At 44.8% G+C, this 144179-nt stretch overlaps 1 protein-coding gene, 3 long non-coding RNA genes and 2 pseudogenes across 5 annotated transcripts; 5 read left to right on the top strand and 1 right to left on the bottom strand.

Annotated features, from left to right (window-relative positions):
- The first annotated feature begins 31199 nt into the window (after window positions 1-31199).
- LOC117860207 (protein RAFTIN 1A-like) lies at window positions 31200-32686 on the top strand (annotated as a pseudogene).
- An 8989-nt stretch (window positions 32687-41675) lies between these two features.
- Window positions 41676-43426, top strand: LOC140223219 (uncharacterized; annotated as a pseudogene).
- Window positions 43427-44226: 800 nt separating this feature from the next.
- LOC117862247 (uncharacterized) lies at window positions 44227-49143 on the bottom strand. Its single transcript, XR_011898493.1, has 5 exons — window positions 48824-49143; window positions 46909-46993; window positions 46136-46264; window positions 44735-44803; window positions 44227-44564 (listed from the first exon to the last, which is right to left on the bottom strand). It is a non-coding gene; the product is annotated as an uncharacterized lncRNA (long non-coding RNA).
- A 7866-nt stretch (window positions 49144-57009) lies between these two features.
- On the top strand, window positions 57010-58434 carry LOC117859662 (protein RAFTIN 1A). Its single transcript, XM_034742824.2, has 2 exons — window positions 57010-57241; window positions 57346-58434. The coding sequence occupies exons 1-2, from the start codon at window positions 57197-57199 to the stop codon at window positions 58111-58113; spliced, it is 813 nt and encodes a 270-aa protein (XP_034598715.1). The 5' UTR covers window positions 57010-57196; the 3' UTR covers window positions 58114-58434.
- A 7368-nt stretch (window positions 58435-65802) lies between these two features.
- On the top strand, window positions 65803-67604 carry LOC117859744 (uncharacterized). The gene is made up of 3 exons (XR_004641288.2): window positions 65803-66108; window positions 66197-66473; window positions 67211-67604. It is a non-coding gene; the product is annotated as an uncharacterized lncRNA (long non-coding RNA).
- A 3565-nt stretch (window positions 67605-71169) lies between these two features.
- LOC140223117 (uncharacterized) lies at window positions 71170-85434 on the top strand. Of its 2 annotated transcripts, XR_011898561.1 has the most exons (5): window positions 71170-71730; window positions 74456-74618; window positions 76077-76568; window positions 76711-76909; window positions 85079-85434. It is a non-coding gene; the product is annotated as an uncharacterized lncRNA (long non-coding RNA). The 2 variants fall into 2 exon arrangements; XR_011898559.1 differs by lacking the exons at window positions 76711-76909; window positions 85079-85434 and having other exon boundaries at window positions 71234-71730; window positions 76077-76631.
- Window positions 85435-144179: the final 58745 nt, after the last annotated feature.

Here is a 144179-nt window from a genome sequence, read left to right as displayed (position 1 = left end):
GTTCTTCTTCCGCACCAAGATAGGGTTAGCCAACCACTCTGGATAAAAGACTTCTTTTATGAAGCCAGCCACGAGTAGTTTGGCCAACTCTTTTTTGATGGCTTCTCTTCTATCTTGGGCAAACCGGCGTAGTCGTTGTTGCTTGGGCGTAGCTTTGGGATCCACATTGAGTGTCGTTGTCGCTTGGGTGTAGCTTTGGGATCCACATTGAGTGAGTGCTCGATCAACTCCCTGGACACTCCCGGCATATCAGATGGCTTCCATGCGAAATGTCTCGGTTTGCCCGGAGGAAGCTAACGGGCGTGTCTTCCTATTTGGGATCTAGCCCTGAGCCGATCAAGGCTGTCTTGGAACTGTCACCGGTCTTGAGGTCAATGGCTTTGAGGTCAACCTGTCCTGCTAGCTTGGCCTTGGTTGCCCCCGACTTCTTCTCTAGGATTTTGAGTTCTGTCGAGGACAATTTCTTGGAGGTAGCGAAAAGACTTGCATCATGGAGTTTGGCGTCTGAGTAGTCGCGGCCAGCTCCACAGCTTCTGTATCGCAGTGGTATGATCTCTTCAAGTCTCCACGCAAGGAGAGTAGTCCCTTGGGTAATGCGGGATGGCCATGAACTTGACCAGTGCTGGTCTTCCAAGGATGGTGTGATACAAAGTTTTAAAATCAGCCACCTCAAACCGAATGTACTCGGTCTGGTAATGATGCTTGATCCCAAAAGTAACTAGCAAAACCACCTGACCAAGGGGTACAGCCGCGTTACCCAGTACAATCCCATAGAACGGAGAATTCATCAGGGTGAGCATATTTGTCATGTTGAGGCCCATCTTTATCAAAGTCTTGGCGAAGAGAACGTTGAGGCTGCTGCAGCCGTCTATGAGTACTTTTGTGTGGCGAGAGCCTGTGATGACTGGATCTAGGATGAGAGGATAGGGTCCTGGGTTGGAGAAACTAGTCCACTAATCTTTTCTTGAAAAGGTGATTGGCACCTCGGACCACGTAAGGAACGTAGGCATTGCTGGCTCAATGGACATGATTTCCCGGAGGGTTAATTTCTAGGACCGCTTGGTGGCAGTACCCAAAGTGCCACCGAATATCACGTTGATGGTGTTGGACGGGTTCTAAAATTTTCCATTGTTGTCTTCATCTTCATCTTCTTTGTCCTTTCCCTTGTCTTTAGCTCCAGAAGATTCCGGCATATCTTTCATGACTCTACGAAGGCTTATGTAGTCCATCGTAGAGTGTTTGGAGTTTGGATGCCATGGGCACTGCTTTTTCAGGAGCTCCTTGAAAAGAGTCCTCTCTTGGTTTCCACCGCTCTTCTTGGAGGACTGGGATATTGCCAAGACAGTATTGTCTAGCTTGCTCTTACGGTTTTGACCACACAAGTAGTTGCCTCAGTTGTCGTTGGGGCGATCGTTACGATTCTTGCCGTTACTTTGGCCGTTGCTCTGGTTGTTGTTGTTCTGGCCTCTGTTACGACTTGATTCGAACTGCTCGATCCCCTTGTCTTCTTTATCTACCTAGGCTTGTATCATGGTCTTGAGAGACTTGATATCTTCTGGGTGTCTTCTACCAAAATCTTGGAACATCCGGCGGTCATAGAGACCGTTCTTGAAGCACTCTATGGCATCCTTCTCCGTGATGTCCATGACAGTGGCCTTTTTGTTGAAAAAATAGCTTAGGTACTATGCAGGGTTTCACCTTGTTGTTGTTTGACTTGTGACAAGTCGATCCTGTTGCTAAGACGTTGCATCACCCCCACGAAGTTGTTTGTGAATGCCGCCTTTAGTTGTCTCCATGTGTTAATAGAGTTCCTTCTTAGAGACTCGAACCAAGTGAGTGGCCCTGCCTCCAAGTAGACGGGGAACTAGATGACCTTGGTGTCGTTATTTCCTCCCACCGCTTGGACTGCTAGCGAGTAGCACCGCAGCCATTGGATTGAATCCTACTTGCCGTCATATTTGTTGATACCCGGAAGTTTAAACTTGTCAGGTAGAATCGTCTTGCTTACTCGGCTTGAAAAAGCAGGGAACCTGTAAGTGTCTTCTCCTAAGTAGTCGACTTCTTGATCGCATTCGCGCCGGCATTCTTCAATGATGTTATGAGTGTCACGATTCTGGTTGATCTGCTGGTGAAGGTTGCGAGGTTGCTTAGGTTTTGGGTAGGGCCAATGGTGGCCAAGGCCTCTTGAGAGTCCCGCCTGAGTACCTTCTGCCCTGTTGACTTGCCCTAGGTTGCTCAATTCTAGGAACCTCATTACTGGTGGCTTCATTGCGACTTGGATGCCTACCACTGCTGCCATGATGGGAGGAGGTGCGTTGAACCGAACTGATCAGATTCTGTCGATCGAGTAGTTCGTACGTGTGCTCCGCCAGTAGAGTTAGTTGCCTATTGTACTTGTCTTGCACCATCACCCGAGTGAGCAGGTCAATGGAGGTGACGGTGGTGAGAGGAGTGTTATGTTGACGCATTGAAATTTCTTTGAATGCGTGATCCATGTTCATGATGGATAGGTTGTTTGCAAGACGGTGTCAACGATTTGCTTGCTTTGCATTTCTTGCTCGCCGGCGTGTCCTTTGACTCTTCGTCTCTTCTCCCTCTACATTAGCAGTGATCTCATCTGTCGCTTGCATCATAGGTTCCTTTCAGGTTGTTCTGCTCCATCGTCATTGGCTCTTTTGGGAGTGACAATAACAAGTAGTTCTCGCTCTGGGCAGAAACTACTCGAGCTTGATGTGATAATCTCCGTAGGGCCATCTTCTTCATAGATAGGAAATAGAGGTATTCCCTCCTGGTATGGGAGGTCATCGAGATATGCGACAAGGAGTGACTCATCGTCCTTGGTGAGGGCAAATGGTCTCATGCCAGGCCAGTAGACGAATCTGCCTTGCGGAGTAGATGTGATTACTAGGCCCTGCTGCGGACCTGATAAGGGAATCTCCTCATCCAGATCTGAGTAGTAGTCGAGGTCCTCGATCGAATCCAAGTTGGATAGGGATCTGGACATGGTGGTTTGGAAGATAGCACCCGTGTTTCGGAGTCCAAATGAGAATTGAGTTGTGTTGTAGACTGATTCGCACGATGGCTCAAGCGCCAACTCGTGGGAACCAATCTGACTGGTGGGAGAGGTCGAGTTGTACTTGGACTCGCCCCTAGGACCTCAGAAGAGGTCAAAAATTTCATTGAATTTTTCAACAAAATCCTCCAAAGCTTGGCAATGGAGGTTGATGTCGTAGAGCTTCTTCTCCGGGGTCAGCGTGATGTGGCGGTGGAAGTTTCCAGCGCCGTCTGCGATGCAGAACCAGGAGCCAAAGATGAACGTCATGCCTTCTTCAAATGCGATGATGGGCTTCATGATGACTGGAGCCATCGAGTTCGCTAGTGAATCTTTAGCGAGATCCCCTACCTGGCGCGCTAGCTATCGGTGTTTAGACCCGACAACCTATCGAGGGGGTACCTGAGGTAGTGTTTTATGCGTGGGGCTCGCCGAAGACCAAGAACTCAAAGATGAACTCGAACACACAATTTAGATAGCTTTGGGCAGCTTATGTTGCGTAATACCCTACGTCCTATGTGTTGGTTGGATTGTATTGATTGATGATTGTTTGGAGGGGGTCCCTGCCTCGCCTTATATTGCCGGGGGCAGGGTTATAGGTCGGTTGTTGTACAAGAGTACTAGTCGAATTCGACCAGAAAGTCCTACTCTAATTGCTATGAGTAGTTTCCTAATCCTTGACTAGTCCGTATCCGCCACGTAGACCACGCCGTCCTGCACTGTAGTCTCCATGTCTGACACGTCTTGGTGTACAACCCTATATGTAGGACTGTCCAAGCCTCCCGGTGGGCCCATAGATGTATGGCCGATAGGATCTACTCCATGTGGAGTGTGATTTTCATCGCACTTTCATATAAGTTTCGAGATTAAATATTGAAGATTCAAGACTGAGTTAAATGAGGTTTGAGCACTTTCTAGACGAATGACAGTACTCTAGCATGTTTGAAGACTTAATCTGATGAAGTACTCAGAAGGAGCACCACAAACTAGTCAGAGACGTCTATAGAAGTATTTGGGACTGTTGCATTTGACTAAAAAGTACTGGGGCCTTGTCAGCCATACATCTATGGGCCCACCGGGAGGCTTGGATAGTCCTAGATACGGGGCTGTACACCAAGACGTATCAGACCATGAGATTACGGTGCAGGACAGCGTTGTCTACGTGGAGGCCAAGGACTAGTCAGGGATTAGGAAACTACTCATACCAATCAGAGTAGGACTCTCTGGTCGAATCCGACTAGTACTCTTGTAAAACAACCAACCTGTAACCCTACCCCCAACAATATAGGGTGAGGCAGGGACCCCCTCCAAACAATCATCAATCAATACAAAACAACCAAGACACAGGATGTAGGGTATTACGTGACATAAGCGGCCCGAACCTGTCTCAGGTACCCCCTTGGTAGGTTGCTGAGTCTAAATACCGACACAGTCATATGATCTTTTCAAGTCTCCGCGTAGGGAGAGTACTCGCTTAGGTCCCAACATCTTGAGTATTAGGTACACGTAGTGCGGGATGGCCATGAATTTGGCCAATGCAGGTCTTCCGAGGATGGCATGGTATGAAGTTTCAAAGTCTACCACCTCGAACCGGATGTACTCTGTCCGGTAGTGTTCTTTGGTCCCAAAGGTAACTGGCAAAACCACCTAACCGAGGGGTACATTCGCGTTGCCTGGGACAATCCCGTAGAATGGAGAGTTCATTGGGGTGAGCCTGTCAGTAATGTCGAGGCCCATTTTCCTCAGAGTCTTGGCAAATGTACATTGAGACCGCAACTGCCATCGATGAGTACTTTGGTGAGTCTGGAGCCAGTGACTACTGGGTCCAGGAGAAGAGGATATCATCTTGGGCCTGAGAAACTAGTCCATTGGTCCTTCCTAGAGAAGGTAACTGGCACCTTGGACCATTTAAGGAATGTTGGTGTTGCTAGTTCAATGGATATAATCTCTCTAAGGGCGAGCTTCTGGGACCGCTTAGTAGTAGTATTTGGTGTGCCGCCAAAGATGACGTTGATAGTGTTGGAAGGGTTCTAGAATTTGTCGTTGTCACCATTATCTTCGTATTCCTTGGCCTTGCCATTGTCGTTAGTTCTAGAAGGTTCCGGTAGGTCTTTCATGACTCTGCGTAGACTATAGCAGTCCATAGCAGAGTGCTTATGGTATGGGTGCCATGGGCAGTGCATGTTCAGGAGCTCGTTGAATGAAGTTCTGTCTTGACTCCTGCCGCCACCTTTCTTGGATGACTGTGACATTGCCATGACAGTATTGTCTAGCTTCCTCTTGCGATTCTGACCTCCTGAGTAGTTATTTCGGTTGTCATTGTTAGGACGATCGTTGTGGTTCATGTCGTTGCGTTGGCCATTATTCTGATTATTGTTGTTCTAGCCCTTGTTGCGATTAGACTCAAACCTCTAGGTCTTCTTGTCTTCTTCATCTGACCATGCTTGTATCATGATCTTAAGAGACTTGATATCATCAGGGCGTCTCCTACCAAAATCCTAGAACATTCAACGGTCATAGAGACCGTTCTCGAAGCAATCTATGGCGTCGCGCTCTGTGATGTCCACGATTGTGGCCTTCTTGTCGAAAATACAATGTAGGTAACTGCGCAGGATCTCGCCTTGTTGTTGTTTGACTTGAGACAAGTCGATCCTATTACCAGGATGCTGCATTGCCCCTGTGAAGTTGTTGGTGAACGCCACCTAGAGATCCTTCCACGTATCGATGGAGTACTTGTCTAGTGATTCGAGCCATGTAAGTGGCGCAGCCTCTATGCAAATGGGGAAGTAGATGACCTTGATGTTGTCATTCCCTCCTGCTGCCTGTACTGACAGTGAGTAGCACCGCAGCCATTGGACTAGGTCCTTCTTGCCACCGTACTTGGTGATACCCAGAGGTTTGAATTTCTCGGGTAGAACTGTCCTCCTTGCTAATCTTGAGAAGGCGGGGAACCCATCAGAATCCTCTTCTGGGTTCTCGACTTCTTGCTCGCACTCACAGCAGCATCTGTCAATGATTGTATGGGCGTTGCAGCCGGTGTTGATCTTGTGATGGAGATCTTGTATTGGGCGTTCAGGCTCTAGGTTGGGTCCACGGTGGCCACAGCCTCCCAGGGGTCGCGCCCAAGCTTGGCTTGGTCTGGTGCCTCCAATTTGACTTGGTCTGGATGGAGTGCGCATATGTCTAGTGCCATGTTGACTACGTTGGGATGGGGTGTGTGGGACTAAATGTATCGGGTTTTGCTGATCAAGTTGTTTGTACGCACGCTCCGCCAATTCAGCTAGTTGTCTAGTGTAACTGCCCTGTGGCATTGCGCGGGTAATAAGATCAATGGATGTGATGGTGGTAAGAGGAGTACGATGTTGACGCAATTGAATTGATTCAAACGCGTTATCCAAGTCCATGATTGGCAAGTCTACCGCAAGGCGGCAGCGGCGACACTCTGCTCTTGCGGCGTTTCTTGCTCGTCGTCGCGTTCTTTAAGCTTCAATTACCTCTCCAGCAACGTTGGCGGTGAGCTCATCCTGTGAGACATCATCTGGGTAACATTCATGCTGTGGACTTCTATCTAGTTGCTTTTCATCTTCACCTTCTTATCCAGCAATGAGGGTGAAGAGTTCTCATTTTGGAGAATGGCTTCACGAACTTGACGTGATGACCTTTGTGGTGCCCTCTTCCTCGTAGATGGGTGATAGAGGAGCTCCCTCCTGGTACAGGAGGGTGTCAAGGTAGGTAATGAGGCGTGAATCATCGTTCTTGGCCAGAGCGGGTGGTTTCATATTGGGCCAGTAGACAAATCTACCTTGTAGAGTCGATATGATTACCAGGCCCTGCTGTGGACCTAATAAAGGGGTCTTCTCATCTGGGTCCGAGTAGTAGTTGGGGTCCTCGATCACATCCGTGTCAGATTATGATTTGGACAAGGTAGCTTGGTAAATAGCGCCTGTGTTTTGGAGTTCGAACGGGAATCGATTTGAGTCGGAGTCCGATTTGCACGATGGCTTAAGCGTCGGCTCGTGAAAACCAGTCTGACTAGCGGGAAAAGTCGAGTTGTACTCGGACTTAACCCCCAGCCTCTGACTAAGTCAAAAATTTAAATTTCATCAAATTTCTCGATGAGATCCTCTAGAGCATCACGCTGAAGCTTCATGGCGCGCTGCTTCTTCTCCGGGGCTGGCGTAATGTGGTGGTGGAAGTTTCCAGCGCCGTCTGTGATGCAAATCCAAGAGCCAAAGATGAACATCGCGCCCGCTTCGAACACGATGATTGGCTTGATGATCACTTGGGCCATCGAGTTCACTAGTGGATTCTCAGCGAGAGCCCCTACCTGGTGCGCCAGCTGTCAGTGTTTAGACCTAGCAACCTACCCAAGGGGTGCCTAAGGTAGTATTTAGTGAGTGGGGCTCGCCGAGATTAGGAACTCGAAGGTGAACTCGAACACACAATTTAGATAGGTTGGGGCCGCTGAATAGCGTAATACCCCATGTCCTGTGTGTTGATTGGATTGAATTGCTTTGGAGGGGGTCCCTGCCTAGCCTTATATTGCCTCGGGCAGGGTTATAGATCGGTTGTTTACAATAATACTAGTCGGATTCGACTAGACAAGTCCTACTCTAATTGCTACGAGTAGTTTTTCTAATCCTCAACTAGTTCCTATCATGCCACGTAGGCTACGCCGTCCTGCACCATAGCCTCTATGTCTGACACGTCTCGGTATCCAACCCTATATCTAGGATTGTCCAAACCTTTTGGTAGGCACATACATGTATGTATGACAGCAGTGACCGTCTTGCCTTGTGGCCATGGTGGCCTAGTGAGGTTGTTGCTAGGTAGATCCTCCAGCTCTGATGGTGGTAGTGCTGCTGCTACTGCTGTGATGGTCGGTAGCCCCTTCTTGCGTGTGATGCGGGGACGCCCGCTGTAACATCCCATATTATTACGAGATGTTTGAATTTGCAAAAATATGGATTTCAAAAATTTGTGTTTGTGGAGTGGAATTTCCAAACTATAAGAGTGTCTTCATTGAATCTCTCCCAAAATTCCTAGAATTAACTTATAGATTAAATTGAATTGCTAAGGTGTATTATGTGCTAGTGTGAATATTTGGAGTTCATTTGGAATTTATTTGGATTTCTTTGTGTGGGATTTGTATTTGAATTGGAATTCAAATACAAATCAAAATAGAAAAGCCAACTAAACCTAACCTGGGCCCAAACCAATCCAGCTAACCCACCAGCCTACCTAACTCACAACCCAGCTATGGAAGGTGCAAAAACTGGAACTTCCGGTTTTCAGATCTCGGAACTTTCGGTTTTCTTGCCAAACTATACCTCTTTCTTCCCCACGGCGCTCACGCGCGCAGCACGAGCGCGATAGCGATGTGCGCTCCGCGCACAATGCCAGCCGCGCCTGCACCACCTTTCGCGCTAGCGCCCGTGGATGCTTGCCACACCGCCCAGCCACATCCCCAGCCGTCCAAGCCACCCAGAAACCCTAGCTGCCGCCTATTAGAGCCTCCACACCAACCACACCAGACCACCTCTGCAATTGGGGTTTTCCCCTTCACCCGCCGCTGTTTGGAGAAGAGGAGAATGAAGGAGGGGGCACCGGAGGCAAGGAGAGGACGCCGGAGACGGAGGAGACGCTGGCCCCCGCCAGAACGCCACCGAGCCCGCGCCTGTACAACTACACCGACGTTGTTGCGCTCCCTGCATGGAACCACCTCGCCACCTCACCACCATCCTCTCGCCAGCAAGCCCCCAGGTGAGCTCCATGGCCCCGCTCGCCTAGATGACCACCGGCCTTCGAGCCATCTTGCCACGATTTCCATAGTTGTGCGTGTCACGGCTCTAGGAAGCCTAGGTGCCCGCGCGTGCGGCATGGCAGTGTTGTAGCTGTGGCCTGAGCTGCGGGCTCGTGTGTGCACAAACCTCGCCATGGTCGAATCCGTGGAAAAAGCGGAACTTCCGGTTTGGATCAGTAAACCGTAACCGCGTCCAGAGTCCTTCCCGCGTGGCCTCCCAAGAGAGCTAGAACCGGAACATCCGATTTTCCTAAACTAGAACTTCCTATTTCAAATAGGAACATCCCATTATCCAAAATTGGAACTTCCAGTTCCAAACTGGAACTTCCAGTTTTCCAAAGTCGGAACCTCCGGTTCTTATCCTAAGAAACCAGAAAACCCCCACAACCGCTTAGCTACCAGCCTATAAACCTCCAAAGCTACCTGTAAACCCTTGTGGCAGTTTTGCATTCATACTGCAGTTGACCTATAGCTAGTTAACAGCTGACCTATGGGTCTAAGCCCGGGTCAACACTAGCAAGTGCGGTACCATACCTACCGTAGGATACAGTATCAGTGTAAGGGGGAGTGGTCCTGACCTTTTGCCCCCTGATTTGCTTTTGCCCCCGATTGGCCCTGGTGGGAGTGCTTCACAGTTCTAGGGTGGTCCTCTGTGGGGGATCGCATCCAAGCCCGTATGCAGGATTCTATCGTAACTCCTAGGTTCTTCACTCGGTAGGGTGATGTTCAGTTGGCTGATCCCCAGTTGTCTCACTCCAAGATGGGTCCAGGTGTCCAGACTCTACAGAGTTCAAACTATATGTACAACCGCATCCTTGGTCATGGACAACCCTGTGTCACGACGACTCTCCATTGTTTTTAGGAAATCTCTACCTCCCCCTTATAGCTACTTGTGTGTTGTGAGCCGCAATTGCAATCAGGAAGAAGGGAAGTTGCTCCCTTTCCTCTTTAGGATCCGGCTGTAGTTCTTGAGAGGCAAAGAGAGGGAGTCTTCGCCTCGACCCTAGTTGGAGTTAGGATGATGGTGATAGGGACCCTGTTGAGGTAGGTGTACCCGATGTGATGAGAGATTGAGATGATGGATATAGAGTTTTATTCTTTATGCTTGCTGCTGCATAGGAAACCCGAGCCTATTCCTTGACTATATTTTTGACCACTAGTAATAGGCCACTTAAAACTTGCATACGGATGGTGACATGAACTTGTCCCGCTCATGAGCTTGCAGGTTATGAGTCCAACTTCGACAACAACCATGACGGTTGGTATGACTAAGGGTTGGAGTGCTACGCTCAAGAATGCCTGTGGGGATGATCATGAAGATGGAGATGCTTCCAGAAGCTAGCTACCGCTGCATTAGTTTTATTCATATCATTTAGCCCAAGTGGCATGTACCAGATCGTACTCTCACATTCTGGGATGTAATAAATAAAATTGTATAATTATCATGGAATGAGTTCGGTATGTGATAGCTACTGATTCAGGGACTATCATGAGGATACAGGGAGTTGAATTCTCCTCACAGAAATCCGGTTTGTTTCAATTGGTATCAGAGCCATACTTGACTATAGAACATGGCCCTAGACATGGTCGTTAGCAATAAGGATTTCCTTACGCTCCGTTGCTATGTAAATACTCCTTGAGCTATATTACAAAAGATCTTCCTCATTTGAAAACTGCTTTCTTACCTACGCTAACTCAACTTTTTCTTTCGTAACATAGGGAGTAATGGTAGATGAAATCGAGGTCTTGCCCGAGCACTACAGGGAGATCCAAAGGTGGCTGTAGAATGCCCTAATGAAGCTTGGAATTCCGTCAACCCACGTCCACTACCGTGTTGTTTGGGTGTACCCCGCAGTCGCCCCTTATGTGCACGGTACGATTGTGGTGACCCTGCACCTGTCCCGGCCCGACTTCATCGGAGAGGTCGCATGGGAAGCGATTCTCCGTGAAGACTGCACTCGACTTTGCAAGCCGAAGATTGTTGGCGAAGGTGTTGGCTCGGTACTGGGGGGAGTTTGAGCCCACGAACTTCGGACTCCTTCCTTGAGGGTACTAGGGCGCACCTAACCTCAAGGACCTATAGGAGGAGGTGCGGGTTGCGCCTCTCCGAGAGGAGGACGAGGCGTTGTCTACCACCGGGTCTTACCTGGTCGACCTCGACAACCACGTCCACCAACTTGAGTCTGAGGCATTGGACTTCCACCAAGCCTTTGACCAAGCCACTGTGAGGGCCCGTGAGTACCTTCCTCAGTGTTAGGCTCTTGAGAAGGAGAACTACACTCTCTGTCACCGACTCCAGCATCTTGAGGGTGCTCTCAACACTTCCACCGCTACCCTGATCCGTGTGGAGAAGGAACGCGCAGACATCAACAAGGTACTAATTCACACCATGGAGGACAAGAGGAAGCTTCACGTGAGTCTGGACTGACTGAAGCAATAGATGGAGGGAAAGGATGACCTCCTGACAGTTCATGGACACTTGCTTAGCTGTGCACAAGAAAAGATCAAGGAGCTGGAAACTAACCAGAAGCACAACGCGGCAAACATAGTCGTGGTCACTCATATTGCGTTGTACCTTCAGGACAAGTCCGAGATGCTACTTAAGACATGGATGGATGCGGATTCGCTCCATGTGGACGAGCTCCTGGAGGTAGGCAGCGAGCTTCCACCCGAGTCTCACCGTGCCATACGCAAGAAGGACTTCATTGTGTACCCAACCACGCTTAAGCTCCACTTGTGTCCAGCCAAGGACATGCCCGCCCCCGTGGAGACCGAGGAGGTGAAGGCCGCACGGGCAATGGTTGAGAAGATGTTCACCCTCAAGCACACCCCTAAGGATCGCTGCCTTATCTCTTACAAGAAGGCTCACACCAAGGAGCCTGCTTGAGCGATGCCACCGAGAAAGAATAAAAGTAGAGTTGTAATATAGTAGTTTCCAGGAGTTATTCCATGTTAGTTGTGAGCATGTTCAGGCACATGAAGAGTCATGAGTATCATGAATCACCATGAGTAGGCACTACCCTTTTGAAACATCTTTCGAGATGTACTTAGATCGATGGTGTCTATGAGACCTCCAAGGCTTAGGAGTCAGCCTTGAAGTAGCGTGTGTCTATCATGTAATGCTGAATGAGTGATATGGATTTTCTTGGAATAATCAAGTTTTATTGCTTTTTCCCATTGAATGTTCGATTATATATTTAGTATTATTTTCATGCTTGTACTTGACTCCTAAGTTAGTTGGTGGGTGACGTTTACCAATGCCTATCTAAACCCATAACCATCATTTTAGCGACATGTCGACAAGAATGTCTGGACACCTGATGGCGCACTTCGAGGAAGCTGCCCAAGACAAAGAAGCTCCACAAGCACGAGGCCGCGGACGTGCCACTGTCCGTGGACATGGACACGAACGCGCCCTCGCCCGTGCACTAGTCCATGGAAGAGGACGAGGCCATGCCGCTGGCGCAGCCCCGCAGCCGCCAATTGGCCCAGAAGCTAAAAGCGAAGAAGAGGAGGAAGCTGTGCCTGAGCCCATCCAGCAGGGTCATGGCTATGACCGTGGTTGCCATCAGCAGGAGCAGCCACCACCACCTAACCTAGCTGAGGTGATGGCGACTCAGACCGAGCTCCTGCAGAGGATGGCTGAGGCCATTGAGCACCGGAACAACAGTGGGAACCACCAAGGACCGCACCTCCCAAGGAAAATTGAGAGGTTCATCCAACTGAAGGCCCCCACCTTCAACTACTCAGAGGATCCAATCGAAGCTGACGACTGGCTGAGGGTGATTGAGACCAGGCTCGATCCCAAGTGTTCCGCACTATGATTCAGGGCACAATGAGGGTAGAGGAGTACGAACGCCACTTCACCAAGATGATGAGGTACGCTCCAGATGACACCAACACCGATGAGAAGAAACAGTTATGGTTTCTTCGAGGCCTCCACTATGGCCTTCGCTAGATCCTGATGAGGAGTGACTTCAAGTCGCTTCGCCACCTGGTAAACAAGGCTATCCGCCTCTCTGGAGACTGAGAGGATGGGACATGAAGATTGCATGAGGAATAGAAAATGGAGAGGAGATCATGACTCCCATGACCGGCCGTCCCAAAGGCCAAAGAGTGGGCAGCAACCTGCTGAGGGGAAACTTCTGTCCGAGACCCAGCCAGTTTGGCTGTAGCTTCGGTAGAGGCAGCAGCCAGTTCTCGGGAGGAAGGAACCTCAGCTTCCAGCGACAGGGAGGAGGCTACGGCCGCCTGCAACAGCTCGCGCCGAGGGCGAACATGGGTGGAGCTATGCTCACCTGCTTCAACTGTGGCAAGCCCGGCCACAAGTCCTACGACTGCTCCGACAAGAAGACCAACCAGATGCCCGCAAAGACACCGGCCCCAAGAGGGAGGCCTTCACAGACTGCCAGTCGGAAGCCTGCTGGCCATGGAAGACTCAACCACCTTACCAAGGAGGTAGCTCTGGATGCCCCTGACGTGGTGATCGGTGAGTTTGTAGCTTATGGCACTAAAGCTTTAATTTTATTTGATACTGGAGCAAATGGTTTTTATGTTTCTTCTAAGTTTGTGATCAAAGCGTCTCTCCCCATGGTTCCTCGACCCATACCTATCATCACACGCTCTCCCCTAGGTGATATAAGCTGCACCTTGATGTGTAAACGTATGTAAATGTTTATGAAGGGGCAGAAGTTCTTAGGAGACCAGATGGTACTGAAGTCCAATGGTATTGACATCATACTGGGCATGGATTGAATTACCGCACACAAAGGTGTTATCTCTAGTTCTCCTCGTCTTGTGACCTTGCTACACCCCAATGGAAAGAAGGTTGAGTTTGAGCCTATGAAGTCCCGTGATATTCCGACTATGAACAGCCTCACTGAGAAGACAGTGGAAGATGTCCCCGTGGTTTGCGAGTACCCCAACATTTTTCGAGAGGAGTTGCTGGGTTTACCTCCAGATCGCGAGGTGGAGTTTTTGATTAACCTTGTGCTAGGGACAACCCTGATAGCAAAGCCACCGTACCGTATGTCAGTTCAGGAACTTGAGATGTTGAAGGCAAAATTGAAGACTCTCCTCGACAAGAAGTACATCAGACTGAGTGCCTCACCTTGGGGTTCACTGGTATTGTTCATGAAGAAGAAGGATGGAACGATGCGTTTGTGTGTCGATTACCGCACACTAAATGCGGTGACCATCAAGAAATAGTACCCGTTGCCGTGAATTGATGACCAGGTTGATCAGTTGAAAAAGGCCAAATATTTCAGCAAAATTGATCTCCAATTTAGCTACCATCAAATGAAGATTAAACCAGAGGATATTTACAAGACCGCGTTTCTGACCCGGTATGGGCAGTTTGAGTTCACTGCCATATCATTTGGTCTCACAAATGCGCCGGCTTATTTCTTGAACATGATGAATAAAGTGTTCATGCAGGAGTTGGACAAGTTTGTTGTTGTCTTCATTGACGACATCTTGATCTACTCCGAGACTGTTGAAGAGCATGAAGAGCACCTAAGGATTGTGCTGGAGAAGTTGAGGCAACACTAGTTGTACGCCAAGTTCAGCAAATGTGAGTTCTGGCTTGAGCAAGTCACTTTTCTCGGCCATATGTTGACAGCAGAGGGACTTGCTGTAGATCCAGAGAAGATTGAGGCCGTGTCAGAATGGCAACAACCGAAGAATGTGATAGAAATCAGAAGCTTTCTCGGTTTGGCAGGGTACTACCGAAGATTCATTGAGAACTTCTCCAAGATTGCAAAGACGATGATAGAACTACTAAAGAGTAACGTGCCATTTGTTTGGTCAAATGTGAAGCAAGCTTCCAAGAACTCAAACTCGACTAACTACCACCCCAGTTCTGACCATTCCCGGCGTCAGAAAGGACTTCGTGGTGTATTGTGATGCCTCAAGACAAGGTCTTGGATGTGTGCTGATGTAGGAAGGTAAGGTTGTGGCATATGCTTCTCGCCAGCTGCGAAAACATGAGGAGAACTATCCTACGCACGACCTAGAGTTAGCTGCAATTGTTCACGCTCTGAAGATCTGGAGGCACTACCTGATTGGTAACAAGTGTGACATTTACACAAATCACAAGAGCCTGAAGCACATCTTTACATAGTCAGAGCTGAATATGAGGCAGAGAAGATGGCTGGAGTTGATCAAGGATTACGACTTGAACATCCAATACAACCCCGGCAAGGCAAACATTGTGGCAGATGCTTTAAGCTGACGCAATTATTGCAACTACTTGATGGTATAGAATGAACAGCCCAAACTACATGAAGAGCTCGAGAAGCTGAAGCTTGAGATCATGGAGAGTGGGCAGCTGAATTAGATGACGGTGAAGTACAAATTGGAAGACCAAATCCGGCAAGCCCAAAATAGTTGCTCGCAGATCAAGGGTCTAAAGGACCTCATGGCTTGGGGATTAGCTCAAGATTACCATAGTGATGACCAAGGCACTATTTGGCTGAAAGACCGCATATGCGTACCCCGAGATGGGGAGATCAGACAGGCTATCCTGAAAGAAGCTTACAACTCCTAGTATTACATTCACCCGAGATGCACAAAGATGTGCTAAGACCTGAAGGATCGATTCCGGTGGGAGAAGATGAAGGTGGACATAGCAGAGTACGTTGCCCGATGTGATACATGCTAGAGGGTGAAGGCAGAACACCAAAGGCTAGCGGGTTTGTTGAAACCGTTGGACATTCCAGTTTGGAAGTGGGATGACATCAGCATGGACTTTGTAGTAGGACTACCTCGCACACAAAAGGGTCATGATTCCATTTGGGTGATCATTGATTGATTGACCAAGGTAGCATACTTTGTACACGTAAGGACTGTATAAAGTGTGAGCAAGTTGGCAAAACTTTATGTCGAGCACATTTTGAGGCTACATGGAGCTCCACGAAGTATTGTGTCCGATAGAGGCCCACAGTTCACAGCTCAATTCTGGAAGAGTCTGCACGAGTCCATGGGTACTAGCTTAGAGTACAGCTTAGCCTTCCATCCCCAAACCGATGGGCAGACTGACAGAGTGAACTAAATCTTAGAAGACCTGCTGAGAGCTTGTGCATTGACTTATGGCTCGGATTGGGAGAAGAGTTTGCCGTATGCAAAGTTCTTGTACGACAACAGCTATCAAGCGAGCACACAGATGTCTCCATTTGAAGTGGTGTACAGCAGGAAGTGCAGGACCCCATTGATGTGGTCCGAGGTGGGGAAGAGGACCTTCTTCGGTCCGGCCACCATTGTAGAAGCTAAGGAAAATGTGGCCAAGGTTAGAGAGAACCTAAAGACAGCCCAGAGTACGCAGAAGAGTTATGCGGATAAGAGAAGGAGGGATCTGTCCTTTGAAGTTGGGGATTACATTTATCTGAAAGTATCCCCGCTACAAGGAATGAAGAGATTCCATGTGAATGGTAAACTGGCACCGAGGTTTGTAGGACCTTATTTGATTACAAAGAGAATTGGGAAAGTTGCTTATGAGCTTGAGTTACCCCAAGAATTTGCCAGAGTGCACCCCGTGTTTCACGTATCCCTACTTTGGAAATATCTCAGAGTTCCAGAAGAGCAAGTCCCGATAGGAGCACTTGATCTGCAAGAGTATCCCGTGGAGATTCTAGACAGGGCGGAGAAAGTAACAAGGAGAAGGTGTTTTTGGGATACTTGACGGGGGTGAGCTTCACACAACCCAATCTTCAGATTGGGAGATTGGGGTCCACTCTTGGGTGTTCCCTGTTTGGTACTTGTTGTGTTTACACAATTGAGGAGCATAGGAGTTGGTGGTGGTACAGGTTATGGGTGCCCTTGCGGACCATGTTGTGGAGACACTTTGGGGAGTTAGGACCTCGCCCCGGTCTGAAATCGATTGGGTCGCCATGCTTCACAGGAATATGTTAAACGTGCATGCCACTCGCCGAATTATGGGTCTAGGCTAGGGTCGATACTGGCAAGTGCGGTACCATACCTGCCGTAGGATAGAGTATCACTGTAGGGTGGAGTGGTGCTGACCTTTTGCCCCCTGATTTCCTTTTACCCCTGATTGGCCCCAGTGGGAGTGCTTCACAATTCCGGGGCGGTCCTCTATGGTGGATCGCATCCGAGCCTGGATGCAGGATTCTATCGTAACTCCCAAGTTCTTCGCTCGATAGGGTGATGTTCAATCGGCTGATCCCCGGTTGTCTCACTCCGAGATGGGTCCAGGTGTCCACACTCTATAGAGTTAAAACAATACGTATAGCCGCGTCCTCGATCATGGACAACCCTGTGTCGCGATGACTCTCCCTTGTTTTGGGAAATCTCTACCTGTCCCTTATAGGTACTTGTGTGTTGTGAGCCGCAATTGCAATCGGGAAGAGGGGAAGTTGCTCTCTTTCCCCTTTAGGATCCGGCTGTAGTTGTTGGCAGGTGAAGAGAGGGAGTCTTCGCCTCAACCCTAGTATGGAGTTAGGATGATGGTGATAGGGATCCTATTGAGGCAGGTGTACCCGATGTGATGAGAGATTGGGATGATGGATATGGAGTTTTATTATTTTTGCTTGCTGGTGCATAGGAAACCCGAGCCTATTCCTTGACTATATTTTTGACCACTAGTAATAGGCCACTTAAAGCTTGCATACGGATGGTGACGTGTACCTGTCCCAATCCTTGGGGACAACTCATGAGTTTGTAGGTTACAAGTCCGACTTCGACAACAACCACGATAGTTGGTATGACTAAGGGTTGAAGTGCTACGCTCAAGAATACCTGTGGGGATGATCGTGAAGATGGAGATGCTTCCAGAAGCTAGGTACCATTGCGTTGGTTTTATTCGTGTCATTTAGCCCAAGGGGCATGTACCAGATCGTACTCTCACATTCTGGGATGTAATAAATAAAATTGTACAGTTATCGTGGAATGGATGTGATATTATGCTGAAATGTGTTCTGTATGTGATAACTACTGATATAAGGACTATCATGAGGATACAGGGAGTCGGATTCTCCTCACGGAAATCAGGTTCATTTCACCCACATTGCGTGGCGCCATCTGGTGGTAGCAAGGACGCCCGCATCAGCCGCCGATGTCTGATGAAGGGGGCTGTCACACGACTACATGGGCTGCAGCTGGAGATGTGCATGGGGATTGAAGGCCTTGGTGAAAGCCTTTGCCCGCTTTTGGGCTGATTACGACAATGCCTTTGGGTGTTTTTTCCTTCCTTGGAAGCGTCAATCGAATTGTCTTCTTTCCCCTCGCGTCTCGCGTGCTTCTTGGGTGTAAACCTAAACCTTCTGGTCGGGTGGTGGTGGCACCTATGATGTCACATCCCTCCTTGGAGGCAATGCATTGGAAGCTCATTGCCTATTTCCATGCCTGGCTGGTGTGGTCGCCAGCTAGAGATCCTTTAGTAAAAAAAATAACAAAATAAAAAAGGAAAGAAAAAGAAAAAAGAGATGTTTCTAGTGGTGGTGTTGGTATGGGTAGTGTCATGACAACGTTTTGGTGGTGTGCTGGTGCAGTGTGGCAGAGAAGTGCTTAGGCCGTTTGCAGTGGAGTTGCGGATGTTGGTGGTGGTGGGTCGAGTTGAGTGGAGTGATGGCATTGTGCGCTTGTGTCGATGTCCCAATCCGACCGGCTAAAGTTGTATGTTGTGATGAGTTTGCTTATGTCGATGTCCCAATCCAATAGGCCATAGTAAGTTGTGATGAGTTTGGCTCATGTCGATGTCCCAATCTGACCGGCTAGAGTGTTATGTTGTGATGAGTTGAGTTATGCGATGTGTTGTGCAGTACGGGTTGATGTCCCAATCCAATCGGCCATTGTTAGTTGTGATGAGGACATGACACATATGCATTCGGCCATGTTTGGAGAATGGCATGGAGACGGAGGACACCAACAAGGCTGTCCAAGTGGAGAGGAGGCCCAAAGCTCATCCGGTTCAAATCGCCAAGGTGCAGGCCCAAAGCAAATCAAATTTGAGTCCACCTCGGAGTCCAGGAGCAACGCACACAAAAAAACGATGCCCAGGTCGCATACGGGCTCCATTTTGGGGTTCTACATATGCATAGAAAGCTAAGGAGATAAACCTTCCAATGGCACTAGTCTTAGGCCCAAAGTCGCTCTGAGTCAATGGGAATCATTAAAACTAGTAGACATCCAAAATCTGCCAGGATGTCTCAGCATTGTCTTTTGGGCTGTTGGTCCGTGTATCGTATTTGGCCCATGGGGGTAAGTCCGGGGGGGGTCATGCACGACCTACCCTCATATATTTAGTAGTCACCTCCATATTAGGGTTTGGGTTTTGTTTTAGTTTTAGTTTTCCTTCAAGAAACAGACTATCTTCATTGTAATTGTGGTGACAAGTCCTTTTGAAGTGAATCAAGGCCCCTGTTCTTATTCTTCTCGACTGTGTCGATTAGTCTTTTCATGTTGAGAGCTTGAAGCTTTTATTCAGATCTACTTCATATACATCTGCAATTTCAGATTGCGTTCTTTCACGTTCTTGCTTGTGTTCTTTAATTCGCTTGCAGGAAAAGCCTTCGTGGCGAGGTCAATCGTGTTGTGCATGGCTGATAATCAGAGGAGACGTGGTGCTATGATTGCAGGATAGGGATCTTATTGATCGGAAGCTAGATCGTGTGTGTTATATCTCCACCAAATCAAGAGTTAACCCTACCTAACGGAAGATCAGGTTAGTGCTATATCAAGTGGTAATCAGAGACTCAGGTATTACCGTCATGTTTAGCCTAGTTAGTTTGTGCCATCGTCCAAAAACTCCAAAAAAAGCCTCAAAAATATTCTGTTCATCGTGTTTCCGCTGTTCTATAACCTATTTGTGCCTTGCAATTTTTCTACTCATATTGAATTTTTCTTTTTGGAACACTTGAATGAGTGAAATCCCCACGAAATGGTCAAAATTTGACAGCACCTTCCCTATTTTGCCATGAATGGATGAAGCCCGAGCTGGAGGAAATAGCTTGGGTAGGAGGAAGAAGACGCCTGATTTATAAGAGAGAAGTTAGTACTGGTTTGGGACTCCAACCGGTACTAAAGGTCACTCATTAGTACTAAAGTCAAATTTTTTTTAACATGCTTTGTACTCTTTTAGTATAACAACTAACATCTTGTTTTGACATGTTGTAGGTAAATTGGCAGCCTTACGAAGGAGAGGACGCACTTCCTTTTACCGTTTGCTTCATGTGTGGGTTGGACTACGATCTTTACAGGATGAAGTGCCCTCTCATATGTTTCTATGCTGTCGAGTACCACCTGCCAGATCGAGTAGCACGTCAGTTTGGGATGAGGCAGATTTGGCCAACACCTGCGACCTCGACTAGTGTGGAGTTACACAGGTAAGTCTTTTCCTATTTGAATTATTTTCAATACCATTAACTAAATTTTGCCTAGCAGTAACATGTAACGTGACATGCAGCGTGGATCGTAAGAAGAAACGGAAGGTCTCTAAGTGGCCCGTGTTCCACCAGGCGTACATTGACGATTGGGAGGACTTCCACGATAACGTGGACGACAACGACGAGCCGCATACAAACAGTGAGTACAAGCAATACCAGACTTGGTACCAAGGTGCGACGCGTCACAGGCTGAGGGTACAATGGACGTAAGATGACTATGCCGACATCCACTCATCCAACGATGAAGACACGGTGTACGATTAGAGTACTCGTGCTAGAAGGCAGGTGGAGGCAGGATCAATCCTGGATAGGATGGTAAGTCAATTGCTTCACTTTTCTATGTTCTATGTTAAGTTACTTAGAGATTTAATTTTAATGGAGGGGAACAATTTCATGTAGACATAGGGAACAACACTATCTTTCCCTCCCATCAAAGAAATACAAATCATCTACTGATATACTCCATCAAGGATTACAATTTTAATGGAGGAGAACAGAGTGAAGGCAAGCCAGCTTGTAGTACTCTTTTAATATAGTGAGTATGACATATGAGCACTACTAGAGAACCGACTTTAGATCCCACCCCCTTTAGTCTTGGTTTAATTTCGGCCCGGGAGAAAAGGAGGTGCGCCACGGTAGGCTGGAATGGGGCACACCTTTACTCCCGGTTATTTTTTTGCAACCGGGATTACAGGCCACCGTTTAGTCTCAGTTAAAATGGCTAGTTTCTGGGCACCGACGGCGCCACCCTTTACCCCCGGTTGGAGCCACCAACCGGAACAAAAGATCCAACCTTTTGTCCCGGTTGGAGTTACCAACCGGGATAACCGGTTTATTCCCAGTTGGTAATTCCAACCAGGACAAAAGGTTGGAGCTTTTGTCCCGGTTGGAGTTACCAACCGGGAGTAAACACAAACTGGGACAAAAGGTCTAATCTTTTGTCCCGGTTGGATTTAGCAACCGGGATAAAATCTTATCTACAAGAGTTTCTTCATCCTCCACTCCTCCAGCCCAAGCCACTCCACTCCACAAAGACAGACAAGCTCATCCTCTCCATGGTGCCGAAGTAAGCCTAGGGGAGGTGCTGCTAAATTTTTTTCCTCATTTCCGTGGGGATTTCACTCATCCAAAGTGTTGTGAAGGTTAGCTACTTCATGCTCCATTCATTTATTGTTGTTAAGCTTTGTTTTATACTTTAGAGAGGGAGAAAAATGAGTTTGTTTGTTGTTAAGCATGTAGATGATTTGTATTTATACATGTTTTTGAGCTACAATGTGATGGATAGTTTGAATGTGAGGGAGAATGGATAGTAAATGTGAGGTAGAATTGAGATTATTTCAATTTTATGTATTAGGGAAAATTAGAGTAAATGTGTTTTTAATATTTATAAATTAGCCATATAAATTGTAGGTGTAATTTCATACTTTAGTACTTTTCAGATAGAGGTATGGAATTAGCTATTTTTAGAATAAGTAAATTATGTGGGAAATATTGAATTTTTTAATACTTTAGTTATTTGTAAATTAAATATGAGCTAAATAATTTGTGGTACATAGAGATGGCTTCTGATGCTGGATGTAGTGGTGATGGTGGGGGAGATCGTCGTTCCTCTCGCGGCAAGGGAAAAACCATAGTTGTCCCTCACGATAAGCTGAAGAAAATGAGTGCATGGGAGAAAGCAATGCTTCGTTATTTGCAAAGATGTCATGAAGATGCTGTTGCGGCGGGTCAGGAACCTCCTTTTGGTGGTCGTTATGCTCCACTGCCAATCTCAGGTGTTTTAGGTCCACTTATAAGTACTACCATTGCAGGAGGTACAAATAAACCACATGATGAGGCTGCGTCAGCGAAACCTTCATCTTCGCTTCCCAAGGATGCTTGAAGTCCTTCTAGATAGTACTTAGTGGATGGTTTGTCGTAGTGTATCATGTTGTTGTTGCTCTCAAGTTTAAATTTGTGTATTTCTATGTAAACTTTCAGCAATATTTGAGTCTGTCGTAGTGTATCATGTTGTTTGCTTCTGAAATTTTAATTTGTGTATTTCTATCTAAAATTTTAGCAATATGATGGATAGTTTTATTGTATCCATGCGCCCAATGCAGTAACCAAAAGTGCTATTCAGGCTTCCTGGGGGACCATTCACAGCCAGTTGTTTAGATACGGTTTCACGCCTAACTATTTGGTTTGGACCCGTCACGGCGAAAGAGGGGTTGTAATGGAAGACGGTGAAGAGGAGGAGGATGATGACAACATTCCGGACTACGTTATAGGCCAAGCTTTTGCAGATACTACAATGGGTGAGGCTGATGAAGATGAGTTTGCAGAAGATGGTCATACTGATGACCTCGGTCAGATGCTTAGGGACGCACACAGAGATTGCGAAACTCAAAAGGAAGTATCCAAGTTGCAGTGCATGATAGATGATCACAGCAAATTGCTATACCCAGATTGCCAGGGAGGCCATAAAAAGCTGGGTACCACAGTAGAATTTATGCAATGGAAGGCCAAAAATGGTGTGTCCGATAAGGCATTAATGATTGTTTACCCTCTGGGATTAATGATAGATGATAGTGATGCAGTAAAATAATTATTTAAGAAGGTAATATAACTAGTGTAGAATTAATGAGTCATTCAAACTTATTGTAAATATAATTGCGAATTAAATATATGTTTTCATGTTTGAAATATGTAAAGTTTTAATTTTTGCTTTATGAAATCCAGTGAAACCCGACGAGATCCGATGCCTACAAGTTCCAACCGGTGAGGATAAATTTCCAAATAGAAGCAAAAAGAAATAGTATAGAATTTATGAATAGTTAAAACTTATTGTAAACAAACTTGCTAATTTAATATATTTTTTCATGTTTGAAATATGTAAATTTCTTATTTTTCGCTTCCTTAAATCCAGTGAAAGCATAAATAGAATAAATTTCCAAATAGAAGCAAAATAAAATAGTATAGAATTTATGACTAGTTAAAACTTATTGTAAACAAACTTGCTAATTTAATATATTTTTGCATGTTTGAAATATGTAAATATCTTATTTTTCTCTTCCTGAAATCCAGTGAAAACATAAATAGAATAAATTTCCAAATAGAGGCAAAAAGAAATAGTATAGAATTTATGACTAGTTAAAACTTATTGTAAACAAACTTGCTAATTTAATATATTTTTGCATGTTTGAAATATGTAAATATCTTATTTTTTTGCTTCCTGAAATATAGTGAAAACATAAATCGAATAAATTTCCAAAAACCAGTCGGGAGATGAAAAACAGGAGAAGACCCCATTTATCCTGGTTATAAAGTAGAACCGGGATAAAAGGGACTTTTCGATTCCCACCTGGAAGTACCCATTTATCCCGGCTTATCATAAACCAAGATAAAAGGAGGGGGGGCTCTATTATCGCGGGTGATCATAAACCGAGATAAAATGCCCCCCTTTATCTCGGTTGTATTAGAAACCGGGGTTAAATGTCCTTTAATCCCGGTTTCAGTTACAACCCGGGATAAAAAGGGCGGTCCTGTATAAAAGTTATAGTGTCTTCTACACTCCCCCCCGCCCAACACTTAGCGAAATTTTCACTCATCATCCTTGTCCCGCCCGTCGCCGGCCTCCACCGTCGCTGCTACCTGTCGCCGCCGCCGGCCTATCCTATTCGCCGGCCTCCTCCATCTCCGTCGCCGCCGCCATCATCTTCGCCTGCAATCATCGCCGGCCTCCTCCTTCGTCCTCGTCGCTGCCGCCGGTGCGTCCATCCCTGTCGCCGTGACCTCCGTCCTCGTTGCAATTGTTTGTGGAATGCTTAGAAATTAATTGAAGTTTGTAAACATTTGTACCAAACTTTTGTTGAAATGCATAGAAATTAATTGAATTTTGGTACAAATGTTTACAAACTTTTGTTGAAATGCTTAGAAATTAGTTGAAATTTAGCACATTTTGTATATTACATTTTGTATGTTACATTTTTTTATATTACATTTTGCATAGTACATTTTGTATATTACACTTTGTATATTACATTTTGTATGTTACATTTTTTATATTACATTTTGCATAGTACATTTTGCATATTACATTTTGTATAGTACATTTTGTATATTACATTTTGCATAGTACATTTTGTATATTTAAAAAAAATTTGTAGGAATAAATTTTTTTCATGGTTGTTCTATATATGATTTCATGTACAAAGTAGTTGAGATCGATGGCAGATGACAAGGCCAGAAGTTATCTAATGGAGCGAATTATTGCTGGTGATAGTAGTTCCAACCTTCCCATAGCGTACACCGATGAAGAGGGTAGCCAGGCAGACATGTTTCTCAACCTGTTTGCTGATGGCAATGAAGAGCCTGAGCCCCAGCAAAACGTTACCGTGGCAGAAGGTTCCGACGAGGTATAGATCATATTTTAACCCTCTCTCTATATAATAAATGATGTTATTCATATTACTATGTACTAAATTAATTAATGAATCTTAAACTGTTAGCCCTCTGGATCGACGAACCGTCATCCAAAGCCCCGAGGTCCTTCCAAGGTGAATCTTGAACTATCATCACGGAAGTCACAAAAGAGGGCAGGTCGGTTGCTCCCCAAAAAGTGGTAACACAGTGCGTGAGTCAGATCAGGGCAATCGTAAGGGAGAACGTGCCCATCAGCATAAGGGAACGGAAGGGCAAAACGACTAATCCATACGCGCTCCAGGAACCAGAAAAGAATATGCTGTGGGAAGAAGTTAAGAAACATTTCATATTTCCGGACGGATATATTGAAAATGATGTGAAAGCGTGGACACTGAAGAAGATGGTCACACAATTCCAGACATTCAAGAAGATGTTGGATACCACCTACATTAAGAAGGGCCGAGCTCCAGATTTTACTGTGTATCCACAGTGTAAGGACCACTGGGAGGCATTTGTACAATACAGGAGCACCGAAGACACTAAGAACAAGGTCCCCCAGAACACAGGCAATGCTGGGGGGAAGGAGTGCCATCATAAGCTAGGGTGAGGTGGTTACGCCAAAGCAATTCCCAAATGGAATCAGATGGAAAAAGACTTGATTAAGTGGGGTATCGTACCAGGAACAATTTATTGGCCCGAACGATCGAAAAATTGGTATTACGCTTATGGAGGTGGGATAAACCTAGATGATGGGAAGCTGGTCTTCGATGACCTGTTACGTGAAGCGGCCACAAAGCTTGACAAGATTATTAAAGATGTTAAGGACTAGACGTTGACGGTGTGCCGAGAGAATGATGAGCTCACAATGACCCTCGGGAATCCTGAACACCCCAGACGTACCCGAGGGTTCGGGCTTGTTCCGTGGAAGTTCGCATTCCGAGGTGACTTGGACATGTACACAAGCCAGAACCAAAGAAAGGAGCAAGAGGATGAGGGGTGGCGGCGCACGATAGAATCCAAACTGCAATCTGTAGAAGTAAGAATGCAGAAGGGAGGCAGTAGGAGGGAGGCAGTAGACGAATGGCCGACGCAGTTGGCAGCCCTTCTCAACACCTCGGGAGCAGCTGTGCGTCCACAAGGATCCCTGAGCCACATACGCCAGGATTACCCATGGAAGAGCAACTATTCCCTGTGGATGCCATCACGCAACGCACTACATGTGAGCTGCATACACCGATCGGCAACCTCAGCATTAAGGTACGTAAATATACATAATATTTATGCACCGGAGCCTCGGGAGTGCTTTGGCAATTTGAACTTTAAGAACTTCATTTCTTTTATATATCCAGGTGGCGTACCGGAGTGCATTGCCAATCCTGCCAAATCATACATGCCATGGCATGGAGATTCCCCCTGGTTATGCCAGTGTTGTCGTAGAGAGAATCCCTAATAGCCAATTTGAAGGCCTAGAGCTCGACTTCCTAGCAGGCGACGGGTCAACAACACTAGGAGAAGTGGTTCACGGAGTCATTCTATGGCGCAAATGCTACATCATCATCCCCGGCGTGGAGGCACCTCCTCAGAGCTCAAGATCACTCTCCGCAAATCCACAGTAGCAACCATCTCCTCAAACATCCAGACCATCATCTCCACCACAACCTGCTCCACGATCAAGGTCTCCATCTCCACCACATCCTGGTGGTTGGAGCGATGACGACAAAAACAACACCCCTCCACGATCACCTTCGCTGGGACTAAGAGAACCATTTAAGAAGTCGCGACTACCGCCTCCCAAGCCAAGACAGCGTAAGAAGAAAACAAAGGAGCCTGAGGTGACTCCTGAGGAACGATGGGAGGCAATGACTCATGAGGAACGCTGGACCGAAATCCAAGTGCAAGCTAGTGAGTGGTTGAGGGAACAGAGGGAATTAAGAAAAGCAAGGGAGATGGAGCCACTGCCAGTAGATCGAAGAGAATTATATAAATTCATCAAGACGCAAGAACAAGCTAAGAAGAGTCAACCACTACTATCGAACTATGAGCGGGCATTAGTAAAGGTTGATGAGAAGAAAAAAAGGAAAATAGTCGAGCTGCCAGCTGCACCGCCAAGTGAACCGAAATGGACCTTTGAGCTAGGAAAGCCTATGGTTAGCCCTGATTCGCTAAAGAAGCTATCAATAAAGATGTATGAATTCCATTAATGGTACATGAAGTTGTCTGCTGACGAGAGGAAGATGTTGGGCCTTAAGATAAAACCGATAGATTTTCATGGCGAAGGCGAGGCAGTCCTGTGGCTACGATTCAAGGATATATACGAAGTATACCATCATGGTGCCCTAGACGTCTCTCTAATGAGCGCCTGGACTCTGTAAGTGTCCGTTTATATGTACATGTAAATTTTGGTTCATATCATGTTTTTGTGCATGCGTCGCCGTACTAATTAATTTCGTCTTCCATTTTATGTAAGATGTTAATTCGGACGTGCCGACATGAAGCGTACCTCCATAGTGAACCAAGCCCAGATACAAGATTTTCCAGACAAAACATTGCTGGCAGTATACAATTCCTTAGATAGATAAAAATTAAAGGATCACATACTACTTCTAGACAACTTCAAGTAAGTGTGTGTATACCATCTATATTCGTTTTCTTTTTCCTTACCTGATTAATGTTAGTTACCTCTAATATACATGAACATTCACGTATGCAGCTCCCACTGGATCCTCATTATTATTAACATTGATCGAAGTCACGTCACTGTCTTTGATTCGTTAGGAGAGATCCGAAGGAGTACCAAGACGTGCAACACACGCTAGACATGTAATAATTCTGGACCTCTATCTCTATACAAAATTTTGTTTCCTAAATTTTCACCTAACACTATATCATTCATTATTTTAATCCGCAGAGCATGGAGAGAATTCATCAGGGCAGACAGATCAGGTCAATTCAAAGAAAAACTTACATGGCGAACAAACTTCCCGGTACATATGAAGTCTGCACATTTTTTACATTCTATAGCACGAATATTTAATAACTTAATTATTTTTCCCCACAACAGTGCTTAAGATAGGAACCTGGGAATGATAATCTATGTGGCTACTATGTCTTTGAGCACATGCCCAATTTATTGGGACCTAAGATCATCAAGGTCACGGAGCACGAATTTAAAGTATGTAAAATAAAACTATTAATAGTTATTTATTTTCTACCATTGTTCGTGTAAAATTCACATATATGTATCCAAATTACATATGTGGAATATTCAATTGGGACTCTTGAAGAAGGAAAGAGTAGCGGCAATATGTGAAGGTCTCATTGGATTCCTGGTGGACAAGGTGGTAAATCCACAAGGAGACTTTTATTACGATGGACGAAAATTAGACGCTCCCAGCACCTTAACGAGAAGATCATCATAGATATATATATATAGTTTGATTTAGTTTGTATATATATGTAATACGTACGACTAATTAGATTTATATATATATATATATAGTACGGCTAAGAATTGTATAGTACTTGTATAAATACTTGTTTGGTTCGTTTAAATAATTGTTTGATTCGTTTAAATAGTAGTTTGATTGATTTCATTATTAAAAAAAAGTTCTCAACTACTAACAGTTAACTAAATGGGTACGTGAGATATGCACGAAATTATAGGCGCCATGCAGGCGCCTTTATGGTGCTGTACGCATGCACTTTAGTCGTGACTAAAGAGGCGAGCTTTAGTCCCGGTTTGTAACACTAACCGGGACTAAAGGAGTCTGTCCACCGCCTGGTGTGGCAGCCCCGTTAGTCCCAGTTTGTAAGGAGGGTTTTATATCCCGGTTGAGGGACCCGTGCTAAAAGACCCCCCTTTTATCTCGACGGATTAATCCCGGATGCATTTTCGGGAGATATACAATCTACGAACCGGTACTAATACCAAGTTCTCTAGTAGAGACTAACAAGCAGGCAGTAATCTTGTGTATCCCGTGGGCAGTAATCTTGACGAGCAAGCGTTAGGACGTCCCCAGATTACACAGTCAATCCACTACTATATAAAACGATTTGTAGGAGCGATGTTTTTTTCCAGGGGTGAACCAAAAGGTCAGCCGTCACTGATAAATCGGAGTAGCAGACGCCCAGGACGGACCGGGGCGCGAGCTGCCCCTGCAAATAGGCTCCACTTTCGAGAGCGGATTCATCCGGTCCTGAAAATAAGAAGCGGGTCATGGGATCACCTGCCACCTTAAAATACGCTCCATTTTCAGGGACGGATGATCTGGTAGCCCGGCTCTAGAAATGGAATTCCAAGCACGGTGATATACCCATCCGACGCTAAAAATCCAAAAAAGATGAACCTGTCACACGGGCAGGTTGTGCCAACTCTTTACTCTTCCGTCCAACTTTATCTCTACCTCCACTCACTTCTTCCTCTCTTATCTTTTCTCCCTTCTCTCTCCCAAGCCTCATCCAGCCCCTTCTCTCTCCCTGAGCTGCGGCGACGATGCGGCCATGGCTTGCAGCACCGGCAATGGTGGTGAGCTGTGCTGCCCCGCACGACGACGACGACGGTGCTGCTCGCTGGGCGCGGTGGCCTTCTGGCGGACGACCATGAGAGGCGGCACAACGGCGTGGGGGCAAACCAGGGGAGCGCGGCTGGGCGTCAAGATGCAGGTGGCGGCGCTGGCCCGGCGCGCGGATAGGGGAAGGTGGCTAGCGGTTCGTAGGGGAGGGGGGCACAGCCGGCAAACCTTGTTAGGGGTGGGCCCAGCCAGCTCCTAGCACGAAGCAGCGAGCCGCGGGTGGGCGTGGCTGGCGGGGGCGGAGCGGCGAGCCGAGCGTGGTCGGATAGCGACGCGGCGACCGGCCAGATATTTTTTCTTTTTTTTCTTTGTTATTTTTATTAATTTTTAAATTAGTTCCCAGTGGTGGATGAGCGCATGCCCGCCCCTGCATATTGTTAGCTGCAGAAAGCAGGAGCAGGCGTTGAAGCTGCCCTGCAAATGCCTTTTTTACCCGGCGCTACAAACGTTTTTTATAGTATCCCGCTGGCAGTATTCTTGACAAGCAAGCGTTAGAACGTCTCCAGATTACGCAGTCAATCGTTATTGATAAGAAGCTTAATGGACCAGCTATCGCATATATTATCTAAAGGTAGATTAATAGTAGACAACAAGTTGAATATAATGGATCAGCTATCGTATATATTATCTTGCGCCTATAGATGGTTCGTTAAAAAAAAGTGCCCGAAGATGTTTATTACTGCGTGAGTATTGGCATAAGTGAGTAGATTGTCTACTAATTACTAGTCACCTTTTATCTCCTTTTACTACCTTTCTTTCCTGGCATATACGCAAAATTAAACATCCTTTGCTACTACATAATCAGTTATCACCGTCGGCCCATCACAACCGTTTTGCGTGGGCTGGCGGTGATAGACTTTTACCACCGACTTAGGGGCAATATCTATTGAAACCGGCAGTGATAAGTGGCATCAACACTGGTTTGTAGTTAAAACCGGTGGTGATAACTATCACCGTCAGACAGTATTACAAACCGGTGCTGAATGGGTGTCTTGGACCCGAAATAACCCTTCAATCCACTTACTTTGCGCCCCACGTCCACCCCCCACCCACCCCCTTCCGCAGTCCCCACCCACGCGCGCCTCTCACTCTCTCGGCCTCTCCTCCCTCCCGCCGCCCTCTCTCCCTTCTCTCTCACCGCCCTCTCCTCCCCCTCAGCTCCTCCGACCCCTTCCTCTCCCACCGTCGCCCCCTCCCTCTCTCCGCCGACCACCGTCAGCCCACGTGCTCTCCCTCTCCTCGCCCTCGGCTGCCCCTCCTCTCCCCCCTACGCTCAGCCCTCACTCGCGGCAGTGAGGAGCAGCGGTGAGGCGAGAGTAGTGGCAGCACACGGATCCAACGGCGGCGGCGCAGGTGGGCGGCCCTGACGGCGCGGCCTCAGCTTCCTCTCACCCTGTACGCCTCTCTCTCTCTCCTGGATCCGACGGGACCAGGGCGGTCAGTGGCCGGCAAGGCGGCTGCGGCCAGATCCAGCGAGGTGCGGCCGGCCGGATCCAGCGAGGCAGCGTGAGGCCGGGGTGTGCGGCAGCCGGCATCGCCATGTTTTTTTGTTTTTACAATTTTTTTTGTTTGGAACCAGTGGTGATGGGGTGATGGGGTACCCATCACTGTTGAAAGTCAGACGATGGATCCAAATGGATGGTGAAGGCTGGTTTGGAGCCGGCAGTAATGAACCTCTGGAGTAGTGCTTATGGCTGGGGGCATTGGCACACTTTTTACTAACTTTCTTCCTACCACGTAGTATGCAATAATTGTACGTAATACGGTTAGCTGATGGTAAGTTTGATATAAGACTATCAAGCGGTCTCGACATTTCACAATCTCGTGCAACACATGGACAGCTATACTACCGAGAAGTCGAGAACGACAGCCCACCGACATGACAAATCTGTACAAAATATGCTAGAAAAATATTGCACCAATCAAACATTGCCCATCAAGGCCACCAAGGATACATGATGACAACGGCCAATCAGACATACACAGAAAGAAGAGATGCTGACTCCAGTTTAACTTTCATCGACGGCTCCTATAAATACGACCCTCTTCCTGGACGCCTCCTCGTTCCAACACAGGAACGGGATTCTTCCTTCTTCTGGCCATTAGCTCCAATGGCGCGCGTACCGATGCTCACTGCTCTCCTCGTCCTGTTCGCGGTAAGCATCCGCTAACACACACCTGCTGCACGCATCTTTTCTGACTTTCTGTGTACGAACAAGCACAGGCAAACTCAATTTCTCTGTACGTCACGTTGTTTCAGGTTGGACAGCAGAGCCATGCTTTCTACTACATCAAGTACACCCTTCCAGCTTCCTCCGTCGCTGCACGTGCCACCGAGGAGCTCGTCGACACCAAGATGGCCGTCTTCTTCCGCGAGGAGGCCCTGCGCGTCCGCCAGAGCCTGCCCTTCCGGTTCCCGCGGCGGTGACCGCCCCGCTCGGCTTCCTCCCCCGCCACATCGCCGACGCCATCCCCTTCTCCTCCTCCACCCTCCCGGGCGTCCTCGCCCAGTTCAACGTCGCTGAGGGCTCCGCCTAGTCGGCCAAGATGGAGGAGACGCTGGGCATGTGCGAGGACCCGGGCCTCGAGTGGGAGGCCAAGTTCTGCGCCACCTCACTGGAGGCCCTGGTCGAGGGTGCCCAGGGGGTGCTCGGCACCAGGAGCATTACCGAGATGATCTCCAGGTGCCCCGTGCCCGGTCGCCGCTGCAGCCGTACACCGTCCGTGCCGTGCGCCCCGTCCAGGGCTCCAGCTTCGTGGGGTGCCACCAGAAGGAGTACCCGTACACCGTGTACATGTGCCACAACACCGGCCCGGTCCGGGCGTACAAGGTGGAGATGGAGGGCGCCGGTGGTGACAAAGTCACCTTGTTCTCCGTCTGCCACACCGACACGTCGGAGTGGGACAAGGATCACGTCGCCTTCAGGTTCCTCGGCACCAAGCCTGGCGGGCCGCCGGTGTGCCACGTCCTGCCGTACGGGCACATCTTGTGGGCCAAGAAATATGCTGGCCTCTCGTCGGCGTAAGGGATGAAGTGGTTCCTCTGACGTTATTAACGTTATCGCACGACGTGATGTGGTTGCTAATAACACATGTCAGTGATCATTCATCACTGACATAGCGTCAGTGGTCCATCGTCGCAGCGTAAGGGGGGAACATAATGCATGTCTATGTAATGTATCAGTCGTCGTTCATCGGCTCATACCACCTTGCATGTTCTCTACTCTAGCTACATCTCCACAGTGCCTAGCTGCTAGTAGTGCAGTGTCGTCTGTAATAAAGGTGTAAACTTAGGCACTGTTTGTTTGGACTTTCAAGTAGCTTTCCACCCTAAGAAGCCGAAAGCTCAAATAAATAGCCAGTTTCTAGGTTGAGCTTTTCGAAAGCCAAAAGTCCAGAAGCTGTGAAATGTGAGCTTTCCGCAGCTTTTCTATGTCAAGGTCGCGAAAATTACCCACCTGCCATTGTTTATGGTGTGAACCAGCCATTTTTGTTTCCTTCCATCTCCATATGTGTCGTCTCCATCTCCTCCGGTCTTGTGGCGCCCAAGCCGGCGCGGAGCGGCCGACCAGTGGGTGAAGAACTCGACGACCGCGAACGACTCCGGCGAGGCCTGGAGGAAGGCGGTGAAGTTGCCGGTGTCGAGGTCCACGGTGCCGTCGTCGTTGGCGCCGTCAGCCCCGCCCGCGCCCTCGACGTTGAGCGACCGTAGCGCGTCCGCCCCATGCGGCACCGTGCCGAGGAAGGCAGCGAGGAGGATGAGTATGAGGCGCGTCGCTACACCGGCCGCTGCGTTGGCCACCATGGATCGTGGCGGGCTCGGATCTCTCAACTGCCCGCGTGGGATTTGGTGATCTGTTTCGGACACCTGCCCCGCCTTGTCGAGTCCTCCCTTCCGGCAGGACCGCAGGAGGAGCCGTCTCCCTCCAAGCTAGTGCGAAGGAGTGCGGGGGAGGGGGTGGGGCCGCAGGGGAGCACCTCCACTCCAAATCTCCCCCACCGGCGCAGCACCCCTCCTTCCCGCCAAATCTTGCCCACCGCTGCCACTCCTCAGTCCCTCTGGCGCCCGGCGCTGCACTGCCGTAGGAGCGCGGAGCTCCCTGGCACCCCCTCCCCTGTCGGTCTCACCTCCAGCCGCCCCCACCCCTTCCCTCTCCCCGTCAGTCTTGCCTTCCGTCTATCGAGCAAGGTTGAAGAAAAGCCTGACATGTGGATCCCACAGAACAGACACTCCATCATACCATTCCAAAAGCTAGGTTGCCAAACAGTGTTAGCTTTCCCAAAGCTAGCTTTTGGAAAGCCACCCTTCCAGGGAGCAAAAACCAAAAGCCAGCTTTCTGGAAAGCTTGGAAAGCTAAAACTCAAACAAACAGGACCTTAATTATTCAATTCTATGTATGTCGTGTTGATGTAAAAATACAGGGTTATTACACTACTGGAAACCCGAATTAATTTCCTTGTGTGTGCCAAATTTCCATGAGGATTTTTTTCGTGCACACACAGGGGAATTCACATTTCCTTGTCGATTCCAAAAGAACACACAGGCAAATACCAAAATCCACAGGGAAATTCCTCATTTTCTTGTGGGTTAGGTATAACACACAGGGAAATTGACATGATGCACATTTCTCCGTGGGTTAGATAAAACACACAAGGAAATTGATATGAAACACAGGGAAATGACTAAATGAGTCATTTCCTTGTGTGTTAACTAAAACACACAGCGAAAGGCCATGTTGGAGGTATGGTGATGAGTTTATAAGCAGGAACATGTTGTTTGGCAAAAAAACTAGCAGCCTTGACATTTGCGGACTAGTTCCGCTGCATTTGCCGCCAATAAAATCCCGCTTTGAAGGCTTTGCCTACTAATGTTCTTGAGGATGCGTGGTTGCCGTAAATTCCTTTGTGTATTTCCTCCAAGATATCTTTGCCGTCTTCGCGAGTAACGCATTCCATGAGTACTCCCGAGGATGCTCCTCTTCTGTAGAGTTTATCTCCAACTAGAGCATAGCTTTTGGCGCGTCGTGAGACTTGTTCTGCTTGCGTCTTGTCGGAGGTAACTTGTGCTCTTTAATGTAGTCGATAAAAGGAGTCCTCCAGTCTACCTCGATCATCATGATCTCCCGGTCTGATGGACCCTTGCTAGTGGTTGCTGGAGTTTCTTGTTCTATATGGATGGCTTGTGAAGTTTGTGAACAAAGATGCCTGCTAGGACTTCCGCGCGTGTTGATCCCATTTTGGATAAAACATCAGCAACAACATTGTTGTCGCAGACCACGTGGTGAAATTCGAGACCTAAGAACTTGTTCTCTAGTTTGCGGACTTCCCAGCAGTATGCATCCATATTTTCCTTGTTGCAATCCCACTCGTCGTTGACTAATTGATGACTACTAATGAGTCACCATAGACTAGTAATCTTTTGATGCCTAGTGAAATTTCTAGGCGAAGACCGTGTAGAAGTGCTTCGTACTCGGCTTTATTATTTGATGCTTCCCAAAAGATTTGAAGAATGTACTTGAGTTGTTTGCCTTTTGGAGATATTAGGAGTACTCCTACGCCGGCTCCCTCAAGCTTAAGAGATCTGTCAAAGTACATGCCCTGGTGTTCAGGGCATTCTATTGGTGTAGGCAATTGATTTTCCCTCCACTCAGCCATGAAGTTGACTAGAGCTTGGGATTTAATTGTTGTTCTGGGTTTGACTTCCAAGGTCAATGCTCTGAGTTCTACTGCCCACTTTGAGATTCTGCCTGTGGCGTCCAAATTGTGGAGGATTTCACCGAGCAGGAAGTCAGTGATGACGGATATGTTGTGTTCCTGGAAGTAGTGTCGGCGTTTCCGCGAAGTGAGTAGTATGGCGTAGAGTAGCTTCTGGATCGGTGGATACCATGTCTTGAAATCCGAGAGTACTTCGCTGACAAAGTATACTAGTCTCTGGACTTTGTAGACGTGGCCTGGCTCAGTTCTTTCGACTACTATTCCTGTGATGACAACATGAGTAGTTGTAGCGATGTACAAGAGCAAATCTTCGTTTGGAGTTGGAGCTGTGAGGATTGGTGGCTTTGACAGGAAATCTTTCAGTTGTAATAGAGCTTTTTTTGCCTCCTCTGTCCATTGAAATTTTTCTTGTCATTTGAGTAATTTGAAGAAAGGTAAACCCCGTTCTCCAAGTCTTGATATGAATCTATTTAGAGCCGCCATGCAGCCTATAAGTTTCTGAACGTCTTTTATGCCAGATGGAGCTTGCATGTTAGTAATGGTGGAGATTTTCTCAAGGTTTGCTTTGATGCCTCGATGACTGATGATGAACCCGAGTAATTTTCCCAAAGGTACGTCGAAAACGCACTTGGTAGGATTTAGTTTCCATCGGAACGCTCGCAGGCTTGTGAAAGTTTCTTCTAAATCTGCGATTAAATCATCTGGATTTCTGGTTTTGACTACTACATCATCCACGTAGGCTTCCACATTGCAGGGTGTAGTTGTTTCTCGAAGCACATTTGAATTGCACGTTGATAAGTTGCACCAACGTTCTTCAACCCAAAGGAAATTGTCTTGTAGTAGAATGCTCCAAAAGGGGTGATGAATGCGGTCTTGGCTTGATCTTATTCCTTGAGAGCTATCTTATGATATCCCGAGTAACAATCAAGAAAACAAAGTAGTGCGCATCCGGCTGTGGAGTCGACTAGTTGGTTGATTCTGGGAAGCCCAAAGGGATCTTTGGGGTAATGTTTGTTGAGGTCTGTGTAGTTGACACACATCCTCCACTTGTTGTTGTTCTTCTTTCGAACTAAAATAGGATCGCTAACCAATTAGGGTGGAAAACTTCCTTTGTAAACCCTGCTGCGAGTAATTTGGCTAGTTTTTTTTAATCGCATCTCTTCTATCTTGAGCGAATCGTAGTCGTTGTCTTTTTGGAGTAGCTTTGGGATCGATGTTGAGTGAATGCTCGATCAGTTCCTTGGGCATACTTGGCATGTCAGCTGGTTTCCATGCGAAGATGTCTCGATTTGCTCAAAGGAAACCGACAAGCGTGCTTTCCTATTTGGGATCGAGCCCTATTCTGATCAGGGCAGTTTTGGATGAGTCGCCAGTTTCGAGGTCGATGGATTTGAAATCTTTGTTGTTTGCTGGCTTGACTTTAGTAGCTCCTGGCTTGTTTTCTGGGATTTCGAGTTCTGCCGAGGTAAGCTTCTTTGATGCGGTGAACACTTGTTGCATGGAGCTGGGAACTTGAGTAGTTGCAGCTATCTCAACAGTTTCTGTGTCACATTCACATGATCGTCACAGATCTCCTCGAAGAGATGTTCTCCTTTCGGTCTTCCGAGGATGGCATGGTAAGAAGTCTCGATGTCAGCCACCTCGAATTTGATGTACTCTATGAGGTAATGCTCTTTGGTATCGAAAGTGACAGGTAAGACAACTTGTCCTAGTGGAATGGCTGTGTTGCCTGGGATGATTCCATAGAAGGGAGAATCTATTGGGGTAAGCATGTTGGTGATGTCGAGACCCATCCTTCTTAGAGTCTTGGCGAAAATGACGCTGAGTCCACTGCCACCGTCGATGAGTACTTTGGTTAGTCTTGAGCCTGCGACAACTTGGTCTAGTACTAGAGGGAAACATCCTGGTTCTGAGAAGTTGGTCCATTGATCCTTTCTGCTGAAGGTAATAGGTGCCTCAGTCCATTTGAGAGGTGTAGGGGTGGCTGGTTCTATAGCCATAATTTCTTTGAGTACTAATTTATTGGATGGTTTGGAGGTAGTGCCTGGAATTCCACCGAAGATGACGTTGACGGTCTTAGATGCTGTCTGGAACTTGTCTTTGCCATCTTCAGTTTCATCCATCTTTCCCTTGCCTTTGTCCTTACTATTATTATTGTATTGTTGTTGGCGGGAGGTTCTGGCAATTCTTGCATAACTCTTGTGAAGGTTGTAGCAGTCTATTGCTGCATGCTTGCTGCGCGAGTGTCATGGGTATTGTTTCTTGAGTAGTTCATTGAATGAGGGGTCATCATTTCGTTTATTCGGTCCTTTCTTGCTTGAATTTGACATTGCTGCAATGGTATTGTCTGGTTTGTGCTTACGATTCTAATTGCCCAAGTAGTTGCTTTGGTGATCACCGTTGCGGTTTCTGTCTTGTTCTTGATTGTTGCTTTGGTTATTGTTGGCACGTCCGCGATTGCGGTGTAACTTAAACCTTTCACGCTCTTTGTCTTCTTCGTCTGCCCATGACCGAGCCATAATTTTGAGTTCTTTGACATCCGCTGGCCGGTGTTTGCCAAAGTCTTGGAACATGCGGCGGTCCCAGAGACTATTTTGAAAACATTCAATCACATCTGCCTCTGAAATATCAACAATTATAGCTTTTTTATCGAAAAAGCGTGTAGGTAGTTGCGCAGGGACTCATCCTTTTGCTGCTTCATCTGAGCCGAGTCAATTCTGTTGCCGGGATGCTGCATAGCTCCCACATAGTTGCTTGTAAAAGCTTTCTTTAGATTAGACCATGAGTCGATGGAGTTAGGCTTCAAAGATTCGAGCCAAGTTAGTGGCGCTAGTTCTATGCATACGGGAAAGTGAATGACTTTTGTATCATCGCTTTCGCCCGCACCTTGGATTGCTAATGCGTAGCATCGGAGCCACCAAACTGAGTCTTGTTTGCCATCATATTTGGTGATGCCTATTGGTTTGAATTTCTCTGAGAGAATAGTCTGCATGATTCGTCTTGTGAAAGCGGGCAAATGGTCATTGTCATCACCCTCAGCTTCACGTTCACGACGGCGATTGATGATTATATCTCGAGCATCACGATTGTGATTTAGTATTTCTCGAAGATCACTGATGTGTGAAGATTCCAAATTTTCTCTGCGGTGGTGTGGTTCTTCCACAGAGGCTGTGCGACTACCCTCAGCTGCATCTCTATTTCATCTTGGAGCTTCGAGTATGCCCCTATGTTGTCTTGATTCATCATGTTGTTGGTTTGAGAGTTTTGCATTGTCTCTGCTATCATCATGGTGACTTGGGTTGTGAGGCACGGATGGGATTGGCATTTCTTTGTCAAGGAGTTTGTAAGCATGTTCTGCCAAATATAACAGAAGATTGTTGTATTTGTTTGGAGGCATTGATCGAGGCAAGTGGTGTGTTATGTTCTCGTGTTTGAACTGCTTCGAATGCTCTGTCAAGGTTCACAATGGGAACTCTTGCGGGTAGAAGTCTACGACGTTCCGCCCTCTTATTGTTTCTTGCTCTTCTTTGAGTTCTCTGGCTGCTAGTTTCGCCCTTCGGGGTGTCAGCTGATAATTCATCTTGGGGGACTTCTTCCATTTGGCGTTCTCGATGAGGAGTTCTTTGGTGGTGATCACTGGTTCCTGTTCCATCAATTGGTGAAACCACAACAAAGAGTTCTCTATCCGGAGAGTAGCTTCCAGAGCTGGATGTTATGACTTCAGCGGAGCTATATTCTTCATGGATCGGTGAGAGTGGAGTACCCTCTTGATATGGGAGGATATCCAAATGTGTGATGAGGCGTGATTCATTGTCTTGGGCAAGGATTGATGGTTTCATACCCGGCCAGTAGACAAATCTGCCTTGCGGTGTTGATGTGATTACCAGGCCATGTTGTTAACCTGATAAGGGGAGTTCTTCAAAAGAGTTCGAGTCGGAGTTGTAGTCTTCAATTGACTCTAATCCAGACTAGACTTTAGATGGAGTTTTTTGATGAATCGTGACCATGTTTCGCAGTCCAATCGGAAATTGGCTTGAAGTTGTATCCGGTCCTCACAATGGCTGAATTACCTACTCGCGCGGACTAGTCCGAGTTGTAGTTGAGTCCGAGCTATAGTCAAACTCGGTGTTGTTGAGATTGAAAAATTCGAATTTCTCGACGAAATCTTCGTCCTCCTGTCGATGAGAGTTTCCGCCGAGATGATTCTTCCCCGGTTCTTCGATGATGTGGCATTGGAAACGTCCAATGCCATCAGTGATGCAGAGCTAAGAGCCAAAAACAAACGTTGCACCCGCTTTGAACACGAACGCAGGCTTGATGATGACTGTAGCCATTGATCTCTCATGGAGAATTTTGGCGACCGCCCCTACCTGGCGCGCCAGCTATCGGTGTTTTAACCCGGCAACCTATCAAGGGAGTACCTGAGATAGTGTTTTGGTTGGTGGGTGTCGCCAAAATTAAGGAGTCGATGGTGACGCAGGGACACGATTTAGACAGGTTCGAACCACTAGATCACGTAATACCCTACGTCCTATGTGTTGTACGCTTGTATTCAATTGAACTTATTTTGTGGGGGTTCCTGCCCGCCCTTATATATCCGGGAAGCAGGGTTACAGGGTAGTTTTGAGTACAAGAGTACTAGTCGGACAAGACTATAGAATCCTACTCTAACTCGGCATAGTATTTTCTTTGTATTCCGATTAGCCCTTCAGAAGTTCCATGTAGTCTATATTGCCCTGTAGCGTAGTCTTCATGTCCTGATATGTCTTGAGTACGTCCTCTTGAGTGGGTCTGTACAGACCTTCTAGTGGGTCCGGGGATGTATGGTCTACAACACTAGAGAATCAGAGTTAGTATTAGCTTCTTGTAGTGCTCTGTTCTTGTTGCGATATATGATTTATGACTTATTACAGATGCAGCCATTATTTGGGATTGACGTGGATGGATCCATGTCTATGGATCCTGGATAATTCCATTTTGCACATGTGTGACTTGCTGGATAGAGAAATTAATTGAGTTTATACAACCGTGTGACTTGAGTAATTTGGAAATTGTTTATCAATACAAATTAATTCACGTGTGTGTACAGGTTGCTGGAAATATACCAATTGGAAAGATACCAAATAAACTAACTGGGATGGGCACCAACGGTACTAATTCCCCCCCCCCCTTTAGTACCGGTTGGTGCCCCCCAACCGGTAATAGTTTCCATCCTATAAATACCCCTCCTTCTTACTCCAGCCTGAGCCATCTCCTCTAGCTCGAGCTTCACCCTATCCATAGCGAAATATGGGGAGGTGCTGCTGGATTTGTGACCTTGATACATGGAGAGTATACTAAGTTTATGCTTTAGAGCTAAAGTAATTTGTGATTTTTAGAATAAGGTACAATGGAGAATTTTTCATTTATATGAAGGTGTTATTTCTATGGATAGTATACCATTTTGTATAGGAAATTGTAGGAAATCACGTTAACTTAGAAAAAAAATCTTGAAGTAGCTAGAATTTATATAAAATCATGTTAGTTCTTAGAAATATATAAAAATAAGTAAAAATTACATCATGTTAATTTAGCAATTACATTATCAAATTGTAGGAAATAATGTTCATTTCTCACTAGTTCAAGAATTTTTCTATATTCTCTAGCTAATTCGTTTGTTATTTAGAGCTCATTTTTGTTTTTTAAAATATATGCACCATTTTGTATAGGAAATTGTAGAAAAATTGTAGAAAATTATGTTAACTTAAAAAAATTCTTGAAGGAGTTAGAATTTATATAAAATCATATTTTTCTATCTAAACTTTCAGCAACATTTCAGTTTAATGCTATTTATTTCATATTTTTTATGTTTCATTTATAATTGTATGGATGATCACAATATCTTTGGTTCGGTAATATTTTGTAGATAGATCGGCAATGGATGTACAATGCAGACAAACGTTCCATGGAGTACATTAATGGCTTGCGTGGTTTTCTCGATCAGGCAGAATCCAACAAACCGCCTTCCGATTTCAGTTTTTGTCCATGCATAAATTGCAAAAATGAGAAGTATTACTCATCCAGAAAGACTATTCATGCCCACATATACAGTTATGGATTCATGCCTAACTATTTTATTCGGACTAAAGACGGTGAAAGAGGAGTTAAGATGGATGATGATGATGAAGAAAAATATGACAACATTCCTGACTGAATTCAAGGAAATGCCTTTGCAGATGCTCTAATGGGCGATGCTGAAGAAGAGATGGGCAAGGTAGAAGGTCTTATTGATGATATAGGTCAGGTATTGCGAGGTGCAACGGAAGACTACGAGATGTGAAGGAGTTAAAATTGTTCGAGAGTATGTTAGATGATCATAAGAAATTGTTGTACCTAAATTGCAAATAGGGGCAAAAAACTTAGGTACCACACTGGAAATGCTGCAATGGAAGGTAAAAAATGAAGTTTCTAACAAGGGTTTTGATGAGTTAATGAAAATCATCAAGAACATGCTTCTCGAGGGGAACGAATTGCCATCCTCAACATACGAAGCAAAAAAGGTTGTTTGCCCTCTGGATTTGGAGGTACAAAAGATACATGCATGTCCTAATGACTATATCCTCTATCGCGGTAAGGAATACGAGAAATTGGAGGCTTGTCCTATGTGCAAAGCGCTGCGTTATAAGATCAAGTGAGATGACCCCGGTGATGTTGAAGGGGAGGTCATCAAGAAGAAAGTTCCTGCGAATTTAATGTGGTATTTCTCTATAGTACCACGATTGAAGCATTTGTTCAGAAACAAAGCACATGCAAAGTTGACGCGTTGGCACAAAGAAGAACGTAAGCAAGATGAAATGATCAGACACCCCACTGATGGGTTCCAGAGGAGAACAATTGATAGAGAATTTCTCAATTTTGAAAAGGATGCAAGGAACATACGGTTTGGTTTAAGTACAGATGGATTCAATCCATTCGGAGAGTTCAGTGGTGGTCATAGCACTTGGCCTGTGACCTTGTGTATGTTCAACCTTCCGTCATGGATGTGCATGAAACAAAAGTTCATTATGATGCCAATAATTATCCAAGGCCCAAAATAACCTGGCAACGACATTGATGTTTACCCAAAACCATTGGTTGATGAACTTCTACTGTTATGGAAGGAAGAAGGTGTACGTGTGTGGGATGAGAATAAAAAGGAGACTTTTAATCTATGAGCATTGTTGTTCATAATCATCAATGATTGGCCAGCACTTGGTAATCTGTCCGGACAATCAAACAAGGGATTCCGAGCCTACATGCACTGTTTAGATGATAATTGCAGCATGTATTTGAAACATTGTAAGAAGGTCATGTATACGGCCCATTGTCGATTTCTTCCTGCTAAGTACCTGTTAAGAAAGAAAGGGAAGCATTTTGAAGGGGAGGAAGAAAAACGTACTAAGCCCGTTCACCGTAATGGTAAACATGTATTTTATATGATTAAGGATGTGAGGGTAGTCTTTGGCAAGGGCTCTGGTAGCCAACCTATTCCGAACGGCGAGGACGGACATGAACCCATGTGGAAGAAGTCTATATTTTGGGAGCTACCTTATTAGGAAGTGCTTCAGGTCCGTAATACAATTGATGTGATGCACCTGATGAAAAATCTTTGTGTGAATGTGCTTGGCTTCCTGGGTACATATGGAAAGGCAAAAGATACAATTGAAGCACGTCGGGACCTGAAACAGAAACAACGAGATGCCCTACATCCGGAAAAGAGAGGTAATGGGCATTACTTGCATCCTGCCATTTACACTCTCAGCAAGGAAGAGAAGGAAAGCATGTTTGAGTGCTTGAATAGTATCAAGGTCCCATCAGGTTACTCGTCGAATATAAAGGCAATAATAAATTTTAAATAGAAGAAATTCATAAATCTAAAGATCCATGACTGTCACGTCCTGATGACACAATTGTTGCCTGTTGTACTAAGGGGTATTCTACCAGAGAATGTGAGAATGGCAATCGTGAAGCTATGTGCATTTCTCAACATGATTTCTTAGAAGACAATCCATCTAAACAATATACTAAAGCTTTAAAATGATGTGGTGCAATGCCTTGTAAGCTTTGAGATGGTCTTTCCACCTTCCTTCTTTAATATCATGACCCAACTTCTAGTCCACCTTGTTGAAGAGATTTTTATCCTCGATCTTGTATTTCTACACAATATGTTCCCTTTCAATAGATTTATGGAAATTTTGAAAAAGTATGTTCATAACCGTGCCCGTCCGAAAGGAAGCATCGCAAAGGGATATGCAACAGAGGAGGTCATTGAGTTTTGTGTTGACTTTATGGATGGCCTGAGTTTGATTGTTGTCCCTGTATCATGCTATGAGGGGAGACTGAAGGGAAAGGGCACACTAGGGAGGAAAGCTCCGATGGACATCAATGAGAATACATTTCGTAAAACATAGTTCACGGTCCTGCAGCAATCATCCCTGATCGCTCCATATATGAAGGAGCATAGGGCTAATGTACGGTCCTCAAACCAAGAGAAGACTGAGGCCTGGATTACACGTCATCACATTGACACTTCCGCCTCTTGGTTGCGGCGACGATTGATGGGTGATGACATGATTGAAGAACAACTAGCATGGTTTGCTAGGGGTCTATCTATCTCAGTATCAACATTCCATGGATATGAGATAAATGATACACATTTTACACCAAAGTCCGAGATCAAAAGAGCACAAACCAAAATAGTGGTGTCCGTATCGATGCAATAGACGACAATGGGAGAAAAAAGATAGATACTATGGTGTCATTGAGGAGATATGGGAACTTGACTATGGACCTTTGAAAATTCCTCTATTTTGGTGCCAATGGGTGAAACTTACTGGAGGACAACTATGGGATGAAAATAGTGGACCTCAACAAGATTGGATACAGAGAAGAACCATTCGTCCTAGCCAATGACGTGACTCAAGTTTTCTATGTGAAGGACATGTCAAGCAAACCAATAAGGAAGGGTGCTAATAAGTCAGATGACCAGCCAAAGCGTCACATAGTTCTTCCAGGGAAAAGAAAAATTGTTGGAGTTGAGGACAAGACTGACATTTCAGAAGATTACGATCAGTTTGATGATCTTTCCCATTTTCAGTCGAGGTTGACCCAAGCAGCCTGTTAGCCAAAGAGGATGCTCCATACTTACGCCGCAATCACAACCAAGGGACGTTCGTCAAGAGGAGAGTTATTAACGTTCCATTAGATGATGTTGCGTTATGTAATTGAACCATTATGTTGTGTTTTTGGTTATCAACAAATGAATTATTGTAATTACCATATTACCCTTAATTATGAATGGTTAGATCTTGTTTATACTTTATACATTTCTTCCCTTTTGTAAACATTGGAAATTCTTTCTTCATCTGGATGATCTTTTGTAAACATTGGAAATTCCTTCTTCATCTGGATGACAGCTAGAATGATGGGATACACGAGAAACTTGATGTACTTGATGATCTCGCCTCGGGTACTTGATGATCTTGCCTTGGGTACTTGATGTACTTGATGATCTCACCTCGGGTACTTGATGTACTTGATGATCTCGCCGCAGCCGTATTAGAGTGCGATGTGCTTACCATGAACACCTCAGCCTCCTCCACCTGAGCCCAGAAACTCGCAAAGTTGACCTCGGCTCAGAAACTCGCAAAGTTGACCTCACAGAGGCAGCCAAGCTCGTTTGCATTTACGTGAGAAAGTAATTAAGAACATGAATTCCAGAAAATGTTATCCTAAGTGTCCATGTATACGTCCAACATATCTGAATAAATACCTGATAGCAATTTGTTCAGCAAAATGACATCGCGATCATCTTGATTTTTTGAATGATATAAGCAAATCCCTGCAATTATATAAGCAAATCTCAGCCTATTAAACAAGAAATAATTTTTGCATGGTTAAAATATTAAATATTTCTATTTTTGTAGCACCATTAAATAATAAATAATAAATTTACGTATAATTAAACAAGTACATGATTAAGTCATGGTAAACATGTTAATAACACTACAAGCACTACGAACTTATGGATTTTTTATTCAAAATAAGTTTCTTGCAAGTTTTATCCAAAAAAGTGTTTAGAGCTTGTTGCTCTCTCTAGGTATGCTTTTGAGCTCTGATACTAGCTGTGGCATCAGATACTAGCTCTGATACCAGCTGTGGCACCAGGGCTAGCCAAATTAGCGCGGCTAAAGTGTACTCAATATAGTCTCACACGCGAATGGACACTTTAATCGAATTAAAATGGCCTCACACGCGAATGGATACTTTACCCGTCAGGTGGTATCTAATTCACCGACTCCTAGACATGCAAGGTTTTTAGTTGAGGGTTTTATTTTGCCAAAAGCTTCTAAAGTAGGTCCTTACTTTTAAGATTTAGCAGCAGGTTCTAGTTGGTTTAACCACCTATTCTAAGCAAGCATGTTGAACAAACAATTTAATCAAGCATCAGTATTATTCATCATCCTTTGTTTCACTTCTTACTCAGTGTAGCACAGTGATCAAGCAGTCTCAAACTATGAGTTCGAATCGAGTTTTTAAACTTTACAAGGTGAACCTAACCCCATGACATCCTTGTACCACGACGGGTTCGCTTCATTTGTCAGCCATCCCCATCAATCCCTAAGCACGAGGTCAGGCCCACTTCCCTTGGTATACAATGCGCCACGATCCCGGACGACGTTGTACTGTGACTGCCCTTGTAACCACATGCTGCAGCAAGGGAACCAAGTTCCAGAGATAGTGGGGAGGTACGCTCACGTCCCAGTTCAATCAGGTACTAGGCTCCCCTATCCCATACTAGGTATGAGATTAGTACTTTCAAACACTTGACCACGAACACTGACACATTACGGCCTTAGCAGCTTTCTTCTAGACAGGTGGGGCAGTCGACCAATTCAGACCAATTGCTCAGCCCCGCCAGTCAATCCTTATGATTTCAATATAAGTAAACAGGCAACTCCTACAGCTCACGAGTGACAGGAAATCACTCGACTTTTATCGAGTCCCTAATTAGTATTGCAACTACTCATCTTAACATACTAGTATTCAGCACATCAGTGCCTAGAATCATGCAACTAGGGTTTCAAGCAATTCCTGTGAACTTAAATGCACAAACATAAGTAAAATAAGTAGTGCATAAATTTAGAAAACTGGGTTATGCTCCAGGGCTTGCCTTCTTGCCCTAACTCAGCCTTGGGCTCTTCCGAACTTGGTTCGGGCCTTGATTATGTTCAGCTCATCAGACACCCTCTTGCTTCGCATTCTAGGCCGAGCTCGTACGTTCCATCAGGGAAGTTAGCTTCTACATGAGATGCAAATGCAAGATTTCAAAACAAGCTTTTATGTGTAGGTTGCATTTCATTAACGTTGTAAAAGCCATGGTAAACATCAGTACTCCAGTGCATTTCCCCGTCTGATTTGGAATAAATATGCTTTTTTATCTTTTCTTTAAAATGCAAAGTGGACGTTCCGGCACGAATCTCCGCAATTACTTGTTCGGATTCTACATATTGCTCATTTTGCACTAGAATCAAGGTTTTTAACGGAATATTCACACTGGACCACATTCACTTAGACAAGGTTATAACCATTTATTTTCTTGTCAAGTAAGGTATGTTGCGATTTAAAACTTGGAGTTGACTTTGATGGTGATTGTGTAGACATCTAAAGTTCAAATTATTTAAACTTCATAAAAGAAGGGTGGGGTCACTTTAGGGTTGCTTAACACTTATTTGGAAAGTTATCCTATTTCTAAATTTTTAAACAACTTAAAGAACCTTATTAGTAAAGGTGTTGATTAACCTATGACCGTTTCTTTTACTAAGTGATCATTTTATGACTAAGCATGACTAAGCAAGTTGCAAGATTAAGTTATTATCACCCACATGCAACCCATAGTAACAACTTCATTTCAAAAGTAGGCGACAAACATGCTTAGTGGCTTGCCTTGGTTTTCTTCGAGCTCAAAATCAACTTTTATGCCAGCCTCGACTTTGGTCTCAAAGGTTCCATTCTCTGGCAAATTTTCTCTCTAAAAGAATGAAATGTGTGCATACATTAGAGATGATGCTATGAGTGCTAATGCTCATGAATGCATGAAACATGGGAGGATGTATAGTGCAAGAAGTTAGAAACCAAACAACAGCAATGATCTATATGTTGCAAAAGAACACAAACTGAATACCAAGAAAATCCTGAGATAACACGTTTGGTATTATTTTTAAAAAAGACAGGACAAGCGTAAAAACAAAATTGGGATTTGGTTTCACAATTAGCTAAGCACACACTAAGTTAGATATGCCTATGAGTTTTGTAGGAAAAAAGTAAACTACCTCTTCAAGACCAAGCATAAATCTAACATAAAGAAACAAGTTTTAGGGAAACACAGGACTAGTCTCATGCCACTATGAGGTATGACTATTTGACTAAGGATTTCAATCAAGCATGCAGACTAGCAAAAGTGATTTCCTAGTTTTCCTTTTTATACAATTGTTTTAGCATGATTATAAGGGCAGAAGGCCAAAGTCAGATTTGGTCATGAACAAAAATCCTAACATTCTAGTTAGAGGTTTCTTAAGTGGAACGACAAGGCATAGTAGAGCTATTGAATCTAGCTATACACCATACCCAAACATGCAAACAATGAAGAGATAACTAATTGTACGATAAACTAAACAAGCATGAATTCAATTGTTAACAATACAATCTAGCTAAACAGTACAAGGTCATACAAGATGATGAGAAAAACTAGTTTGCACGATAAGTCAAAAGTAAGCATGAAATTGCAAGATTAAAATTATTTGTTGAGAAATAGTCATGGTATCAACAGAAGACAATCAACACAAAATCATGAGAGTTGGATTCACCCCAGAATCAATTTTTAATGTGGAAATATGAGTTAAACAAGTTAAACTACCCTTAAGCACATTAAATCTAAAAAGGCTTGCAAATCAACCATAAAATTTTCATTATCATTTTTCCTAGATTCTATGTGGAACACAAAGACTAATAGTGATGGTTTCATCATTCTATCACTTTTCCACTATTTATTATGCAAATAACTAGATTAACATAGCAAGTAAGCATTTAAATCTAAAACAATATGAACACCATGAATTCTACTCACACAAGTTGTAGATCTCAACATGCATGTTATAAGGAAACTAACAAAAGTGATTCCACAATTTTTAGAGCACTATGTGATTTATAAAGCATTTAAAGGCTTTCACACCAAATAAATCATAGCACAAAATATGAAATAGCAACATGCACAAAAGCATTTTTGAAATAAACTAGACACCACAAGGAATCCAACAAAATAGTAATCACATTTTTAGCAATTTCCTACAGTTTTCTATGCATTTTCAAAGTTTGCAACATTTTTACTTTAGTAAACAAAACAAAACCTAGCAACTTTGCAAGCTACCCCCTGGAAAAACAATTCCTTTCTCTGATCTACCCTTCTCTTAACCATCTAGCCCCTGCGTTTCACACTCTAGCCCCTGAACAGATTCCACCTCACACATAAATCCTGACTTTTTATGCAACACCCCCTGGAACTTCTCCTTCTTCTCCAACCAAGTCCCTGCGCCCCTAAACAGATAAGAGGCATGCATGGTTTGGGCATGGGCGCACTAGCGTGGCTCGGGACAGGGGGAAACGCAGCAGGGCGCTAGGAGGAGGGGCGGCGGCGCCATGCCTAGGGCCAAGGGACTCCCTGGAGTAGCGCAGGTAGGGAGGAAGGGGGCGGCACACAGGTGCTCCATGGGCGACGACGAACGGCCGATGATGTTGCCGGGAACGAGCGTGGAAAGTCACCCAACAAGGAAAACAAACACGAGCATCACGATTAGGGGCTCACCACGGTTCCGTTTGAGGCATTAGACGAGGATGACGGCAGCCGGGAGATGGGACACCATGGAGAGGCAGTAGTGGCAAGTGAAAAGTTCCTAGAAGTTTTGGGGAACTTCGATTCCCGTCGATTCTGTGGACAGCGGGCGATGAGAAGTGGTGGAGGGCGGAGCCAAGGAAGTGGAGCAGCTTTGGACGTGAGCTATTGAAGGGAGGTGGCTGGAGTTGGGCGGATTTCGTCGGAGAACAGGGACATGTTGGGGAGCTCGACAATGGGGAAAGTTTCTGTTGCAAGGAAAAGGAGGGGAAGGAGGCTTGGGAGAGGGCTGATTTAAGGGCTGGGGCGCGAGAAGATAAGGATGGGCAAGATGATAAGGACGCCACAGCGTCGCTGCTCAGCTTTGGTAGTAAGGGGCGACGCCAGAGTTCGATGGCCACCTGGTGCCCATGCCATTCGGTCCGGCTCCTGCCCAACCGGGTGCGAGGAGAGGCGTGGCGCGGCGGGGGAAGCACCTGGGCGATGCTCGGGCAACCAACCGGCGATGGGAAGCCCTGGTGGCATACCGAAGGTGGCTAATCGGTGATCTTCGGTGTCCGTGCTGGCCATCTGGCGTGTGTGCGGTTGAGGGAGGAGGAAGAAAGGGGAAGCTGGTGACTGACGTGTGGGCCCATGAGATTTTTCACTACTACCACTTTCTCTCCTTATTTGAACCAGCTACACTTGTCCAAAAATTTCCCAAAAATACTTGTTGGAAAGGTAAATCACAAAGAATACAATTCAACATGAATCAACTCAAAAGCTATTATGGTTTTCACGCAATCGACAAAACAAAATACCCAAAATTGAACTTTAAATGAATTTTTAGCACAAGCAAACACTTCTGAAAAAATTAGTAAAAATATTGTAAAATCACTAAAGTGTATCTAGTATTTAAATAAAATAATAGGAGGCACAGTTGTATAAAATAAATTGGGGTTGCTTCACAAATTTTGTTTTTCAACAATAAACAATCAATTTCTGGGCACTTAAACAATGCAAGGTTAAAATGCTCCAATGTGCACAAATGATGCTCATGAGGTTCAATGATGCGCAAAAGGATGTTCTTGATGCTCAAACATGCACAATGATATTCTTGATGCTCAATAATGCACAAAGATGCTTGTGATGCATATCATGCAAAGGTGTCGGGTTTAACATGTACTTTCTCACCAAGTTTGAACTGTGTGCTTGCATTCCCAAAAATAAAAGTTGGAGTTCAAGGTGTGGACTATACCTTTTATAAAGGCCGACATATGAGGAACTTGAAGGATTTGGAATTAGGATTGTGGGAAATTTGGCGGACGCCGGTCAAAGCTGTTTTTGGATTTGACTTGAAATTTGACCGAACTTCTACTCAGTTTTTGGAGTCTTTCCACTTCCAAATCAAGAAAGTGCATATTTTTAAAGTTGCTCCATTTGAAAAGGTCTATCACTTTTGTATTGGCCAAAATTTAGTTTTTATATAAAATTTATTTTTATTGGCCTCACTAGTGATTATCAACAGAAAGGAGTTTTGACCCTGGGTCAAAATCTAAGGTGTTTTTGGATCTTAACTCTTAGCAATTTTGAGTTAGCTTTGATTTGCTTCTTAATCACCCTGTTGATTATTTGATTTAGGTTCTTAATTACTTGAGCTATCACAGAAAAATAAAAAGATGGGCGAAAAATTCAAACAGGACAATGCAACCCCTTTAGTACCGGGTGGTGTGAACACCTGGTACTAAAGGGGGCCATTTTTCGTTTCGCGTTTGCAGAGGTCCTTTAATACCAGGTGGTGGGAACACCTGGTACTAAAGGCCCCCCTCTAGTACCGGGTATTTTTTTTGCCTGGTACGGGGGGAGGGGGTTTAAAGCCACCTCACCTTCTTTTCCCCAAATACTTAGCCATTTCACGCATTGGTGCTCATCGCCTCGATCCATCGCCGCCGCCTCCGTGCTCGTCGCCTCGTTCGCCAGCGTCGCGCCCTCGTCGCCGTCCTGCCTCATCACCCCCTTGTCACCGCCGCCATTCCCATCGTCGCCGTGCCCAGCCCCATAGCCACCTCGCCTCCGTCGACCCTATCATTCTCGTCGCCCCAGCCGGTCCCGTCAACCCCGACCCTTGGCCTCGTCGCCTCTGCCCCGAACGCACCGCTTCGACCACACCGCCGCCACCCCAGCCTCCGTCCCCGGCCTCCACGTGCCTCAAACGTCGCTGCCTCTCTGACCGCGCCGCCCCGACCGCATGCCCCGTGCCGTACGTTGCCGGCCGCCTCCGTCTGAGCCGCCATGACCGCGCCGCCTAACCGCCTCTGTCCGCGCCACCCCCACCCTCAGCGCCCCGGCCTCCACACGCACCCCCGGCCTTCACGCACCCCCGGCCTTCACATGCACGAATGCACACTTGCGGCCGGCCGCGGGCTTGCTTCCCACTGACGTAACCTTGCGGCCGGCCATGATGTCATTATTTTTTTATTCCTGTAGCTCTAGAAATTGTAGGAAATTATCTAGAAATTGTAGGAAATTATCTAGAAATTGTAGGAAATTATATAAAATTTGTAGGAAATTTGTGTAAGTGTAGGAAATCATGCAATTTATTTTTTTATTTTTGTAGTATTAGAAAATTGTTTAAGTAGCTAGAAAATAGAGAAAAATTCTTGAAGTAGCTAGAAATTATAGAAAATCCTGTTAATTCTTAAATATTAATAAAAAACGTGAAAATCTTGTTATGATGCTGTCATTTTGTAGCAATTGACTGTAATTATTGTAGAAGTATTTCATTCTATTTTTGTTATCAATTCTTTTTTTATTGTAGAAGTGTTTCATTCTATTTTTGTTATCAATTCTTTTTATTTCTGCAGTATATGAATTAACTAGAAATTGTAGGAAAAATGTTGAATTAGCTAGAGAATATAGAAAAATTCTGGAATTAGTTTGAAATTATAGAAAAATTGTTGGAAAAGCTTATTAATTGTAAATCGTACGACATGCCATGTTACAAATATTTGTTAATTGTTAGAAAGTCTAGAAATAAGTGAAAAATACTTTGATACTTTTATAAATTATAATAGTCATTATTTTTTTACCAAGTTGTATAAGTGTATCATCCTTTTTTAGTTATTTATTATTGTTACAAATTGTATAAGTGTTTAATTCTTTTTGTAGTCATTCTTTTTAATGTTGTTGCCTACTATTTTTTAGAATAAATCCTTTTATATTATACTAGTTAAAATGGCACGATCAGAGGATGAGCATGATGCCCGAACAGCAGAGGAGCTCATATTTCAGTTGATTGCTGAAGGCAGCACAAACGATCAACCAAATGAAGAGATCGATCACAGCTAAGCTGACATCAACCTCAACATGGCTGGTGATGGCAACAAGGAGCAACCAATTGCCGAGGAAGGCAATGAGGAGCAACAAATTGCCGAGGGAGGCAATGATGGGCAACAAGGTGAGGTATAACAATTATTATAGGTAAACATTATTTGAATTCTCTTCTTATTAAAAGAAACATCATCATGCAACAAATTATCATTTTTTAGCCATCTGGATCGAGCAGCAGGCCTCAAAATAAACGAGGCAAGAACAAGAAGTTAGAGGACCGTATCATCATCACAGAAATTGTTGAAGATGGTGAACCGATTGCTCCTGGCAATGCTATGATAAAATTGGTGAATCAGATTGGATTTCTTGTCAGAGATAACATCCCAATCAGCTTTCAGAATTGGAAAAAACCTGGCAACGTCACTTCAACAAGCACGGTCCCGGTCCCCACAAGCACGGTCCTTTACGTACCTGACCAAGAGAAGAATATGTAATGGCAACAGTTAAAAGATAACTCCACGTTCGAAGATGTAGAGGCAGACAAAGTGAAAGAATGGGGCTTCAAGAAGGCTGCAATTGCTTTTCAAACGTACAAGAAAAACTTGAACAAAGAGTACACAAAGAAGGGGCTTACACCTGATTTCAATAAGCACTCGAAGTTAAGGGTTCACTGGGATTCCTTTGTACAATTCAATCAATCGGAAAGAGCCAATTGCAAACTCAGACCAACACCGACAATGCTTACAAGAAGCAAACTTTCATCATCTTGGGATAGGAGGTTACAAGTTGGGGATCATGAAATGGCAAAGGATGGAAGATGACCTAATTGCCAGGGGAATAGTACCACAGACTCTCGAATGGCCTGAGCGAGCAAAGAATTGGTTTTATGCTCATGGCGGCAGGCTTAATCCCAAAGATGGATCAATTGTATTCGGCAATGAATTAAGAGAAGCAGCTACGAGACTTGATGACTTAGTAAAGAAAACGGCTGATGGATCCTTCGTGCCTGATCGAGAGAGGGATGAGCTGACTATGGCACATGGAAATCCCGAACACCCTGGACGATGTCGAGGCAAAGGAGTCATTCCGTGGAAATTTGCCTTTCATGAGCACATTGAATCATATAGCAATCGCCAAAGAAGTAAGGCCGACCACGCACGATAGCTGCGAGAGCTACAAGAACAAGTAGCAGCATTAGAGGCAATAATGGAGGAAATAATCGATCAGCGTGTGGCGCTAGCTCTGAGCAAACAAGCCAGTGAACAAGCAGCTGCGGCAGCATCAGGGACACATGTCGATGTAAGCCTGACTCAGCGTCGAAGTAGTGTCGCTTCCACAGAAGCCCCAGCTAGAGGATCCTCTGAGATACTTGAGGACAACCAACACCACCCCATGGATGACATCACTGGGAGAGCCCATTGTGAGCTTGTTACTCCCATGAAAAACAAGCTCATCACGGTGGCTTATGGTGTGGCTAAGCAACCGATGCAAGGCCAAACACTTCATGGCGTGGAGGTTCCAGCTCACCGTTACGCCAAAGTTAGGGTGGACCGAGTGGTCAACGGTTGGGATGACCTGGAACTGGAGATCCCTGGAGGTGACGGGGAAAAGAATCTAGGAGAAGCTATCCATGGTTAGATTTTGTGGCCCAAGCGCTACATAAGGATTACGCAGCCGAATCCCCCGACCTTAGGATCATCTCCTCAAGGCTCAAGGGCAAGATCACCTACGCCATCTACCAGGGCACCCTCTCCACTACCAGACATGGATCCTAGCATGAGTCTAGTACTAGAAAGGGATTCAAGAATGAGTCCACCTCCACCTCCTATGAATAAGCCTTCAATTCCACCTGCACCTCCTAAGAAGATGCAGAAGAAGCAGAAGGAGAAGCAACCAGCTGAGAAATTACCATATGATATGATAGATGAGTAACTAAAGGCAGTAGTGGATGCTGAGAAAAAAGCATGGAGCTGCTCAAAAGGAAGCATGGAGGCGGAAATAGAAACAGGAGCCACCACTTGATAAGCGTAAACTTCGGTCTTTCATCAGAAGCATGGAGGTAGAGCAAAGGAAACAGCTAGAGAAACCACCACTATTTGATTACGACAGGCAGATAACAAATCAAGCTTCTAAGAAGAGGAAGAAAAGTGGGTCAACTATTCCTCAACATGGAGCCCAATCCAACCAATCGGTTGCCTCGCTCAAATGCTTTCTGAGTTTGACAAGAACTTGCTGCAATTCGCTAAAGATACAAATCTGACCGCAACTTAACTTCAAGGGGAGGATCACATCCCAACGCACCCTGGGGCTGCTAAATGGAAATATGAGTATGGGAAACCGCTTGTGTGGCCGCAGTTGGTGCAACGTCTCCCAACACAGATGTAAGTTGCACCAATGGTACATGGAGGCTACAACAGAGGGTTTTGCCGTGATCGAAGTTCGGATTGGTGATGAACATTATTTTCGTGGGGATGACATCATAAATGTGCTGCTGGAGGAATTGTATTTCCTGTTCAATCAAGATGCACTTGACAACACACTCATCAGTTGCTGGGTTCTGTAAGTCTTTAATATATTCCTCTAACTTCAAGATCCCCACTCTAGTCAATTTGCGATGTCTTAACTCATATTTGATTTTGTATCATGCAGGATGGAGATTCAAACTTGTCAGAGGAACAGATACTATGACGTAGGCTTCATAGACCTTGATGTTATAAACGAGGCAAATCTAAGAGATAAACCAAATCGAACCTTGAACAATATATATAAGTTCCTCGACAAGCAACATTACAAGAAGTACATACTACTAGTGTACAACTTCAAGTGAGCGTGTTTTCTATCTCTTTTATTTTCGAACTAGCAGTTAAACATAAGACTAACTAGCTTTAATTTGGTTGTACAGATTCCATTGGATACTCATTGTTGTTGTGCCTGATATAAGTGTCGTATATGTCTTCGATTCTTTGACGGAAAAAAACAAGAATGCACTCACATCATATACGCTATGTACAAAGCATGGGCTCGATTTCGTCGAACTCATGTAGGTGAATTCAAGGAGGAACTTGAATGGAAGAGTGAATTCCCGGTATGTGTTGAATTTTTATATCTCGTAACACTTTATTTAACACAACAAATATTTCATAACTTTTTTCCATATATATAGTATTCGAGATAGGAGACGGGTACTAATTTATGCGGATACTACGTATGTGAGTTCATCCACAGCTTTATACGTCCGAACCGTATGACCGACCACAAATTAACCGTACGTATACAAAATTCTCAACAATAAATTAGTTCTACTTAGAAAATTAATTCATGTGTATATACTTCAAAAATCAATTCATATGCTTATACTTCAAAAACCAATTTATGTGTATATACTTGGAAAAATTAGATTAAGTATTTCAATTTATTTGCTTATATTTCAAGAATAAATTCATGTGCATATACTTAGAAAAATTAGATTAAGTATTTCAATTTATTTGCTTATACTTCAAAAACCAATTCTTGTGTATATACTTAGAAAAATTAGATTAAGTATTTCAATTTAATTGCTTATATTTGAAGTAACTCAATTGTGCAAACCCATTGATCTACTATATATGTAATAAACTTTGCCAATGAGACAGATGATGTACAGAAAGGATAGAATCTTCAAGTGGATTTCTTCTAGACGAGGTCATAAATCCAGCGGGGGGGTTTTATAATAATGCATCAAATCTACAACACCGGCACGACTCGGGTTCAGAATAGTAGATGTGATATGTGTGTGCACAATATGTCTATATATATATATATAATATTATTCATATATGTGTATGCACAATATGTACATATATATAATAATATCTTAAATGTAATATTGAAGATAAATAGAACTTTATATATATTAGCGATATTAGAAGTAGTATACGTACGAATATAGAATAAATAAAAAGAAAATAAGAAAAGAAAGGAAAAAACAAATTAGTACCGGTTGGGGAGACCAACCGACACTAATTAGGCCCTTTATTACCCTCCCGCCACCCTCTCTCCCTCCTCTCTTGCCGCCCTCTCCTCCCCCTCAGCTCCTCCTGACCCCTTCCTCTCCCACTGTCGCCCCTCCCTCTCTCCGCCGATCACCATCGGCCTGTGTGATCTCCCTCTCCTCACCCTCGGCTGCCCCTCCTCTCCCTCCTTCGCTCACCCCTCACTCGCGGCAGTGAGGAGCGGCGGCGGGGTGAGAGCAGCAGCAGCACACAGATCCGGTGGCGGCGGTGCAGGTTCCAGTGAAGGAGCTGGCACAGATCCGGTGAAGAAGGAGCTGGTTGCGGTGGCGTAGGTGGGCGGCCCTGGCGGCGCGGCCTCAGCTTCCTCTCCCCGGTACGCCTCTCTCTCTGAGCCGGATCCGGCAGGACCAGGGCAGTTGGCGGCCGGCGGGGCGGCAGCGGCCAGATCTAGCAAGGTGCGGCAGGCCGGATCCGGCGAGGCAGCGCAAGGCCGGGGCGTGCGGCGGTCGGCAGCGCTATTTTTTTTAATAGGCCTTCACCACCAGTTCCAAAACCAGCGGTGATGGGGTATCCACGTTACTACCGAAAGTTAGACGATGGATCCAAACCGACGGTGAAGACTGGTGCTTATGGCTGGGCTTACTACCACGTAGTATGCAATAATTGTACGTAATACTAGTAGCTGATGATAAGTTTGATATAAGACTATCAAGCGGTCTCGACATTTCGCAATCTCGTGCAACACATGGACAGCTATACTACCGAGAAGTCGAGAACGACAGCCCAACGACTTGACAAATCTGTACAAAATATGCTAGAAAAATATTGCACCAATCAAACATTGCCCATCAAGGCCACCAAGGATACATGATGACAACGGCCAATCAGACTTCAAAGATATCTCAACATTATACACACAGAAAGAAGAGATGATGACTCCAGTTTAACTTTCATCGACGACTCCTATAATTACAACCCTCTTCCTGGACGCCTCCTCATTCCAACACAGGAACGGGATTCTTCCTTCTTCTGGCCATTAGCTCCAATGGCGCGCGTACCGATGCTCACTGCTCTCCTCGTCCTGTTCGCGGTAAGCGTCCACTAACACACACCTGCTGCACGCATCTTTTCTGACTTTCTGTGTACGAACAAGCACGGGCAAACTCAATATCTCTGTACGTCACATTGTTTCAGGTTGGACAGCAGAGCCATGCTTTCTACTACACCAAGTACACCCTTCCAGCTTCCTCCGTCGCTGCACGCGTCACCGAGGAGCTCGTCGACACCAAGATGGCCGTCTTCTTCCGCGAGGAGGCCCTGCGCGTCCGCCAGAGCCTGCCCTTCCGGTTCCCTGCGGCAGTGACCACCCCGCTCGGCTTCCTCCCCCGCCACGTCGCCGACGCCATCCCCTTCTCCTCCTCCGCCCTCCCGGGCATCCTCGCCCAGTTCAACGTCACCGAGGGCTCTGCCCAGGCGGCCAAGATGGAGGAGACCCTGGGCATGTGCGAGGACCCGGGCCTCGAGTGGGAGGCCAAGTTCTGCGCCACCTCACTGGAGGCCCTGGTCGAGGGTGCCCAGGGGGTGCTCGGCACCAGGAGCATCACCGAGATGATCTCCAGGGTGCCCCGCGCCGGGTCGCCGCTGCAGCCGTACACCATCCGTGCTGTGCGACCCGTCCGGGGCTCCAGCTTCGTGGGGTGCCACCAGAAGGAGTACCCATACACCGTGTACATGTGCCACAGCACCGGCCCGGCCCGGGCGTACAAGGTGGAGATGGAGGGCGCCGGTGGTGACAAGGTCACCTTGTTCTCCGTCTGCCACACCGACACGTCGGAGTGGGACAAGGATCACGTCGCCTTCAGGTTCCTCGGCACCAAGCCCGGCGGCCCGCCGGTGTGCCACGTCCTGCCGTACGGGCATATCTTGTGGGCCAAGAAATATGCTGGCCTCTCGTCGGCGTAAGGGATGAAGTGGTTCCTCTGACGTTATTAACGTTATCGCACGACGTGATGTGGTTGCTAATAACACACGTCAGTGATCATTCATCACGGACATAGCGTCAGGGGTCCATCGTCGCAGCGTAAGGGGGCGCATAATGCATGTCTCCGTAATGTATCAGTCGTCGTTCATCGGCTCATGCCACCTTGCATGTTCTCTACTCTAGCTACATCTCCACAGTGCCTAGCTGCTAGTAGTGCAGCGTCGTCTGTAATAAAGGTGTAAACTTAATTATTCAAATCTATGTATGTCGTGTTGATGTAAAAATACAGGGTTATTACACTACTGGAAACCCAAATTAATTTCCTTGTGTGTGCCGAATTTCCCTGAGGGTTTTTTCTGCACACACAGAGAAATTCACATTTCCTTGTCGATTCCAAAAGAACACACGGGCAAATACCAAAACCCACAGGGAAATTCCTCATTTTCTTTTGGGTTAGGTAAAACACACAGGGAAATTGGCTTGACGCACAGAGAAATTCCCCATTTCCCTGTGGGTTAGATAAAACACACAAGGAAATTCATATGACGCATAGGGAAATGATTAAATGAGTCATTTCCTTGTGTGTTAGCTAAAACACACAGGGAAATTGACATAACACATAGGAAATTACATTATCATGTGCGTAGGAACAATATATAACGAAGTTACCAACAAACATATATGTGAGATTATAGTAAACTCTCTCCTCTCTTGTAAAGTATAAGGTGATCCGTAGCTAACACATAATTTTTATGCAATAATATACTTTTTAAGAATTTAAATATATTTCCCTCTATTTATTGAATTACTAAGTGTGTGAATTACATGTGATGTAAAATTATTATTAAATTACAAAAATATATAGGATAATGTAATTTATACCACGTGGAAATTTTGAAGAAAAAAATTGAATCTTTGTCTACTTTACACTCCAGTTTTCTTTGTAGCTTTATAGTTTATTAAATTTAATAATATATTAAATTTCTCTGAAAATGATAAAATTTGGCTGGGACGAAACTACATCCTATTAACATCACTTAAAAAGTTTTCTTGAGAAAATCGAATTGAGGTAATGATGTGATTCATTTGGTGTTCATTTAAGAGCACATGTTTGTAGTCTACTCTCTACTCTCTAGCAAGATTCATACATATGTTCATTTGGACTACATGTGTTACAAAAAATGATATTTATAAATTGTAAACAAACATTTCCCAGGAAATTTTGATCATAAAAATCAAATTGTGATAATGGTTTGTTTCATTTGGCGTTCATTTGTGAGCACTAAGCACATGGTTATAGTCAACTAGGATAGTGCCCGTGCGTTGCTACGGGCATAAAACTTGATATCATACACAATTTCCAACTAAATCTGGGAGGATCATAGGTTATTCAAATAAAATTCAGAAATAATAGGAAATACCAAATGAGAGACAAGGCTGGACAAGAAGAAATTGAATTCTATGTTAACATGTGTTGTGAATCGATATCCACTCTACGAAATAGCACATCTATCTCCTTGATATATACACCAAGTGATGAAATAACCAGATTTTGACAATCATTTGAATGATGAAGTGAACTAAACACGTTCAGAATCTTCATATGATGCGATCAGTGCTCAAGGCTGAGGTGCTGCCACCCTACCATCTACCATAGCTGCTGCAAACTACGCCAAGTGCCATCCTGCAAACAGAAGCTTTTGAACATGTTACCAATTATTTCTCAGACCACTGCACATTCAAAAAAAAGTATCCAATGCTTTCAGGTTCACTACAAACAAGCAGGATTAACTTTTGAGCTTCTTAATTTTGTTAGGTTATCCATAGCTAACAACACATTCTTGGACTACTAAAGAAATTGTGTTGGCATTTACGAAACCATTACATATTTTCAGGCGCTACACTCAAATCAACAGAAATTAAAAAAGTGAAAAGTTGAACGCATTGAGAATTTGATCTAGATGCCTAAAAAGCCAATTGGGGTTACTTGCAGTCCTGCACTGCTATCTCAACATAACCTTTGTAAGTTATGTCTTCATCGAAGCACAACCTGCTATTATGTCACATAATATTTCCACAATATTTCCACAAGTTTAAGAATTCAAAGAGGAAAATAATGACCATGGCACAAAACCAAGGAATTAACTAAGATTCAGCTTTGTCACGATGCGCAAATCTCAGTCTAGTGTACCGGAAAGCTTATCTCATCTCCTCTGAATGACCAGAAAGCATGAAAATCACAGATTTGAGTAGTGCATGGAGAGTTCGTCAAACTATGAAATTGTGCTTCCTATCAAGTTCCTTGACCCTACAACTTAGAACCTAACAAAGGTTACATGCTAGAAGTTGCAGATTAAGAAATGAAAAACACTAACCTTGAGCCTAGTTTAGATCACAAACTAAACATGAGAATTTTTCAGCATAATTGTACATGTAGAGAATGGAAGGAAGAAGGGAAAAGATGTGTTATATCAAATGGGTTCGTGTTTACCTGATACTAAATTAGCAGGACAAAGGGAAAGACATAGTGTAGAGATGGTCACCTCGTGAGCTCAGTGGTTGCAGCAATCTGTCACTCTCCTGGTAACTTATTTCTTCTTCTCCATTATTCCAAATTCTTCACAAAGGAAAGTCAAGGGAAAGAAGGCAAATGAAATCCTCAAAAATGACAGAATGATAACAGAGCTAATCTCACGAAATGAGTACACACTAACTGTTTTCATTTGATTGTGCGCGCATGGAGGCAATGTTGTTAAGAAAATATCAACTCTAGATATAGGTAACTTTATCAAGCAACTTCCTGCTCATAAAAAGATGAGGAGTCCATTAAAATGAATTAAGCTGGATGAAAATTCACCATGATTTCTCAAAATGTACCAACCTTTGCATTCACTATGTGAGGAGTCCATTCCATCTCAAATTGCCTGAGGTAACAATTGTATATCAGAGTAAGCGGAGAAATGAGCAATCTGTAACTGCTAAAAGCTTATCTGCATCTGTATCGTAGATTACCTATTTTCCATTATGCCATGTTTGAAACAATTTATTCTTTCTCCAACAACCATATCAGCCTCGGAACAGTTATCTGTTAACACCACCGCCGCAAAGGACATGAAGCAGCGTAGATTGGGTTAATTTCCAATATACATCAAGATAACTGTCCATCTTAGATTTAGTTTTGACCTCCATGTTATTTCATGAAAACATACTACTGCATTAAATTATCATTGATAGGTAGGAACCGAGCAGCATCAGGGCTATAATTAACATAATTCAAAATTTTAAGCAAAATGACAGAGGATGCTACATTGGTAATCCAAAAACCAGGAGTCAACTAGGACACAAACTTTATAAAGTCAACTCATCACTCCTGTGAGACAATGAAGTAACATAGCACACCGATCAACATAAGAACTGAGTATAAGGACAACCAAGAAGACTTCCTGCTACAGTTGTGGAAGCAGTCGGGAATATGAAGTGTTTCACCTCAGACCATGCCAGTCCTCTTACCCAAAAAAGTCATGTGTTGTCAAGACACAGCCCAATGCTCCAACACTACAACGTAATAAAATTCATAAGTAGTGCATTCTACACACACAATACAATGGAGAAAAATCATCTCAATAATTTCCCTACAATCAGGACTGGTGAATGGACTTCGCTTTATCACAATAAAAAGCAAGCAGTTTTGCCTAACTTTAAGTGAGAAGCAAGATCTGTACCTCCATGAACATTTGCTAGTCTCCTTCATGTACTTCTCCCAGTCCAGCAACTCCTCCTTCTCCAGCTTCTTCTTGACGCCCCCATATGCAAAATAAAACCACAGTTAATTTGCGACGACATGCACAGCCTGGAGCACATCCAGCCCGGGTGCCCCGACTATCATTAGTGCTCCAGGAAACCAATCAACATAACAAAAGAAAGCTCCATGTATTGAAAGGCAGAGCTCCTAGCACTTACATTAAAAAAACATTAATGTGCAGCTCGGAGCACATATGTCAGCATATCCCTTTGGCCTATCTTGTCTGCTCAGGGTTTAGGAGCGAGCTCTCATCTATATCTCGCATCTGCCGACTTGGGCACAACACCAGTTCCTGAGCACTTGGGAAACTGTCGACACAACACCAGTTCAACACCACCTAGGAGCGAGCTCTCATCTGGATCGACCCTGATGTCAAGCTCTCATCAAGGTATGGGCCAATAACAACTTGCATGCCCTACATCGGCATGGCATAGGTCTCCTCCATTGCCACCCTGCCGATTGTGGTAAGGGCAATGGCCAGGATCCCTCATATAGAGGCTCTAATAACTTAAATATTTAGAATGCAAAATTTATATAGATCACACCTGTCCCATAAATTCACCAAATATTAACTACAAAAATGCTGACGTCCAAAAAAATTATCATGTTTGACAGTCATCATTTTCCAATCCTTGTAGCTTGGTATATACATTTTTTTTTGTAAAAGCTGGAAACAATGTCATAAATAACATCACTTGTTTTCATATGACCCTAATAAATGTGCTACTATGCTGCCCTTAACAGGCATCTGAATAAACTATTTTTGCATCTCACATGGCTAGAGACAAAAAACAAACAAACGATTTCAGCAGCTAGAATCTCATACACATATCTTGTATATCCAGATTAGGGTTTAGGGTTAGGATAGAATCAAACCATTAATCAGAGAATCCCTTCCTAACCTGATAACATATTTTGCAGTGATAGAATCAAACATTATCTTTGCTGATCGAAATTCAGTATAAAGTCTCAACATCTAAAATATATCTTAATTGATGCTCATCAGTTTTGAACCAGTGCTACATTGCAAGCTTCTGAGACTTATTGTCTGTCAAGAATCCCTTCCTAACTTGATAACGCCCAAAATTGTTAGAATTTCTAATCCAATCGACCAAACCATTAGCTGACAAGTATCTAGAAATAGAAACTGCAAACAGTAAAATTTGTACCTTGGCAACTCAAGTTATTGCTCCTGACAACTTGGACATGGCAATCTCATGCTTCTCCATGTTGAATGACACTGGGTAGCACTTGAGCAATAGCAAGTCCAGAAAATTCTACCTGATACAAAATTTCACCAAACAAACTAAGTGGCATAAAAAGAATTTGGTTTGCATATCCAATCTTCCCAAGAAAAGCCATAAAAACTTTGGTTGAATGGTAGGATAATGTAATTGGCCTATTATTGTAACTCTCTGAACTCCGCTTCTTAGCAGCAGCAGGCATTCCATTTGCAGTTGCTGCATCATCCTTTTGCTGGCCCTTTATCCTAAAAAGGTGTATCATTTTCCTAACAAAAGGAACTAATCAGTTATAAGTCCACAGATGGGTTAATAAGCATGGCTCAGCTTCATCTGAATATGCCTATAACTTCCAGGGATCATAATCAATGTTCAGGTACATCATTACTCAAATAAATTCCTTTAATTTTGAATAGATATGAATGATTTTTAAGAAAATTTTTGAATTGATATGAATGATTTTTTTTAAAAGAGAAAAATCATGTGAAACCTCACAAAAGTTCAAACAAGAAGCATATCATGTATTTTTGTCAATGGCTCCTCTCTATGTTCTATAAACACATCTATTCATTTCCTCTTCGATGGATATTTTTTAATGATATGATGATGCCATGTGCTTGAAAAATAAAGAAAACACAATGACAAAATTCACCGTGCTATATCCAATCATGAGCATTATTTGCTGAAATCACAAACCCGTCCATAATGTATACTTAGAAGATCAATTACCTTATTTTGTGCAGCCAACAATGAGTAGATCTGATTGACTCCATTCAGGGATGGTTGAAAGAACTTACCCCTGCCATTGTTAATCATTGATGTCTTTGATCTCACAAACTCTGTTAGTCTCACAACCTCTGCTAGTCTGAAAATAGGAATAATTATCAAACTCAACTCGTGTTAGTCTGACAAACCTCTTGCATTTCCAGCAACATTAATCTTATCATCAACGCAGCTTATTGTCACTGATCAAAAATCCGTGTGGGTTCTTTTCTGAAATTTGTGGCAAACTTTACATTCAGACAGATGTGCTTAGCAAGAATCAGGCATAGCAATGTATAAAATCCAAACATCTAATGCAGACCTTTCACATTTCAGGGTAACGTTTATATGCCATAAAAGTCACAATCAATTCATACAACTCCAGTCAATTATGGTTTTGTTTTGCGCTGCAAGTTCTATCAATTGCAACCAAACAACAGCTTTGGCTACTTCGATTTGGAGGATCTGTGTTGTATGGCTCAAAGCAGTCCAATCCTTGGTACAATTTTTGTCTTAACTGCTGACACCATCTCTACCCCATAGCCAAATGAGCCCAACAGAAAAGATAAAATAGCCCGCAACAAAATATAAAAGACAATAGGGAAATATCAATGCTTCATCCCCTTTTCTCAGAATCATCCACCTTAAGTTTTGCCCAAGATAAAAGCTCCCAAAGAAAGATTTGATGGCATATGCATACATTCTCATACAATACAAAATAGTCTAGAATTGTGGTTACAAGTTAATCAGCAGAAGCACAAAGCTACATTGAAAAGAAATAAATTTAGAACAGAAAACATACAGACATTGCTGATTCGTTAATGTTTGAAATACTGCAATATACCTTGGCAATATGCATTGCTCAACCATCAGCATAGATCTAGAAATGACCATTTTGGAATTTCCAACATATTAACCAAATGGACAGAAGAGGTAAACAAAACCATCCCTAGAATAAAAGCCATAATTGCTGAGGACAAATTTCTATCAGAGAATGATTTGACTGGGAAAAGATAAACAAAATCACAGGAATTTGGAATTGGAACTGAATGAAGAAGACAAATTAAAGGAATGAATCGGATGAATCGGAAAGGAAGGAGACCTACCTGGTACTTTTCTAGGCCGGCTGTGGGCTTGGTCGAGGAGTCGGCACTCGGAGAGACCGGGGATGAAGTCGGCGAGGCCCTCGTAGTCTGAGCGTGGCCCTGCCTCCAGCGGCGCGTAGACGCGCACCCTGGCGCGCACGAGGCGCCGGTTCCGCTTCCCGATCTTGAAGACCTGGATCTCGAAGCCAATCCGTTGGTCGGCCGCGGAGCAGTCCGCGGCAGTGGCGAAGCAGGCCGAGGGAGCCGTGGTCAGGCAGAATGCGGGTGGCTGCGGCGTTGTAGGGCGAGGGAGTAGACAACGTTTGTGGGCGGCGGTGGCGTTGTAGGCTGAGCTAGGCAAGGTGATGCGGACTGCTAGCGGCGGCTGCGATGCTGGGCGAGGGAGGAGGAGTAGGCGAGTGACGGAAACATCGGATGGTGGAGCGTGAAGCGCGGGGTGCGAGGAGGGGCAGTGGATGGCGAGCGCAGTGGGCTTCAAAGGGCGTTCCATCGGAGGGCGGACCGGGTTGCGCGGAGGACGCGGGAGCCAGCGGACGGGTGAACGGAGCAGAGAGGAAGACGACGTACGAAGTTTTTTCTTCTCTTTGGTTTTTTAGAGTAGTAGAGACTCTATACTCTCTCCATCAAGATTTAAGGCAGGCCCAAACTAGCTACTGGCCTCTTTAGGATGCAGCGATTCTAGACGTACGATCTAAATCGAACGTCTCACGACGTGCCCGCACGAGTTAAAAACGGCCGGCCTCTTCTAACCCTAACCTTATCCTCCCTCTTCCTACCCCGCCGCCTCTGCTCGAGCCCTTCCCAAGCCGTCGCATGCTGGAGAAAGCCTCCCGAGGCCGCCCGCTCGATATCGTCACCCCGGGGCTGCCCGGTCCAGCGCCCCGAGCCACCGCGCCACCCCACGCTCACATCGTGTGGAGAGCTCACGGATCCGTCGCGGTTCATGACGAAGGCCGGCGGCGGTCGCGGGCGAGCGAGCGATGTGGTGGCGCGGCGGCTACGCGTGCAAGAGGAGGCCCACGGGGAGCATGTCACCGCAGGGCACATCTGTGGCTGCTGGCCCAGGTAAGCGAGCTCCCTTGCTCCTTCTCACTTACTCTCTATTGTTCTCCCATTTGAAAGCCAGTGTTGCCGCACTCCTCCATTTTCGCAGCCATGGAGTTCTGGCTGCCAGGCTGCTCGAGCACGCGCTCCTAGCGGATGCGTTCCTCGTGGAGGCGACAGTGGAGGCCGGACTGCGGCCGAGACTCCGGCCATGTAGCGAGCGGCCGAACCTCTAGCAAAGGTGGCAACCTGACCTGAGAGCGGAGACCACCTCGACCGGTAACCCAATCCTAACAGGTTTATTTTAACTGCAAGTAAGGTGTTTGACGAAATGCCTCCTCAGCGGTCGACAAGACAACAAATCAGGAACACGCCATGAGATCCAGGTGATACTCCTCTTCGTTGGTCCCACCTCTGTTGTCTACATGTGGTGCTCTGAAACTCTGATATGTTCTTGTAGAGAGTAGAGACTAGATATTAGAGCACTAGATATTAGATATTATTTTCTTGCAGTTCTCTGTTCTTGTTGAGATATATGATTTATGAGTGATTACAGATGCAGCCATTATTCGGGATTGACGTGGATGGATCCATGTCTATGGATCTTGGATAATTCCATTTTGCACATGTGTGACTTGCTGGATAGAGATTAATTGAGTTTATACAACCGTGTGACTTGAGTAATTTGGAAATTGTTTATCAAAACAAATTAATTCACGTGTGTGCACAGGTTGCTGGAAATATGCCAATTGGAATGTTACCAAATAAATTGACTGTATGTCGCTTCTTTCTGTTGTCTGTCTAGACCAAATGCAGGTTGTTGGAAGGTTACTTCTCTCTGTAGAGAAGGCTGTCCAGTTTATTTCCCTCTTTGCTGCTACATGAGAAATATTTAGCCGTCCAAATTCTATTTTGATGCCTGTTGCCATAACATCTATTTGGAAAATAATTAACAGTTGCATTCCTCGTAGGATGTCTTGCCTTATTTCCATCTTTCTAAATACTTATGCGCCCATGTTTGGAGACTTGCTTATATGCAACTTGATCTATTCTTTGTACATAAGACATTAGGAATTAGATGGAAAAATAACGGCAGTAGCTAATCTAACCCATTCACTTGCAGGCTACTGGTTCTTCTCATGCTGCCTCGGAATGTGATAACAATGACAATGATGGTGGCCACAATAGCAACAGTGGAAGCCAAGATATGTGATGGGCTCGTCAGTTGTGCAAAAACAGCATGCTATTTGGTAGTTTTTGAACTTTCACTGATGTGAACTCAACTTGTAACGTTTTGAAGTGTTTGGTCTGCATACACTTAGTTGGTAGGAGATACACTTGCTTTAGGGAAGACATGTGACACAGTGACAATGGTGTTTGAGCCAAACATTTGGACATCATCTTATATGTATGCTGTGTGTAATGGTCGAGCTCTGGTGTAGTTAAGCAATTTGTATGATTAAGTTGTGGTGTGCCATAATTGGACTATTATGTGAATGATTCAGATTTAATTGAAATTACCATTTCTTGAAAACAAATAGTTTCCCATTGCAATGACATCATCAAGGATTGTCATATTTCTCTGTCGGTAAACAACAGTGAAGATAGTAAATTCTGTCGGTTGTAACCCGACAGGGAAATTGTTTTCCTGACGGTAAACTGGTTGGTTATTCTCTGTCGGGCATTTGTCGACGGGGGAAATTTTCAAACCTGACGGAAGACATTTCCCTGTGTGGCAGATACCGACAGAAAAATGACCAAACCGACAGGGAAATGAAAAACCGACAGGCAAATTTTCATTTCCCTGTCCCTCTATCCCTGGCGGATTTTTTTTTCCGTCAGTATTTTGAATTACCTTCCCGGTAGTGTTAATAATTAAGTCGTACGTCTCATGCTCAAAACCGTTCTTACTCCCTCTGTTCCAAATTACTATTTGTTTTGGCTTTTCTAGATCTATAGCTTTTGCTATCACTACCGGAAAACACGGGTTTAGTCCCGATTGGATACGGCCATAGATCACAAAATCTAACCAAGACTAAGTTTCGAGACAAAAGGGGAGATCACCCGGGACTTGCCCCTTTAGTCCCTGTTGGTATTACCGACCGGCACTAAAGGGGTACGTGCATGGCGCATGCATGTACCCCCTTTAGTACTTAAGACTTTTTTTCAAATTATTTTCCATATTAATATTGTATCCAAGTCGTATATATATTTCATGACATATATATATACACAATTCTTAGTATATTATACACATCAAACTAGTATTTATGCAATTACTATATATACAATAATTTATCCTCTTCGTTCTTAGGATCATCCCGTCGTGGTGTTGCTCGGTGCGGTTATTGAACGTCCATCGTAATAAAATTCTCCCGCGGGATTTATCATCTCGTCCACAAGGAATCCTATGAGACCTTCTTGATTGCCAAAATCCTCTCCTTCTCCAAGAGTTTTTGTTGAATATTAAACATCTGTAAATTGGAAATATGTGAATGCTACACAAACAATTAAATATAAGAAGCTAGAAAATAATTAATTATTAATAGTTTTATTTTACATACATTTATATCATGCAACGATAGCACCTTGTCATGCACAAAATTATTCATGTTCTCACAGACGTAGTATCCACATAGATTATTGCCTCGTTCCTGTATCCACTTTAGTGGGGAAAAATAAGTTATGAAATATTCGTGTTATAGAATGTACAAAATGTGCAAACTTCATACGTACGGGAACTTTGTATTGAATGTAAGTTTTCCTTTGAATTCACCACGGTGAGTCTTAAGGAATCGTTTCCATGCGCTACGGATTAAAATAATGAATGATACAGTGTTAGGTGAAAATTTAGGAAATAAACTTTTGCATAGAGATAAAGGTCCAGAATTATTACAAGTTTAGCATGTCTTGAATGTCTTGGTATTCTGCCAGTGGTTTCCTCAATGAATCAAACACAACAATGTGGCTTTTATCAATCATAACTATTAGGAGAATCCAGTGAAAACTGCATACATAAATGTTCATATTAGAGCTAACTAACACTAATTAGGTAAGGAAAGGGAAAAAAAAAATAGACGGTACCCACACTTACTTAAAGTTGTATGGCATTAGTATGTATTCTTTGTAATTTTGTTTCTCCAAGAAATTATACACTGCCTCCAATGTTTGCTTTGGTTGATCCCGTATCTGCTTTTGGTTAACAAGCGATGGATCCATGAAGCCAACATTGATGTATGATTCTCTACGGCACCTCTGAATTAGCATCCTACATAAAATCGAAGATGAAGTTAGTAGGGCGACGCAAATACAAAAAATAATGGTCTGACCAAAAATTTACATATTGATAAACAGAAACTTACAGAACCCAGGCGCTGATGAGAGAGACGTCAAGGGCATCCTGATGGTACACTTCATATATATCCTTAAATTCCATCCACAGGAGTTTCTCATCTTTGCCAAAAAAAATCAATCGGTTAACCCAAAGAGTGAACATGAGCCTATCGTTAGCAGAATGCTCCATGTACCATTGGTGGAATTCTTACATCTTCGTAGAGAGCTTTCGTACCAATTCAGGCCTTACTAGAGGCTTGCCTACCTCAAAGGGCCATTTAGGTACAACTAGCTGTGGAGCTGGCAGTTCAACTTTCCCTAGAACTTCAGCGAGCGACATACCTGTATCTTGCATAAATCCATTGACTTGGATTTGTTTTTCTAAGGGCATTGCTGCTATTGTTTGAGCGTCTTCATCTAGTAGATCCCTGAGCTGGGGGATAGTACGACTGGAAGATGACGCTCCTCACCATTTTTTCGTCTTATCAAACTTAACTAACGAACGCTCATAGTTCAATAGTAAAGTCCTCTTTACTTCTTTTGACATGCCAATAAAATTTTTTAATTTCACTGGATCTACTAGCTTTGGCTCCATCTCCTTTGCTTTTCTTTGTTCAGCGCATGATTTGAAGAACTCCTCACCGTTGCTTGCAATACCTGCCACAATTCCTTAGTAGTCATATTGATTATTAGTGTGACAGCCCGAGTAATTAAGAACATAAATCAGATAAACAACAGCGTGATTATGAAGCAAAACAAAGCTAACTCCAAATTGCTGAGAGTTAAGGTCCAAAAATAGCTCAGATTTCGAACCAAGTGTTAAAAACTCCCTCCTGTTGAGAATAACTTGTGAAGCAAATAAAAATAATTTTTTTAATAAGAACTTAAATCGTGACCAATATACTAGTGGTAGAACTTTTCAAGTTGAACACCTTCCACTCACAGCACTTCTTCTGATTTTGAGCAGAGGATGTTCCAAAATCGAGTAGACGATCGGTCAAATTTCAGATCCGATTCAAAAATAGCCTTGACCGACATTCCACCAAAGATCCTACCATCCTATCCCCAACTTCATCGAGCTTTTTTCTTGTTGATCTTTATAAAAGTCATAGCGCATACCTTATTCCCGAACCTTCACTTTTGGAAATTAACCCACTTAGTTCGAACTTGGTGTGAGAATACGCGTTAAACCCGACACCTTCGCCACGACACGCATCATGAGCATCATCATGCATATTTAAGCCCCATGAACATCTTTTTGTGCATAGTTTTCCGTCATAAGCATCATTTGTGCATAAATGAATATTTTGGCCATGGATTATTAAGTGCCCAGAATTTTGTTATTTATTGGTGAAAAATCAAATTTGTGAAGGAACCCCAATTTCTTCCATACCAATGTGCCCCCAAATTTTTTATTCAAATCCTGTACACCATTTAGTGATTTTAAAATATTTTTACTAAATTTTTCAGAGATGTTTTCTTGAGTTAAAAATTCAATTAAAGTTTGATTTTAGCTGTTTTGTTTTGACAATTTTGTGCAAACCATAACAGTTTTTGAGTTTATTCTTCTTGCATTGGATTTTTGGTGATTTTATCTTTCCAACGAGTATTTTTGGAGAATTTTTGGACACCGATAGCTAGGTCGTTTAAGGAAGCAAATGTTAATCGTTCTATTTTTGCCGCGAGCCCGCTTGTCAGAATGACATCTCCTTCCTCCAGCACCAAAACGCCAGATGGCCGGCACGCAGCCCCAAGATCACCGGATTGGGCGGCTCCCTAGCACCAGCAAGGCCCCCGTCCGCCCATAGGCCACCCGAGCATCTCCCATGTGACCTCCCTTGTCTCTCACGCCTTCTCCTTGCCCTCTATTGGCCCGAGCTCCACCGAACAGGCATGTGCACCACCAGGCCGCCATGCACAGCAGCTCGCCATCGCTGCCAATGGGCAAGCAACAACCCTGTGTCATCCTTATCTCCTCGCGCCGTTCTAATCCTCACCGCTCCCGGCCTATAAAACGAGCCACTAGCTTCCCACACGCACCAATCTCCATTAACAGAACACCGAGCTCCATTTTTTCCCCAAACTTTGCCAGCGAAATCCGCTGCCATCTGAAGGTCCTGGCCCAATTCCTTGCAGCTAGAGCCTCCCCACGTTGTCCCGCATCCATTTTTCTACTTCCCGGGATTCCTCCCTCACCGGACGACGCCCTCCACGGCAGCTCCTCTACCACCCCCTTCCTGCGCTGTTCCTCCCTGTGCGCCACCCTCCTCCAAGCGCCTGACTCCCTGCTGGTGCGCTCCCTGGCCCAAGGTGCCGCCCCTCTCCCTCCCCAAGCCATGTCCCTTCCCTTCCCCCTGTTCCCAGCCAGCCCCTAGGTGCCCAGGTGTCGTCTGTGTCCCGTGCCTGTGATCTGTTTGCGTGGGGGGGCCTCATTGGAGAAGAAGAAGGAAGTGTAGGGGGGTTATGGGGAAGTTTTAGGGACTTTTGCACAATTAACCCTTAGACCTGGGGGCTAGATTGGAAGTTTGCCTCGGTTTTCTTTCCTCCATCTAAAAAGGCTGCAACTTTGGAAATTCGTAGTAAATTGTAGAAAAATTGTAAAATAGCAAATGAGGATTTTTTGGAATCCTTATGAGAATAACTATGCATTAGAGTCATAATATGATATATGTTAGTAGAAAGTTTCTGATGTTTTTATTTATCCTTGCAAAGTTCTTTTAGAAATCCTTTTAAGTTGGTTGGATGCATATTTTGAGTTATAGAAGTCCAAAGATTGTGATTTCAGTTATGTTAGTCTTATGATGACACTCTATAGTTAATAAAAATATTGAACATTCTAGTTAGGTACTGTTTTTATCATGTTTTGATATAATATTGATAAATAGGCAATTTTTAGCTTGTTTTGCTTGTCATTTTCATATCTAAAGTAGTGGTGCTCCAATTGCTGTGAAATTTTTATTGTAGGCTACCGATGCTATATGTGTGCTGTGGTTAAACGTTCATATTTATTAGATGCAGTATGATTGACTTATTGATTTAACTTGTTTATTTCTTCATAAATGGTTTTAAATAAGTTATAAATTTTTTGTAGGTGTAAAAAAGGGAAATGTGGTTCCACTACCTTTGTATGATGTTGTTCTACCATAATAATATATAATATGGCTATGTGTTTATAGAAAATGATGATCTTTAGATTTGTCTTGCTTTTACATGTTTTCTTGCAATAGCAATTTATCTTTTTCATAGCAATTAAATTATAAAACCTGAGCATGTGAGATTTATACAGTAGCCATATTTTGATAACATCTATCATCCATAAAAATCTCAGCTCCAAATGAGATTTTTGCCACATCACCTATAATTAATATATATGTTTACTATATAATTGGACAATGAAAGTTTGCTAGTAGATGCATATACTTAGGTCATGTGAAGCTTTTAATAGTTATTTTTGAGGGGTACATATGATGCTAAGTTATAATAAGTAGTGGTTAAGCTTTGAATATAACTCATATGTATGCTCTCATGTTAATATAACAACTACTTATATAAGTTCTTCACCTTTGCTTTAATTCTTGCTTAAGGTATTTAGGGTGTTCCATGTTACCTAAAGCTAATGATAATTAACTATGTTGATAGTATTTGTGAGCTATGTGTTTAACTTATGCATATGTTACCTTGTTAAAGAACTAAATGAAGAACCTTGTTGCATATGTGCTGAAATGGCTACTAGAGTAGTTTCTGTTGTGGCAATGTTTTTGAGATGATAATAATGTTTTCTATAAATATGCTGAATACAAAAGTTGTAGGTAACTTCATAATATAGCTTTTGTTAAATTTTTATGACCATAAGCCTGATGCTTTAGGAGCTATAGATTTTACAAATTCATTGTCAAGTTTTGCATGCTCTATGTATAGGTCTGAATCATTGTGTTGTTTGAATTAGTTAAGCTTTGAATCATGTCTTCGAGATAATAGAAGAAGTGTATTGGTTTTCATGAGATTTCCAAATTGTTAAAGATCACCCCTTTTGGTGGTCTAAATCTCCAGTTATGAGCTTGTGAAGTGGAATGACAGAATCTGTCCTAATCTGGATAGAGATATTTTTTTTGTGATGTTTGACCTAGTTAATTTTAGTTTTAGCTTGTGGTGTTTATAACAAGTTGTGCATGGTTTTCTAAGATTTCTAAAAAGTCTAGAACCACCTTGTTGTGAAAGCTAAAACTCAACTTATTGCTCTCTGAAGTTCATATCAATTTTCTATCCTTGTTTGTACCGATCTGCTTATTGGTGTGCTTTCACCTTGTTATTTGTTGAATCAGATTTTGGTGTGAATAACAAAGTTTTAGATAATTTTGTTAACTTTATAGAAAGTCTAGGGTCACCCTTATCAGATGCTTATATCTCTAGTTATAGCTAAAACAAGTGACTACTGTGCTACTATCCAGATTCTGTGTATGTGCTTAAGTTATTAGCTTTAACTTGACGTTGCCTTGTGTGTTTGTTAGTTAGCTCATATCACTATTATAGTTAACTTGATCTACCTGAGAATCTTATAAATGTGTTATATAATGTTGGTCAAGCACTTAACTAATCAATGATCATGTATGCATGTTGCTACAAAATAACCTTGCTGCATAGCTTGCTAGAACCTGAGTGATGTTGGTGTGTGACTTGCTTGTGTATGAGTGGTTTAAAAACAAATGTAATATACTTTGATCACATTCAACTTGCTAGTTGTGTGATGCACTTATGTATGCCATGTTGTTAAGCACCATCACCCTAGTTCTTGTGTGACGCTCTGCTTAATTAGCTCTTGATTGTTAATTGCTTGCAATAGCTTGACTTATGTTCACTTGTGTGCCATGCCTAGTGTACTTGCTATCCCTCTATAATAGGTTATGTGGTGTATAGTTAAATAACTCTAGGTGCCTATGTCTTGCATGATCTTATGTTTGCCTTGAATGCTTTTGTGTAATGCATCTCTTTTTACCATTCTTCATATTCATGCTCTTGCATCTTGCATCTCATCTAGATACGCTAGATAAACCACGTGAAGGATGTGATGATGGAACCAAACCTGAAGACGGTGTATGGTGGACCTATCCGGAAGATGGAAGGACTAAGCATGTGCCGAGATGGGAGATGCTCGCCAAGCGAGTGTTGTCTAACAAACACTAACCTAGTGTGGTTTCCAGGCAAGCCCCGGTGCATGAATTCCCTATTTTAAATTTATGCAAGTTATTGATGCTTATGATTGTGCATTTACGTTTGTAGGAGTTGATTGAAACCGTAGATGCATGAACTTAGTACCTTGATCTGAATACTAGTTGCTAAGGTCGAGTAGCTGCAATGCTTAATAGGTCTCAGTAAAAATCGAGTGATTTCCTGTCACTCGCGAGTTATAGGAGTTGTTTGTTTACTTATGTTACAACCATAAGGACGACGGGCGGGCCAGGGCCTTGTGAACTGTTTTGGTGGTCGGTGGATTGCCCCATCTGTCTAAATGAAAATGGACTAAGGTCAAAACATGTCGGCGTTCGTGATCAAGTGTTTGGAAGTACTAATCTCATACCTAGTATGGGATAGGGAAGCCTAGTACCTGATTGAACTGGGGCATGGCTTATACTCCTGCTGTCCTTGGAACATCATTCCCATGGTGCATCATGTGGGTGCAAGTGTGGTCACAGTACGGCAAGAGGCCAGGACTATGGAGCATTGCATGCCAAAGGAAGTTTGACCCTGACACGTGCTTGGGGATCGATGGGGACAGCTGACAAGTGAAGCGACCCTTCGTGGTGCGTGGATGTCGTGAGATTAGGTTCGCCATGCATGGTTAATAAATTCGAATCGATTCGTCTGCCTCTCACAGTTTGGGACTGCTTGATCGTTATTCTGCACTGAGTAAAGATGGAACATGATGATATTAATCCTAATGCTTGGTCTTTAAATTGTTTGGAAACAATGCTTGCTTAATATAAGTTGTTGATCTAGACTGGTTAATGAACTTAGAATCTGAGCTAAAATATTAAAAGTAAGGACCAACTTTAGTCGCTTTTGGCAAAAACAAACCCACCGCCAAAAAACCTTGCATGTCTAGGAGTCAATGGAGTAGTTACCACCTGACGGGTAAGCCTTGTTGAGTATTAGTATACTCAGCCTTGCTTGTGGCTATCTTTTTCAGGTTTACTGTTGTTTTGGGTGCTAGTCTTACCTGGCCTACCCAGCTCCCTCCGGGTTGGACGATCAAGTGGGATCCTTCCTCGGACGGCGAGGGTAGGGATCATTGATATCATGGTCGGCTTTGCCATGGTATTGTGTATCGTTGTGTAGCTTCCGCTTGTTTTACTTCTTCATTGTTTACAACCTTGCAAACTCTGTTTGAATTTCGAAAACTCTGATGTAATAAATTGTTGAACTATGTTAATGTGGTGGGAATGTTGTAATCTCTGTACCCACTCACCTTCATGTGAGCAATGCTTCTCGATCTTGAGTAAGTGGTTTATCGGATGAAATCCGATGGACGACCAAGTTGGCTTGGTTAAAGTGCATGATCGCGTGTTAGGCGACTTAAGTGCATTTTAGTTAGGTTAATTTGGGCGGTTCCGCCAAAGCTAGCTTCTGAATGGGTTCAGACTTCTTTGTTTTCTTAACAGGTTGTTTCACCTTTGGCTGCCTTGGCTTGGAAGGCGGTGCTCGTGGCTTCTTGAGAGGTGTTGCAGGTTCCTTGCTCGTTGGGGGTCTTAGTCCCAGCGACGGTGATTGGGAAGGGGTGTTGTGGTCGTCATCGCTCGCACCACTAGGATTCTATGGAGATGGATACGATGATCAAGGAGGATGCGACGGTCCTGTTGGTGACGACGGTCCTAGAGGTGGTTGTGCTGGAGATGATGGTCTTAAGTTCTGAGGAGATGGTCATTGCCGGGGATCTACGGGGAGCAATGATGCCTCCTTTCCGTGGATGATGATGTAGCATTTGTGCCATAGAATGATCCTGTGAAGTGCATCTCCTAGTGTCCTTTCCCCATCACCTCCTGGGAGGTCAAGCTCTAGGCCTTCATATTAACTATCACAAATCTGCTCTAGGACAACGCTGGAGTAGCCAGGTGGAATCTCCATGCCATGGCTTGTCTGCCCTAGCAGGATTGGTAAAGCACTACTATACGCCACCTGTACATATAGGAGAAATAAAGAAGTTATTAAACTCCCCACGCGTGGATCAATTGAGAAGATTGCATAAATTATATATACGTATACCTTAATAGTGATGTTGCCGAATGGTCTATGCAGCTCACATGAGGTGTTGTGAGGGATGTTGTCCACAGATAAGGGATATGGGTACCCCATGGGTCGCCATCGACCAGGATATTGGTCGTTCCTGACAAGTGGGCCTGCTCGACCAGAACATGCGGGCCAAGGACATGAAGATACTTGGAGCACAAGTCAAGAAAACCGGGCAATTCAAATTAGCCCGGATACTGCGGGATAGGTATTGTAATCTGACTCAAATTACTTTCCATGTAACTACCAAGTAGATTAGATTCAAACCATCTTGTAACCCTGGGTCGTCAGCCTATATAAGGCAGCCAAGGGAACCCCCTGAGGGGACAACAACATCTCAGATTAGCAATACAATCCACACATACAGGATGTAGGGTATTACTCTCTGGAGGCCCGAACCTGTCTAAAACCCTTGTGTCCTTTGTGTTCTCATGATCACCTTCGAGTTTTTGGTTTCACAATCGCCTTCACCTACAAATCAACCACTTGGGTAACCCCCTGGTGGACTGTCAGGCTTATAAACCCGATAGTTGGCGCGCCAGGTAAGGGTGATTGTGTGATCCTCCCCAGCGAGCTCGATGGCATCCCGCCCTGGCATTGTAATTCCTGAGAGCATGAAGGACTTCCTCGCCAACCCGATCTAGCTCCGCTTTGGGAGCATGCTGGTGGACTCTGAATCCACCACGACTTCCGTCGACTCAGCATCCGCCGCCAGCTCAGCATCCATTGGATCTACTCCAATGGAACAAGTTCTCTACCTAAGGATCATCACGCTGCTTGCCCAGTAGGTCAGCAATCCCTCTCTCTTAGAGAGGGTCCCACACATCCTCGCAGCAACCCGCCCGCCCACACCCTCCAACCTGATTGTGGGGCTAGATCGCATCAGCAACACCATCGCTGAGTGCATCAACCTCTCCGAGACGGTGCTACGCCCAACAAGGTTGGTGCAAGGTCCTTCTCGCGTCCTTTCTGGTCTGAGGAACTCAGCTGCTGTGTTTTCCGTGAAACTCGCACAGTCTCTTCAGATCCAATCTGAAGACCCACCCAAGGAACATCGAGCACCTGCGGCGCTTCTACCCTCTGGACTTAAAAGCTATGTTTTCTTTTTTGCCCTTTTTTACTGAATGAATAAAACCCTCGAGGTTCTTTTGCATACCTACGACCTTACTGTTCTTTTGCCCAAGCTATTCCTGACGCTCGGGGGCTGTCTAACCCACTCGCTCTCAAGCTCAAGGGGTTCCCCCAGGTGCTAGCCGACCTCTGGGTGTCGCATCCTTCTCCTTCCTCTCTCAAGGCAATACGACTAACTCATGTGGTCGGCGTTCTAGCTCGCAAAACCTAGACAACCTTGTGTTCATCCCTCCTACAAGCTCGAGATCCGCTCTCAACAGGACACTGGTCAGGCAAGGCTAGGCTCTTAGCGGCTACAGGCCTCGGCTACATGTCGTCCCGTCATATACACCAAAGGAGGGATGGAGCCCTTTCTCTCCGCATACGTTTAGCCAATTACATCACATGTCTTATCATACAATTTGATACACCACAAGTTTTATTTTACAGTCCAACTCCTTAATGAGCTTTTCCGCTACGCCACCCTTCGACTCGGCATGAATCAAGCTCAAAAATGATTTGGTATGCCTCTCGTCACCCGGCTGAACTTTTTGACCCAGGGCGGGAGGTGACTTGGTGTGCTTTTATAGCTCCATTGGCTCCTAGCCTCGGGGCTAGGTGCGGGAGGCAACTCGGCGTGCTTCCGCAACTCGGCTGGCTCCGAGGCTCGGGGGTTGTGTTGGGATACGAGGTAGGCTACACTAGCGCAAATCAAAAATTTCTACCGCGTATAACCAGGAAGAACTGCCGTATAAGGATCACGGGATTACCACTCGACGCACTACTGGTACGGAAGATGTAGATATGCGTCGGTGTAGTGAAGATGATCACGTAGTCGTACGTAGTCGATCACGTCTAGCAGCTCCTCAGCAGCTCGTCCACGTGCAGCAAGATCGCCTCCGGTGCCGCGGCTCGTCGTCGGCTCGTCGTGGCTCGTCGGCGGCTCGTCGATGGCTCGTCCAAGTGCTGCAGGCGCAACACCTCCAAGGTATCCACACGTGCAGGGAGGAAGCGTCGCAAGCCGGATTGCTAGATCCGCGAGTTGCAACAGGCGAGGGCGTGGGAGGCGCGGCAAGTGTGTTTCGCCAAAAAGGTGTCAACCCTAGGGCGCCCCCACCCCTCTATTTATAGAGGTTCCTGACGGGCCTCTGGATCCGAGGCCCATTAGTACTTCTAAACCTAATCCAACTCGGATCTGATCTGAATTGGGCTTCCAGCCCCTTAAGTGTGTGACCCTATGGGTTCGGATACGTATAGACATGGCCCGAGTACTCCTACTCGGCCCAATAGTCGGTAGCGGCCTCTAGCAAGACGTGCCAACTCCTATACGCACACGAAGATCATATCAGACGAACCATCACAACATAATATACATGCTATTCCCTTTGCCTCACGATATTTGGTCTAGCTACAAGCCGACCGCTCTTTCTCGATCCTGTGATCCGGAATCCCTTTGTAGGTTAACTCTTAACCATACGTAGCATGACCATGCATTTTCGGATCCGATCACTCGAGGGGCCCAGAGATATCACTCTCAATCAGAGAGGGGCAAATCCCTTCTTGATTGACCATGTCTCATAGCATGCTTCTTGACAAACCCGAAAACTACCTTTATAACTACCCTGTTACGGCGTAGCGTTTGATAGCCCCTAAGTAGGTCGATCCACATCTAGAATACATGCGACAATCTCAGGTCTAAGGACAAAGCGTATATGTTGTTTAAAGAGAGAACTACTTCTCGTGTTGGGTCAGTCCTAGCACATGTCTCCACATGTGTCCACATTATTAGTTCAACATCTCCATGTCCATGACTTGTGAAACATAGTCATCAACTAATACATGTGCTAGTCTAATATTCATGTGTGTCCTCACATGAACTCCGACTAGGGACAACTTTAGAATAACCATACAAGTAAAGAGTTTCACATACAATTCACATAATTGCAAATCAATTCAAGTAGCCTTTAATGGATATTCAATGAACACAATATTCAAATCATGGATACAAATGGAATATCATCATCATCTATATGATTGCCTCTAGGGCATACCTCCAACAGGTTGGATGTCACAGACAACTCAGTGTGCTTCCGTGGCTTGGCTGGCTCCCAGGCTCAGGGGCTGGGCGCCGCCGTTGACTCGACGTGCCTCTTGTCGCCCGGTCAACCTCTTTGGCTTGGGGCGGGAGGTGACTTGGCGTACTTCTACTACTCGTCCGGCTCCCAGGCTCGGGGTCTAGGTGCCACAGACAACTCGGCGTGCCTCCCGTCGCTCAGCCAACCTCTATGGCTCGGGGCGGGAGGTGACTCGGCATACTTCCTTGACTCGTCTGGCTCCCAGGCTCGGGGACTGGGCGCCATCGACGACTCGGCATGGCTCCCGTTACCCAGCCGACCTCTCTGGCTCAGGGCGGGAGGCGAGTCGATGTGCTTCCACGACTTGTCCGGCTCTCATGCTCGGGAGCTGGGCACCTACTTCAGGTTGGCATGCCTCTGTGGCTCCGCCAATCCTCGTACTCGGGGGCTGGGTGCTTATTGCAGGTCGGCGTGCCTCCGCTAGTCGTTCCGCTCAGGGGCTGGGCGCCTATTTTAGGTCAGCGTGCCTCCGTGGCGCTATCAGTCCTTGTACTCGGGGATTGGGCGCCTATTGCAGGTCGACGTGCATTCCTGGCTCTACCAGTTTGCACGCTCATGCTTGGGGGTTGGGCGCCTATTTTAGGTCAGCATGCCTCCATGGCTCTGCCAGTCCTCACGCTCGCGCTCGGGGGTTGGGCGCCTATTTCAGGTCGGCGTGCCTCCATGGCTCCACCAGTCCTCGCGCTCATGCTCGAGGGCTAGGTGCCTACTTCGGGTCAGCGTGCCTCCGTAGCTTCGCCTATCCTTGTGCTCGGGCAGTAGGACCTGCTTCTAAGATCAATTTTTTCTTCCTTTTTGACCATTGGACCGATTATACTAATCGCTTCAATGCTCGGGAGCTACTCCTATGCAGTGCGTCTTGCGACGCCCTCCATGTCCTTCGCTTCGACCTACTGGATGCCCGACATCCATCAACTCGGTACTCGACTTCGCTCTGCATGTATGGCTCTGCGTTCGCTCAGATTTTTTTCTTTTTGAGCACTGCACAGCCTCTCCGTCACTATGACGCCATCGCAGCTTCAGCCGACCACATTTCAAGCTTCACTGTGATGACCTCTGGTTCATGTTTGCCTACACAACGCTCGGGGGCTTGAGGGATATGGGTACCCCATGGGTCCCCACCGACCAGGATACTGGTCAGTCCTGACAAGTGGGCCCACCTGACTAGAAGGTGCGGTTCAAGGACGTGAAGATACTTGGAGCACAAGTCAAGAAAGCTGGGCAATGCAAATTAGCCCAGATACTGCGGGATACGTATTGTAATCCAATTCAGATTACTTTCCATGTAACTATCGAGTAGATTAGATTCAACCGACTTATAACCCTAGGTCGTCAGCCTATATAAGATAGCCAAGGGAACCCTCGAGGGGACAACATCTCATATAAGCAATACAATCCATGCATACATGACTTAGGGTATTACTTTCTGGAGGCCCGAACCTGTCTAAAACCCTCATGTCTTTTGTGTTCTCACGATCACCTTCAAGTTCTTAGTTTCAAAATCGCCTCCACCTACAAATCAACCACTTGGGTAACCCCCTGGTGGACTGCCGGGCTTATAAATCTGACAACAGGGTACTGTTGGTTGTCTTGCACAACCATGGTTAATCTTGGCATGTTCTCATCAGGGATCCCTATGGAAGCACAGCTACTTCAGCGTTGAGAAGGGCTGACGACGTTGGGATTCGACAGTGCTCCAGATTGGGCCATCTTAGTAACTACCAAGGCCACTCGACAATTAATTTCGTCTTGTATTCCTACTTCTTGTGAATGCACTTTAGCTTCTAACATGCGCCGCCAGCTCTTCTCTTGCTGTTCCTTTCTTCACACATTTTCCATTTGGGAATTGCACTCCTGTAACCACCTCACCCTATACGATGATGGTACTCATTCTTACTAGCATTGGTAACGTTGACGCGAACCTTATTTGTACTACCTTCGCTCATCTTGTATTCCACAAATGAGTTCCAGTGGTCCCTTAACTTTGGCCACTTATCAAAATCTAGAGTCCAACCGTTCTTGATAAAGTTGGCATCCAGATTGTTCTTGAAGATCTCCACTCTTTCACATCTTTTTCTTCAACACCTTCAGGAAGTGTGAAGTGTTTCTTGACATCTGCCCACAACATATCCTTTTGTGTCTGCGGGAGCACGTATGAATCATTTTGTTTACCCTTCCATTCTCTAATGCTGATGGGCATGTTGTCCCTTACAATAGCCCCGCACTGACTCATGAAATTTCTAGCCACATGTTCGGGAGCAATTGGCTGACCCTCTTTTGTCACTTCCGTGATGTGAAGCCTTCCCTCCATTATCTTTGTATGACCTTGCGACTTATTTCGCTTCGTCAATTCAGAGGGTTAACAGTTTAAGATTCATTAATTAGTACATAGTAATAATGAATATGAAATTATAGATGGGGTAAAACAATAAAAATGATATATACCTCACTGGAACCTTCCATCACGGCAAGGTTTTGTACTGCATTGTCATCAACGCGGTGCTTGGGCTCATCACTGCCATCACCAGACATGTTGAGGAACATGTCCGCCTGGCTACCCTCATCCTCGGTGTACATTATTGGAACGTTGGAGCCACTACCACCATCAATAATCTGCTCCATTATATAGCTTGCATCCGCTTCATCTCCCATCTCTTCGAATTATAACAGCCATGTAATTATAGATACATTAAATTAAAAATTATATCATAAACTTTGATGTAGCATCAATGAATCATTCAGCATCAAAGTTTGATTTTCTTGATTTTATGAAACCAAAACTTCACTATTCTACTGGTTGAACGAAGTAGTGCATAAAACTATAAAAGCATAACCTAAAAGTAATGTTGAAAAATTATGAAAGCACCCACATGTCTTTGAATTGAACTCAAGTATTAGCATCGAATGAGATAAATATTACAAAAAGATAAGTTAACTTATGCACCTATATCAATAATGCCTTTGAAAATTGGCAACTCTAGGAATATTGGATCTTTTATTAATAGGAATATTGGGTAAATGGATTTGGAAATTCCTTCAAGCTATTTGAAGCTAAATAAATAAAAACAGTAATACACAATTATAATTAAATTATAACAGTAACACAAAAGGGCCCTTGCGTCACCAAGGGCCTCGTTGGGGGGAGAAAGGGCGGGCTGGGTGCTGGCTCGTACCGGCCGGCGTTGCGAGCGTACGGATCAACGGCTGGGGCGGGCGACAGGGTGGGCGAACGATGGCGCGCGGTCGGGGCGGGCGGAAGGCGCGGGTCTCGGACGGCGGCTGGGGCGGGGTGAGTGGAAAAATGGCGGGGGCTGCTCGGATGGGGCCGGCAACGGGGCGAGCGATTGGGCGGATGGGGCGGGAGGACGGCGGGGGGCACTCAGATGGTGGTCGGACCGGGGCACCGCGAGCGACGGTGGACTAGGCAGGAGGGCAACGGCAGTCGGGGCAGGTGGACGGCATCTAGGTGGTGGACGGGAGCGGGCGGACGACAACGGGTGGGGCAGGCGGACGGCGGCTGAGCAGGCGCAAGGTGGTGGATCCAGTAGAGTGTGCATGAGAGATGAGGCAGGGGAGAAGGGGGTGAGTGTCTTAACCCCCCTAGTCCCGGGTAGACTTATCAGCTGGGATTAAATGCCCTTTAGTGGGGGTTTTTCATTTTTCGCTTGTTTTCCAATTGCAGTTTATGTATGTTTTAAGTTGTTTTCCACTAGTTTTGTTAAACAAAAAATAAAAACTTTACATATTTTGAACATGAAAAAATATATTAAATTAGCAAGTATATTTAAAATAGGTTTGAATCAGTCATTAATTCTATACTAGTTGATTAAATTTCTAAAATAATTATTTTAATGCATCACTATCATCAACAAACTCTTCAATTAAATAATTTCAACGCGCAAAAAATGCAATGGATCTATGTGGTTAAGTTAACATTATTTATATTGATCGAATAAATGTTCACCATAGAGATTACAATATAATTCAAAGGTTCTGATGGCCATAGAGCATTACATAAAGGTGAACAATATTTAGTGCATTACAATGTAACGTTAAAATACTTCTTCTTGACGAAAGTTCCTTGGTCATGATCGCGGCATAAGTGCAGAGCCTCTTATTTGGCTAGCATGATGCTTGGATCAACTTCGACAATTAATGGAGGCATGCTATCAAACTGATGATAATCATCTGACTGGTCTGTTTTGTCCTCAACTCCCACAATTTTTCTTTTACCTGAAAGAACTATGTGGTGCGTTGGCTCCTATGGTTTATCTTTATCTTCTGAATTTTGCTTGGGTTTGCTAGACATGTCCTTCACATAGAAAACCTGGTGCACATCATTGGTAAGGACAAATGGTTCATCATTGTATCCCATTTTGGTCAGGTCCACTATTGTTATTCCATACTGATCTTTCATTACACCACCTCCAGTTAGCTTCACCCATTAGCAACAAAATAGAGGGATGTTCAGCGGTCCATATTTGAGTTCCCAGATCTCCTCTATGAAACCATAATACGAGTCCTTGCTCCTATTGCTGTCTATGGCATCTATGTGGACACCACTATTCTGGTTGGTGCTTTTCTGGTCTTGGTCTCTCGTGTAAAATGTATAACCATTTATCTCGTAACCTTGGAATTTCATGATTGTGCTAGAAAGTCCCCTAGCTGACCAAGCGAGATCGCGGAGTTACCCATAAGTTGTTGACGCAACCAAGAGGGAAAAGTATCCATGTGATGATGTATAATTCAGGCATCGGATTTCGTCGGGTATTGGGAAAATAGAATATGCTTGTGTTCCTTGATATACGGATCCACAAAGGATGATTGTTGTAGAACAATGAAGTGTGCTTTATGGAACAAATCAGTATCATTGCTTAAACTTGATTTCCTTCCAAGGGTCCCCGTTCCCCACAGCCTCCCCTCGTGGCGTGATGTTGGAACCCCAATAAATTAATTGAGTCAATAAAATCAACACAAAACTCAATGACCTCCTTAGATCCATATCCTTTGGCGATGCTTCCTTCTTGATAGGCACGATTATGAACATAGTTTTTTAGGACTTACATAAACCTCTTGAAAGGCGACATATTGTGCTGGAATACTGAACCGAGAATACTAATCTCTTTGACTAGGTGAACCAGGAGGTGCGTCATAATATTGAAGAAGGATGGTGGAAATACCAACTCAAAGCTGACAAGACATTGTATCACATCATTCTATAGCTTTACTAGCTTGGTTGGATTTCTTGCCTTGTGCGAAATCGCATTGAGAAACGTGCATAGCTTTACGAGCGCCAATTGTACAATCTCTGGTAGAATACCCCTCAGTGCAACCGGAAGCAACTGGGTCATTAACATGTGGTAGTCATGGGCCTTCAGATTTGTGAATTTCTTTTCTTTCATATTTATTACTCCCTTTATATTTGAGGAGTACCCATACGGAACTTTGATACTATTCATGCATTCAAACATGCTATCCTTCTCTTTCTTGTTGAGAGTGTAACCCTTTCTTGCTGAGAGTGTAACTAGCAGGACATAAGTAGTGTTGTCCTTTATCTATCTTTTTGGATGTAGGTCATCTCATTGCTTCATAGATTTTAGGTCCTGTCATGCTTCCAATGCTTTTGAGTTCCCATAACAACCCATGAAGCCTAGCACGTTCACGCAAAGATTCTTCATCAGGTGCATCACGTTTATTGCGTTGCGGACCTCTAGGATTTCCCAATAAGGTAGCTCCCAAAATATAAACTTCTTCTTCCACATGGGTGCACGTCTGTTATCGTCGTTCAGAACAGGTTTGCTACCAAGACCCTTTCCAAAGACTACCCGTACATCCTTTATCATCTTAAAGACATGCTTTCCATTACAGTGTGCAGGTTTTTTACGATGGTCTGGAGCCCCTTTGAAATGCATCCCTTTCTTTCTTAATGGATGGTTAGTAGGAAGAAATCGATGATGGCCCATATACATGACCTTCCTATAGTGTTTCAAATACATGTTGTCTGTGTCGTCTAAATAGTGGGTGCATGCCCGATATCCCTTGTTTGTCTATCCTGAAAGGTTACTCAGCGCAGGCCAATCATTGATGGTTATGAACAACAATGCTCGTAGGTCAAAACTCTCTTGTTTATCCTCATCCCCCACACGTACACTTCCTTCCAGAGCAGTAAAAGTTCATCAACCAACGGTCTTAGGTACGTGCCAATGTTGTTGCTAGGTTGTTTTGGGCCTTGGACAAACACCAGCATCATAATGAACTTCCGCTTCGTGCACAACCAATGAGGAAGGTTGAACAAACGTAGGGTCACAGGCCAAGTACTATGACCACTACTCAACTCACCAAATGGATTGAATCCATCAGTACTTAAACCAAACCTTATATTCCTTGCATCACTTTCAATGTCCGGGAATGCTCAATAAATTGATCTCCACTGGGTCCCTTCCGTGGGGTGTCTCAGCATCTCATCTTGCTTACGTTCTTCTTTGTGCCATCGCATCAACTTAGCATTCGCCTTGTTTTTGAACAAATACTTCAAACGTGGTATTATAGGGAAACACCACATCACCTTCTTGGGAACTCTCTTCTTGGGAGGCTGCCCCTCGACAACCTGTTTAAATTCATATATTGTGGACGATAATTCATTATTCTCAGAAAGAATGTTCTTTACAATTTTCAATATCCCCTAAAATGCCATATCGGACACACCTTTTTTCCTTCCATTGCAGCATTTCCAGTGTGATACCCAATTTTTTATGCCCTTGCTTGCAATCTGGGTACAATAATTTTTTATGATCATGTATCATGCACTGCAATTTTTTTGATTCCTTCTCAGTTTCGCAACCTCTCTGTGCATCCTGTAACACCTGACCAAGATCATCAATAGGGCTATCTTTTGCAAACTCATCCTCATCAGCCTCGCCCATTGTAGTATTTGTAAAAGATTGGCCTACAGCCTAGTCCGGAATGTTGTTATCATCCTCCTCTTCTTCGCCATCTTCCATTATAACCCCTCTTTCGCCGTGCTTGGTCCAAACCAAAAAGTTAGGCATGAAACCGTATCTAAACAAGTGGCTGTGAATAGTCTCCCGGGACTGTATTGGAAGTATGGACAACATATGAATCCATTCTTTGGCTTGTTGGATTTGGCCACTTTGAGAAAATAATACAAGCCATCAACAAACTCCTTGGTCCGTCGGTCCGCGTTATACATCCATTGCCGGTCCATCTGCATCGTATTACATGAGAAATGGACATAGGTCTTCATATTAGATGAAGAACTTGATCAATATTAGGTAGGGAAAAAATAGAGTAAATGTGTTTGTAATATTTAGTCCTTGCAAAAAATATTAGACAAATAAATTATTATGTGAGAAATGGACATAGGTCTTCATATTAGATAAAGAATTTGATCAATATTCATAATTTACACCAATCCACCTTCATAAAGATAGAAACAATTCACATGAAAATTACACCATTCACCATTCATAACATTCACTAAAGATACATATAAAGATTACACTCATAACAAGACAATAAAGATACATATACACTAAAGATTACAGATACTCCATAGTGGACTTCACGTAGTCAATTATCCTAAAATAATGGTACAACATAGCAGAAGGTTTTCCCTCCAAGCCATCTCTACGTATAACTCAATTTTCTACAAAGTCTATTGAGAGTCACTTCCACATATACAGTACCAGAAGATAATGGTACAACAGAAGATCTTCAAGTCCACATACTCGAGCTGAATATTATAAAGGAATCTTGAAATAATTGTCCAAACATCTTTTGGAGCAAGTGTCATATTCTCATAATAGAAGTATGGTGTCAAACACACAATAGCCCATCCAGGCAAAAGATCTGTTCACTGAGCATGGCCCATGGTGGCAAGCCAAAACCAATCAAAAGCTGCTAGGTCAAGGTCAGTGAACAAATCTTCGCCTGAAGAGGATATTGGTCCAGCATACTTCTATTATGAGAATTAGACTCCAAAAGACGTTTAGAATACTATTTGAAGATTCTTTTATGATATTCAGCCCAAGTGTGTGGACTCGAAGCTCTTTTGTTGTACCATTATTTTCTGATACTGGAGGAGCGGAGGTGACTCTCCATAGACTTCGTAGAAAGTTGAGTTATGTGCAGAGAATAGTGTAAACACATTCATGCTATGTGTAGACATTGTTCTGTGAGATTGGAGGAGCGGAGGTGGTACATCCATTGCCGGTCCATCTGCATCGTATTACATGAAAAATGAACATAGGGCTTCGTATTATATAAAGAACTTGATCAATATTAGGTAGGGGAAAAAACAGAGTAAGTGAGTTTATAATATTTAGTCCTTGCAATAAACATGAGATAAATAAATTATGGGTCAAAGAAATACAATTATTGTTAAATTACAGTGACATGAAAAATTGTAACAATGACCAAATTCTATTTCTTACACCTACAATTTATTTACCTTAATTTTATTGCAATGACTAAATATTAAAAACACATTTACTCTATTTTTTCCCATGCCTAATATTGATCAAGTTCTTTTAACTAATACAAATCATATATAACAAGCAAGCTATCCATCAAATTCTAGCTTGAAAACTTGTATAAATAAAAATCCTCGCCATTCTCCCTCATTTTAAAAAACTTAGTTTTTCTCTATCTAAAGCATAAAATAAAGCATAATAACAATAAATGAAGGGAGGATGAAGTAGCTAACCTTCACAACACTTTGGATGAGTAAAATACCCATGAAAATGAGGAAAAAAAATTTGGGCAGCACCTCCCCTAAGGTTGCTTGCTCGCCATGGAGAGGAGGAAGAAGCTGGGGGAGGAAGAAGAGCTCTTGGGACTAAAGAACTTTAGTCCCGGGTCCAAAGTCAACTGGGACAAAAATACCTGGATGGAAGGTCAGTTCTCTAGTAGTGTATGGACCTAGTATGTATAGATACGTAGCAAAAGCTATGCATCTAGAAGAGCCAAAACGAATTGTAAAGGGACAGAGGGAGTTGTTTTGAATCGTGGGGAATAATTCATATTATCTCCGGTGTTCTATTTTAGATCCACCTCAAGATAATGGAGCATTCCTTCATGATTTCAACTAATAAACATGGGAGATACTATCTCTTGGGAATCATAGGGATATGCTCTAAACTGAAAGTCTAAACAGTTAGTCCAACGCTCCCCATCCCAGCGTAGTCAGCATGGCAGCAGCCATTCCAGACCTAGCCAACTCGGAGGCGCCAGACCATCCAAGCTGGAGTAGAGGGTAGTCGGGCGGATCCCTCGAGTATCACCAAATACGATGGCAAGCAGGACCCAATCTAATAGCTACAGTGCTACTCGCTGTCAATACAAGCAGTTGGGGAAAATGACGATACCAAGGTCATCTACATCCCCATCTACATGGAGGCGGCGCCACTCACATGGCTCGAATCATTGGATAAGAATTCCATCGATTCATGAAAGGACCTCAAGGTAGCGTTCACCAACAACTACGCAGGGGCAGTGTAGCGTCCTGGCAACAGGACCGACTTGTCTCAAGTTAAACAACAAGAAGGCGAGACCCTACGGAACTACTTACATTGTTTCTTTGACAAGAAGGTCATGATCATGGATATCATGGAGCGCGATGTTATAGACTGCTTCCATAATGGCCTCTACACCCGCTGGATGTTCCAGGACTTCTGCAGAAGATGCCCCGTTGATGTCAAGTCTCTTAAGATCATGGTACAGGCATGGGCAGATGAAGAAGACAGGGAGATCAAAAGGTTCGAGTCCAATCGCAACAAGGGCCAGAACAACAATAATCAGAACAATGGCCAACGCAACGACAAGAACCACAACGATCAACCTAACAATGATAACTGAAATAACTACTCGGGAGGTCACAACCGCAAGCGAAAGCTAAACAATATTATCGCGTAAATGTCACAGTCTTCCAAGAAAGGTGGTGGCAGGAATCAAGACAGGCTCTCGTTCAATGAGCTCATGAAGAAACAATGCCCATGGCACCCATACCTCAAGTACTCTGCGATAGATTGTTTTAGTCTACGCAGAGTCATGAAGACCTGCCGGAACCATCTAGCACTCAAGACAAGGGCAAGACCAAGGAAGATGAAGACGATGATGACAAATTCCAGAACCCATCAAACATCATCAACATCATCTTTGGCGGCACACCTGGTACTGCTACTAAGCGGTCCTAGAAGCTCACCCTTCGAGAGATAATGTCCATTGAACCGCAATACCAACATTTCTCAAATGGTCAGAGGTGCCAACTACCTTCTCTAGGAAGGACCAATGGACTAGTTTCTCAAACCCAGGATGGTATCCCCTCGTCCTAGACCCAGTTGTCGTTGGCTCCAATCTCACTAAACTACTCATCGATGGCGATAGCGGTCTCCACGTACTGTTCGCCAAGACACTAAAGAAGATGGGCCTCGACATCACTAATATGCTCACCCCAATGAACTCATCGTTCTATGGGATTATCCCGAGCAACGCGGCTGTACCCTTCGGACATGTGATTTTGCTAGTTACTTTTGGGACCAAAGAACACTACCGAACAGAACACATCTGGTTCGAGGTAGCAGACTTTGAAACATCATACCATGCTATCCTCGGAAGACCAGCATTGGCCAAATTCGTGGCCATCCCGCACTACGTGTACTTAGTACTCAAGATGCTGGGACCCAAGGGAGTACTCTCCCTACGTGGAGACTTGAAGAGGTCGTATGATTGCAACACAGAAGTCGTGGAGCTAGCAGCAACTAGAAAAGTACCAAATTCAATGATGCAAGTCTTCGTCGCATCCAAAAAGCTATCCCAAAACTTGAGATCCTAGAAAAGAATTTGGGGGCAACCATGGTCAAGCCGGCAAGTGAAGTAGATGTCAAAGCCATTGACCTTGAGACTGGTGATAGTTCCAAGACAGCCCTGATTAGCACAGGGCTGGATCCTAAATAAGAAAGCGCGCTCGTCAGCTTCCTCCAGGCCAACCGAGACATCTTCGTGTGGAAACCAGCGAACATGCAGGGGCTGCCTAGGGAGTTGATCGAGCACTCACTAAACATGAATCCAAAAGCTACACCAAAAATGCAATGCCTATGATGATTCATCCAAGATAGAAGGGAAGTCATCAAGAAAGAGCTGGACAAACTACTCGTGGTGAGCTTCATAAAAGAAATCTATCATCTAGAGTGGCTTGCTAATCCTGTCCTGGTGTGAAAGAAAAACAATAATGAGTGGAGGATGTGTGTCGACTACTGTCGGGCATACACCCCAGGTCCACAAGTAGGCCTTGGACGGCCCACCAAGGGACGTACTCGGACAAGGTCAGAACAAGGATGGGCGTATCCTTCTCGGATTAGTCTTGTATGTTTATGGAAAACTACTCGGGCCGTTACCGAGTAGAATTCTGTAATGGTACCCGACTAGGACTCAGACTTGTAACCCTGCCCTCCCGTGTATATAAGGCCGGGCAGGGACCCCCCTCAAAGACATCTCTCTCAAGATCAATACAAACTGACACAAAGGATGTAGGGTATTACGCGATCTAGTGGCCCGAACCTGTCTAAATCGTGTTCCTTGCATCACCATTGATTCCTTGATTCTCGACGACCCTTACCACACAAAAGACCACCTAGGGTACCCCCTAGGCGGGTTGCCGGTCTAAAACACCGATAGCTGGCGCGCCAGGTAGGGGGACTCGTCAAGTTTCTCAGCGCGAACTCAATGGCAAAGATCATCATCAGGCCCGTCTTCTTCATCGAAGCTGGCGCCACCTTCGTTTTTGGATCCTGGCTTTGCATCGCCGAAGGCTCGGGATCGTTCCAGCGCCAGATCATCGACGTTCAAGAAAAGAAACCAGAAGATTTGACCAAGAAAAATCAAGATTTCAAAGTCAATGAGTTCGAGTTCGACTACACGTCAGATTCGACTTCGCCTCGGACTACTCCAACCTTCCGCTCAGGGGTCGGGCACTCCCGACCCCAGGACTCAGGGTCGGGCGAGGCGGAGTTGCTCCTCCAAAGGGTCAGGCTCAGGCGACCCCAGGACTCGGGGTCGGACTCGACGGCAACAGTCAGCATCCAAGTCAGTTTCGATTTCAACGCGGCTCCCACAAGGACTCCGCAATGCAACCAAAGTCTACCAAGGTTTTCTTGCTTAGCCCCGAGCCGAACTCGGGCATAACGAGGATTTCGACTCCAACTCATCCTACTCACCAGAGATACCATTATCTGGCCTAGCCCAAGGGTTGGTATCACTTCAACATCCCAAGGCAGATTCGTCCACTGGCCGGGATTGCGACCCTCTCTTCCCGACCATGACTACGACTCGCCCCTTGTCGCCCATATAGACAACCTACCATATCAAGAAGGCGTTCCACTCACTTCCAAACACGAAGAAAGTTATACAGAGATTGCAACATCAAGCTCTGGAAGCTACTACCCGGACAGGGAGATACTTGTCATCACTCAGAACAACAACCCGGGTACTAGCCAGAACAGAACCCCTAGGCGATTGGCACAAATCGACTACATCTCCGAAGATGATCTATAGCTGACGCCCCTCCCATCGAAACTTCCGAGCAGCGCAACCAACGAAGGGCACGCAACGCCACTCGAGCTGAGCGACGACAGTCGATGGCTACAAATATTCCTATTACAAATCTTGAAAGGGCTTTCAATGCAGTCTAGGCTCAGGAGCACAATACTCCACTCGCGGCTATCACTTCAATCAACCTTTTGACGACATTGATGCCTCAGGATAAGGATAACGCAGCGACAGCTCAACTTGTGCAGCGCGGCAACTGACTAATCGCACAACTCGTGGAGCAAGCTTACAAGCTGCTCGACAAAGAATCACCAATCCCGTCCGTTCCTCGTATCACATCTCATCAAGAAGGTAGCAGGGGAGCTGCAGATAAAAATGCCGCCCCACGAAATGATGATGCAGTCAACCAACCCCGGCAACACAGCCAAGGTCCAAGCAAGCATAAAGCTCCTACTCGACAGAAGGATGTTGGTGAGGTCAGCTGCACCAACTCGGTTAAAAGTATCCGCCCTACTCGGAAGATCCGCGAGATGTCCAACTTCAGCGATCTGCGAGGAATTCTCAACAGTCGGCGCGAACGAGAAGTCGACAGCTACAACCATTTTCCTGCTTTCACACATCGGGTAATGAAAACAAAATTACCTGAAAAGTTCAAGCCAACCGGAATTACCAAATACGACGGTAAGCAAGACCCAGTTCAATGGCTACGCTGTTACTCGCTAGCCGTCCAAGCAGCCGGGGGCAATAACGACACCAAAGTCATTCATTTCCCCATATGCATGGAGCCCGCACCTCTGACCTGGCTCGAGTCACTCAAACCCAAGTCCATTGATTCTTGGGCAGACGTGACAAAGGCTTTCACCAACAACTTCGCAGGCTCCATGACTAGACCAGGCAACAAGATCGACTTACGACAAATTAAGCAAAAAGAAGGTGAGACCTTACGCGACTATCTGCGACGGTTCTTCGAAAAGAAGGCTACCATAGTTGACATCTCCGAAGCAGACGTCATTGAGTGCTTCCAAAATGGACTCTATGATCGACGAACATACCAAGACTTCGGTCACCGACGACCAGCTGATGCCAAAGAACTCAAAGTCATGGTGCAACAGTGGGCCGATGAAGAGGACAAAGAGCGAGAACGGTTTGGCTCCCACCGTAACCGCGGACGTGACAACAACCACACCAATGAAACAGATAGAACTCGGCATAACGATGCTCAGAACTCATATCCGGGTAACCACAACCGCAAAAGGAAGCCCGACAACACCGTTGCTGCCATGACCAGCTCCGGAAAAAAGGGACACCGCAGAAATGACGAAGGGCCAACCTTGATAGAGTTACTCAAAAAGCAGTGCCCATGGCATCCGACTAGCAAGCACTCCGCAATAGACTGTTACAGCATGTGCCGAGTCATGCAAGACTTACCCGCACCACCAACTCCTGAGGAGTACACCAAAAACAGAGATAAGGGTAAAAATAAAGCCCGCAACGATGAAGATGAGGAAGGCGACTTCCAGACAGCTTCAAAAACCGTCAACGTCATTTTCGGCAGTATCCCAAGCACTGCATCCAAGCGAGCCAACAAACTCGTACTCAGGGAGATCATGGCCATCGAGCCAACGGACCCCACACCATTAAAATGGTCAGAAGTTCCAATCTCTTTCAGCAGAAAAGATCAATGGACAAAATTTTCTGAACCAGGCCGCTTCCCACTAGTCCTGGATCCAGTTGTGGTAGGATCAAAGTTAACCAAAGTACTCAACGATGGTGGAAGCGGCCTCAACGTTATCTTTGCCAAGACATTAAGGAAAATGTGCCTCGACGTCACTGAAATGCTCACCCCAACGAATTCACCTTTCTACGGCGTTGTGCCTGGAAACGCGGCTATACCACTGGGACAAGTTGTCCTTCCAGTCACCTTCGGAACCAAGGAACATTACCGCACCGAGTACATCAGATTCAAGGTCGCCGACTTCGAGACATCTTATCATGCCATACTCGGATGGCCAGCACTCGCCAAGTTTATGGCCATACCACATTATGTCTACCTAGTACTCAAAATGCCAGGCCCCAAAGGGGAGCTCACGTTACAAGGAGATCTCCGGAGATCCTACGAATGCGACACCGAAGCTGTGGAAATTGCTGCGACTACTCAATCTCCTAGTCCCATGCAGCAAGTCTTCATAGCTTCTAAAAAGCTCCACCCAACCGAACTAGAGATCCCGGAAAACAAGTCGGGGTCCACAAAAGTAAAACCCGCCAGTGAGCAAGACTTCTAGTCAGTCGACCTCCAAACCGGTGATCCTTCCAAGACAGCCCTGATCGAAATAGGGCTAGATCCTAAATAGGAATTCGCGCTCGTCAGTTTCCTTCGGGCTAACCATGATATCTTCGCTTGGAAGCCGGCTGACATGCCGAGTGTGCCCAAGGAACTGATCGAGCATTCTCTCCACGTCGATCCCAAAGCTACTCCAAAACGGCAACGACTACGCCGGTTCGCTCAGGATAGACGAGAAGCAATCAAAAAAGAGTTAGCCAAGCTACTCGCGGCAGGCTTCATCAAAGAAGTCTTTCATCCAGACTGGCTCGCCAATCCTGTGCTTGTTCGTAAGAAAAACAACGAATGGAGAATGTGCGTCGACTACACCGACCTCAACAAACACTACCCAAAAGATCCTTTCGGACTACCCTGGATCGACCAAGTGGTTGACTCCACCGCCGGGTGCGCCTTGTTATGCTTCCTCGATTGCTACTCCGGCTATCATCAGATAAGCCTCAAAGAGGAAGATCAAGCCAAAACAGCGTTCATCACGCCCTTTGGAGCCTTCTGCTACAAAACAATGTCCTTCGGACTAAAGAACGCAGGAGCAACTTATCAAAGGGCCATACAGATGTGCTTTGAAAAACAACTTCATCACAATGTCGAAGCTTATATCGACAACGTCGTCGTCAAAATAGGAAACCGGGAGGAACTCATTGCTGACTTGGAGGAAACTTTCTCCAGTCTCCGCGCTTTCCGATGGAAACTCAATCCTACTAAGTGCGTCTTTGGAGTACCTTCCGGCAAACTACTCGGGTTCATCATTAGCCATCGCGGCATTGAGGCCAACCAAGAGAAGATATCTGCCATCACAAACATGCAGGCACCAGCCAGCATTAAGGATGTACAGAAACTCACAGGCTGCATGGCCGCCCTCAACCGGTTCATCTCGAGACTTGGAGAACAGGGACTACCCTTCTTCAAGCTTCTCAAACGCCAGGACAAGTTCAAATGGACGGAAGAGGCAGAGAAGGCATTAACACAACTCAAAGACTTTCTGTCAAAGCCTCCTGTACTCACCGCTCCCTCGCCGAATGAAGACTTGCTCCTATACATCTCCGCTACTACTCATGTTGCCAGCACGGCAATAGTAGTCGAACGGTTTGAACCGGGCCACGCTTACAAGGTCCAACGACCTGTCTACTTCGTCAGTGAAGTACTCTCGGACTCCAAAACTCGGTATTCACCGATACAAAAGCTATTATACGCTATTCTACTCACATCCCAAAAGCTGCGCCATTATTTCCAAGAGCACAACATCACAGTCATCTCCGACTTCCCGCTCGGCGAAATTCTCCATAACAGAGATGCCACGGGTCGAATCTCCAAATGGGCAGTCGAACTCGGAGCTCTCACTTTGAACTTCAAGCCAAGGACAGCCATCAAGTCTCAGGCTTTGGTCGACTTCATAGCTGAGTGGACTGAAAATCAAGTTCCAACACCAGTCGAACGACCAGAACATTAGCTAATGTACTTCGACGGATCCCTCAAACTCGAAGGAGCTGACGCAAGCGTCTTACTCATCTCCCCCAAAGGAGACCAACTCAAGTACGTGCTGCAGATATTCTGGGAAGCATCTAATAATGAAACCGAGTACGAAGCACTGCTACATGGCCTTCGCCTCGCAATCTCCCTCGGCATCAAACAGCTACTGGTGTACGGCGACTCCCTAGTCGTCATAAACCAGGTCAATGACGAGTGGGACCGAAACAAGGACAACATGGACGCTTATTGCAAAGAAGTCCATAAACTGGAAAACAAATTCTCAGGCTTGGAGTTTCATCACATCGTCCGCGACAACAACGTTGCTGCCGACGTTTTATCCAAAATGGGCTCAACCCGGGCAGAAGTTCCAGCAGGAATTTTTGTACACAAATTGCGCAAGCCATCCATACCAGAACAAGTCACACCACCGGTAGCCTCGACTACTGACGCCTCTCGCGAAATAATGATGATAGAAGTCGACTGGAGGACACCCTTCATCGACTACATCAAGGATCACCAGTTACCATCCAACAACACCAAAGCTGAGCAAATCTCCCGGCGAGTAAAGAATTACGTTCTAGTCGAAGACAAGCTCTACAGGAAAGGTGCATCATCTGGAGTACTCATGAAGTGCATCACCAAAGAAGATGGTCAAGAAATCTTAGAAGCGATTCACAGAGGAATCTGCGGCAACCACGCCTCTTCGAGGACACTAGTTGGCAAGGCTTTCAGAGTAGGCTTCTACTGGCCAATGGCTCTGGCCAACGCTAAGCAACTAGTCCAGAAATGCAAAGGTTGTCAATTCTTCACAAAACAGCAACATGTGCCGGCCTACAAGCTAGTCACAGTACCTCCAACATGGCCATTTGCCTGTTGGGGGCTCGACATGATAGGTTCACTACCAACTGCGCCAGGAGGATTCAACAGAGTACTCGTGGCAATCGACAAGTTCACCAAATGGATCGAGGTCAAACCGGTCACTTGCCCCAAGGCAGACCGGGTCCTCGATTTTTTGGATGAAATCGTACACCGCTGCGGCTTTCCCAACAGGATTATCACAGACCTAGGGTCAAACTTCAATAATCATGACTTTTGGGAATACTGCGAGAATAGTGGCATCGACGTCCGCTATGTCTCGGTTGCTCACCCGCGAGCCAACGGACAAGTCGAGCATGCTAATGGCATGATACTCGACGCTCTGAAGAAACGACTACATGACGTTGGCAACACCAAAGGAGGCAGATGGCTCAAAGAGTTACCCAACGCCTTGTGGGGCCTACGTACCCAACCATGCAAAACTACGGGGCTATCACCATATTTTCTGGTATATGGCTCGGAAGCCATACTACCCGCCGACATCATGTGGCAATCACCATCCGTTGAACAATATGACGAAGAACTGGCAACAGAAACACGGCGAACGGATATCGACAGTTTAGAAGAAACAAGATGCACAGCACTAGTGCAATCTGCCAGATACCTTGACGGTTTAAGGCGTTATCACGACCGCAACGTCAAGGAAAGATCTTTCAACTCGACCGATATGGTCCTTAAGCGTATCCAAGACACGTCAGGATTGCATAAACTCAATTCACCGTGGGAAGGTCCTTACATCGTTTCAAAGGTTATGGGACCCGGATCTTACAGACTCCAAGAGCTCTCAGGAGACCAAGTGCCAAATTCCTGGAATATCGAACATATTAGTCGGTATTACCCATAGCAGCACCCGAGAAGTCGCTTCAAAGCAACTACTCGGACCAACCGCCCGACTACCAACTCCAAGATGTCAGTTTCGACATAAGTTTTCAAGCACAACAAGGATCATTGCCCTGATACAAAATCTTCGTATCAATCTTTACTGAAACAATAGTACATCAAGTTACATACGAGTACAAGTACTCGGCATACATGAAGACTACAAGCAACTGCCTAGTGGCGGGCTACATTTAAGCCTCAGGCTTTTACTATATCACAAGGCCACTCAGGTCTGCCGACCACAAGAAGGGCCCACACGCAAGGAAGCTGCGCAAAATGCAGCTATGCCCAGGTACCCTACCCAAGGCAACGCCAGGAACTCTAGCAGCACCACCGCCTTGACAGTGGCAACACCAAATCCGGCAAGACGCGCCTAGAGGGAACCAAGGCTGCTCTTTTGCTAGCCTTGCGGAGCCAATCTACTCTACGACCATACCTCCACCTCTTTCAGAGCGGGATAAAGACCGCGGCACTCATCACCCATCACTCGCGAGTTCCAGCGCGTACCCCACTGGATCACGAGCTGCAAGATGAGGCGTGTGACGGAACCTCCTACGAGGATTCTTCTAGCATCGCGACTATCCCTACGAGCGCAGGAGTCTGTGGAGGGAAGGTGGCCTCAATCTACGAGGAATCTTCTAGCACCGGTGCACTCTTTGATGGCTCTCTAAACTCAAACAGAAGCAACCGAAGGCAGTCCATCGCTACTCAGGAACTTGAGTTGGTTCGCCCACCAGATGGCCCTATTTATAGCCGAAAGCCACAACTACCACCGACCCAAGAGTTACTGTGCACCCGTGATCAATAAGTCTGACAACTCCTGACTCTGCCCACGTGACCGCACTTATGCCACACCAAACAAAAGAATGCAGTACACATGTGCATCCACAAAGGACAAAGGAATACAGTATACCCATCCCTCAAAAGACGAGTACTCAAACAGCATTACGACTACTCGACACTCAGGACTACTACAAGCCAAGCATGGCCTACATGTCGGGGGCTTCGACTACTCCGACCTCAGGCTCGAAGGGGTCAGGCTTAGCCGACCCCAAAACTCAAGGTCGAGCGAGACGAATCCCCTCCCCAGAGGGTCGGGCCCAGCCGAGTTGCAATACTTCGGGATTCGACAAAATGGAGTAAAAACTACTCTTCGCAAGACAACGACACAACAAATTCAAAGGCTTGGCATTTCAAAATATCAATGTACTCGAATACAAGAGTACACAAATAGTTCAAAGCTCTTCTAAGGAGACAAACTCCGACATCTTGGATGCAATAGGCTCCGCCTCCTCGAGGTACTGCGCATAAGCCTCCTCTGTGCAGTTGCGAGCCACGCCATGACCAGCTGCCGCCAAGTCTGCCCTCGGGTAGTAGGACTTCACAACCGCAAGAACCTGTTTGCAAACAGTCTTGCAAAGTCCCGCCACTTTACTCGGGGCAGCTCTTAGTCGCTCTACTAGCGATTGAGGTCCTGCGCCTTCCTCCATGGGGGCTATGGAACAATATCAACAAAGAAATCTACCTGGAAGCCCCGGAAAACATCGATGGCCCTCTGGAACCCCAAGTCAGAAGGTAGGCTAAGTACTGGCCTTTGGGTACTCTCCATAAGATGAGGAATCATACCCAGAGCAGCACCTACAACATTCACCATGTCAGCTACCAATTACGACTACAATAAACTGATTACATACACTTACATGGAGCAGTCATTTGTTTGGAATTCTCAACAACAGCCAGCACTCCGCCAGAAGATGATGATAGGCCGACACTCCCCGAGCCTGATGCAGCAGCAGGAACCTCCACCGAGCGAATCACGTCTTGAAGCATCGACATAGTAGCTCCAAGACGGCTGGCGTCAACCTCGGGTACCTCTTCAACAGTCAAGTCCTCCAAAGGAACATATGTTGTAGTCAAGGGATCCGGCACTATACCTGTTTCTACAGGGATAGTCTCCTCTACATCTCTGCACCAAAAAAGTGTCACTACATGATTTCAAGACAATCCAACGACATTCAAAAAGACAAGGAAGCTCACCGGGTTGAATGTGGCGGTAGTCGCGCACGTTTCTTCTCGGCGATAGGCGGCCGAGTACTAGGCGCCATGGGAACACCGACCGGTGCTATCTTCTCGCAAAGGCCTACAAAACCAAAGTTAAGACTATAGTACTACCCAATCGAATACAATCGGAAGAGAACGCTTACCACTGGCGATCACACTGGACAGCAAGGTACCAGTAGCAAGTACCGGCGACACCTCCTTTGCTGTACCCGCTACTCCAGCAGGCAGCCCCAGGACCGCCTGATCAGCAATGGGCGGCATGGCAGCCGATGGAGTTGGCGCGGTTAACTCAGGGGCTACCCTAGTTTCTGTTGATGGCACCCTCTCCGGCACCGTGTCAACAGCCACATCACCGGCTTCTGGGTCGGACACGGCCATTTCTTCAGAAACAGCCTCATCTTCACCAAGCGCCGTATCTACAGCCTTTACGAACCAAAACAAGATTCACCACATCAATAACAAGTTTCAAGTCCATCAGTAATAGACAAGTTACCGACTACATACCTTGGTACCCCAAGACTTCTCAGGGGTTGAAGCAGACTTAGCCGCAGACATCTTGCGGACTACTCTGCGTCTCTTAACAGGAGGAGAAGGCTTGTCCTCTGACTCCTCGACGACAGCCTCCAACTCTTCTTCCGACTGCGCCAAGTAGCCGGCAAGAACTCGAGACTTCAAATAGCAAAATCGGTATCAGCAACAAGAATCACAAGATAAATAAGAACAAGCCAGGAGCAAAGGACATACCACTTCTGGCTCATAGCAGGCATCATACTGACGAAGGGCTCCAGGCATCATTGGTACTCCCTGATAATTCCTAAAAAACTTAGCCAGCAGCGCCTCTACGTCATCATCAGATATGTCCTCATCAGACATACGCGATGGATCCTTCAAACCTGCGTACTCACTTCCCAAGTGAGTACGTTTTTGAAGTGGCTGAACCCTTCTCTTCAGGAAGCTAGCCGCCACATTGATCCGAGTCAAACCGAGCGCTTTCAACTCGGTAATCTGCTGCATCAGGTGATCGAGCTCAGGGGTGTCCTCGGGCTCGCTTACCCAGTTTTCCGCATGCTTGGGCGCGTGACCAGTCACTACAGGCAAGCGAGGATCGTGGTTCCCGATGTAGAACCACCTTTTCTTCCAATCCCCATGGGAGTCGGTCAGATTATACTCAACATACGCGCTCGAGTTCCTGAGTTGGAACCCAGAGCCTCCAAAGACTTCCGTCCGCTGGGCACTCGGCTGAGGCTTGCAACAGAACAGCTTCCTAAACAACTCGAGACTTGGAGGTACTCCCAGATAAACTTCGCACAGATGTACAAATCTAGACATGTGCAGTACACCATTGGGATTCAAGTGGACGAGCTGAAGTTTGTAGTACTCGAGAATACCTCTAAAGAAGTCGAAGGTGGGCACCGCTAGTCCCCTTTCCACAAAATGCGCAAGCATCACCGTCTCGGCAGGATGTTCCTCAAACTGCCACGCATTGGGAAACGCGGGGCGCCACTCAAGGATCTCCTTCAGCTGAAGGAGCTTGGCATCAACTAGCACTTGGACAACTTCTTCCTTCATTACCGAGTGTTGCCAAGTTACCCCAGGTGGTGGCGGCGCAGTTTGGTCCGTCCGCCCCACCTTCGGCGCCGGCAGCACCAACTCTTTCCCCTTCTTGGATTTGACCTTGCCCGTCGCCGGAGCCTTGCCTTGGATCTTCTCGGGTTTCTTGCCCATCTTCTTGGTGCGCATTCGACGGACTCAACCTCAAGTTAAGAGGGGGCTCACACTCGGATCTTTCCCAAAAAGCGGCAATGACGGAGGTGGCGACACTGGCGGCAGCAAAACACCGAGCGGAGGCACAGAGGAGGAGGAAAAAGAGATCTGATTGCCGTACGGCGTAACAGCAACCGAAAGGGGGCCTTCTAGTTTTATCTCCGCCAATTCCGGTTTCCACACGTCAGTTGCGCAATGGACAGATTAATCGCCTTAAACACCCAACGGCTACTCTATTCAACGGACCGCTAACCACTTCAACTACAGGAATCGCCTAAGTGCTCGGGGGCTGCGGGTACCGTACCCGTTCGTTAGTTTTTTCTTTTTCAAGATCTCCAAGGGTAAAATGGGCAAAAGCTGGTTTGACCCTAAGCCTGACTCTTCGACTCAACCTAAGGCTCGGGAGCTACTCCATATGGAGTGCGATTGACATCGCACTACCATATAAAATTACTCGGGAATAGAGACAACTCGAAGAAAGCAAAAGGAGTACCTTCCAGCCACGCAACAGTACTCGCGCACTTCAAATCTGCAACCTCTACGACCAAGCTACTCGGATGGCGCCTGCAGTGCCCAAGACTGTAGCGCACGACTACAAAGTACTCGGGGGCTTGTCGGGCATACACCCCAGGTCCACAAGTAGGCCTTGGACGGCCCACCAAGGGACGTACTCGGACAAGGTCAGAACAAGGATGGGCGTATCCTTCTCGGATTAGTCTTGTATGTTTATGGAAAACTACTCGGGCCGTTACCGAGTAGAATTCTGTAATGGTACCCGACTAGGACTCAGACTTGTAACCCTGCCCTCCCGTGTATATAAGGCTGGGCAGGGACCCCCCTCAAAGACATCTCTCTCAAGATCAATACAAACCGACACACAGGACGTAGGGTATTACACGATCTAGCGGCCCGAACCTGTCTAAATCGTGTTCCTTGTGTCACCATTGATTCCTTGATTCTCGACGACCCTTACCACACAAAAGACCACCTAGGGTACCCCCTAGGCGGGTTGCCGGTCTAAAACACCGACAACTACACAGACCTTAACAAACACTGTCCGAAGGATCCCTTCGGGCTTCCTAGGATTGATCAAGTCATCGACTCCACAACTAGATGCGCCCTACTATATTTACTCGATTGCTACTCGGGGTATCACTAGATAGTCCTCAAGAAAGAGGACCAGATCAAAATCGTGTTCATCACCCCATACGGAGCTTTCCACTACACAACTATATATGTCTTTCGGGTTGAAGAACGTACGTGCTACTTATCAACGGGCAATCCAGGAGTGCTTCAAAAAGTAGCTACACCGCAATGTAGAGGCGTACGTGGATGACATGGTCGTAAAGACCAGAAATCACGATGACCAGATTGCTGATTTGAAGAAACTTTCATGAGCTTACGTGAATTCTAGTGAAAGCTCAACCCAACAAAATGCATCTTCGATCTACCCTCCGGGAAACTACTCGGGTTCATCATTAATCACCGAGGAATTGAAGCTAACCCTGAGACGATCTCCTCCATCACCGACATGCATGCCCATCATGCATCAAGGACGTCCAGAAGCTAACTGGATGCATAGCGGCCCTCAATAGATTCATCTCAAAGATTGGAGTGTGGGGCCTACCCTTCTTCAAACTACTCAAGCGGCAGGACAAATTTTAGTGGACCAAGGAGGAAGATCAAGCCCTGCAACAACTAAAGGACTTCTTGTCAAAGCCACCAGTCCTCACGGTGTCAAACCCCAATGAAGACGTGCTGCTTTACATCGCTGCGACTACTAACATCATTAGTATGACGATCATGGTTGAAAGACTAGAACCAGGCCATGTATACAAAAAGTATAGAGGCCTATTTACTTCGTCAGCGAGGTGTTATCAGATTCCAAGGCAAGATACCCATCAGTCTAGAAATTGCTACATGCAATACTACTCACCTCGCAAAAGCTACGACACTACTTCCAGGAGCATAACATCTCCGTCATCACATACTTCTCCCTCGAAGAAATTCTCCACAATCAGGATGCAACGGGAAGAATATCTAAATGGTCGGTAGAACTCAGCGCATTGTCCATGGAATTCAAGTCGAGGACTGCAATTAAGTCCCAAGCCCTAGTCAATTTCATGGCAAAGTGGTGGGAGAATCAACTACAAACATCAGGAGAGCGTCCAGAGCATTGGGTCATATATTTTGACGGATCACTCAAGCTCGAGGGTGCCAGTGCAGGAGTACTCATAATATCTCCCAGAGGCGAACAACTCAAATACATCTTGCAAATCTTCTAGGAAGTATCCAATAATGAAGCTGAATATGAAGCACTACTGCATGAGCTTTGCCTAACAGTCTTGCTGGGAATCAAGTGATTGTTGGTTTACAGTGACTCACTAGTGGTAATGAATCAAGTCAATGATGAGTGGGATCGCCACAAGGAGAACATGGATGTGTATTGCCTAGAAGTATGCAAGCTAGAGAACAAATTCTCTGGTCTGGACTTTCACCATGTAGTTCGAGACAACAACGTTGCCACGGACATCCTATCCAAGTTCGGATCTACTCAAGCTCAAGTTCCAGTAGGGGTTTTTGTCCATGAACTACACAAGTCATCCATAATGGAGCCAGCACCATCAACAACCTCTGATTGAGGTCCTACCGCACCAGATCGAAGGTGATGATGATCGATGTAGACTGGAGAGAACCCTTCATCGACTAAATCAAAGAACACAAGTTACCTCCAGACAAAACAGAGGCAGAGAAAGTCTCACGACGCAGCAAGAACTATGTTCTAGTTGGAGAGAAGCTTTACAGAAGAGGTGCATCATCAGGAGTACTCATGAAGTGCGTCACGGCAAGACGGCAAGGACATACTAGAGGAAATTCAGAAAGGCATTTGCGGCAACCACACATCCTCATGAAGGATCGTGGGTAAAGCTTTCAGAGCAGGGTTCTATTGGCCTAAAGCTCTTACTAACACCAAGGAACTAGTCCGCCGATGCCAAGGATGCCAATTCTTCGCTAAACAACAGCACGTCCCTGCCTACAAGCTGATCACCATACCACCCTCTTGGCCCTTCGCATGCTGGGGGCTCGACATAATTGGCCCACTACCTACAGCGCCTGGAGGATTAACCGAGTACTGGTGGCAATCGACAAGTTTAGCAAATGGATCGTGGTGAAGCCAGTAACTTGCCCCAAGGCAGACAAAGTACTCGACTTCCTCGACGAATATTGTCCACCACTATGGCTTCCCTAATTGTATTACCACAAACCTGAGCTCCAACTTGAACAATCATGAGTTCTAAGAATACTGCGAGAACAATGGGACCGACGTTCGGTATGTCTTTGTCACTCATCCGTGGACTAATGGCCAGGTTGAGCGTGCCATTGGGATGGTACTGGAAGCTCTCAAGAAGTGGTTGCATGACATCAAAAACACGAAAGGGGGCAAGTGGCTCAAAGAACTACCCAATGTTCTCTGGGGGTTCCGTACCCAACTATGCAAGCCTACAGGGCAATCGCCCTACTTTCTGGTCTACGGATTTGAAGCTGTCCTCCCTGCCGATGTCATGTGGAAATCTCCAGCAGTCGAGCAGTATGAGGATGGCGCAATAGAAGAAACAAGACGTCTAGATTTAGACAACCTCGAAGAAGCTCACTGTGCGACACTCATCCAGTCTGCAAGGTACCTTGAAGTAATCCGCCACTATCATGATCGCAACGTCAAAGAATTTTCGTTCAATATAGGCGATATGGTCCTCAAGCGTATCCAAGACACCAAGGGGCTGCACAAGCTAAATTTGCCATGGGAGGGACTGTTTATCATATCCAAGGTCACTGGAGCTGGGTCATATAGGCTTCAACATCTCTCTACTGAAGACGTCGACAACTTGTGGAATATCGAGCAACTCTGTCGATTTTATGCCTACTTTACATATTCGTGTACATCGGCCATCGACCCTAGTTGTAGAATTACAATTCAAACAAAGTAGTCATATTTTTCGTCGTAATTTGACTACTTATTGCTGCCAAATTACAGCTTGCAGAAGCAAGTTCGTTGAGCTATTTAGCCCCCTGGGCAAAATCACAACTTGTAATAACAAGTCTTCACAACTACAGCAAGCTATTCAGCTCCTTGGGTAAAAATTGCCTATATACGGGTTGTAATAACAAGTCTGCAAAAAATTTTAAACAGTTTACACAACTCATTAGACAAATTTGTCCCTTAGCGACTTGTAGAAAAAGAAGCCATCAATACTTCGGGGGTGAACTAAAGTACCTGAGATACTTTCTACTAGACAAGTCTGTCTAGTCGTGGCTTGTAATAGCAAGTTTGCAGTTCCAGGGTTTTTAGAAGCGCAACATCAATACAACCCAGAGAGGTTGCAAAGATAGGATCTAGTCGAAGAAACCCTGAAAAGACTACTCGCCCAAGAGATCTAACTACCTAGATACCTTGAGTACTTGTACTCTGCAGAAAGGAGTCACATCCTAGGTACTCTACATCATGTATATGAAGAGGCTCATCAAAGAATCCTTGTTCAGACACTTACATCTACTGTACAAAGAAATTATTAGGGTAGATCGTAAGAGGCACTAAAAAACACAAGTCAAAAGCAGCAGCAATTGCAATAAGACTTTGAATTATTTACATTTCAATCATTCATACCATGTTTTATGGTACAAGAACTAATGTTTGCTTTGGATACAAGACTACTCAAGGACTAGATGATTTGCTACTTCTTCTACGATGGGATCCATCTCTTGCAAGTACTGCTGGAAGAGTTCATCTGAACAATCTTTTGCTATACCCTCCGCCACAGGCGTCAGATCAACTTGAGGGTAGAAGGACTTGACGAAGCTCAGCAGCTGCTTGGAGACAGACTTCTCCATCTTCTGAATGTAGCTAGTGAACTTCACTGGCACATCCTTGAGTATTTCGGATAGAGGGCGGGGCTCTACACCCTCAACTGGGTTCTCCACCATGTTCGCTATCAGCTGGGCTGCTTCGGATATTTCCTGTAGTGCAAGTCTTGCAGCTTGCAGCTCAGCCTCGCGCTTTGGAATGGTCTTCATGGCATTAACCAAGTCGATCTCACCATCTTCGCGCATCCTTTTCTTTTTTTCAGGTGATAATCCAGGTTCTCATATAAAGCTACCAGCTTATCATGTTGATCTGCACCCGGTAGTAAGAGTTCTTCCAGTCGGTGACTTGTCCCTAGAGATCATCTTTTGACTTCTCAAGCACTGCACAAATAATCCACAAGGGGATCAGTATTACAAGCAAAGCCAGTACTCAAAATCCAAGGAAGAAGAGCAATTACCTTTCATTTGTTGGTTCAAAGACTTGTTATGCCCCTTGAGACGGTCTTTTTCCTCCTCTGCTGCTGGATGCGGTTCCGATATTCCGCAGCTTATCTGTCATACTTCATCAGAAGTCTGGAGGAATACTCCCTCTCCTTGGCAAGCTCCTTGGCAAGATCCTCAACACGGAGTATTGAGTACCCGTAGCCTTGAAGCATCTGCGACTTCCGACGGGAGCGTCTGATGACATCCTGCGCCACAGAGTAGGTACCCGTATCAGGGCATGGGTACTAATTACTAATTCCAAGTTATGGAAGAAGCAGAATAAAGCTTACCTCTGAATAAGCACCGATACGGTGGTGCATCTCCATTATTCCGACCACCATATCTACATCCAGCAGTGGATCATCAATCAACAGATGTCTACAAAACTGATTTCCCTAGCTGCCAGTGGATCCGCATGAGCTTCGGAGTCTGCCAAACTGAGTGGAACCACGACATGACTTGTTGACGGACCCGGCTCGGAAGATGGGTCGGCAGTTGTGATTTCCAGCCCTTTTGCTGCTTCAATTTCTACCTCTGGCTCGGGGGCTACAAGCATAGCCACGGTGTTGGAGGTAGTCGCCTCCACATCTTCAGGCACTGGTTGCTCGTGGCTTGGCACTACAACATCAGTCAAAGACGATATCACATCCTACATCAACGCTGCTACGAGAGACACAACACCTGGATGGCTTGTCCTTGCCAGGTGTTCTTCTAGCTGCGAACTTGCTGGAGTTGGAGAAACGTCTTAGACCGAGTGGCAACTACCATCAGTCGCAGGATTGAGGCTATGCCCTCCAAGCTCCAAATCAGAAGATTTCCAACATAAGGCAAAGTTTCAAAGACATCAACAAGACAATCATGAGCAACAATTAGTACTCAAAGGAGCAGAAAGACATACCTTGTGGATCTCCTCAATTTCAGAGATGGTTCCCCTGTCAGGCGTAGTGGCTTGATGGTAAGAGACGGTCCCTTTGGCGTGGCTTGTATTATCGCAGCACGATCATCGCCAGCCTTAGCCACCGCCTCTGTTCTTGGGGTAGTTCTTGCACCGGCAGGGTCCACCTCTGCGATAGGAGGTTCTAGATCATCTTCGATTTGGATTACCTCCTTGATGACCGATAGTTTGTGTTGAGTGGTCTCAGCAGCTGCCTTCTCCATCTCGGTCGCCTCTTCGAGTACCTGCACACCACCAATGCCATCTTGAGTAGACATGGTGGTATTGGATTTACCTACTGGGAGTACTTGATCCTCAAGATCTTGTCCTTCCTCATAAGTTATTACTGCGGGGGGTATGTATTCCGCAGTAATAGGCTTCTTTATGACCCGCTTTGCAGCGATAGACCGTTTATTCCTTGGTAATGGAGAAAGTGCAGCTTCAAGATCATCTTCAGCTACGTGCTTCGACGATCCATAGGATGACCCGGCCTTATCAGATGTCCAGGCCTTCATTTAGAAGTCCTTTGCAGCATCAGAACTGGAGTTGCAGGAGGCCTCGAGTATCCCCCTCCTCGTTGTCACTCTCCGCATTCTCTGCCGTATGCACGTGGGGAGCAGCTTCGCAAATGTCTTCCAATCTAGGAGGAGGACCAAAGCAGTACAAATGGACATCTTCCTGCATAGACAGACAAGTTAGTACACCCAAACATTACCAAAATAAGTACTCGGAGGCTACGACCACGGGTACTTATAACCTTAGGCGGGTTGGTGGCGCAGATTTCTCGCACAATGGTGGGGATCTCACCCACATTCTTAAACATCTGCTTCAACTTCACCATGATCTCGTCTGTGCTGAGCTCCTCGGGAGATGGTCTTGATGGGTCGGTAACACCCGAGTGCTCATAACCCTAGTGGCAACGCTGCAGTAGGGGCTGAATTCGCCGCTTCATGAAGCTGAATGCTACCCCGACTCCAATCAATCCTTCTTGCTTCAGTTTGCATATCCTGTCTAGGAGATTGAGTAATTGCAAGCAATCTCCCTGGGTTGGCTCATCCAGCCATCTGTTGTTCTAGGTGGGACGATGCCCTATTAGCTTGGGAAGCATGGTGTCATGGTTGCCAACGTAGCACCACTTCTCCTTCCACACAGCATGTGAATCTATTAGCTCATAGTCCAAGTAGAGGCTGCTGAGCTTTTCGCTCATTTGGATTCTGACACCTCCGACTACTTCCGAAAAAGTTGTATCGGATTTATAAGTCCGATAGTCCACCAGGAGGTTACCCAAGTAGTTGATTTGTAGGTGGAGGGGATTGCGAAACCAAGAACTCGAAGGTGATCACGAGAACACAAAGGGACATGAGGGTTTTAGACAGTTTCGGGCCTCCAGAGAGTAATACCCTACGTCCTGTATGCTTGATTGTATTGCTCGAGAGTTGATGTGAGATTATTGGGTTGCCCTCGGGAGGCTCCCTTAGCCTCCTTATATAGGCTGACGACCTAGGGTTACAAGTCGCTTTGAATCTAATCTACTTGGTACTTAAATGGAAGGTAATCTGAGTCGGACTACAATACGTGTCCCACAACATCCGGGCTAATTTGAATCGCCCGGCCTATTTGACTGGTGCTCCAAGTATCTTCATGTCCTTGGCCCGCACACCCTGGTCGGGCGGGCCCACTTGTCAGGTCCGGCTAGTATCTTGGTCAGTAGGGACCCATGGGTACCCATATCCCTCAAGTTGGAAGTGGGGCCTAATCCCAAGAAAGCTTCGCACAAATGCACAAAAATGGCAGTATGCAGAATGCTGTTGGGACTGAAATGAACTAGTTCCAACTTGTAGTACTCCAGCAAGCCCCGGAAGAACTCAGATGCCGGCAATGCAAGACTGTGCTCAATAAAGTAGGCAAAGATTACCATTTCCTCTGAGTTGTCCTCCAATGGCCACTTGTTGCCGAAGGCGGGTCTCCAGTTGATAAAATCTTGATCTTGGAGCATATTGGTTGCCACTAGCGCTTTGATCTCCTCCTCCTTTAGAGATGATCACTTCCAAGCATAAGCAGGAGTTGGAGGTGCAGTCTGATCTGTCTTCCCGTACTTGGGCGCCGACAGTTGCGGCTTTTTCTTCTTGTCAGCCTTCTTCTTCTTGCTCTCCACGGCAAGCTTGACAGTAGTAGCTTTCCTCACCATTCTTGATGTCACGAGTTTCTTCTGGCACATGTGCTCGGAGGCTGAGTGGAGGGGGACGGCGGTGCTAATGCTCGGAGATCGGGCAGCAGCGGCGCTGTGGCTACAGTGTGGAAGTTAAAAGAGCAGATGGCAAAGGTAAAATGGAAGAGATGTTTTCCTCCGTTATTTATAATTGTAGTGGAAATAAAGGAATATTTAGGATTAATGGAGCCGAAGATTTCACGCCACCTAATGGGCAGTTACCTCTATTTTCGGAAGAGATAAAGTTTCCATTTAGAGATGGTCACGTTGATCAAAGGTACACCCTTATACCCACCGAACTAGTAAGATAACGGCTCGGGGCTGTGTGCGACGTGCCCATCGGCAAAAAAGTTTTTTCTTTGAGTTTTTAGGGGAAGGTGATGCAAATTAAAGATTGACCTTCAGCTTGGTTCTTCGATTCAACCTAAGGCTCGGGGGCTACTCCATATGGAGTGCGACTTTCGTCTCACTTCCATATAACAATTCAAGATTGAATGATATAAGACTAAAGTTAAATGAGGCTTGAGCACATTCTAGCTATATGACAGTGCTCGGGTACCTTTGAAGACTCAACACAATGAAGTACTCAAAGAGAACCAAAACTAGTTGGCGAAGTCTACAAAAGTACTCGAAACTGCTGCATTTTACTAAAAAATACTCGAGGGCTTGTCGTACATACATCTATGGGCCCAGAAGAAGGTTTGGATAGTTTTAAATATAGGGCTGGACACCAAGGCATATCTGGCATGAAGGCTATAGCGTAGGCCACAAGTCTACATGGCAAGACAAGAACTAGTCGAGGATTAGGAAACGTACTTGTGCATAATAGTAGAACTTGTCTAGTCAACTTCGACTAGTATTCTTGTAAATCAACCGACTTGTAACCCTGCCCCCGGCAATATAAGGAGAGGTAGGGACCCCCTCCAAAGCAATTTAATCCAACCAACACACAGGACGTATGGTATTACGCTATTCATCGGCCCGAACCTGTCTAAATCGTGTGTCTGTGTTCACCTTTGAGTTCCTGATCTCGGCGAGCCCCACTAACCAAAACACTACCTCGGGCACCCTCTTGGTAGGTTGCCGAGTCTAAACACCGACCGTTAGAGTATGCAAAACTGTTGGAAAACTGACTATACAACTTACTCCAAAATAAGGTTGTAGGCCAACAGTAACTACCCCTTAAAAGGCTAACCCACATTTTTCTTTGATTTTAAACTAACCTTAAGTATTTTAAGTTGTTATAAAAGGGTTATTAAATAATTACTAATCTCAAAAACCTAATTCCTAATTATTATTATTGATTTTTAATTAAGAAATCATTATTCATTTTTAATTAAGAAATCATTATTCAGAATTCTATTGATTTTAGGAATATTAAGTATTTATTGAAATACCTTAAGATAAGGCAAATAAATAAACACCTAATTTTTATTATTTTTCCTAAGGTTTAAGAATTTTAATTTTTAAAGAAAAATAAAGCAAACCTAACAAAAGTGGATTCACTATTTTTAAACACTCCTACAAATTGTAGTGAATTAAATAAAAAAACTTAATTTAAATCTAATTTCTGAAACACCCTTAATCAATTTATCCCGGAACCCCCGGAAAATCCATTCTCACACACCCTGCCCTAACTCCTTACAGGCTCCTTTGGGAACCTCGAACCCCGAGGGGATCCCGTCGTTTTCCCGAGGCTGAAAGCCCGCGCCGAGAATTGGCCACAGGCCAAGTTACCCCATCATTTAGGAAAACACGAGACGGGAGCGCCTGACCTAATCCGCGAGTTTTCCGCGTGGCGAGCCATCCCCACCTCGAGAGTCCAAACAGCGCTTCCCCGAGCATCGTCGCTCCGCCTCGAGGGTCCACTCCGCCTCCATCCGCGCCTCGAGGGTCAGCTTTGCCTCCCCTACCTCGAGCCTTCCCTACCTTGAGGGTTCGCTCCGCCTCCCTCTGGCGCTGTTGCCCAGCCTCCACCGCTCCTCCGCCTACCCACTGCCGACCAACTCCGCCCACCTCCATCCAATTGCCGGCACCCCCACCTCCGTCACATCCCCAGCTACCCCTCTACCAATATTTTGCCTCTGTCGTGCCTTCCTCTGTCGAGGATTGGAGATCGCGCAACCCGCCATGGCCGCTACTGCCCTGAGTAACCCCCAACCAAATTCTCCAGCCGTGCGCTACTTCCGCCCAATAGCCCGCACCCCCACATCCTTGACCCCACCTACCGCCTCCTCGACGCCACTGGAGGCCCGGCCGAGCTCCTCTCTGCTGGGGATTCGAGTTCTCGTGGCCGCCTGAGCTGTCAACCCGGCCACCTGAGCTGTCAACCCGCCATGGCCACCCTCCTGTGGAGCACCACCATCCCTGCCATTCCCGACACAACAAACCGCACAAATAGAACGCCGGTGGAATCAGCAGCAGGTGGTGGGGAAGGTCTGGGGAATGCCGGTGGTACGCACAAATAGAACCTCCTCCAGAATCCCCTGTCGGAGTTTCCTTCCACGGGTTAACTAGTCACCGGCTTCCAAATTAGCCCTACGCTGACACACGGACCCGGTCACCAAGCCACACCCCCGCCGTTGACCGTGGGTGCGCCGGTGGGTAATGGCGGAAACTCTTCGCCGGCGAGGATTCCTGCGATGGAAACTATACGGTTCAACTCGCCACGACTAAGCTCATCTACTGGTGGTGTTGCTGGGGTGGTTTGACTAGCGGCGGCGGCGAACGGCGACGACCGACGGACAGAGCGGCGGCGCTAGGGTTTACGACAGCGTGGCTTAACAGCGGTGGCGACCTGACGACCACAAGCTAGCTCAGGAGCTTCGACTCGACCTACAATGCACGGCGTGCTCCGGAACCAAAGCTCCCCGCAGCCGGAGCAGCTCGACTACGGCGGCCATGGCGGAGGCACGCACGTGGCGGCGCAAGAGCTCCGACCATCCCGGCCGTGCTCCGAGCCAACAAGCTGCACCTAAAGCATCTACGGCACACGCGTGATACAACCAGACCCCTTAAACGACGATGACAACTACGGCAACAACGCGCTCACCGATGGCGGCTTGACAAAACAGAGGCGGCTAACTGGCGACGGGGAAAACATCGAGGACGGTCTTACCGGAGTTGAGGCTCGACGAGGGCAGGTCTTGGTGGACTGCGGGGTGGAGTTGGAGCTGTGGTGCAGAGGAATTGGGAGGCGACGGTGTGAGCTTCGCGAAATCAAACTCAAGGCGGAGCTCGACTCTGGCACTCTGCTCAGTTCTTGCGCATACAAACAAGGCGAAGATCATGGATGAGCGTGGCACGACTGTTGGTTTGGTGGAGAGGCTTGTGGGTTGTGGAGAAACGATGGACGGGGCTGCGAGAAAACACCAGCGGTAGAGCTCGGCCGTGCTGCGCGCGCGGGAAGAAGCAAGCAAAGGAGACGGTCGGCAACTCCGGTATTTATCCAGGTGGGGGCGTCGCCAGCAGCTGCCTGTGCGTGTGCTTCGCTGGATCATACAAAGGGCGTGTGTCACGACGAGCTGGAGCAGCGGCAAGTCATAGAGGCGGTGGCGTCGGCAGTAAGCAGGAGAGGCGGCAAGCAGGCTTGCAGACCATGCTTAGCTCTTCCCCAAGAGATGCTGCACGTAAACGTTCATCTAACCAGCAGACTTCTTCTATTAAATTCGTCGAGAAATAGACACCAACTCACCAAGGACCCTTAACAGAACTTCAAGCTGGCACATAGGTCTTCAAAATCTATAAAAGGTTTATGACCAGAGAGTGATTGGTTTGTGAGATAAACACCTCTGAACTCTGTTCGAAATCCACGTTTCTGTTTAAGCTCCAGTGCAGCAGAAACTCTGAACCTGCGACCTTTTGAGTGAAAACATCCAAAAATTCATACTCCAACCCCTGTTAATCCTTGAGCAACGTTATAGCTGGCACACATAAAGCTACACATCTCACATAGGGTTTTTGGTTCAGTGATTACTGGTTGGAAAGATATCGAGCTATGAATTTCAGTAAATTTGAAACACTTGCAGCTCTTCAATGCTTACTTTTCAGTGCAAAATCAAACACAAATTCTCCAAGATCCTTTAAACAAAGTTGAATCTGGAACAAAGGGCTACAACTGATACATAGGACTTTTGTTCACAAGAGCCACTGTTTGAGAGATTAACATCTCTAAACTTTTGTCCATAATACATGTTTCTGTACAGATTTCAGTGCTACATCAAGGTTTTGAACTCAACCAGTTATTTGATGTTCTTCATCCAAACTTGAGCTTCAACTTGCTGTAAACTTCTACTCAAAGTTGAGAGACCAAGTTGAGATGTGCATGGTCTATTTGTGATGAGTGATTGACAAGATAATTTGAGGCTTTACCGGTTGACTTCATATTTCATATGTGCATGATTATGCTAACAGCTAACCGGATGTGTCGCGTTGTGTGAGTTGTGTTGTGGTGTTTGAGTATACCGTATGTTATGTGTTGTGTCTCTTAGCTTGTGATGTGCAGGTGTAGGATGCGACATGTCGGTCGACGGCATGAGGTGAAGGTCAAGCGCGAAAGGTCCATGCCGATGTACTAGGGCTATGAAGGGTGGACACGAGTAGGCTTGGACTGAGGGACCCGAGGAGTCCGGACGGAGTCATGGGCGATCCTCATGGTGCACGGAAGAGCAAGAGTATACGGACGGTGATGGAGACGGCATTGGTCGAGTCAAGCAAGACGGAGGCAAGTCGAGTAGGCAGCCCAGGAGCCGAGAGCGAAAGACTTGGAGGCGTCGAAGGCTTAGCGGAGGCTGGACATGCGTCGACATCGGTGAGTCACACCTTGCGAAGCGTGCAAGAGGGTTTGACCGGTTTGGTCTCAAAACCGGGGGTGAGTCACGCCAGGAGGGTGGTTTGACCTCAAAACAGGGGGTGAGTCACGCCAGGTGGGTGTGCAGAGGGTTTGGTGGTTTGGGCCTCAAAACCACCGCGCAGGCAGGTTTGCCGGTTTGGGCCTCAAAACCAGGGGCGGGTTCGGTGCAGCCGGACGGCGTCGAGTTGGAGGACGCGTGACACCATCTTGAAGCTTGCGTCGAGGCGAAGCGAAGTCGTGAAGGCGCCGGGTCCATCCGATGAACGAAGAAAAAGTTGGATGACTTTTCCCCTGGGGGGTATTTGGATTGTGTGCTTAATGTAAGGGCATTTTGGACATTTGTCAAATGCCTATATATGTATAAGAGGGCTGTTTGGGGCAGCCATCCCCCTTGGGCTTGTTTTGGTGTTTGCTACTCATTTGTTTGTGAGAGCTTTGGGAGAGTGGAGAGGGGAGAGATGAGGGATCTTTGTTTGATCTTTTTGCCATCCTAGCTTTGATTGTGCTAAGGAGTGGCTTGTAACCGGACATGGTGAAGTAATCCAAAGATCGATTTCGTGCCATCTTGTTCCATCCCATTTGGACTTGCAATTTCCGTTTGTGTTTTTCGCGTTCTTGCTTCTTCCTCTCCACCCCCTTCACATTTTTGTTCGATTCATGAGTTGTGGGGTGTTTTGAGTTGAACCAATTGTTTAGAAATAAACTAAGACGTGAGTTGAACCTTTTCACCAAAGGGATTTGATTGAAACCTCACGAGTTCATAGATCGGGGCGATTCAAGTTTAGGGGTTGAAAAAATAGTGCTCTTCATAAGATTTAGAATTCCCTTTGACTGACAAATTTTTTGGGATGATTTCTTAGGAGAAACTTCTTTACTATGTTGTGAGGCTATGGTTCAAATTTCGTGATTTTTGGAGATCGTTTGATCGAGTTTCGGATTTTTCTTTCCTCTTCACGCATGCTGTTTTGGAATTTCGGAAATCTCCGGACCAAATTTCGAAAATCTCCGGATCTCTGGAAATTTCTGAAGGTTTCTTCGGAAATATCCGTACGTCCAGAATTTTCCAAAGGTTCTTCTAGATTTTTCCGCATAGAGGTGTTAGTTTTTAAAGTTCCTCTTCCGAAGCTTGTTTGGACTCTTTCTTACTTCCGCTTGTATCAAATTGGGTTCCTAGCATCATTCCTATGTCCATTAGCTCATTCATAGCTAAGTGGACTTGAATATTTCTAGAAGAGAGGTTTGAGGATTTTAGTTGAGGTTTTTGAAGAAACTTTGAATTGGCTCCCATTTACCCCCCTCTGGTCGCCTTTCCGGTCCTTCAATTGGTATCAAGGCTTGGTTGAGGATCACACAACCTTAATCGGCTTTGTGATCCATGAGGCGACAAGGTAAAGGACACTTTTGCTTGCGGATTTGATTTTTGAGATTTGAGCTTGATTTTTGACTAATCCTAATGGGTGCTTTGAGTTATGGCACCAAGCTCTTGTTCTATTGGTTTTTTGTCCTTAGGTGGTGTAGTCGCATCCAAGGACGGCTACAAGTGGAGAAAGAAGCGGGATGAGCTGAACAAGGATGATGAAGTGATGGCATTGATGCGTCTTGTTATGAATGAGATGCCTCAAGAAGATGATCTCCGACACAAGCTTCACAAGATGAGTAGAGGTAAACTCTCCTAGGGTATAATTGGTTTGTTCCCTCGCCTTTGTGCTCATGGCTAGACGATTGCTGAGCTTAAGAAGAATTTGGACATGTCTAGACTTGATAATGTGAATGCTTCAACTTCATGCAAGTCTAGCTTACCTCTACCATGCAAATCTTGTGATATTTTGCACATGGAAAATGGGAAACTAAAACGAGATGTTTATCTTGGTGACAAGCAACTTGAATCTTGTAGAATATTATTTGATGAGGTCTCAATTGATTATGATGCTTTAAAATCTAAAAATGAAATGTTGAAATCTAATGCTTCTTTACCATGTGTTTCATGTGAGTCTTTGCCTGCTGAAATTAATGAATTAAAATTGACTCACACCACATGTGTTCAACAACTTGAGCATGCTAGGGCTGAAATTTGTGAAATGAAGTCTATGCCTTGTAGCATGTGCTCTTTGGTTCTTAATGATGATGCTTGCCTTACTTCTTGTGATAATCATGATGCTTTGCTTGATGTGAATGATGATGTTTCTTCATGCGATTTTATTTGCACATCATGCATTGAATTGGAAAGTGAAGTTTTGGTTTTGAAGCAAATGCGCGATGATATGAGTGCCCAGTTGGTTGAGCACAATGAGATGTGTGCCAACCTTGAGAAATAAAATGAACTCTTGCGTACCACATATGCTAAGTGCATTGAAAAGGAGATGGATAATTTGAGAAATGCTCCATGTGGTACTTGTGATCGCCTCAAACATGAAAATGAGATTTTGGCCACAAGATGCAAGAGTCTTTGTGCTAAGTCTTTTGATTCTCGCAATTCTTGTCACTCCGATGTTGGTGTTTCCAAAATTACTTCTTCTCAACCGGAGTTGGCTTCTTCTGTTGAGCGTGAGTCTTTGGACGGTAGTACTTGTGCTAGTGCTTTGGATAGCTCTTTTATAGCTACTCCTATGCTTGTTGCTTCTTTCGATATTGCCCAAAACAATTCAAGTGGCAAGGGTGCTTCTCACATTTTTGGAACTCATACTCCCAAACTGAAGTTCCATTGCACCTTTTGTAAGAAAGATGGGCATACCGTTGAGTTTTGCTTTTGCCGTGTCAAGCACGAGCGACGTGTGCGTGCCAAAGCTTTTAGGAAGCCATGTAGCCTTTCCCATGGCATGTGTGAACCTAATGTGGGCACCAAGTCAAATGGTGTTGTTGATGCTTCTTTCTCTAAGTCCCAAGGGACTTCTCACTTGAATGAGAATAATGATTTGTCCTCTCGGACCGTGCCTACAAAAAGGCCTTTGTACCATTGCTCTTATTGTGAGAAAGATGAGCATCAAGAGAATTTTGTTATCATCGTGCAAGACAAATGCGGCGAACTCGTGCTTCTAGGCCTTTGGTTGTTCATAGCCCTGCTCATGGCTTGAACACTTGTGAGGCTAGTAAGAAGCCACATTTCATTGATGGGTTTTATGACTCCTTTTCTAGTGAGTTAGGTCATCCTTGTGGACATGCTTCTAGTTATTCTTGTGTTGGTCCACAACATGGTTCTCATGGTGCTTGTGCTGGTTCTTCTCTTAATACCTTGGTGGATCATTGTCTTTTTGCTAGTGGTAGCACTTGTTCTTCTTCTCGAGCTCCTTTGAGGCATGGTTCCAAGGGTATTTCAAAATCATCTCATTTGAACCGGTATTTGCATCATGCTAACCCACATGATAAGTTGAGTGCATCTTTTACCTGTGTGACTAAGTTTTGGATTCCCAAGTACATGCTTGCTAACCCTTTGTGATCCAAGACTCGGTCTTCTTTGTCCCCTTATGTGTAGGTACGGGGATGCGGGTGGAGGACATGAGATCGAAAGGACTTGATCTTTTGCTTGAGGTGATCAAGACTTGATGGTTGTCCACACCATTTGGATGTACACGTGTATAGTGAGTTTTTTAACTTTCATGTATACTACTCACTTGTAGACTCTTTTGCATGTTTCATATTTGTATCATGCTATGAATATACCATGGTAGGCTAGCCACCTTTTTATGTTACCATGTATGATCTTCATGTATATCTTGTCATGCTAGCTTTGTAATATATCTTGGTGGATGATCCACATGAACATCGTGCCATGCTTTAGCTTAGTCTTCATATTGCGTATGGCATGTTATTCATTTGGTACATTTTAGCTTAGTATCTTTGTATGATCATTTGCACCTTGTCAACATGTTTGCTAGCCCAAACTTTTATTCCTAAATGTGGAATCATGTTGCAATGCTTTAATTCTTCTCATTGGTATCATCATTGCATTGTGTGATATGAATTGGGCTTTATCTTGCTTTTGGGCTTCCCTTGTCTTTCGGTTGCATTTTCTCTTCTTTTTGACTGGAGTTAGAGCTTTTCTTTTGCCCCTTCTTTTTCTAGCTTTTCTTTGCTAGGTGTCTTTTGTTGAGGGGGAGTTCGGCTTCATTCGAGGGAGAGTTTGGACCAAGGACTTGCTTTGGTTTTTGATATCCACTTTTGATCTTCTAATTGGTATTATATTTGATCTTTCAGTTGGATTTTATTTTCTTCAAGTGATATCAATTTTTGATCCTTCAATTGGTATCTTTTCTATGGTACTCAATTGGGATCCTTGGCGGTTCTTCTTTTGCCACGGAGCTTTTCCTAGATTGGTTTGACCCCTCATGAACTTTCTTGATTTTGAGCCGAGCCCCATCTCTTTTAGCATCGCATTGCATTTGTACCATATTGCACCTTGCACACTTTGCATAGATGAGCTTCTCCTATATATCCTTAGCATTTCCTTATGCTATTTGTGAGCTAGTGCATTGGTTGGTGATTATGTAGCAATGTGCAGCATATGCTCTTGATGATATTGTCATATAACCATGTTGAGCTAAATGCTTTTGTGAATCAAATGTTAATCTTGAATAATGAATTCTGAAATGCTTATCACCCATGACTAGCTACCTATTTATGCATTGCTCTTGCTTGAATGCTAGTTTCATGTTTAACTTTTGCTTGGAATTCATATTCTTTTCAATTGGATGAAAGATCTAGGTATCATTGCAAATGTTTAGCCCATGATGCATTCCTTGGGGAAACGTGGCTTCTTTGTGCCGTAAAGGCACTTCATGTAACTTGTTTAATGTGAATGATGAAAAATGATGATAAGAAAAATTCAGTAATTCACCAAGTTATTGTGCTTAATGTCAATATCCTTGCTTGCTTAGTTGTTACATGATGTCTACCAAAAGAAGTAGGCACATGGTTTCAACAAGACTTGACATGACTTGTGATGCATATGTGGGTGTTTGCAATGATCTCTTGTTGAGAATGTATCTTCCTTGTATGAACTTTGATGGCCTAGTTTAATTCTTGCTTGAGTAATTCATGACTAGGTGCTTACTCATGTGGTGATACTTTTATAAACTGCAAAACTTGACAACTTGCTTCATCTTTTGCTTATATCATAATATCCTCTTGATGGCGATGTAATTGCTCTTTATGATCTACCTACTTGTGCAGTATCTCACTAGTAGCCTTTGTAAGTGCTTTGTGATATATTTGAGAAGTTTGATAGGTTGTACACCTCATGGCATGCATTTTGTGCACCCATGCGTATCTTATGTTTTCATTTAAGGGGAGTCTTACATTTAATGGGGAGTTTTGCATTTGAGAGGGAGTATGCATTCTTTTGCTCTTGTGCATGCATTTCATTGTGGCATGTTTTCAGGGGGAGTGCATGTGTTCAGGGGGAGCTTGTGAGTGTTGTGCTCTATTTTGCTCTTTTGCCGGTTGTGTTGAGCTTTTTACCTCTTCTTGAGGAGCTGGCATTTGGTTTGAGCTTTCGATCATCACATGATTGGTGTTGAGCCCTTTTTGCCTCTTCTTAAGGGATCATGTGTTTTCGATCTTCACATGATTGGTGTTGAGCCCTTTCTGCCTCTTCTTGAGGGATCATGTGCTCTTTGTCTCGGTTGTGTCGAGCTGTTCCCCATGTCTTTTCCATGTTGATTTGGCCTTTGTGATGTTTCTCACGCCGAGTGACTTTAATCCTTGCCTTTACATGGCTTTCGATCACTTAGATAAGAGTTTTTCCTAATTGGTTTCATATTTTGGCTTTTGTGATTCTTCTCATGGCAAGTAACTTTGAACTTAGCTTTTCGTGACTTTCTGATCACTTGGATGAGATTTTCGACTTTTGCCTCTCAAACTATTTCGTTGTGTTTTAATGTTGTCAACACACTCATCAAGGGGGAGATTGAGAAAATCAAGTTGATATGAACCTTGATTTTATCAAAAGTTATAGCTGGTATTTAGAGTTGCAACTCATAGATAGGATTCTTGACTCAATGATCAAAGATTTGGAAGAAAAAGATTTCTGAATCTCCACGCAAACACTTGAAATCCCGAGCTCAGTTTCAGAGTTTCAGTGGTGTCTTTGTCATGGTCATAAACAGTGATAAGTTCAAATTTTGGACTCCTAAATAAATATTCAAACTCGATTTTATATGATCAAGAACAACTTGGAACTGTTAACTATATATCACGCATTCCATTTTGAGTGAACTTGTCCAATGTTGTCACTCAAAAGAATGCACAATTCCAACCCAAACATGCCCAACCATTACTGGTTTCAGGACTGAATTTCCAGTCAAGGCTGAAAACAGTATAATTTGCCAACTTGGACTTGATCTTTGATCTCTCATTGCTCCAAAACAGTGGACCATAATTCCTCCACATAGAAGTCTGTAACTTCTACTCTAACTTTTGTATTGTCATAATTGTGAGTGTTTTGCCAAAATCTAAAAATCCACACCCATCAACATGTTTAATTGATAACATATCCAACACTTGGAAATTTCAGCTAAATATTGATGTTGATTTGTTCATCCAATTTTGACCAATGAATTAAAGTGTTTCTTATCCAAATATCAGTCTTGGCTTAACTCCCACATGTCAAGCACATCCAAAACTCCAACTTTCTCCTTTGACAGAATTTCATCCTTTTTCAAATTTTCAAATTTGAATTCACTCAAATTTGGCCCTTAATATAATGAATTTCTTTTCTTATTTAAATCACACCACCATCATCATATCCAATCTTAGTGACCTTAATCCTTCATTAAAACATGGTAACTAACCTTAAGATGTGACCAACACCAGGGGTGTTAGAAAAGGTTAGTCTAATTGCTGGGACTCATTTCTTTTGTGTGCTGGTGTCATTGATTACGTGCATGCATGTGTGCTGAATTTGTATATGTATACGCCTGGATGTGTGTTGGATAGAGATTGGGTCATTATAAGTGAATTTGGAATCTGGATTGAGATTTTGTGGATCAGGAAAAAATTTCCGTGGTGTTGCAACATATTTTTCATGGCGGTTTTGAACACATGAAAACGAGGGATATGCTGGTGGGTGCAAACATATTTTCGTGACGACTCAGTACTCTCATGACGGTGCAAACATATTTTCGTGGTGGGTTTAAACTCTCGTGAAAACAAAATTTCTTGTGTGTTGTCAACTGTCACGAATCATTTTCATGTCGTATTTCTGTGAAGTTTTGCCGCCACGAATAAGATTTTGAAAACCTGACGAAGTTACATTTTAGTGGATGTGACTGCCCGCCACGAAAAATGATTTATTGTGATGGTACAAGAGGTTGACATATTACAATAACGAGATTGCAAAACATCGCATGGATACATAAGTTAACCCTTTATACGTATTATCATGATACAATATACGGTACTTCTGCTGTCCTGCTTAATACTGTACCTAGGAAAACTTTTCACTGCAAAAGAGGGGTCAGACAGGGAGATCCCCTCTCACCTATGTTGTTTGTGTTGGCAACATATCTCTTGCAAACTGTGATTAATGATGCCAAAACTCAACGCTCTCTGACACTGCCAATACCTTTACTGCATAGTCAAGATTTTCCCATTTTACAGTATGCTGATTATACTTTGATTATTATGGAAGCATGTCCAGACCAATTGCAGACTCTCAAAGATATCCTGCCTAGGTTTTCTTTGTCCATAGGTCTTAAAGTAAACTATGCCAAATCAATGATGGTACCCATCAACATTTCAGAGGAAAGACATATCCAGCTCTCATAGCATTTTGGCTGTTCCAGAGGGAGCCTTCCTTTTACATACTTGGGTTTGCCATTGGGTACCACAAAACCTACTGTTGAGGAGTTCCTTCCTCTGGTTTCCAAATGTGAGAGAAGACTGTTAGTCACTTCCTCTTTTTTCTCACAGGCAGGTAGGTTGCAGCTACAAATTCAGTCATTACAGCCCTACCAATGTTCCATATGTGTACTTTTCTCATACCAAAAATGATATACAAGCAGATTGATAAATACTGAAAACACTGCTTATGGAGAGGTTCAGATATTAATAACAAAGCCCCACCAAAGGCAGCTTGGACAATGGTCTGTGTTCCTAAAAAGCAAGGTGGTCTAGGTGTTTTGAACATTAGAACATAGAATGAAGCTTTGCTTTTAAAGTATTGGCATAAGTTCTACAATATGATGGATATCCCATGGGTGCATCTAGTATGGGAAAAATATTATTCTCAAGTTCGCATCCCAAATCATATTAAGAAAGTGTCCTTCTGGTGGCGTGACTTGTTGAAACTTCTGGACAGATATAAAGGTTTTTCAGTGGTACACATCAATGATGGAAGAACCTGTTCTTTTTGGGAGGACATTTGGGAAGAACACATCCTAGCTCAGGATTATCCACAGTTATATTCTTACACAAAAAAAAACATTTCATCTCACTTCAGCAGGCTGCTCTTTTAGTGGATATACAATAGTTGTTTACTCTGCCTTTGTCAACACAAGCTTTCCATCTGTTAATTCAGCTGGCTTCGACATTGGATAATTTGGTTCTTAACACAGATTATGACACATGGACTTATATCTGGGGTTCCTCTTTCTTCTCCTCATCAAGAGCATATAAGCATTTTTTAGGTTTCAGTCAGGTGCATCCAGTTTTTGGATGGCTTTGGAAGTCTAGATGCCAAAATAAGCATAGAGTGTTTTTTTGGTTAGCTCTCAAAGACAGGCTATCTACAAGAAACATTCTAAGGAGGAAGAATATGTTTCTACCATCTTATGATTGTGTGTTATGCACACAAGGTGTTGAGGAGGATTATTTCATTTGCTGATTGGATGCCCTTTTGCACAACTGTGCTGGATTAACATTGTTCTGTTTGCCAATCTAGATCATGAGCCATATGTGGTCTTAGAAAGTTTCAAGGCACAGCTGCAGGTTCCTTTCTTCATGGAGATTATTATCATTATGTCCTGGTGCATGGAATAACTCCATCTTTAAAGGCATTGCCCCATCATTATCAGCTTGTCTTCAGCATTTCAAATTCATCTTTGCTCAAGTTATGCTTCGAGTAAAAGAGCCTTGGAAACCTCTTATGAGTGCATGGGTAGAGCAATTTGTGTAATTACAGCTATCTTTTTTGTTTCCTTTTTTTTCCTAAGTTACTTTCTTCCTTCTGTAAGTTTTCATGGCTTTCCTCACCCTATATAATCAGTAGGGGAATTTCTTTCCCCTCCTGTTGCATAAAAAATAATACAATATACTGCATTCCTTTTAGATATCCTTCGGCTCCAGACAATGTGTGACTTAACACTAGGTGTAAAATACCATAAAAACCATAGTTCTCAAGTGATGGCTGCTGCAATTATTGGTGGATGAGAAATTATACCAATTACGTTTCAAATACAGAAGTCCCTTTGCTCTTTTTTTTCCATGATAGATTTTTTTTCCTAATACCTATCATGACAGAGTTAGTGCTCATGTCATGGCTACAACAACGAGGTGTCCTATGGAACTAAAGATTCCTCTAAAGATAAAGATTTTCCTTTGGTACCTATGATGAGGTATCATTTTAACAAATGATAATTTACACTAGTAGAGAACTGACCTTCCATGCGCTCCCTTTTGTCCTGGTTTAAAGTTAGCCCGGGACAAAAGGGGGCGCGCCACGGTAGGCTGGAATGGAGCGGAGCTTTACTCCCGGTTGTAATGGCCAGAGTCTAGGCATCGGTGGCGTGCCCCTTTTATCCCAGTTGGAGCCTCCAACCAGGATAAAAGGGTGGCCCTTTTGTCCCAGTTGGAATTACCAACCGGGAGTAAATTTGAACCAGCACAAAAAGATGTTTCTTTTTGTCCCAGTTGGAGTTTTTAACCGGGATAAAAACTCATCCCTTATTAAATCCCAAAACAGAGGCCTTTCTTCCTCCTCCAGCCTGAGCCAGTCCACTCCACAAAGACAGAGAGCTTCACCTATTCTCCGGTGGCGCCAAAACAAGCCTAGGGGAGCTGCTGCCCAAATTTTTTTCCCTCATTTCCATAGGAATTTCACTCATCCAAAGTGTTGTGAAGGTTAGCTACTTCATCCTCTTGTTATGCTTTGATTTATGCTTTAGAGAGGGAGAAAAATGAGTTTGTTTGTTAGAAAGAGGGAGAATGAACATGATTTGTATTTATACATGTTTTTGAGCTAGAATGTGATGGATTGCTTGTTATATACGATTCGTATTAGTTAAAACAACTTGATGTGTAGAATGGGGATGGATAGTTTATTTGCTAGAATGTGATGTAGAAAATGGAGAGGATTTTGAGCTAGAATGTGAGGGAGATTGGAGTGTAAATTTAAGGTAGAATTGAGAGGATTTCAATATTAATTATGACAAAATTAGTATGTCATATTGGTCATATATAGTATGTATCCTTGCAGCGGTTTAAGAATGATGCTACCCTTGTCTAGATCGTTTATCTTGTCAAATTTAATATGGTTTTTCAAATCCGTACTTGTTGAACTTACATACCGTGTTCATCTCAGTAAGTATGTTTTCCGCCGAGCAGCAACAAACGTCAAGGAGGGGCTCTGATTCTACAAGGAAGAGCGGCAATGAATATCGTGGAAGACCGTGTCCCCTTTCTTGTAGAATCGGAGCTGTTCCATTATGAAGTACGGTACCACCCAATGGAGAATATGCTCGCTGAGATGATGACGGTCTTCAAGTTCAACAAGTTCTACAGTGCTAAGGTATGAATTTTTGTACATAGAGATGGCTTCTGCTGCTGGAGGTAGTGGCGATGGTGGGGGCAATCGTCGTTCCTCTCGCGACAAGGGGAAAACCATAGTTGGTCCTCATGATAAGCCAAAGAAAATGAGCATGTGGGAGAAAACAATGCTTCATTTTCTGCAAAGACGTCATGAAAATGCTATTGTGGCGGGTTAGGAACCTCCTTTTAGTGGTCGTTATGCTCCACCGTTAGTCCTGGGTGTTTCACGTCCACTTAGTACTACCATTATAGGAGGCACAAATAAACCACAGGATGAGGCTGGGTCAGCGGAACCTTCATTTTCGCCGCTCAAGGATGCTTAAAATCCTCGTAGATAATACTCAGTGGATAGCTTGTCGTAGGGTATCATGTTGTTTGGATCTGAAATTTAAATATGTGTATTTCTATCTATATCTAAACTTTTAGCATTATTTGCACTACAAAGTTTGACATGCTTTCAATCGTGAATAGCATGTAGATAAGTTGTAAAGCATATAAAAAAAGAAAAAAAATTCATAATCCATTTTCATGTGTAATCCATTTTCAAGTGTAATGCATTTTCATGCGTAATACGATGCAAATGGACCGGCAATGGATGTATAATGCAGATAGACGGAGCAAGGTGTTTATTGATGGCTTGCATTATTTTCTTGAAGTGGCGAAAGCGAACAATCCAGAGAACGGGTTCGTATGTTATCCATGCTTCCAATGTAGTAACAAGAAGGACTATTCAAAGGATTCCTAGGGGATTATTCACAGCCACTTGTTTAGATACGGTTTCATGCCTAACTATTTGGTTTGGACCAAGCACGGCGAAAGAGAGGTTGTAGTGGAAGACGGCGAAGAGGAGGAGGATGATGACAACATTCTGGACTGGGCTGCAGGCCAAGCTTTTGCGGGTACTACAATGGGCGAGGCTGATGAAGATGAGTTTGCCGAAGATGGCCCTACTGATGATCTTGGTCAAGTGCTACGAAATGCACACAGAGATTGCGAAACTGAGAAGGAAGCAGCAAAGTTGCAGCGCATGATAGATGATCACCAAAAATTTTTGTACCTAGATTGTTAGCAGGGCCATAAAAAACTGGATACCACACGAGAATTTGTGCAATGGAAGGCCAAAAATGGTGTGACCGATAAGGCATTTTAGGGGATGTTGAAAATTATCAAGAAGATTCTTCCCGAGAATAATGAATTGTTGTCCACAACATATGAAGCTAAATAGATTACTTGCCCTCTGGGATTAGAAGTTCAGAAGATACACGCAGCCCTAATGACTGTATCCTCTATCGTCGTGCTGAATACAAGAAAATGGATGCTTATCCCGTGTGCGAAGCACTGCGGTATAAGATCAGGTGAGATGATCCTGGTGATGTCGAGGGGCAGCCTCCCAAGAAGAGAGTTCCCGTGAAGGTGATGTAGTATTTCCCTATAATACCACGCTTGAGCGCTTGTTCAGGAACCAGGCGAATGCTAAGTTGATGCGATGGCACAAAGAAGAATGTAAGGAAGATGAGATGCTGAGACACCCCGCAGATGGAGCCCAGTGGAAAGTGATGCAAGGAACATAAGGTTTTGTTTAAGTACTGATGGATTCAATCCATTCGGTGAGTTGAGTAGTGGCCATAGTACTTGGCCTGTGACCCTATGTATGTTCAACCTTCCTCCTTGGCTGTGCATGAAGTGAAAGTTCATTATGATGCTGCCGCTTATCTAAGGCCCAAAACAACCCAGCAACGATATTGACGTGTACCTAAGACCGTTGGTTGATGAACTTTTATAGCTCTGGAAGGAAGAAGGTGTACGTGTGTGGGATGACGATAAACAAGAGATTTTTAATCTACGAGCATTGTTGTTCATAACCATCAATGATTGGCTTGCACTGAGTAACCTTTCGGGACAGACAAATAAGGGATATCGGGCATGCACCCACTGTTTAGACGACACTGTAAGAAGGTTGTCTATATGGGTCATCATCGATTTCTCCCTACTCACCACTAGTTGAGAAAGAGTGGGATGCATTTCAAAGGAGTGCCATACGATCGTAAAAAACCTGCACACTGTAATAGAAAGCGTGTCTTTAAGATGATAAAGGATGTAATGGTAGTCTTTGGAAAGGGTGTTGGTAGCCAACCTGTTCCAAACGATGATAACGGACGTGCACCCATGTCGAAGAAGAAGTCAATATTTTGGAAGCTACCTTTTTGGGAAATCCTACAGGTCTACAACGCAATAGATGTGATGCACCTGATGAAGAATCTTTGCATGAATGTGCTAGGCTTCATGGGTGTTTATAGGACCTCAGAAGATACATTGGAAGCACGACAGGACTGAAAGCCATGGGGCAAGAAGATGACCTACATCCAGAAAAGAGAGATCACGGCCAGCAATCGATCCATCCAAGCTAGCATAGCTACAGAACGATGTGGTGCAATATCTTGCAGTTTTGAGTTAGTATTTCCACCATCCTTCTTCAATATTATGACGCACCTTCTAGTTCACCTAGTAAAAGAGATTGGTATTCTCGGACCTGTATACCTACACAATATGTGACCTTTTGAGAGGTTCATGTCAGTCCTAAAAAACTATGTTCTTAATCATGCCTGTCCAGAAGGAAGCGTCACCAAGGGATATGGAACAGAGAAGGTGATCGAGTTTTGTGATGATTTTATTGACTCAATTGACTCGATTGGGGTTCCAACTTCACGCCATGAGGGGAGGCTGCGGGGAATGGGCACCCTGGAAGGGAATCAAGTTTGAGCAATGATACTGATTTGTTCGACAAGGCACACTACACTGTTCTACAACAGTCATCCTTTGTGGCTCCATATATCAAGCAGCACAGGCAGACGATAGTTTCCAAAAACCCGACCAAATCCGATGCTTGGCTTACCCATCATCACATGGAAACTTTTCCCTCCTGGTTGCGCCAACAACTTATGGGTAACTCTGAGATTCACCCACAGCTTGCCTGGTTAGCCAGGGGACCTGCTAGCACAATCGTCAAATTCCAAGGCTATGAGATAAATGGTTATACATTTTACACGAGAGCCTAGGACCAGAAAAGCACGAACCAGAATAGTGGTGTCTGCATAGATGCCATAGAAAGAAACAATAGCAAGGAGTCGTATTATAGTTTCATACAGGAGATATGGGAACTCAAATACGGACTGCTCTACATTCCTCTATTTTGTTGCAAATGGGTGAAGCTACCTGCCGTAACATCAATACGGAATGACAATAGTGGACCTGAGCAAGACTGGATACAATGATGAACCATTCATACTTACCAATGATGTGCATCAGGTTTTCTATGTGAAGGATATGTCTATCAAACCCCAAAGAAATCCAGAAGAGCCATAGGAGCCAAAGCGCCACATAGTTCTTCCAGGTAAAAGAAAAATCATGGGAGTCAAGGATAAAATAGACCAATTAGATGATTATGATCAGTTTGATGGCATGCCTCCATTCACTGTTGAAGTTGACCCAAGCATCTTGCTATCCAAAGAAGAGGCTTCGTACTTATACCATGATCATGATCAAGGAACTTTCGTGAAGAAGAAATTTTTTAACGTTATATCGTAATGCGCTAAATTTGCTTCACCTTTCTGTACTACTTGATACAATTTTTAATTTAACGTATGTATGATTACATGTGTGTTTAAATTAGTTGAGGTGAAGATTTATTAGATAAACATGAACAATGTTAACCACATACATAAACTGAATTTTTCATGCGCTGAAATTATTTAATTGAATAATTTCTTGATGATAGTGATGCAGTAAAATAATTATTTTAGAAGCTAAAAGAATGGGTATAGAATTAATGACTCATTCACACTTATGGTCAATATCCTTACTAATTTAATATATTTTTGCATGTTCGAAATATGTAAAGTTTTTGGTTTTTCATCCTGAAATCCAGTGAAAACATAAATAAAATCCATTTCCAAAAAACAGGCGGGAGACGAAAAATGGGAAAAGGCCCTTTTGTCTTCGGTGCCAACAGGGACAAAAGGCCCCCCTTTTATCCCGGTTGCAAACTGTAACCAGGATAAAAGGGTATTTTTCGATTCCCTCCGGGAATCGTTCCCTTTTATCCCGGTTGCAAACTCGAATCGGGATAAAAGAGGGTGCCTTTTGTCCCGGTTGCTGTTGGCACCAGGGACAAAAAACAGCAACCGGGACAAAAGGTGCCTTTAGTCCCGAGTTCAATTACGAGCCAGGATAAAAGGTCTGGGGGATAAAAGTAACTGTAGTCTTCTACCCTCCACCCCACCCTTCAACACTTGGGCAAATTTTTCACCGCCGCTAAGATCCACGCCTGTCCGCCTACTCTGTCGCCGCCTATCCGCCTCCCTCGCCGGCCACCGTTCTCCTCGTTGCCCATTGCCCCGGCCGCCTCGCCCGCGCCCGGACCACCACCTCCTGCGTCGCTCCAGCCCACCGCCTCCTCCATTGCGCCCCCTCGTGCTCACCGCCGCCGCCTCCGTCGCGCCGCCTCGTCGCCACCTCCATCCTCATCGCCGCCTCCATCCCCGTCGTCGTTGCTGGCATCAGTCCTCGTCGCCAGCACCTCGCTCCGTCCCCACCGCCTCCTCTGTTGCCCTGGGCGGTCGCCTCCTTCGTCGCCACCACCTCCGTCCCACCGCCTCGTCACCACCTCCATCCTCGTCGCTGTCTCCATCCTTGTCGTCACTACCAGCCTCCGCCCTCGTCGCCGCCACCACGCTCCATCCCCGCCTCCGGTGGCATCCGCCGCCCCGGCCTCCTCATGCTGCGCATTGCTACTCCGCCGCCTCGGCCGCCGCTGTCCCACCGCCCTAGCCGCCGTACGGCCTCCTACCCCAGTCGCCACCGCGTAACCCTCGTCGGCTCTGGCTCCCGCATGTACGGCGGGGCCCTTGCTGATGCAAGCCACCGGCTTGCTGATGCAAGGGCCCTTTTTATTTTTTAGTTAGAAAATCAATAGAAATTTGTAGAAAATCAGTATGTTTGTAAAACATCAATAGGAAATTACTATTATTAGTTGAAACTCAGTAGGAATTACTATGATTAGTAGGAAATTAGTATAATTGAGTTCAGATGCTTAGTATAATTTTGTATACATTTTGTATAACTTTTAGAATTACTATGTTTTATTATAAATGATTTGAAAATTAGTAGAAATTTGTAGAAATGCTAAATACTTATTTAGTATAAATGCTCAGTCTAATTTTGTTTACATTTAGTATAATTAGTAGAAATTTGTATAAATTTGGTAGAAATTCTTACAAATTAATAGAAATTTGTATAAATTTAGTAGAAATACTTAGAAACTAGAAAAAATTTGGTAGAAATTCTTAAAATTAGTAGGAATTAGTAGAAATTTTCTAGAAATTCCAATAAATTAGTAGAAATTTGTATATACACTTCAAATTTGGTAGAAATTAGTAGAAATTTGTATAAACACTTCAAATTTGGTGGGATTCATTCAAGACTGTCATGTATGGTTTCATGTTATTCTATGATTTCATGTATATACCTTAACGTACATGTAACTATGATTTCATGTAAGTTTTATTTCGTGTATGGTTTCATGTGTACGTTTCGATCAGTTTGTTTTTTTTCCATGGTTGTTCTATGATTTCATGTATATACCTTAACATTCATGTAACTATGATTTCATGTAAGTTTCATTTCGTGTATGCTTTCATGTGTACGTTTCAATCAGTTTGTTTTTTTCCATGGTTGTTCTATGATTTCATGTATATACCTTAACGTACTTGTAACTATGATTTCATGTGTGTTTAAAGTAGTTTAGATGGCAGAAGATGAGACCACAAGGTATCTAATGGAGCGGATTATTGTTGGTGATGCTAGTAGCTCCAACCTTCCCATAATGAAGAGGGTACCAGGTGGACATATTCCTCAACATGTCCGGCTATGACAATGAAGAGCCCGAGCCCCAGCAAAACCTTGTTGTGGCGGAAGGTTCTGGCGATGGCAATGAAGAGCTCGAGCCTCAGGAAAACCTTACCATGGCGGAAGGTTCTAGCGAGGTATATATAATTTCCATTGTTTTACCCCATCTATAATTCTTATTCATTATTAATATGTATTAATTAATGAATCTTGAATTGTTAGCCCTCTGGATCGACGAAACGTAAGAAGCCTCGAGGTCGTACAAGGGTGATGGATGGGAGGCTTGTCATCACGGAAGTCACAGAAGACGGCAGGCCGGTTGCTCTCAAAAAAGTAGCAAAGAAGTACGTGAGTCAGATCAGGGCAATCGTAAGGGACAACACACCCATCAGCATCAGGGAATGGAAGGGCAAAAGAACTAATCCATACGCGCTCCCGGATACACAAAAGAATATGCTGTAGGAAGATATCAAGAGACAGTTCACATTTCCCGAAGGATATATTGAAAAGGATGTGAAAGCGTGGACGTTGAAGAAGATGGCCACACAATTCCAGACAATCAAGAAGATGCTAGATGCCAACTATCTTAAGAAGGGCCGAACTCCAGATTTCTATGTGTGGCCAAAGTTGAGGGACCACTGGAAGGCATTTGTCGAATACAGGAGGAGCGAAGTCGGTGTGAAAAAGAGCCAGACCAACACTACAAATGCTGGTCAGAATGAGTACCATCATCGTCTAGGGTGAGGTGGTTATGGCACAGTAATTCCCAGATGGAAGAAGATGGAACAAGACCTGATCGATTGGGGTATTGTACCAGCAACTATTGAATGGCCTGAATGATCGAAAAATTGGTATTACGCTCATGGAGGCTTCCTGAGCTAAGAGGATGGAATATTGATATTCAATGAGACAATACGTCAGAAGGTTGAAAGGCTTATCAAGAGCATTGAAGATTCTAAGGCTGGGAGGTTGAAGCTAGACCAAGAGAGTGATGAGCTCACATTCGCCCTCGGGAATCCCGAGCACCCAGGACGTTGCCGAGGGTTCGAGGTCATTCCATGGAAGTTTGGTTTTCGAGGTGACAGCGCATCGTACAGAAGCCGCAAGCAAAGAAAGGAACAAATAGAGGAGAGCTAGTGGCACATGCTAGAATCCAAAGTGCATTCACAAGAAGTAAGAATGTTGGAGGAAATCAATGGTCGAGTGGCCCATGCAGTTGCGGAGTTGGCCCAATCTGGAGCATTGCCGGATCCAAACTTCACCAGCCCTTCTCAATGCCTCTTGAGCAGCTGTGCTTCTACGGGGCTCCCCGATGCATAGACGCCAAGATTACCCGTGGACAAGCAACTGTTTGTTGTGGATGCCATCACGCGACAACACCTCATGTGAGCTGCATACACCGGTCGGCAACCTCACTATTAAGGTATACTTATACATAATATTTATGCAATCTTCTCAATTGATCCATGCCGCAAGATCTGTGTTTATTAACTTGTTTACTTCTGCTATATGTACAGGTGATATACGGGAGTGCCTTACCAATCCTAGCAAGGCAAATAAGCCATGGCATGGAGATTCCACCTGGCTACGCCAGCGTCAGCCTATAGCAGATCGCTGATAGCCAATATGAAGACCTAGAGCTCAACCTCCCGGGAGGCGTCAGGGAAAGGACACTAGGAGATGCGCTTCACGGGATCATTCTCCTCAAAGCTCAATACCGTCATCTCCAGCACAACCTACTTCAGGCGGTAGGAGCGATGACGACAATAACAAAACCCTTCCCCGATCACCGGGACTAAGAGCAGCCCCGAGGAAGGAACCTGCAGCACCACTTAAGAAGTTGCAACCACCGCCTCCCAAGCCAAGACAGAGAAAGAAGAAAAGAAAGGAGCCTAAAGTGACTCATGAGGACCGCTAGGAGGCAATGACTCATACGGAACAGTGGGCCAAAATCCAAGCAGAGGCTAGGGAGTGGTTCAAGAAATAGGCCGAGGAAAAAAAAGCAAGGGAGATGGAGCCAAGAAGAGAATACGACTACTATCAAACTACGAACGGGCGTTAGTCAAGACTGATGAGAGGGAAAAAAGGAAAGGAAAGTCATCTTCCAGTGGTGCTATCCCTGACCTCGAGCATCTTTCAGAAAAAGACGCTGAAAAGATAGCAGCGATGCCCTTGGATCAACAAGCACAAGTATTGCGATTCATGGAAGAAACAGGTATGGGAGTTGATGAATGTCTAGGGCAAGTTGAGCTGCCAGCTACACCGCTAGTTGAATCGAGATGGACCTTTGAGCTAGGCAAGTCTCTGGTAAGGTCTGAGTTGGTACGGAAGCTATCAACAAAGATGTACGAATTCCATCAATGGTACATGAAGGTGTCCGCTGACTCCAGGGAGATGTTCGGCCTTAAGGTAAAACCGATAGATTTTTACGGCGAAGGAGAGAAAGTCCTGTGGCTAGAATTCATGGATATATACGAAGTGTACCATCATGAGATGTTCGGCCTTAAGGTAAAACTGATAGATTTTTACGGCGAAGGCGAGAAAGTCCTATGGCTAGAATTCAAGGATATATACGAAATGTACCATCATGATGCCCTGGACGTCTCTCTGGTCAGCGCCTGGGTTTTGTAAGTGTTCGTTTATCTATATGTAAATTTTGGCTCATATCATTATTTTTTTTTGCGTGCGTCACCGTACTAACTTCATCTTCCATTTTATGTAGGATGCTAATTCAGACATGTCGACGAGAAGCGTACCTTCATATTGGTCGCGCCGGACAAAACCTTGGTGGAAGTATACAATTTCCTAGACAAACAAAATTCAAGAATTTCATACTACTTCCATACAACTTCAAGTAAGTGTGTGTATACCGTCTACTTTTGTTTTCTTTTTCCTTACCTGATTAATGTTAGTTAGCTCTAATATATATGACATTTACGTATGCAGCTTCCACTGGATCCTCATTATAATTGAGCCTGAAAGAAGCCACGTCACTGTCTTTGATTCGTTGAGGAAAGATCCAGTGGAGTACCGAGACATGCAAGACATGCTAGGCTTGTAATAATTCTGGACCTTTATCTCTATGCAAACGTTTGTTTTCCTAAATTTTCATCTAACACTATATCATTCATTATTTTAATCTGTAGCGCATGGAGACAATTCATCACGACACACAAAGGTCCATTCAAAGAAAAACTTACATGGAACGCAGACTTCCTGGTACGTATGAAGTCTGCACATTTTGTACATTCTATAAGACGAATATTTCATAACTTATTTTTTTCCCACTGAAGTGCTTAAGACAGGAACCCGGGAATAATCTATGTGGCTACTACATCTGTTAGCACATGCACAGTTTTGTGGAACCCAAGGGACTAAAGATGATGCCGCACAACTTTAAAGTACGTAAAATAAAACTATTAATAGTTAATTATTTTCTAGTTCCTTATATTTAATTATTTGTGTAACATTCACATATTTCCAAATTATAGATGTTAAATATTCAACATGGACTCTTGAAGAAGGAAAGAGTAGCGGCAATATGTGAAGGTCTCATTGGATTCCTGATGGACGAGGTGGTAAATCCACAAGGAGAATTTTATTACGATGGACGAAATTTAGATGCTCCAAGCAACTACTCGACGGGAAGATTGTAGGTATATAGTTTGATTTGTATATATGATAGGCTAAGATTTGTATAGTATGCTAAGAATTGTATATATAGTAATTGTATAATTACTAGTTTCATTCGTTTAGATACTAGTTTGATTTCATTATAAAAAAAGTCTCAACTACTACAGGTTAACAAAAGGGTCGGGGTACATACATGATGCATGAAATTACAGGTGCCATGCAGGTGCCTGCATGGCGCGCGTCTGAAATTTCATGCAATAGTCCCAGTTGGAAAACCCAACCAGGACTAAAGGGGCACCCTTTACTCCCATTTGGTTTTACCAACTGGGAGTAAAGGGCCCTGTCCCGCGCCTGGCGTGGCAAGCAGGATGGCTTTACTCCCGGTTGAAAGACCCGGGATTAAAGACCCCCCTTTTGTCTCGATTGGTTTATCCTGGATGGATTTTCAGGAGATTTTCTCTTTACCAACCAGGACTAAAGGCGAGTTTTCTACCAGTGTTAACTAAGAGGACTGGATTGGGAGTCAAAAGTGTTGTTTATGTGATTGTAATGAAACAATCAAGCATCTCTTTTTTAATTCTCAACATGCTAAAGCCATTTGGAGAGTTGTTCAGATAGGTTAACTCCACCTAGATCAATAAGACATATGCTTAGAATTGGTTAACAGGCATTGAAAAGAAAATATAAAATTTTAATCTTTTGGGGGTGGTGGATCTTATGTGGGCTATTTGGTGTACACATAATGATTTGGTGTTTGAGAAAAAATGTTTCAATTCGTTTATGCAGGTCATTTTCAGGGGAGCATATTGTCTGTGATTTTGGTCTCTGTTGCAGCATAAGGATTTGTTCGGCAAGCAAAGCACTAGGGATCATCGCTTTGGATATATTCACTAAGAATGACTGGAGAAGTAATAATAGACTATGCTTTTGAATTTTTCATGCTCCATGTGTACTCGTTTTCCTATTTTTTATGTTCAGCTTCGAAGCTGAGGATGATGCAAGAACTTGGTTATGTGCTGTCGCGGAGGTCGGAACTATTTCGTTCATAAATAAATGTTATGGCTACAGCAGGTTTCAACCTATATGCTTTATGCCGTTCCAGATTGGTGTAAAGACATGAAATACAAAACTGTGTGCATCAAATCGTAAATTTTAATATGAAGTGTATGGCCTCAATGAACGTACATTGCCCTACATGGGACCATGATATTTTCAAATGGAATTATACCCGTGCGGACAATATTGCAAATGACACAGATGCGTAAAACTAACTCGCACCGTTGTTTAAAGTATATCTTTGATTTTCTAATATACGTAGCTAACAATTTGTTTGTGGCTGTTAGCATGTCAATTCGTGTCACTGAATGTACCGCAAGAGCACGATCAGTTGTAGTTTTTCCCTTAGAGTAATCCCATAGGTTTATCAATCCACGGAACAAGGGATTTGCACACTTAACTAAGCACTAATCAATATAATCAAAAGCTCTATGTATTGAATAGGATTATACTAACAAAAGAGCTATGCAGTCTAGATCAAAGTAGATAAAGAGTATAGGGTGTGAACAAGGTAGATGGAAGGCTTGTCCTAGAAATCTAGGATCACTTGTAGATGCAATTGCCAAGAGTGAACGAACGAGACACTAGTAGAGACTTGACCTTTAGTCCCGGTTGGTAGGGTGCATATCTCCCGAAAATCCATCCGGGATAAACCAACCGGGACAAAAGGGGGGGTCTTTAGTCCCGGGTCTTTCAACCGGGAGTAAAGGTCACCCTTTAGTCCCGGTTTGTGTCACCAACCGGGACTAAAGGGACTGCCACGCAAGGCGCGGGACTAAATGGCGCCCTGCATGGCACCCTGCCTGGCGCTTGAAATTTTCATGCATGCATCACGTACGTAGTACCACGGCCCTTTTGTTAACCTTTAGTAGTTGACATTTTTTTTAGAATGAAATCAACTAGTATTTAAACGAATGAAATTTGTAATTATACAATTACTATATATATACACAATTCATATACACAATTCAACTAGTACAAATCGATCATAATTAGTGCGTATTATATATACAAATAAATCAAAGTATTTATCTACAATCTCCCGTTGAGGTGTTGCTGATCGGAGTGTCTAATTGTCGTCCATCATAATAAAATTCTCCTTCTAGATTTACCACCTCGTCCATTAGGAATCCAATGAGACCCTCACATATTGCCGCTATTCTTTCTTCCTTCAAGAGTCCTTGTTGAATATTTAACATCTATAATTTGGAAATTTGTGAATGTTACACGAACAAATACATATAAGGAGCTAGAAAATAATTAACTAGTAATTGTTTTATTTTACGTACTTTAAAGTTGTGCGGCGTCATCTTTAGTCCCTTGGGTCCCATAAAACTGTGCATGTGCTCACAGATGTAGTAGCCACATAGATTATTCATGGGTTCCTATCTTAAGCACTTCAGTGCGGAAAAAAATAAGTTATGAAATATTCGTGTTATACAATGTAATAAATGTGCAAACTTCATACGTACCGGGAAGTCTATGTTCCATGTAAGTTTTTCTTTGAATGGACCTTTGTGTGTCCTTATGAATTGTTTCCATGCGCTGTGGATTAGAATAATGAATGATATAGTGCAATAGGGATAAAATTTAGGAAACAAACTTTTGCATAGAGATAAAGGTTCAGAATTATTACAAGCCTAGCATGTCTTGCATGTCTTGATACTCCACCGGATCTTTCCTCAATGAATCGAAGACAATGACGTGGCTTCTTTCAGGCTCAATTATAATAAGGATCCAGTGGAAGCTGCGTACGTAAAATGTTCATGCATATTAGAGCTAACTAACATGTAGAGATAAGGAAAAAGACATCGAAAGTAGACGGTATACACACACTTACTTGAAGTTGTATGGAAGTAGTATGAAATCCTTGAATGTTTGTTTGTCTAGGAAATTGTATACTTCCACCAAGGTTTTTTCCGGCGCTAATTGTATCTGTTGTTGGTTAACTACAGATGGATCCATGAAGCCTATATGTAGGTACACCTCTCGTCGGCACGTCTGAATTAGCATCCTACATAAAATGGAAGACGAAGTTAGTACAGTGACGCACGCCAAAATTTACATGTAGAGATAAACGGACACTTACAGAACCCAAGCGCTAATCAGAGAGATGTCCAGGGCATCATGATGGTACACTTCGTATATATCCTTGAAGTCTAGCCACAGCACTTTCTCGCCTTTGCCGTAAAAATCTATCGTTTTTACCTTCAGGCCGAGCATCTCCCTCGAGTCGGCAGATGCCATCATGTACCATTGATGGAATGCGTACATCTTTGTTGATAGCTTCCGTACCAATGAAGGCCTTACTAGAGGTTTGCCTAGCTCATAAGGCCATCTCGGCTTAGGGGGCGGTGCAGTTGGCGTCTCAACTTGCCCTAAGCATTCATCAAGTCCCAGACCTATTTCTTGCATGAACTTCAATACTTCTACTTGTTGATCAAGGGCATTGCTCCTACCCTTTGAGCGTCTTTTTTTGATAAATGGTTGAGGTCGGGGACAACACCACTGGAAGATGACTTTCCTTTCCTTTTGTCCTTTTCATCAGCCTTTCTTCCATCCTGATAAAAAAAGTTTAAATCTCTTCGATTTACTGGCGGTGGCTCCATCTCCCTTGCTTTTTTTTCTTCGGCTTGTTTCTTGAACCACTCACTGGCCTCTCGTTGGATTTCTACCCACTGTTCCGCATGAGTCATTGCCTCTCAGCATTCCTTACGAGTCACTTCAGGCTCCTTTGTTTTCTTCTTTCTCTGTCTTTGCTTGGGAGGCGGTGCTCGTGACTTCTTTAGTGGTGCTGCAGGTTCCTTCATGGGGCCGGCTCTTGGTGCCGGCGATGGTGATCGGGGAGGGGTGTTGTTATTGTCGTCGTCGCTCCCACAACCACGATGTGGTGGAGATGGAGACCTTGATATAGATGGAAGGGATGGTCCTGGAGCAGGTTGTGCAGGAGATGACGGTCTCGAGCTATGAGGAGAAGGTCACTGCTGGGGATCTACGGGGAGCGGTCTTGAGCACTGAGGAGATGGCTCCATGCCGGGAATAATGATGTAGCATTTTCGCCATAGAATGATCCCATGAAGCGCATCTGCCAGTGCCTTTTCCCCGTCGCCTCCCGGGAGGTCGAGCTCTAGACCTTCATATTGGCTATCAACAATTTGCTCTACGCGGACACTGGCGTAGCCAGGTGGAATCTCTATGCCATGACTGCTCTGCCCCGCCAGGGTTGCTAACGCACTCCCGTACGCTACCTGTACATATAGCAGAAGTAAACAAGTTATTAAACTCCGATCACGAGGCATGGATCAATTCACAAGATTACATAAATATTATGTATAAGTATACCTTAATAGTGAGGTTGCCGACCAGTGCATGCAGCTCACATGTGGTGCATTGCGTGATGGCATCCGCGGGGAACCGTTGCTCCTCCACGGGTAACCTAGGCGTCTACACATCGGGGACCCCTGTAGAAGCACAACTGCTCAAGAGGCATTGAGAAGGGCTGGCGTTGTTTGGATTCGGCAATGCTCTAGATTGGGCCAACTTCGCAACTACGTGGGCCCCTTGACGATTAATTTCCTCCATCATTCTTTGTTCTTGTGCCTGCACTTTGGATTCTAGCATCTGCCGCCAGCTCTCCTCGATCTGTTCCTTTCTTCGCTTGCGGCTTCTGTATGATGCGCTGTTGCCTCGGAAAGCAAACTTCCACGGAATGACCCCGAACCCTTGGCAACGTCCTGGGTGCTCAGGATTACCGAGGGCCAATGTGAGCTCATCATTTTCTCGGTCCACCTTCAACCTCCCAGCCTTAGAATCTTCAATGTTCTTCATAAGATGTTCGGCCTTCTCACGTATTGTGTCATTGAAATCAACGTCCCATCCTCTTGGCTCAAGGAGCCTCCATGAGCGTAATACCAATTTTTTGATCGTTCGGGCCATTCAATAGTTGCAGGTACGATTCCCCGTTCGATCAGATCTTGTTCCATCTTCCTCCATTTGGGAATTGCTGTGCCATAACCACCTCGCCCCAGATGATGATGGTAGCCCTTCTGACTAGCATTTGTAGTGTTGGTCAGGATCTTTTTCACACCGTCTTCACTCCTCTTATATTCAACAAATGCCTCCCAGTGGTCCCTCAACTTTGGCCATGCGTTGAAGTCTGGAGTTCGGCCCTTCTTAATGTAGTGGGCATCCAGCATCTTCTTGAATGTCTGGAATTGTGTAGCCATCTTCTTCAGCGTCCACGCTTTCACATCCTTTTCAATATATCCTTCAGGGAATGTGAAATATCTCTTGACGTCTTCCCACAGCATATTCTTTTCTGTCTCCGGGAGGGCGTACAGATTAGTGCTTCTGCCCTTCCATTCACTGATGCTGATCGGCACGTTGTCCCGGACGATTGCCCCAATCTGACTCACGTACTTCTTTGCTACTTTCTCGGGAGTAACCGGCCTGCCCTCTTTTGTCACTTCGGTGATGACAAGCCTCCCTTCCATCACCTTTGTACGACCTCGAGTCTTCTGCCCTTGCATTGATCCAGAGGGCTAACAGTTCAAGATTCGTTAATTAGTACGTAGTAGTAACGGTGGCGTGAAACAATACAAGATTCGTTATATATACCTCGCCGGAAACTTCCACCACGGCAAGGTGTTGCTAGGGCTCATGCTCTTCATTCCCATCGGCGGACATGTTGAGGAACATGTCCGCCTGGGTGCCCTCTTCATCGGTGTACGATAGTGGAAGGTTGTCGTCACTACCATCACTAGCGATTATCTGCTCCATGAGATACCTTGCGGTCTCGTCATCTGCCATTTCAACTATTGATTGAAACATACATGGAATCATGCATGACAGTCATAGAAATCGCCTTAGTTATATGTACATAAGGGTATATACATGAAATCATAAAATAACCTGAATCCCACAAAGTCCGGAATGTTTATACAAATTTTAACAAATTAGTAGTACTTTGTACGAATTTCTACCAAATTTCTACTAATTTATACATATTTATTGGAATTTCTCGGAAATTACTACTAATTTTACAATAACATGAATCCCACAAAGTCCGGAATGTTTATACAAATTTCAAAAAATTAGTAGTACTTTGTATGAATTTCTACCAAATTTCTACTAATTTGTCCATATATATTGGAATTTCTAGCAATAACATGAATTTGTACGAATTTCTAGCAATAATATGAATTTGTACGAATTCATGAATTTGTACGAATTTCTAGCAATAACATGAATTTGTACGAATTTCGCGCGGTCGATGATGCCTAGGTTGGGACGGCGGCGGCCGGGGCGGCGGGACGGCGGAGGCGGGGACGGAGCGAGGTGGCCGCGGCAACAATTAATTTCTAACCTAGGCGGAGGCGAGGATGGATGTCTCTGAAATTAGCCACCGTCTCCTATGCGAAGGATTGAACCACGTCGAAACACGATTAATTTCTAACCTAGGCGGAGTGACTAACCTAATTACTACTAATTACTACTAATTTCCACTAATTTGATTTTCTAACACATATGAAAATATCTATTGATTTTCTAACTAATTATTACTCATTTCTATTTATTTTCTAACTAAAAAGAAGGCCCTTGCTGACGCAAGCCGGTGGGCTTGCATCAGCAAGAGCCTCGCGTCAGCAAGAGCGGTACTCTCGACGCTAGTGCCGGCGGACCTCGCGCGGTCAACGGTGGCCGAGGCGACGAGGTGGACGGGGTAGCGGGATGGTGGAGGTGGCGACGAGGGCGGAGGCGGCGATGAGGGCAGAGGCGGCGATGAGGCCGGAGGCGGCGACGACGACGGAGCGGCGACGAGGCCCCGCGATGGAGGCGGCCGGTGACGATGAGGTCGAGGGGCCGGGGCACGACGGAGGAGGATCGAGGCGGGCCGGGGCGATGGAGGAGGAGGTTGTCTGGGCGCGGGCGAGGTGGACGGGTGGCGGGACGACGATGGCCAGGGCAATGGGGGACGACGATGACGGCGGCCGGCGAGGGAGGCGGACGAGCGGCGACGGAGCAGAGCGCGGGATCTTGGCGAAATTTTGGCTACGTGTAACTGGCGTGGGGGGTAGAAGAGGCTAAAGTGCCTTTAACCCCCCCCCCTTTTATCCCGGTTCGTAATGGCACTCGGGACTAAAGGACCTTTTGTATTGGGTCCCATTACCAACCGGGATAAAAGGCCCCTCCTTTTATCCCGGGTGCCGCTACCAACCGGGATAAAAGGGTCCCCCCTTTTATCCTGGTTGCCAACTACAACCGGGATAAAAGGGTACGTCCCGGCGGGAGTCAAAAACTACCCTTTTATCCCGGTTGCAGTTTGCAACCGGGATAAAAGGGGGGGCCTTTTGTCCTGGTTGCTGTTGGCACCCGGGACAAAAGGTCCTTTTCCCATTTTTCTTCTCCCGCCTATTTTTTGGAAATGGATTTTATTTATGTTTTCACTGCATTTCAGGATGAAAAACAAAAACCTTCACATATTTTGTACATGCAAAAATATATTTAATTAGTGAGTATATTGATAATAAGTGTGATTTAGTCATTAATTCTATACCAGTTCATTTATCCTCTAAAATATTTATTTTACTGCATCGCTGTGATCAAGAAATTATTCAATTAAATAATTTCAATGCGCAAAAAAATCTATGTATGTATGTGGTTAACATTTTCCATGTTTATCTAATAAATCTTCACCTAACAAATTTAAGAACACATGAAATCATACATAGGGTAAATTAAAAATTGTATCAAGTACTACACAAAGGTCATGTAAATTTAGCGCATTACAATACAACGTTGTAAAATTTCTTCTTCATGAAAGTTCCTTGATCATGATCGCGGCATAAGTACGGAGCCTCTTCTTTGGATAGCAGGATGCTTGGATGAACTTCAACTGCGAATGGAGGCATGCCATCAAACTGATCATAATCATCTGATTGGTCTGTTTTATCCTCGACTCCCATGATTTTTCTTTTACCTGGAAGAACTATGTGGCACTTTGGCTCCCATATCTCTTCTGGATTTCTCTTGGGTTTGCTACACATGTCCTTCACATAGAACACCTGATGCACATCATTGGCAAGTATGAATGGGTCATCATTGTATCCAGTCTTGCTCAGATCTACTATTGTCATTCCATACTGATCTTTGGTTACGGCAGTTAGCTTCACCCAATTCCAAAGAAATAGAGGGATGTACAGCGGTCCGTATTCGAGTTCCCATATCTCCTGTATGAAACCATAATACGACTCCTTGCTATTATTTCTGTCCATGGCATCTATGCGGACACCACTATTCTGGTTCGTGCTTTTCTGGTCCTGGGCTCCCGTGTAAAATGTATAACCATTTATCTCATAGCCTTGGAATTTGACGATTGTGCTAGCAGGTCCCTGGCTAACCAGGCAAGTTGTGGGTGAATCTCAGAGTTACCCATAAGTTCTTGGCGCAACCAGGAGGGAAAAGTTTCCATGTGATGACGGGTAAGCCAAGCATCAGATTTGGTTGGGTTTTTGGAAACTACCATCTGCCTGTGCTGCTCGATATACGGAGACACAAAGGATGACTGTTGTAGAATAGTGTAGTGTGCCTTGTCGAACAAATCAGTATCA

This window comes from Setaria viridis, chromosome 6 (assembly GCF_005286985.2).
Source record: "Setaria viridis chromosome 6, Setaria_viridis_v4.0, whole genome shotgun sequence".
NCBI lineage: Eukaryota > Viridiplantae > Streptophyta > Magnoliopsida > Poales > Poaceae > Setaria > Setaria viridis.
Note: the sequence above shows the minus strand (reverse complement) of the source record. Positions and strands in the feature narration are given on the sequence as shown.

Bases quoted from the DNA above. Each gene is read 5' to 3' on its own strand.
- LOC117859662 (XM_034742824.2), top strand. From the start codon at position 57,197: ATGGCGCGCGTACCGATGCTCACTGCTCTCCTCGTCCTGTTCGCG. The intron at 57,242-57,345 runs GTAAGCGTCCAC...ACATTGTTTCAG, and splicing joins CTCTCCTCGTCCTGTTCGCG to GTTGGACAGCAGAGCCATGC.